At 39.6% G+C, this 114,802-nt stretch overlaps 4 protein-coding genes and 1 long non-coding RNA gene across 7 annotated transcripts in view; 2 read left to right on the forward strand and 3 right to left on the reverse strand.

Moving 5' to 3' along the window:
• ugt8 (UDP glycosyltransferase 8) overlaps positions 1-1,527 on the reverse strand; it is a 15,871-nt gene extending 14,344 nt beyond the window's left edge. Inside the window, exon 1 of the mRNA XM_026304426.2 lies at positions 1,247-1,527. The gene's annotated coding sequence lies outside the window, so the exon portion shown is untranslated. The remainder of the gene's footprint in view (positions 1-1,246) is intronic.
• Positions 1,528-6,055: 4,528 nt separating this feature from the next.
• On the reverse strand, positions 6,056-8,294 carry LOC113128675 (uncharacterized). The gene is made up of 3 exons (XR_003295526.1): positions 8,218-8,294; positions 6,640-6,710; positions 6,056-6,478 (listed from the first exon to the last, which is right to left on the reverse strand). It is a non-coding gene; the product is annotated as an uncharacterized LOC113128675 (long non-coding RNA).
• A 1,456-nt stretch (positions 8,295-9,750) lies between these two features.
• spock3 (SPARC (osteonectin), cwcv and kazal like domains proteoglycan 3) lies at positions 9,751-24,148 on the forward strand. The gene is made up of 11 exons (XM_026302938.1): positions 9,751-9,898; positions 10,058-10,180; positions 17,786-17,825; positions 19,063-19,171; positions 19,821-19,929; positions 20,085-20,193; positions 20,452-20,565; positions 20,697-20,918; positions 21,388-21,450; positions 21,552-21,689; positions 21,944-24,148. The coding sequence occupies exons 2-11, from the start codon at positions 10,058-10,060 to the stop codon at positions 22,099-22,101; spliced, it is 1,185 nt and encodes a 394-aa protein (XP_026158723.1). The 5' UTR covers positions 9,751-9,898; the 3' UTR covers positions 22,102-24,148.
• A 4,672-nt stretch (positions 24,149-28,820) lies between these two features.
• Positions 28,821-37,365, reverse strand: slc44a1a (solute carrier family 44 member 1a). Its single transcript, XM_026302388.1, has 16 exons — positions 37,109-37,365; positions 36,760-36,846; positions 35,308-35,450; positions 34,104-34,240; positions 33,828-33,921; positions 33,197-33,366; positions 32,536-32,625; positions 32,259-32,404; positions 31,801-31,987; positions 30,896-31,064; positions 30,612-30,768; positions 30,385-30,468; positions 30,154-30,291; positions 29,834-30,070; positions 29,491-29,565; positions 28,821-29,254 (listed from the first exon to the last, which is right to left on the reverse strand). Exons 1-16 carry the CDS (start codon positions 37,130-37,132, stop codon positions 29,234-29,236), a joined length of 1,959 nt encoding a protein of 652 aa, XP_026158173.1. The 5' UTR covers positions 37,133-37,365; the 3' UTR covers positions 28,821-29,233.
• Positions 37,366-44,036: 6,671 nt separating this feature from the next.
• On the forward strand, positions 44,037-112,969 carry dlc1 (DLC1 Rho GTPase activating protein). 3 transcript variants are annotated; one of them, XM_026302387.2, is made up of 19 exons: positions 44,113-44,841; positions 45,753-46,050; positions 46,138-47,721; positions 51,760-51,891; positions 52,172-52,288; positions 63,082-63,115; positions 95,837-95,908; positions 97,483-97,564; positions 98,757-98,820; positions 100,950-102,619; positions 103,307-103,486; positions 105,097-105,256; positions 106,263-106,470; positions 107,079-107,295; positions 107,752-107,866; positions 109,399-109,614; positions 110,485-110,702; positions 110,828-111,001; positions 111,099-112,969. In XM_026302387.2, exons 2-19 carry the CDS (start codon positions 45,820-45,822, stop codon positions 111,196-111,198), a joined length of 5,574 nt encoding a protein of 1,857 aa, XP_026158172.1. In that variant the 5' UTR covers positions 44,113-44,841; positions 45,753-45,819; the 3' UTR covers positions 111,199-112,969. The 3 variants fall into 3 exon arrangements, with proteins under 3 accessions (XP_026158170.1, XP_026158171.1, XP_026158172.1); XM_026302385.2 differs by having other exon boundaries at positions 44,037-44,841; positions 45,753-47,721; XM_026302386.2 differs by having other exon boundaries at positions 44,037-44,841; positions 45,756-47,721.
• Positions 112,970-114,802: the final 1,833 nt, after the last annotated feature.

Genomic DNA, 114,802 nt, shown 5'->3' on the forward strand with positions numbered 1-114,802 from the left:
AGTGTATTCCCTGCAAAATCACCTTCTAGGTTCAGCAGGCCGAACCAGCTCACCCACATGAGCTCAGTCAGTGCATTGCTGTTTTCAGTTCAACTACTGATAAGAAAATCAGTGTACTATTCAAGCCCATTCATTCAACCTTTGTTATCTGTCCTCGCGTTTGACTTTTGTCTTAAATGCCACCACTTACAATTTCCTCTTGTGCTATGTCGATGGACACACAAAACAGGACAGACAGGCTCTGCTCCTTCCCAGAGGTAATACTTGCTGCACCAGAGAAACAAATGAAACAGGGCAGCGACACAAAGCAGCAAGGCTTCCACTGACGATCAGCAGCATGTCATTAACTGGCCAGGGATGCAGATGTACAAGAAATGAAGTTATAACATAAATAGCCTATATCCATTAAAATGTCATTACATGACATATTCTGCAAAAAAATAAATAAATCAATCAATAAATATGAATATGATTCATTTTTATTATGAAATTAGGATTGATTTTAATACTTGAGGACACAATTGTTCAGGTATAGCAAGCCACCGCAGTCTAGACAGGTTCATCTTTTTATACCTTATAATAAGGTCTAGCTTTGGATAAAGCCACACCTCAGAAATTTTACGTCAGGTAATATATACCCGTTGGTGCAACGGGATTGAAGTGGGACACTATAGTCACTTTACTTCCCTAAATCAGTGTTGCCTGCAAAGTCCATATAAATGCCATATCACATAACAAGTCGAACACTGATAATAACGTACACAATCTCACTCCGCTTCTCCTGTAGCCTGAAGCAGAAAGACAATGTCCCAGGGCATGTGCACTGTGGGACACAGGTCTTCCGAGTGACACAATAACAAAACTAACATTCACGAAAAGCATTTAAGATCGTGCTATGAAGCTGGTCAGTCTAATGGCCTTTATTTTTAAAGCTGTCATAGTGGTGATGCAAAGCTAATACTCGAGTCTAACCACTGCTGTATTTACAAATAAATGACCACAGAGTTATTTTCGTAAGGGATAATTCGCACGGGACTTAAACGCAACACGGCAACCTGGCAACACCTGATTCTCAGGTTTCGACCGTCGCACCTAAGCGTTCTGCTAAAACAAACCAATAGCACTGAAGAATTCCCCATTATCACCCACAATTTCAACTTAGTGAAAGAAAACTCATTTTAAATTCGGAGTTTTTGCATTCACCTCCACCTGTTGGTAACACATAGGGCGCAGTTTTTGGACTTACCTTGTAATTGAAATGTTGCTCGGGTGGTGAAACTGCAGTAGTCCTATTTTCCTTGAACATAAAATGGACGTGTCGGGGAGTTAAAAACACAAAGAGAGGTGAGGTCTCCAAGGTAAAAATGGAAGAACGGGCAAAGGGAACATTAAACACTGTCCCTCTCACAGGCGGGAGGCGGGACGAGGGCTGTGGACAGATGATGAGGAGGGAGTGTCAGGGATACGGATAGGTTGACTGCATAAAGCACAATACGGGTGTGGAGTATCGGCCATGCAGGTAGTCTACTTGTGTTAACTATAGAGGTGACTCCATCCGGGGTTAATGGTGTCAATAGTTTGGAGCAGTTTATGAGTCGTTGGTGAGTTTGGGGTGACAAAAACGGTCACCCACATCCGCGTTTGATGAAACTCAAGAAGTGTTTGCTTATTTAAAAACTGCAGAATGAATGAATGAATGGAAACTGGCATCTGCCTGCGGGTGTGAATGAATGAAAGCTGAAAGTAGTCCATGTTATGATACTACCTTCTAATGCATAAGACAGTGATTCATTTTTTAGTTCCCAAAATGTCATAAAATTGGACAAAATGCCCTTGACAGTTTATCAGTTTATCTAACATCCTTAAAATGTATTTGATCAAAAAGATATTCACTTTACAATAGTGATGATTGCTCAGTTAACTGTTTCAGCTCCAGTTAACTAAGTTGTAAGTAATTGTTATGTTAATGGGTAAAACATTATTTTCTAATGAGAACAACTTTCTATCTATCTATCTATCTATCTATCTATCTATCTATCTATCTATCTATCTATCTATCTATCTATCTATCTATCTATCTATCTATCTATCTATCTATCTGTTTCAATCCTAACCTTTTGTGTGTGTGCACTTCCAAAAGACTGATGACTGAGGGAAAATAAAGAAGATCCTGATTGTGGGGGAATTCAGCATTCTGTTGCGCTAAAACGATTTGGCGTAAATACTTTGTAATATATCTTTATAATCAGCAAGATAATTAGCTGTCCACTGCAAGCTCTTGTGCTGAGCCATTATTATACCATCTGCACCAGTCCTTTGAGTGTGCAACTGTGTGTGTGTGTGTGTGTGTGTGTGTGTGTGTGTGTGTGTGTGTATACTGTGGTTTCTAGAGCAAAAGAAATGCCACTAAGCAATACTGACTGTGAATATTTACTAACAAGCAGCTTTGTCTTGATTTGTGTATAAACCTAGAAATAGTTTACAGAAATACACTGCAATAAACAGTATATACATCCACTGTAAACATAAAGCAGATCACATGCAGGGAAGATTGAAACAGTGGGTTGGATGAACTCACCACCTGCAGAAAGTCAAGAAAGGGCTCATCCTTATCAGTCAGAAAACAGTTGGAGATAAAGACTTTTAAGGGTGAGTTCATAAGTATCCTGACACTGTTACTCACACAAAGAACTAGATGTATTTACGTGGTAAACACACACATGCACACACTTAAACCGAAGAGAATGCAAAGTAATTTTGGGGCAAGTGGGGGTTGGACAGCAGAGCCATGATGTGTGTAGTTAAAGACAAATGGATGTTTCTTCTCCAACAGCAAGCCATTTGTTTATGCATCTGCCCTCCACACACACACAAACACACTGTTCTTTTTTTTTTTCAGTACATTCACTGCCCTCGCCATTTCCTCAGCTATGCCCTGAGTTATCACAGTATGCCACTCTGCTATTGGTTACTGGGCCCCTGCATCCACTCAGCCCTCCGATTCAACAACTGCATGTAGTTGTTGAATATATGCAACTGCCTTCATTCTCACTCATTATGCTTATATTTTCCAATTACCAACATTCACTAGTTCCCTCTGCCTTACTCTCTTTTCTCCCCCATTGTTCTTCCTATGCTTTTCTCATCTATTCTCTTTCTGCCTGCTCCCTCTCTCTCCCCCTCCCTTCCTTTCTCTCTGTCCTCCCAGATATCAGGTGTGTTACCTGAGCTCCATATCAATAGTTAATCACACTGGGACACCCAATCTACAAAGCATGGCAGAACTCTCCCATGGAGAGTTGAGGTGGACATCGCATTTGTCTGTGCTGTGAGTAAAGAAAGACAGAAGGGAGAGTGGGCGTGCGAAGACTTGCATATTTTGAGAGAAGTCAAAAGCTGCTGAGAGAGCTGGGTGGGAGAGTTTAAGCAAGGAGACTGCAAACAAAGAGAGAGATAGCAGAAAAATGGGCAATGATGAGGGAGCAGTGGGAGTTTGTATTTTGCAGTGCTGGCCACACAAGGCAAAGATATGATTTACGCCTTAGTTTGGGGACAGTTAATTCATCATAAACCAACTAAAATGAACAAATACAAATAGTTAGTGCTCTATAATGACTGAAACTGAATTAAACAGGGAATTAAAAGCACTTGAAGCAACATGACCCCACAAGAAAATAAATGGCCAGTACTTAGAGAGCTTCACTATCTTTGAATAATATTTAATTTAATGAATAGGATTAAACTTGGGGAGACCATGCTTCCATCAGTGTTGTGTTGTGTCCCCTAGTGGTAAAAAATAGTATTACATACAAAGTAATTACAGTCTTCTTTTAGCAGTATTTTATGTTTGTAAGACAAAAGATGTTGAATATATATGCTAAATATATTAATGCAATATATTTATACTTAGTCTCTGATCACCATTTACTGAAGTATAAAATTTGAAAAGGTGAATAGACCAAAGTTCTGTATATTGGTAATACCTGTTTAATTAGACCTTCATTATGAGGGTTCAAATTTTTAATGAGTTGTAGAGAATTTGTGCTACTTATGGTTTTAATATTGTTTACCCTACCCTCACTGATACCTGAGTTGGACAGACTATTAGAAACACCCTTTAGTATGATATAATACAATTAAAAGGCGTCGCAAACCCTATCTTCCAAAGTAACTGTGCAGCAGAATAAATAACTCCAAAACAAGTTAAATCTGAATATAACCTATATGAAGGTAGGAAAGAAAGGTAGAGGAGATATTTTTTTTTTTTTTTTTTTAGAAAAAAAATTCTGTAGAGAGCTGCAGAGAGGAGAAAACATTCAATAAGGTGAGCCTGTCATCAGATATGGAAGATGAGTTTTCTCTAGCAGAGTATATGAGGGATGAATTTTCTGCTTTGTCTGAGGTGAGAAGGTCATTTCTCAGTTGGGGAGCTAGGAGTGAGTAGTCATGATCATGTGAAATGATGACCTGGTTAGTGCAGGCAGCGGACAGCCAAATATGGGGCAGTGGCAGAATACAAATAAACTGACTTATTAGGAGCTTTTGAAGCAAAGCCTGGAGGTTTCTGGGACAAAGTCCTCTTGTGGCCAGGTACATAGTAGTATAGCATGCGTGGCTGACCATGCTTGCAAGGTTGAAAGGGTTGATGTGGGAAAACATCGGCAGGTTAAATGTGGAGTTTGCAGCCTTCTGGATGGAACAACTGGATGGCTTGTTTCATGAGGCCATTAAGGGTTGTAATAGTAGTTCAGAAAGAAATTGACTACAGACCAGACAGTAATTCACTGTAGGTATGTTTGTCCAGAATTGCTCCTAGATGTTTAAAGATGACTGAAACTTCTGTAAATACACAGCACAATAAAAATATCAAAAAACACCTCACCTACTGGGACTGTGGTGGTTATTATATAAAAATATGTTACACTATTAAACTCCAACAGACCCCACGTGACCTTTCAGATGTGTGCTTAATGGGCACCTTTTCTGTCTAGTGTAATGTTCAATAATAACCACATGGGGGTGAACAAACACCATAAAACAATGCATTCCTTTCAGTTGTCTCATAATATTCCTCTTCTTCGCTACACTTTCCATTAGTATTTTCTTATTAGTATGTTTATTTGAAAACTGTATACTCAGACATTTCTGTATATGCACCAGCTTTAATCAGTTTCATGTGACTCAGCTACAGATCAAACATGGGTCCTTTCAATTGAAACCTGTGATGGCAGATACTTTTCACAGAAATGGAAAAGTGGTTGGAATAATATATGAATTTAACTTAAAATAGAAAACTACAGCTGAAGGCTTTTAGACAACACAAAAGCAGAACTATTCATTCAGGTCATTCAGTCATTACCTAAATGACCAGTTTTTTAACTAGTCATTACATATTATATATAATAGTAATTATCTCATAATACATGTGACAGATGCATAATTGTGTGCTTGTTAGGTCATGGAAAAGACATGTTCACCTTCTCATTATTCATAGAAAATTTACATTTAATTTACAAGACTTCAGAGGTCAGACACCTATCTGTATTTTCTATGGCTTATCCTCTTTTTACCCAACACGTCTCTGCCTTTCTCTCTCTCTCTGGCTTATTTCCTCTCTTACACTGCTCACTGGCTCTGCAAACAGTCCTCTCAGTGATAGGCATTTTGTTACTGTCTGCCTTATCTCCTGATTGCAGCTTCCCTCCTGTCATTACTCTGCTATTAGCTTTTCATTCTGGGGCTAAAACACAGGACTCATACTGACCTTATAGTCACAGCTATGCTCTCAACGTCTGCTTTGCAAGATAACACACTCACCCACCCCCTCACTCCTTCCCTTGCTTTCCATCCTTCCCTCTCTCTCTGAAATCCACACACATAGACACACACAATCACACACATATACACACACGTTTGTTTTTATTTGTTTCCTGGAGACTTACCCTAACGTTAACAAGAACTACTACTTGGCCTAATGGTTATTCTGAACCAAGGGTGGCCAACCAGTGTCAGCGAAAGAGAGAGAGAGAGAGAGAGAGAGAGCGAGGTAGAGATGGGTCGGATAAAAACAACAAGATCAGACATACAAAATGCACACAAAGATGTTTGACATCTGAAGACTTGGAAATTAAATTTCCTGGTCCTCAAGATCCTATTCCCTGCTTGTTTTCCAACTATCTCTGCCCCACCCACTGCTGGTTACCTGGATCAGGTGAGTTCAGAAAAATCAGATCAGGGATAGTTGGAAAACAAGTAACACAGTGGCTCTCAAGGACCAGGGTTGGCTACCCCTGCTCTAACCTCTTTAGTATTCAGTGATTTACATGGTGGAAACCAGGATTTGTTTCCTGCACGGATGCTGAATCCCCACAATGTTAGTGTGTAAACAGATTTAGCCCTCAAAATGTTGGAAAAACACACAAACACACACACAAAACAGCTTTTTTACTGCTTCTTCTTGCTGTAGCATCTCTTCTTCCTGAAAACACAAATTCAAATAAAACTTAAAAAACATCTTCATTGTTTCCATTTAGCAAAAAAATATAAAACTCTTACTAGAGTTATTATGCAACCAAACGTGTAAATATTTGATTTTACTGAAGAATGGTGATTACGCAAAAAGCAAAGATTTAGACACACCTGAGTTTCTCTCTAATTCTGCTTTTTTATTGCCTTTCTTCTCCCACTCTTACGCAAAGAGATAGAGGGGGCTAGTGAGAAAAAGAGACAGTGCCTGTTATTACTATAATACACCATAATTTCCAAGAATGTAATTGAGTCATTCTCTATGCCTCACTGTAGTTAAGCTGCACTGAAGGAGAGAGAGTGTGTGTATGACAACCCTACTGTCCGTGTACTTTGGTCTGAGGTTGAGGTTTCACAGACTTGGCCTGATTAAGAGGAATCTTAAAGATACAGCACGAGGATGACACAGCACTGGTGTTAATAAAAAACATTGGCCCTGGACCCAAAACCAAATCACCTAAATCAAATTTGGCCAACATCAAAATGCTTCAATGTGACAGTGTCACCATGCACAGTGTGAGGCTCATAAAGAAATCCAAGCTTTTGACTTACCTGAATCTCACTAATGCCAGTGTAACTGAATGAAAGCAGTTTTGAAATGATTTGATGATGTTCAGCTCTCACATGAGGATGTCATATCTGTCCACATATTTTGACCATGTCATCTAATATGTATGGTCTAAAGAGGATCTGTGATGTGTTATTGCATTATTTTTCCACTGAATACATTTCTATTCTACAATCACTCTAATTCTTTCTGGAATTTGTACTTTCTTTTACCCCAAACACCCTCACCTCTTCTCTCTCTTTCCCTTTCATTTCCTCTACCCCACTGTCTCAGTGAGCAGGTGCACAGTGACAGAGTCATTGAGCTGTGAAATCTCCACTCCTTGAGACACATTTCATGCCTCTCCCATCCAAATACACACACACGCACAGGCGCACCCACCCATAACCACACATTGCATTGTTTTTGTCCTATTTTTCTTCAGCTCCCTTTTTGCTCCAGCTCCCCTTTCTCATCTTTCTCTCACAGCCTGTGTTGAAATTGAGTCAACAATGTGTGATGTTCATGAATTTACTTAGAGAAAGAAAAAAGGAAACTCAAACTAGAGTGGAATGAAAAATCTATGCAGTTTCATTAAGCAAAAACAAAAAAGTCTGTCTGTGTGGACATGCTCGTGTGTATTTATGTGTGCGTGTGTGTCTGTGTAAGCACTCTGTGTGTGTCTCTACTGCATATGTCTCTGACCACATCTACATCTTTAATGTTTGAGACTGAATAATTTATGAACCCCCTGGGCTGGAAGAAACACACACACACACACGCACACACACACCCTCACACACACACACACACACACACACACACACAACAGCTCTTTTACTGCTTCCATTTGCACACATGTCATAGAGCACAAGCTAACAGTACGCCATAAAAGAATGGCCATGTCATGCACAGTGCTGCACAGCACCACCTTCACGCCTTCTTGGCTTAACCAAGATTAGCTCAACCTCATGCTCGTCTGAGAGAACAAAGTGTGGTTACAATCAAGTGCACAAATTACACCAACACTTTCTGCTCCATCAGCCGTTGTAACGTCTCTACTACCAATTTCCTGTTTACATGCTACAGACTTCCTGTTGGAGCAAACACAAAAGTCACATCAAGCATTTTTCACTTGTCTGTACCTGTGTGGGCTTATGCGGTTGACCATTTGGCATCTTGGTTGCACATTCCACACGATACACGGTTGTGCGTATCTCTATAATGCGGTTATGCATGCTTCAGAGCTCCAAATTAGACTTTCAAATATGCGCACCCTGTCATCTTTACCACATGCCCCCCACCCCCAAACACGCACACACACATATAAACACACTCCTCTTTTCAACAGCCTCTTATAAAGCTGAGTTTGAGGTTGTTTTACAGCAACTGCGCACAATCATGCCTTGACCTGGCTGACCATCATGCTTCTCTGTGATAACCACAGTAATAGTAATAATATTAATACAGTAACTTAATTCATAACTTATTTGCTAGGTTTAAATTGTCCTTTGAACTTCTGACCTGAGACTCTTTAGCATGGTCTTTAAAACACAATGGAAGGGAAAAACCTGTAAAAGACTAGCGTTTCTTCAAGACTTGGAAAATCAGTGCTAATGGTCATGGAATCTGTTCTGGAGGATTACACATCACAAACTGTTTTTTGTTTCTTTTGTTATTTATCACCCAAAAAGATTTAACAACTCTCAAACATAACAAGAATAATTGCATTGACACCATGTAGTTGCCAAAGCTCTGGAAAAGTCCCTGTGGTGTCCTGTTAAAGCCAAGAGCAATAAGCACAAATGTTCCCTTTTGAAACAACTTTAAACACACACATATCTACTCTAAAGGGGACTGTTTTGAACATTACATGTCTAACTTAACAGGAAATGGCTACACCCACCTTCATAAATCATCCAGACTGGGGTATTTAAGTAAATTTCTTATAGAAACCCTGCTATCTTGTAGCAGAAATTTACAGTCCTGAGCTAAACTATGTCTGGAATATGAATGAAACACTTTCAGAAGTCACTACTGTACAAACAAGCCTGAGCAGCTCCCATGAGATGGTTGTAACAGAGCAGAAACATGGGATGAAAAAAGGTAACACACACACACACACACACACTCACTTTTGTTTCCATCACTTCAAAGGATATTACGTAGACTTATATTCATTTGTATTCATTAACCTTGAAAAGTTATCACTCTAAATTGTAATGTTTTGTTTTATTCTAAGGAAGGACGTTGAGTTCCCACAATGTGAGTGTGAAAACAGATTTATGTCCCCAGAACATGAGTAATTCCAGCCCACACACACACACACACACACACACACACACACACACATCTATGTATCTCTGTTGGGTAAAAATCACTCCAGTATTTGCTCAGCAATATCCTGACCTTATGCCAGCTGCTTTGATTGTTTGTGTTCTTTACATGCCATCAGTAAAACATTGCTACAGGCTTCTGTATTTTTTGCTGGATGAACCTGTTTTCCCTTAATCAAAGAGTTGCCCGATTTCTTTTTCATAAAGGGTAATCAGTGGGAAACACTTTGCTGTGGCCTGATAACAGCCCAGAGCGAACCATCATGACCGTTTCCTCCACACCAGAGGACAGCAGAGAAAAGAAAAAAAAAAGTAAAACAGAGCGCAGGCCCCGCGCACGGTGCCATGCGCGTTCCCGTATATTGCTGCGCACAGACAGCCGGTGCGGAGAGAGCGAAAGAGAGAGAGAGAGAGGGAGAGGGCTGCTATTACTAGTAACAGAAAACGGCAGCGAGAACATTACAGTCTGGAGAGCAACTGATGCGACAAGGTAGGTGGAAGACACCTCAGCATCGTTATGTTCAGTGTCGACGGGTGGCTTTCATCGCCGATGTGATGCATTTGGAAAAGCTCCGTTCTAAAACGCAATCGAGGCGTCCTCTAACCCGATCCGATGTCTTCTCTCCGTGCTGTTGTTGTGTGTCCGCAGATGCTGAGCGTCGCCTTGCTGTGCGTGTGCGCCGTCGCCTTTGGACACGTCTCCGCTCGCTCCGACAGCGGCAATTTTTTGGATGATAAGTGGCTCGCTGAGAGATGGGATAGATTCAGAGATGTAAGTAATATTTCTGATTTACATTATTAACTCCATTACCTTCCTCATTATCTCATTTACACCCCACCGCCCCCCTCCTTTTCCCTCCATATAGTCACCCTCACTGGTTTGTGATCATGCGCTCCTCGTTTTCTCTATGTGTCCAAGTGACGCGTCACGGGGCCCGTTGTGGTGTTTGTCACACGTTCATCACCCGCTCCACCGAGACAGTAAATACACTCACGATACTGGGACGATCCTTGTTTGTGACTAACCAACTGAGGCCTCTGAAAAGCATAAATACACGCCGCCTTGCTGTCCAAGGGACACTACTGTGCCCGCGAAAGGGGCCTAATTATGGGCAGGTAGAGCATAGGGAGAGACTTCTCAAGCAGGCGTGGATGGAATGAACACCTGCCACTAGGATGTAGACAGCAAACCAGTGGACACCCGAGTATTTAGTTGGGTAGTATTTAGCTATTGTACCTCATTATAGAGGTACAATAGCTACAAATACAACCATCTCTAGTTCCATTTGAGAATATAACAGGATATTAACACAATGACACAAAGACCACAAGGTGAAGTCTGCTGTACTCACACAGGGGCCCCTGTAGGCATATTACAAGGTGTCTCCTTGGCTATGTATACATCTGTGACTCCTAGAATTTGCCTTCTTCCCACCGGGAATGACTGTGTATGAACTGATTGGTTTCTTATGCAGCTGGTGAATGTCTTTACTAACAGACTTCAACAAGGTGTTGTCAGCCACTATTGCCCTGACATTATATAAAGCCATTTGGTGTAGTAATGCTGCTGCTGATTGTTCTGACACATACAAGCTACACGACCTTCTGATCATGTGTATGTACGCTTTTTTTTTTTTTTTTTTTACATTAGTGTTTCACACACATTCAGTATTTCGGCTTCCTACGGTTCATTAGAAGTTTTTAAGATTGTAAAGAATGATCGGCTTTAGATTACAAATGGAAAGCAGTGGAAAATTAGTTTCAGACATTACAGAATAGAGTAGAATACCCAGTAAAATATCTGTTTATGCAGTGTAGTAGGTTTTCATTTTGTAGTATTTGGTAGATGGATGTTTTGCCCATAACCACCGATTAAATAACTCTACACAACCGTCCATGCTTGTACTTGCACACACATGGATACACAAAAATAAGCATGCCATAGGCTAGATATGATATGTGCACGTACATAAACAGGGTTTTTGTTTGGGAGCTACACTTTGATGGTGCTACAGAAACAATAGGGTTACCATTAATACACCAGAGAAAATGCACTTTTCACTCACACCAGTTTTAATGAGTGGTTTTATCTGCATGCCATACACATGCAATAGCCCGATATGAGGTGTATGATATCAAAGAGAAAAACAAAGAGAGTAGTGGCATACTTTTAAAAATTCAAATATAATCTAAATAATAGATAAATGCTGTGTTTTTTTAAATGCTTTTTCTACTTCTGACTTTCCCTACACGCTATAAGTGTGTGAACCCATCAGCTCAATTGGACCCATGTGATACATCTGAGGCCCAGCAGGATTTGGATTATGCACATAGGGTGTCAGGACTGAATGTCAGAGAGGAAATGTGATTGGCCATGTGCTGTGCTATTTAAGATGAGCTAAATTCTTTGACATATATGCAGTGAGACAAAGATGGTGTGTGTATGTGTGAGAGAGAGAGAGTTGAAAAAGCACAGTGACTGTGTTAAGAGAGATTTTGTATTTGTAATAGATAGATAGATAGATAGATAGATAGATAGATAGATAGATAGATAGATAGATAGATAGATAGATGAAATGTACAATAAATGGCACTGAGTCGAAGGGTATGTGTGCTTTCATTTCTGTTCTCTAACCTTGAGAATAAAAGAGAAAGCGCTGGGCACAAATGCACTGTGTGCTCTCTATTTATGTTGGTGACTTTTTTTTCTTGTTTAAGTTCTCCGTCGTATATTGTGTCCAACTGTGTGTTTTTGCATTCTTTCACATAGAGTACACGCTTTTCAGTATCAGTATTTTAAGGTATATGCATGTTTGTTGCTAGTTACACTTGCATCACCACTGTATTTCCAGTGGTACAGAGGCTGTAACACCTCTACAAGTATAGCCCCATCAAACATTTTTTCATATTAAATCTTAGGTAATTCCACATTTTTTTAACTCCAGATTGTACATACTTGCATCTAATGGGTGTGTCTGTTTTAACAATTATCTTTGTACTACTAGGTGTGGTGCCAGTCCAGTTGATACCACCCAGCATAATGGAATACATGCATCTCAATACTGTTACAATATTTTCACATACTGTATATAATTTATAGAGGTTACAGATTCAGGACCTAGTTAGCACAGCAAAGCTGCAGCTGATCGTCAGGCTACATATCACACCACAAAATCCTTTATATAAATATGACATACATAGCCTTTATATAAATATGCTTGAGGAAGTGAAAATATTAGTCTGGTTGGTTGAGGATTCAATACTAAACTTTTTAACTAGAGCTAGTTGCACCTTGTCTTCAGGAATTTAAACTTTGCCTAATGTTATTATGAGAGTTTATCAAGTGATGGTTTATGCAGCAAAATATTAATTGCTGGCATCCTTACCAGGTTCAGCCTAACTTGCATATCAAACAGTCAAAGCTAACAATATGCTGTATATCCATCCATCCATCATCTATACCCACTTATTCCTAACCAGGGTAACAGGGATCTGCTGGAGCCTATCCCAGCTCTCTTTGGGTGAAAGGCAGGGGTACACCCTGGACAGGTCACCAGTCCATCACAGTATGCTGCATATATGTAGTGTATACTGCGTTACTCCATTAGAGTCAAGACACAGTGGTATGTGGTTGGCACAGCTGACCTGATACATGATTAAAATGCTTTTTAGTTCATAAACAGCACAAAATATCTCAAAGGAAGACATGAGAAGAATCTTAATTAAATGACCAAATAACATCAATTATGTTAACTTTACCACATCTTTACCTTTCACTGTATGACTAACTCTGACACACATTTAGCCATGAATACCCACATCTACAGTTTATTAACAGTTCAATTTAATATATATTTTGGCCTCCAAAATCCATTTTTTTGTTTTGTTTTTTTGTAATTGTGTTACAGCTTTTAATGCTATGCAGGATTATCCACTTTACATAATTATTTGTTTTTGACTGGACTTAGATGGTTATAGCAACCAAATTACACATTACTAAAGTCTTTGCAAAACATTTCTTACATTTTAATAGTGCAACACAATTTACTAAATCTCTTGTTTAAAGGCTTGTAGTTAGTCATGACTTAGTAAGGACTTAGTCTTATAGCTTATAGCTGATGCAGCCTTAACTTGCTGCTTTCATTACTCCTGATTTCCAAAGCAGTCAATGATCTTTTTTTTGTCATGCCACTATTTTATATGATCTAAGAATGTTAGTTTAAAATGAACATCTTTAGTGCTATCTTAATACTACACTCCAGTTGATGTATTTTTAAGTATAAAGAGCTACGATATATTTAACATATTTTTCTTATCTTATAGACGTGATTCTACACCAACCTCATCTTGGTTTTGATTTAAGCTTTACATTTTAGGCATGTACTATTAGTTTCATCTGTCAGCAAGAGCCATAAGTGGGTCTCCTGCTAAGTGTGCAGGCTCTTGGCCACTGATTTACTGTAAGTCCTGTTAGGATGGCTGGAGACGCCTCAGGCTATCTTTGCTGTGCTGGTGCCATCTCAGTTTTTTAGACATTCTGCTCCACTTGCTGGACCTTGGCTAGCTCACAGCACTGGCACGGTGTGAAGAAATAAGCTGAGGAGGAAGATGTGTTTAAAAGGAAAAACACAATAACCGATATGTGATGTGCATGATCCAAAAGTTTATGGTATATGAGTTAATTAAATGCTTGTTTAGACCTGCCTCATTAGAGGAGACTTCACCTTTTCATGCTGTCCTCTCCTCTCCTCCCTTCACCTCTCCTCTCTGTTCGTGCGTGTGTCCTGTGTTGTTTGTGTTGTGGAGGGTGAATGATGTAGGGAAGGTACAGAGCTTGAGGCCTTTTCCACTTCAAAGCACTGCAGTGTGGATTTGTGTGTGTTTGTGCGTGCATGAATGCAACAAGCTTGAGCAAGACAAGCAGAGCCAGTAACAGTGAAGGCAAGCACACATTTCTCCTGTTGGATGTTAGTGGGAAAGATAGCAAGATGCCAGGAAACAGAAGCCATTAAAACACAATTTAGAGAGATCAAATCTGGTCCGTGAAAAATTGAAGCAAAGGTGAGAAATGTGGTTGTCAGAAACACCATATTTATGAGGACTTACCTCTACAGATATACAGATAAAACACAAATCAATATTCACTGTTGCAAATTGCCATGTTTGTGTGTATTTGAGCACAGGAGGAAAGAAAACCTGCCATAACTGTGAAGTTGAGAAAGGAATGAGGCTGGAAAGAGAGGGAGAAATGAACTGAAAAGTAGCTATTTTTAGTGTACACTCAGGAGGCCATTAGACCTATTGTTGAGTTTTAGGTTTTCCATGGTCTTTGGAAAAGCAGAGGGCTGGTTGTGTGTGCAGTGAAGTGCATTCAACCAGTTATTTGATGTTTTGTAGTGCTGACAGATTTTCAGTGTTGTGGTGATAAGTTTGGTTGTTTATAGTATGGTGTAAGTGTGTGTAGAGGTGTGTGTTTTGATGCGCTGTGTTTGCATGTGCCTGCTGATTCCATTAAGGAATAGAACCGCAAGCACTTTCGTTGTCTTGTCTCTGGTCTAGAGGGCCTGCCCTTCATAATGCAATGCTCTCATTATTCACTCTCCACAGTCTGCAGTGCTAGAAGGGGAGCCTTCCTGAACAGAAACAAAAGTACTTCATTATATGGCTTTATCTTTGCTGAGCTTTTAAAAGATGGGTTCTTTTCATATTTAGATGTTGCAGTATTTAATATGTGCAACTCTGAATATGACAAGAACAAAAGACTGTTGATGGGGCTTCCTTTATCATAAAGGAATGCTAGTGGAAACCATGTTATGATTGGTGACAAGTCTTTAGTGAAGGTGAGGAAGGTCAGAAAGTTCAGCTGCGAAGCACAAAGAAAACCAAATTAGAGCTGAGAAAAACCAAAAGTTGACCCTGTTCATCTGATAGAAAGTGAGGAAGTGAGAGAGGAAGTTAAAGTCAGGTTTTCTGAAAAATATGTAGGATCTTTAGAAGGTTGGAATCATGTAACAATATGAGACCTGGTTGCAAATACAGACATAACTATATATTTGTTTTTGTAGTTTAATCAGGTCTATAATACACGTTATCGAGTCCTCAGTTAGTTGAGGTTAGTTGGGTCTTTGTGCTTTTAATGCCAAGCGTCTTGGTGTTAAATGTTACCACAATGTTCAGTCTTGAGTCAGCAAGTGCATTGGTGTGACGGTAACTATCCATTTTTTGCAAATTATGCAGACTCAATTGCACTGATAAGCTAAAAGAAAATAAAACACTACTTTGGATCCAGCAAAAGCAAAGATGAAATGTTTGAGTGAAGCTACAGTGTGTGAAATAAAGACAAAACAAACAGATCAGTAACTGTATGTATTTCCTCCGCAGAAAATATATATTAGTGAAACTGCAATTCACACAAGCATGGCCGATAACTCAAGGTGTAAATGTACTTCAGCTTCAAAAAAAAAAAAAAAATGACACCTTGCTTAAAAACAAAAGTACGCTTGCAGTTTCCTGCAAGCAATGCAGGAAACATTGAACCTTTCTAACACTGCAAACATGTCAAGGCTGAAAACTGGGGGACATTACTTTAGAAGCTAAAAGCAATGTGTTTGCATTGTAACATTTATGCCAAACACAATCTGAAGTAGTGCAGTATGGTACACTGTAGTACTGCATCTTTATCAAAATCACCCACCCACTCTTTAACCTTCCCAACTCTGTAAACAGGAGTTTGTCACTTGTTTCTTTACAGAGTATTTTATGTAATTTTTGAGTATTTTGATTTACATTTAGCTTTGTTTGTTCTTTAAGTGAAAGAAAGAAAGAAAGTATATTTTGTTTTCTGTTACACTAAGTGTCAAAGCACAGTTAAAGCCACAGTCTCAGGGAGTGGTTTTAATTATAATAATCCACCAGTCAACAATTTGATTCATTAGTAAAGGAAGGTAATTCTATATAATTATTCAGATTCATTACTAGCTGTGGACAAAAATGTGATACTCACAAGGCTTCAATAAATGTGTTGTGGTTATTATGTTCAAGGTGCCAGAGTTCAATACTACATGGCAAAAACAAGTATGTGTGTGTGTGTCTGTGTTTGTGTGTATGGGAGAGAGAGAATGAAAGTGGATGAATAACTGTTTACTGCTGTAACAGAAAGAGAGAGAAGACAGTGTGAAGACAAGAGTGTGCAGTAATCTAAAGGCAGCTGGCTTTGTTCTGTCTCTGGGCATAGTATATATATTCAGAGGGTAAACCAGACAGTCAGATCTCTAAGTAAAAAGATTTTTTTCTTTACCATTTGCACCATGTGTCGCTTCTGTGTCTGTGCAGGTAAATCAATCACCTGTCGTATATACTTTCCTTATTTAGACTGTGAAAACGCATTCACTTGCAATGGATGGAATACTCTGACTACATCTTGGAAGAGTTTAACAGTTCACTCTCAAACCATGTAGGGGATGAGAAGCTTTACACAAGATAATAATTAGTTTTTGATGAAATGCATCTCTTTTTGAAATCTGTACATATGGTGCAACATGTAAAAGCAATATTGTGCAGCTTATGTTATTTGTGAATCACTGAATCGAAGCCTTTATTGTCTTCTTTGGGCTTTGGATAGTTGGAGTTTTACTGTTAATGAAGAACAGAATCAATCAGATAAAATATATTAGACTCCAAAATGCATTCTTAAGTATTACACATCTGCAATGCAGATATTGCTCTCTGATCATAATTTAAATCTAAAAGTTTTCTTTTAACATTAACCCATCAACAGACTTTATTTCGACTGAAAGCTTTACCCCTTCACTTATCATTAAATAGCTAAACACATTATTTTCTTCTTTGAAAGCCTGTCACAGTCAGTAATTGAAATCTACTCCAAATTGTATTTTATAACCTGAGGGTAAACCTGAAAAGCATATTAAAATTTCAGTCCAGCTGATATGACAGGCTCCCTCTGTTGTGTGTGCAAAATTATATTTTGTTATTGTTATACGGGAGATAAGCAGTATATGTACACACAAACACACACACACACACACACACACTTGCACACAGACACATGGTCAAATAACTGCTGTCACAAAATCAATATTATGTTTACTAAATATATGCATGCTCAATGTGTTTGTAATAGACATTGTTATCTTCCAGATTTTCATCTGTTACTTTGCTATGCAAAAGTTTCCACTTCAGAACAAACCTAATCAAAATGAATTTCTTATTCTCTGTCTCTGTAATGCATTCTCCTAAAGGAAGTGGAGGTTTGTATGACTGCTTAATTATCTGGTATCTGTCATGTATTATTTACAGTGGTTGTTGTTATTTAAATCATATTTTCATGATTTTTGTGTGCTGGTTAACTCTCTTGCAGGAGCCTGGAACATGGACTCCATCCAAGCCCTTCGATCAAGGTGGGTGTGAGTTAGAGAGCCTGGAGTGGTTGTGGTATTGGCTTTTGATGAAGAAAAAAAACACTAGAACAGACAATGACAACTCCTACTACAACATAGCAAAAATTATTATAAAAGTATCTTCCATATATGTTTTGTACTAAATTTGGCAAAAATCGGATGATACACGAGCAGTCGCATGCCAAAAATCTGTTGTTTCCGTCTAACTCTTTATCTAAGTTTCATCTGACATTTGTTTAAAAGGTTTTATATTATTATATTAGATAATTCATTTCACCACACAAACCAGGCTAACATTCATAGTAATAGAACGGGATGGTGTTCTATTCTTCCATCATCTTCAATTCCCATTGTATTACTGACAGTGATAAGCCCATACACACATCCAGGCACACCAGAACATGAACACATTCACTCTCACTTATCACTTTATCCTCAAAAACACTCACACGCATGCATCTTCACACACACAGACATGTCGGGGGAAACAATTGCATTAGATAGTGCGTTGGTGGATGGAGGCAGGATAATCTGCCAAAGCTGCTGAGGGATTACAGTAAGGTTCTTTAGAGCAGAGGTCATTCACACACTGTTCTGAGATCAGCTCAGTGTCTTAGATCCTGCACATAGGTGCCTCGCTGAATACTGACGAGTGGTCAGAAACTGCTAGCTTGTCTTTACCAACAAAGATCACACCCTCCGCTTAAGAGCCAGATCTAAAATCAGCTCTTATCTTAAAAGACCAATATAGGTCTCAGCTGCAGATTCTGATACCAGATCTGTTTGAGGATCTCAGCCGGACTGCACATTGTCAGTGCAGGCTGATGTAAGGTCAGGAGAAGCCGTAACCAGTTGCATCTGTTTTTAGCTGTAAGGATACTTTATGGTATTAAGTCTTTGAGCTGAGTGTCAGAGAGACATTGTCAGTGTACTGTAAGTGAAGAGACTGTGGCTAAAAGTAAAACACACCCAGATCTCTAATGCTTATCCACTTAGCTTGGATCTGTAAAAATCAAAGGGAGTGCATGGTTTAACTAGGTATAATGATCTAGAATTTCAAAGAACAGAATGAATATGTAACCTGGGGACATTTTCTCTATGTTTATACTCAAGGTCTTAGTCTTTCTTAGAAGGTCTTTTAATAATAGCTGTGTATAGGTTGTACATTCACATACAGTACACATACACACTTAAAAGAGTTCTGACTCCACAGTATGTCTGTGTTTTGTGTTTTTAGGTCTTGATCCAGCCAAAGACCCCTGTCTGAAGATCAAATGCAGTCGCCACAAGGTGTGTGTGGCTGAGGATTATAAGACTGTCACGTGTGTCAGCCAGAGGAGAGTTAGGTAAGTGCAGACACTCCTGGAAACACATACACTTGTGCTTTAAAAAAGGACTGTGTTTCCAATTTGACTGTTACATTTGCATTCAGATGTTTCAGTGAGAAAGCCACGAATGAAATACAAGTGACAGCGGATAGGAAATAAATCACTTCCTATCTCTTTTTCTCCTTTCGTTTTTACTGTTCACTTATTCATGCAGCGTGATAAGTAACACCAGAGGGGTGGCTGTTTTCTGTTTTCCCAGCTGGTCTACTGGTTGCCCGGTTCTCTTGTGACTGCTGTGTGACATTACTGTTTAGTCCAATTACCCCAGCACTGGCACTGCCTTACAACAGACCCAAAGTCCTGCCAAATGATATGAATGGGCTTTATATGTATGTGTGTGTTTGTCTGGGGCACTGCAGACTGGACGGAGGACAGTAACGCCATACTGACCTCATTTCCCATTCTTAGCAACAACACAATTACGGCTGCACTGTGCAAGCAAATCAGAAAATAATCACATATAAATCCTAAATCCTTCTCTCATTTCTGAAATTGATGTAAGAACAAGACAATGCATCACAGATACAAAAAAGCATAGAAACCATTACTATAACTTTGAATAGAGTGCGTGTGTGTGTGAATGAAGTCTTCTAAATCTTCTCTCTAGTTTTAAAGATGCCAATTTGTACCAGAGACCAGGGTCAAAGTGCAAACCCTGCCCTGTGGTTCACCCCTCTCCTGTTTGTGGAACTGACGGCCACACCTACTCCACTAAGGTACACACACACATGCACATGCAAGCAATTCATCTCTCACCCATAACAACAACATCGGAGCATGAGTCCCCCTTTTCTTTTTTCATTTCCTCTAGAGGAAACACACAACCTGATTTTACTTCCTCTTCTGTCTCACCTCTGTCTCTCTTCTTCAGTGTAAGTTAGACTACCAGGCATGCATCACAGGAAAGAAAATCGCTGTGAAGTGCCCCGGCATGTGTCCTTGCCCCTCTCAGGCTGAGCAGAGCTCTGCAGAAAGGAAAGGTACTGCACACATGAGTACAAGCTTGGATACAGTACAGAAGAAACAGTAAATTTTCCTTAATTAAAAAAGTCTTCCATTGTGTCCATGGCCCCTCTTGACTAAAGTGTTTCTGCCCTTTTAGCACAAAACAGAATCCCTGCTAGTTTCAGGGCAGCTTTGCTGCAGCTGACTCTGACTTCTCATTTCCATAAAGAAGCAGAATGTCAATTAAACATCGCTTTATCATCATTAATCATCAGTGTTATTTTTTTCCTCAGTGTGCAGTGAGTCGGACCTGAAGGAGGTCGTGAGTCGTCTGAGAGATTGGTTCAGAGTGCTGCATGAGAACGGCAGCCACAAGAGAGTCAAGATCCAGAAACCGGAGAAGAACAGTGAGTCACACAGCATTAGCAAAGTCGAGAAAGGAGAGAATACGTAACACTTCTTCCTGTATTATCAGTCCTGTCATTGTTACATTAAGCTACCTTGCTGCTTTTTTCTCTTCTTTGACCTTCTCCTACAGAGTTTGAAGTCGGGGCATCTCCTATTTGTAAGGACCCTCTGGGCTGGATGTTCTCTCGCTTGGACACAAATTTTGACCTGCAGCTGGACCAGTCAGAGATCAAGGGCCTCTACCTGGACCGGAACGAGCCATGCTCCGAAGCATTCTTCAAATCCTGTGATACACATGCCAACAAAGTCATAACCAGCTCTGAGTGGTGCACATGCTTTCAGAGGTACACAGGTATGGTATCTTTTTAATTACTCACTATTTAACTGTAACTATTTAAATACTTATTTATGCTTGTGTTTTTTTGCCCTTCCACATTATTGCAATACACAATATTGCCATTTTCCCAAATGTCAGCAAGTACTTTGGGCCCAGTGGCAGTAATACCAACAGAAATGATGGTCAAAACTGCAAAAAAAAGAAAGACACAATAAACTATAAAAGACCATCAAATGTCAATGAATACAACACTATACATATGGTTAAAAGACCAAATTAGAGGCTAAGAATGGAGAACTTGTTTTTTGGTCATAGAGAAACAGTATTCCCAGATGAATCACTGGAGATGCACAAAGACAGCAGGATAACAAACATTGTGACAAAAGCAAAAAGTAGAGAAAGGGGCCAAGCTCAAAGAGACAGATGCAGTCCCGGAAAGGCTGACTCCTACATTTTACCACAATCTCTTGTCTCTCCCTTTCAGATTCCCCTTGTAAAGCAGAGCTGTCCAGTATCAACAAAAAGCAAGCGGGGAAGAAATTGCTTGGTGAGACAAGCACACCCAATCATACAGGAAGTACAAATACACCCAACAAACAACGTGCGACAATTCATTCATGAAGTGTGTCGTTTGGCTTGTACGTGCAGGTCAGTATCTGCCATCCTGTGATGAGGATGGTTACTACAGGTCTCACCAGTGTCACAGCAGCAGCGGACAGTGCTGGTGTGTGGATCGCTATGGCAACGAGGTGGCTGGCTCGCGCACCCATGGCCCCGCAGACTGCGGTAAACAAAACTCTGTGTTTGTGCAAGAGAACAAAGAGATTGCAGTTAATCATGGGGGAGGTAATTGATAGATATTACTGTTAACGCAAAGTAGCATGTCAGTAAAATAAACAGGGTCTTGTGGGATCACCATAACAACAAGCACAGCTGAGCTAAATCTCATTTTACTTTTGGCAAGAAAGCAAATAACGTTATTTCTCAAAATGACACATGTTTCCTTAAATTGCAAGTCTTGACTTCATCTCTGTTTCCAGGTGTGATTTTGGAGTCTTCTGGAGACCTCGGGAGTGGAGACTCTCTCTTCACTGATGATGATGAAGACTCATTTGTCCTCAACGACCAGGCCGGGATGGACGACGAGGACGATGAGGATGAGGATGATGATGATGGCAATGAAGAGTACCTGTCATAATTTTAAAAAAAGAAAACAAAAAAAAGAGAAAAAAGAGAAAACCTTTTGTTTGGTCAAACTGCACGTTTCTAGGTGACTCCCCAGGCAGACACTTAATCATACTAACAGCGTATGGACTACTCTGTGTATTGTTTGTTCAGAAGTTTAAAAAAGAAAAAAAAAACTATATTCCTGACAAATATGACATCCTTTTCCTGTCTACGTATAAAAATATGATCGGTTAATGGCACTTGATCACTTGTGTGTCAGCTAACCAGAAAATATGAGAAGGACACATCAACAAACAGTCCTGTGCTTTGGTCACATGTGCAAAGACCTCCCTCATCATTGGACGTCTTTGGATGTCTTTTAGTGTGTCCTGTCCTTGTGTTACCACTCTGATGCCTGAGTGTGTTGATGCCTGAGGTTTAACGTAGAAGAGATTTCCCCTTCTTCATTCTTTCATCCTTTACCTCCTCAACCCCTCACCATTTTCTCATCAAATATTCCTGTGTATAGGTGAGATGCTGATTATGTAGATAAGAGCATATTGCACTCTTTAGGTTTCTTTTGATCTCGATTTGTAACTGTGACTGTAACTGTGTGGATAAACAAGATAAGAGTTAGACATGCTTCATTAGGAAAATTAAGGCAAAAAAAAAAAATATTAGCGTGAGTTGGATAACAATCAGAAGCGACATGCTAGATGTTTTTACTGAGACACAAATCAAGTCAAATCATCTCAAAGGCTCAGCAACAAGGAAAGACAAATTACTGCTTGGCCTGCGGTGTTAGGAGGGAAATATTATTATTATCTATTTTTCTAATCCATTGTCAGTTGAATACAGAAGATGAAACAGAAGATTTGTCGTAGCATGTCTAATACTGTATGATGTTTGAGTCTGTAGAACCGAAGGCTAAACCTTTGTGGAACTCCAAACATAATGGAGCTTGAGGTTAAAACCCCCTCAAGCATGTACAGATGAAACCAGACTTATAGAGTCATAAACTGCTTAAACCACAAATCCAAGTGATAAGAATGTTTACTGACCTTTAATACATTAGTGGGTTCAAAGAAAAGCTCAGAAGAAGATGTGGTGTCGATGGTTTTAAAATTTTAGATATGAGTCTTGGACTTAACGCGATTTGAGCACACAGTCTAACAGAACAAATCTCTTGCACAGGAATAAAAATCACAGAGCCATGCAGAACAACTGAAAATGTCTGGCAGGGGATAAAGGGTAAGGTGTGCCTTTTACTGGTAAGGAAAGATGGTGGTAATAGCGGGAGAAGCATACTTACTGGACTAACATAAGCTCTAATACTAGTGTGGTTTTGGTGTGGTAGGCCATACTTCCGATCTTTTGAGTTGTTACATAGATAGAATAGCTGGAATGTAGAGAAGCACAGAGATACTTAGACGTTAAGGCATACAAACACTTAGAATCTGCTGGATTTGAAAATATTTTATATATTAGTACACTGGCTAGAGGAAGCTTTGGTTTAGACAGCTTTATATGAAAAAGATGATTATCCTACAGTATTTTGCATTTACTTTGTTTCAAAAGCTTGATTTGTACCTGATCTGCTTCTAGTGTATATCTGTCAGGGTTGAAAGCTGAAACTGATCCCAGATTTGTGTATTCTTGATAAATCCTTAGCCCATTTATGCAAACCTGGGAATAACTGTACTATGTTCATTTTCAATTATCAATAACCTGTGATCTGGCTTCATTTTGAATTAAACATCTGTTGAAATTCCATGTTAAAACCTGAAAAGTGCCATCTAACTGTCCACTAGTCAATTTTTTTTTCTTTTTGCTGATTCCTTTTAACTTGGAATTTCAATTCACTTTACGAACTGGAAAAAAAAACGTTTCAGTCTTGAAGTGTCTTTCATGAGTGTGATGACATGGAAATCATTTTGATGACCTCAGACACTGTAGCCACTCTCAACCAATCACACACTGTCATCACAGCTCTGATAGTGTTTCAAGGTTATAATACAGATGCATTTTTTACAGTGTATGTATGATTTGCTGAAATAAAAGCTATATTGACCAATGTTTGCTTGACTGCAGCACCACGTCTTATTCGGGACACAGAATCTAAGCAGAAAGTTTGTGGTCATACGTTCTCATGATTCCGTTCCATACCTAAAGTTTCAGTTCTCTATTTATGTGCTTAAATCTGGAAAAAGCCTGAGAAGCTGCAAGGTTTTGTGCTATAAAAGTTCAGCCATTTTAAGATGTGCAGCTGTTATTGAGGTAACAGCATCTGCCGTTAGTGTGAATTTATGCATGCCTTAAATTTAAAAAGAAGAAAAGCTGACAGTAGTCAGGGGCGACAAAAGTCTGCTTGTTTGTAGGCACTGAGTTCTGAATGCAAGAGCATTACTGCATTATATAGGAGAAGAACAGGTAAATATTTTATGACTCACTAAACAAGCACATGCAAACACATATAGAGTAAAACACTTGAAATCAGATTTTATGAGTAATAAAAGAATAAAAGTTGTTATCCCTTTTTACACTGAGAGTGTTTTACAGTTAGAGTTTTTTTTTTTTTTTTTTTTTTTTTTCTCTCTGATATTTCCTAGTGTGTGCAGGCTGCAGGAACTCACATAGTGCATAAATGTGTGTGTATGTTAGCAGCAGCACCTGTCAGCGACTTCAGACAGGGAAGTCACTGAGTAAATATTAAATGTTCATTTTCACACACTTTTCCTCAGCATGTAGGTGCTGACTATAGAAATCTGGAGAGATAGCATTTCCTTGGCTAATATCCCTGCAGCAAAGCCTACTGTTGGAAAGAGTCCAGCAAAAAAAAAAAAAAAAAAAAAAGAGACCTGCCTGTGTATGGGGGAGACAGAATGACTGAGTGCTAATGGGAAATGCCTCAAATTGCAGGAAGCACTTTTGATGTTTGGAAATCAGTTTTCTTGAATAAGCAATCTGCTGTGACGCAGGTTTTTTTTCTCACTTCCGCAGTCTGGTGCTGCATCACAATTACTGGTATTGAAACAGAAATTAAACCTCTAGGTTTGTCTTGTTAGACATGCAATGTATTCATGTAGCCATAAATTCATCATATAGAGAGGAGCAGTATGCAAACAGATCTCAGACGATTTATACAAAGTGAAACGTTGAAGGATCACAAATGAGGTGGAACATTACTACTACAGTTCCCTTAATGCTGATGATATTTTGAGGGATATTTTGTCAAACTTTGCAAAAGTTCATCCAGAGCAACATCAATACTCATTATAACAAGTAAGCTGAACTTTGTTGTAAAATTGTAGCAGATTTAAGCAGTCTATCAAAAGCACCTGTCCTTGTTTTACATTTGTAAAGACCTCTGTGCCAGTTAATTGCTCTAAACATTTTAACTCAGAAAACAAGCCAATGACAAAGTCTGTGCAGTATCTAGTTTTCAGTGTTTGGTCATGCCAGGAATTTCATTAGACTGAACCAGACAAGTTGCCACTGAAATGTAGATATTCAAATGTACTTTAAAGACTTTTTGCCCATGTTGGTTTAACAGCTGAAAAATGGTCCTTGTATTGATAATGTAGTCTACATTTCAAAGTCAATAATGATCTATAGACCTCAGCTACAATGTAAATATGTTTTTTGTATGCTGTGTAGTATTTGTTTATATCCCACATCATGATATAGTAGTATAGAACAATAATACAGTAGCTAGGTGAGATGAGTGCTCTGTTAAAGCTAAGGATTAAACTGAAAACATGACTTGTCTGTACAGGTGAGTTCTCTTCCTCTGATAATGACATTTTGGATCTGCATTATGGGCAGCACGGTGGCTTAGTGGTTAGCACTGATACCTCACAGCAAGAAGGGCTTGGGTTCACAACTGATCAGGGACCTTTCTGTGTGAAGTTTGCATGTTCTCCCTGTGCTTGTGTGGGTTTACTCCAGATACTCTGGTTTTCTCCCACAGTCCAAAGACATGTATGTCAGGTTGATAATAAGCGGGTATAGATAATGGATGGATGGAACTGCATCATTGCTTTCTAGTGTTTTATAGAAAGCTTTACCTTTCACTTGCATGTGTATACCCAGTATACTGGGCGATCCTCATTGTCTTGTCTTGTTTGTGTACTAAATGTAAGCACTATTGAAAAGACCTGAGCTGAAGAGGCAGCATGGCTCATCATAATGGTCTCACACACACACACACACACACACACACACACACACACACTTAGCAAGCTCATGTTACTGCACCTGAGTCAGCGCAAACAATAGACATCCATATAGTGGTGTCACAGTATGGTTTTAGTGGTTGCAAACTATCAGTTGAATCACAGCTTCTGCCATGAAGTGAGTGACTATTCCATACAATGGCATTGTAGAGACTACTATAGAAAAACATTCAACACCTATCAAGCAAGTAGGTATATTGAACTAGAGCTTTTAAAATAGGGCTAGAAAGTATAAGGGCTAAAAAGTATAATAAAAAACAGCATATAATATCTTAAATCCATCCATCATCTATACCTGCTTATTCCTTAACCAGGGTCACTGGGATCTGCTGGAGCCTATCCCAGCTCTCTTTCAGGTGGAAGGCAGGGGTACACCCTGGACAGGTCACCAGTCCATCACAGGGCCACATAGAGACAAACAACCTCACACACTCACACTCACTCCTATGGGCAATTTAGAGTCACCAATCAACCTGACATACATGTTTTTGGACTGTGGGGGGAAACAGGAGTACCTGGAGAAAACCCACACAAGCATGGGGAGAACATGCAAACTCCACACAGAAAGGCCGGGTTGCGAAACCAGGACCTTCTTGCTGTGAGGCAACAGTGCTATCCACTCATCCACCATGCTGCCATCTTAAATCTGTCTTATTTAAAAATAATTAATATCCTAAAAAATGTGGTTTCAATAAGAACTGTAAAGTGATTGATTTGTCTCAATAAAGTCCAGCTATTAACTCACAAATATCCAAGTCTGTCAGCTTTGGTCACTATAATAGTTGACATTATTACAATCATAATTATTCAAATCAAACAATTTTTTTAAAAAGTCATTCAGGCTGACAGATTTTGCGAATGAGACAAAAAAAAAGAGAAATAACTGTTTTCCGGTGTTTTATTCTATGACAAAGGGTTTCCAGGAATGGTTAGTGATTTGTAAGCACTACAGAAATCACTTAGGTGTGACTCACTACCAGCCAACAAGCTGTTCTCCTCTGGATTTCTGTGTTTTATGGAAGTGGGCAGCAGTGCGCAGAAAGAGCTTTCCCATCAATAACCTCTAACTGCTTAGTGGCTTGATTCTTGCCTGGTCAATGGCGGATTGGAAAGAAACAGGAGGGGATGAGGCAGTAATCTATACATTAGTAGATTGTAGACACACTCCTGGGGAAACAGATTTATGGCAGACCAGCCTACCTTTAGGAAGATTACTAACATTTCTAATCAGCAAGATAACTTGGATAATTTCCATGGATATTTTAAATCTTGAAGGAAAAAAATAAATCATACTGTATATACTGTATTACCTTGAGAATGTTTTAACATGTTTCAAAAATGCTTAACTTTGTGCATGGAGATATTTTAAAAATGTGGTGAAAATGTGTGTTAGAAATACCTTCAAATATGGTTATTGCCAACTCTGCAGAAAATACAGTATTCATATAGATATTAATAGGTTAAGTTGTACCAATACAAACACATTTCCCCAAATATATAGGTTTCTCATTGTTTTACTCTGTTACGTCATTTTCAGTTTTATCACTTTATCAGATCAAAATTAAGTCAGGAAATATAGAATTATGTCCAATATGTTGATGAGAAATAAAAATGTGGATATGATTTAGTTTTTATTAGTAGATTCAGAAAACTCTTAAAAAAAAAAAAAAAGGTACTAATTTAATTTTGTTTTTTTTAAATCCTCTCTGGTGCATAAAAAATAGAAATATCATTCATTTTACAGGATTTGCTGCCCTCAGGTGGTTGAAGTTTAGCTGTATATTTGGAGCAAAGTCTCCCTCTTTTTGTCAATTATGCTCATGCGTCATTGTCGGACAACTGGTCTCAGTCACCCATTGTTGTTTGTGCTCTAGCTGAGAAAGGTTGTAGGCAGAAGAAAATCTCTGAGATGCATATTTTTACATTTTGTTTCGACTAATAGCCTTTAATCGAAGACATGGAATTTAACATTCATTTTGATGCACACAAGTTAGAAAGGACATTCATTTGGAAGACAAATTTATTGATACATTCAAAAGGTTTAAGTGGGAAATAAATTTTAGTATCAACTACATGTCATATTTGGCGACATTAAAATGCCCTTACTGTGACGACTGTACTATCAATGGGACATTAAGTACTACTGTATCCTAAAAATGTCACACAGTATCAGCAGCTCCTTGAATGTAAAATAACAGCATTTACAACCTGACTGATCAAAGGCAAAATAGATAAAGGGTCCAATGGATCTTACTTCTGCATGATAAATTTAAAATGTTATAATTGTTTAAAATAATTTGCTCTCCCAGTGACAAGAATGTACAACATCAGGAAGAAGGACTTTATACTCTTCAAAAAGTTTCACTTCAAACAGTGGAATCTATGTAGCCTGAAAGGAGGAGGGGAGGAGGTCCCTGAAACTCAAAAACATGATCTGCAATAAACTGGTTGGAGAGGAGATACTTTATGTGGCTCTCTGCAGGGTTTTAGAGTAGTAGAAGAAAAAAAACACACATTTCACATTAAGTGTTTTATTTCACTATAAAAGTATGAAAACAAGCTAAACAGTCTTTGACAAAACATGATTAGTTATTCATTTCAAAAATCACACTGAGTCATTGAAACTGCAGCTAACACATTTTAAACCATGCATGTTAAACTCACCTATATAAGAAAAACAGGACTAAAAGCCATTTTATTAATAAGAAAAAACAAATCCAAATGATATCTTGCTATACAACTATTAATTTTAAATGTTAAATTTGCAATACTTATGTTTTAGAAAAACAATGAAGCTTGATACATCTTTCACTGAAACAGTTTTAAATATTTATATAAAAGGTAATATCTTACTGATGTCCCTGGAGTGAAACTCTGGCAAAAGTTAGAATTATTATTAGTGTTTTTTGTAGTCTTTCTAACACTGTGTTAAGCTGAAGTCCCTCGTGCCTGCAAGACATAAAAAAAGAAATTTACTCCTTCATTATCTGATTATCTGTCAACCAAAAAATGCATTGTACTAAAATTGTGCAGCACCTAATAGTTAGCTTATTTATTAGCTCTGAATGGGGGAACAGATATAAACATATATACACACAATTGATGATTTTTCCAATATTTAACAGGTTTGTTCTGTATTTACAACAGTTCACATGTCCAGGACAACAAAAATGTGTTTAACTCACCATAGATTTCATCTCCCGTCGATCTCCATCACTTGGCTTGTACTGACCCATTTTCTTACTGTTTTCAACAAATTCCTGAAAGAAGGAAAGAGTTTTTTTTTTTTTTTTTTTTTTTTTAAATCAGTTGCCAAAATCTCATATGATTTCAAACAAAATTGCCCTCAAAGTATGTGTACTGCTTCACTAGAAGTCTATGACAATTTAAAAAAACATATAGGCTGTAGCAACTGAAAAAGCTAGAAATATATGACAAAGTAAAAATATTGATATTACACAAACCACTAGTGTAAAATAAACAAATAAATAAATTATCCAATATTGTCAAGTGTTGCTTTCATCTCACCATTAAGGCCTTGTCCATGTAGTACTCTCGTCCAGAGCTGCCATCATTATACTTTGTGTCGACTGCAAAGCACAGGAAAAGGACGTCGACGACATTCTCAAACACAGAAAGGAAGCAGTGGGCCACCAGAAAGGCAAACACACAAACGATGAGGAGAGGCAGCACCCATACGGTGTAGTCCCTCTGGTAGTTTAGAGCCAGGACGCCCGCAAAAGCTGTACAGGAGACTATAAGTACCTGAGTGTAGATGCAAGGCTGGTTAGAAAACACTGGGGTCTGTTTGTTTGAACACATCTCACATGAATATGTTTGTGTGGTACCTTTCCCAAGAAGAGGACAAAGTCGCCCACAGTGTTAATGGCAGCCACTCTGAGAGCATTTTCCACCAGGATAAGGAAAGCATCACGGGCCGAGGTGCAGAAATTGGTGCTGTTGATGGCTGTTGCCGTGTAAGCATTCTGAAATGATTGGACACATTCACACTAAATACTTGGGCTCTTGAATCCACTGTATACTAGATGTTCTTCCTTCACTAATATGAGATTACTTACTTGATTTAAGTATGCAAGACACTTCTCAAGACACCACAAACAGCAGACACAAGCTTTTAGCATGCAACGAGCACAGGCATTTTCCTATGAAAAATTAAGGAATTTACAGGTTAGCAATTTTAAAGACAACGTACGTACATGTATATAAAAAATGCCAATAATGGCAGCTTTACTGGCTTCATGTGAGTCCATAAATTTAAACTTTCAATAATAATGTCATGCCTCACCTTTCCTTTGAGCTGACTGTGAATGTATGTTAGGATGAGACGAGGGATCTTGACAAGAGTGATGATAAAGGAGCCTTTGGCCAGAGTTCCCAGATGGTAACGGATGGTACGTACCATGGAAGAAAGAATGGGAGTTGCTGGCAACTGGGACTTATTCCTTAAACCACATGAAAGGAGCAGACATAATTGAAAACATAAAATCTAAAAACTTAATTATCAAATAAATATGACAACAAAGACATTAAGCCATCTATGTAATAAAATGCAGATTATTTTCTTCATACCTTGTGAAGTAGAATGTGACCACAGCCCCAGCGATGGTCATCTGCTGGAAGGCAAGAATGAACTCACTGATCCAGATGAGACCCACAGCATGATACCACACCAAGTACTGAAAAGGCCCCTGCATTTGATATTCAACCAGATTTGTAGAGTTGTTCTTTACTGGTGTTCCTGTCAGGGAAATACAAGTGTGAGTTTGTGCCTGAATGTTTCATGCATCTTATGATGTGCCTCTATATATCTTTGATATTTAAAACATTATACCAGGAAACAAATTAAACAACTTTGAATAATTAATTAATAAAAATCAAACCATGTCACCGCTGTTTTGTCATTATTTATACTATGACACTATATATCAACAGAAAAATAGAAAAACTTTAAGGGTTTATTATATTGCATACAACAATTCACCCCTATATTACAAATTCACTGCAAATCCAGTTGTAATCATCAGTGGTTACCTACATGCCTATACTTACCATAATATAACCCAAAACACAGTTTTCATGAAGCAAGAAAATGTGATCTTGTGACATCTTATTTATGCTGGCCTGCTGTTTTATTTACTACAGTGGAATTAAAAATCAGCTGTAGAAGGACAAGTGGGTGGTAAAGAGAGAAGTGATTCTTTGAGTCAGTCATCCCACATCACGAGACTAGCACAGGATTCTAAATGTGGGAGTTTAGTCATGCCACAAAACCAAGACCAAATGCTGAAATTTAAAAAAAAAAAAAAAAAAAAAAAGCATAATATTCTGCTGCTTAGTCAAATGGTATCACCGACACACCTAATGCTAGAAACTGGTTTGTGCATTGACATTGAAAACAAGTTTGAAACGTATACACCAACAAAAGCATTCTGAACTGGGAATGCAGTTATGAATCTGGCGGTTTTTGTCCCAACCTGAAGTGCCGAGGAAGAGAAGCACAGCGATCCAATACACCCAGAAGAGCATGAGGGACAGGAAGGTCCAGAAAGGCTGCAAGGCCAGCAGGGGAAGATGGATAAACACTTTACCAGCCACATGGAACAGGGAGATGGTGAGGGCCACACGCTTCCGCATGAAGAACATCACGAGCAAGAGAACTACCTGTATGGTTACACAAAGACTAGTGATCTTATGAAATAACTGAAATGAGGTATAAAGTTTAAAAATTCCTTTAAAAACACACTTTCATGTTACATCAGGAAACAGATGTATGAAAAGACACAAATCAAAGCTTCCACCCACACACTTTTTATTTAGTATCAAATTAATGTATTTTATGTATGCTGTAAAACTTCGAAAAGCATGCATTACTCTCTATTGCATTATCATTAAATACACACACCCATACAGTAGCTGTGCACTTAAGACATACCGTGAAAATTGTAGCACCAATTGCATAGACAAGCAGGGCTTTAACATTGTCTGAGGCCACTTCTCTCCCAAGAAGTGTTGATGTGGTGTTTTTATTAAGGGCATTCCTGTGGTCAGCGTACAACCACCAGAGGATGGCTGTGCCTCCTGTAAAAGATAAGAGTAAACATCCTGTACTGTTGAACCAGCATAATGCATCTGAGAGTGCTATTGAATTAATTAAGGGTGTAGGTGTAAGAGTGCCTGAAAATTTACAGTATGTTGATTCTGAAGGTTACCTAAAGAGCCGATGACTACCAGAATTGTTAGAATCCACACCAGGACTTTGGAGATGTAACGAATGACGACCATCATGATCAGGGACAGAACTAAAATCAAGAAAAGAAAAAAAACTAAACCAAACACTGTTTATATGGAAGAAGTTACATCAAACTACAGAAAAGAGTTGCTTTTATACTATATCAATATATACAAATTTAATACCTTTCTAAAGATAAAGTGCGTAGTGCATAAAAATAAAGTGCATGGTTGTGCTTCATTTACACAGAAAAAAGTGAATGACAAAAGGGAAAAAGAAAAAATTATAAGTCATGTAGTTTTTATAACGCCCAAACCAGACACATCAAACACTTTCATCAAAGATGCGACAGAAGCAGACATAGCACCAGTTTTCTCTCATTCTATACCAATGAGAGGAGTCAGAGCAGATCTTAAATTAGTGCCAGAGGGATAAACGTCACTGGATACAATGACTGTAGCCACTCAGTCATTTCCTGTTATTATTCTGACAAAAATAACTACCCTTCTTACAACAGCCTTCCTACTGAATCCTCCTGAGCAATTAAAGTTGTGTGGTGGGAGCAGCAGAAAAAAGGAATAACCACACATAAAAAGAAACCCAAATGCTAAGGGAAAACCACATGTGATCAAGCGTTGTACCTAAAGCGAGAACACAAAGGCCCATGATGATCTCCTTGCTGGCCATCACCCCAGAGATGACTCGGTGCAGCACAGTGTTGTCACTGACAAATGTGATGAATGCCTGGGCAAATTCAGCATAGCATCCGACATCCACAGGGATACAGCGGTGGAACACCGGGACAGCCTTGCTGCAAACACGAGTTTATTTCTTTTTAATGAACAGTCTTTGAAGCAAAGGACTATGGACTATGGCAGAGTATTTGTATTTATGTTTTCTATTTGGTCCTGGGATGTGTATAAGTAAGTGCTCTACAGTGCAAATCTCTTTCAAAGCTAGCCACCTAGAGTAAATTAAAAAAAATGAGTGAATGAATAAGCTGTAGACCTAATAGCAAAAGAATGCCAAAAGTAACAAAGTGTAACACACAGAAATGCAAACAAAATAGCCTTTAGCCCCTATAAACAGCAGAGATGTAAACATACTGTATTATACCCACATCAGGTGCACTAAACCCTTAAAAAGCCTTTGCCGGATGTGCCTTTTCCAGGAAATAATGATGGCATGAAAAACGGAAGAATAACGAGGCAAAGTAACTTTCTTAGTTAAGACTTAACAGTTTACTGAAGGCTAAATGACATGCTTGATTACCTTGGTGGTACAGGGATTTTGGGGCATTTAGTGAATCTCTCATAATGGCTTGTATATCGTGTGGCAGAAATATCATAGGAGCAGAGATGAGAACCTAAAAACATAAAAGCCAGAAATTAGATTCCATTTTCAGTTTCATTAAAATATTTTTTTATCCAATGTATAGCCCATTTAAGTCCAACATTTATTAAAGACTGTAATATCCGCTCATTGAAACAGCACAGTTACACTGGGCCACCTTTTCTCAAAAATATGTGTCTCTTGTAGCTTTCTCACCATTATTCAAAGCAAACTTCTTTATATCGTCGTATGTTTTCAGTTCAGTAGCAGGGCATTTGGAGACACACAGAGCAATCGATTTGATCTTCCTGTTAATGAGGTCGAGGTGGCAAGGATCTAAAAAGAAAACATACCTGGTAGGAGAAAAAAAAATGTAAATTTAGATTTATTAGCTGCTGTGTGTAAAGTGCTGCCATTTTCTCCCACTAAAATAAGTAACAATTTTGCTTTGATGAAATTATCAGTATGTTTGGTTATTACTATGCCAGTTGGGACTATTCTGTCTGGGCAGAAAATAAAAGATGGTGACATTTGCTACCCTGTGACACAGATCCTTCTTTGTAGCCGAAACGCCTTTTATTCAAAGCCTCCATGGGCAATCGGCCCATCAATAAAGCATGACCCATTGTTTCAGTAAAACTTGGCTTACAGGCTGCATGCTGATGGAAAAAGAATGAATATAATCAGAGACATCTCACATAAATAAAGAGAAAAATTTGTGACAGTCCTTTCTGGATGTTAAAAATTTCACATAAACCTGGACTTTCTTATTGGGAAATTAGTCACAGGGAGACGTGTTCTTAAACTATTCATAGTTACAGGAAGGACATGAGCAGCATAATACAGTGAAACCAGGGCAGTGACTGCTGACATATTACTTTCACCAGCTAAATATGAATTCAGCTGCTCAAACATATCTAATCTCAGACAAACCCAGACGGCGAAAATGCATTTTTCTCAACATGCTATGACATTTGTAACCTGTAATTATCAGGTAAAATTTAGGTAGGTCATGCTCTGGCCAGTGCAGACTTATTTACCATGCGAGCCAGAACAGGCAGTAAACTGAAGTGATTAGAAATGCATCAACCAGTTGTTTATGACAAATTAGATTAGGATTACATGATGCAATCCTTGCATGCACACATGTAATGCAGAACGGTCTCTGCTGTGCCACCACTCAACTACATAGGGCAAAGCAGGGCTCAGCATGTCTACTTGGATGTATTGAAAGTATTAATACATGGTCTGATTCTGTTTGTGATGTATTCAACGAAACAGAGCAAACAGAAGTAGTTAAGAGACAACAGAGATTTCATGCATCACATACAGTGTTTTTTATTCAATAATGCATTTCATAAAAAAGATATTAATCTGATGTAAATAAATCCCTATGCCATTTGTAACAAATCAGACTAACTTGTTTTCTGTCATGTCCCGGCCACTTAGGGGTACTCCCTCTATCTTCGTGTTATTCCGACCGCAGGTATTGCCATAACTGTCATATCCTGAGATTAGCCTGGTGGCAGCTCCAGTGGTGATGGAATAGCCACAAATACATACCTGCAGATAACACAGATTAAATAATGTTTTACTTGCATGATATATAAAGTTTCAGCACAATAATATGAAGACAGCACCATATATTCATCTTTAATAGTTTTTCCCACAAATCTGCACTTAGTTTCCAGCTTTTGGTGCATCTGCAATGCAATTAATGGAATCCAGTCTAATAGCTCTGCATTAAATCTTAACTCTATGAAGTTTATAACGTTTTTACAAAAACTGATTCACGAAAGCGATGAAAGAACTTTATAGTTGTTCTGAAGATTGTACATAGCAGTGTTGCTGAGATGTACGGTATTGTATAAGTCTGTGGAGATTCTCAGTCGTCCAGGTGAAGTTATCTAGAGGTTGAGTCATAGCAACTGGACTCACAGACTCTCATCTGAGTAGTTTCATCAGTCCAAGAGAAAACTGGTATGGAACCTTCAGTTTATCTTTCAGGTTGGTTTCACTCCACCCCTAGCCCAATAGGGTGATTAGGTGAGCTATGTAAATCGGGTGAGAGTTGCTAGACCCACATTCCTGAGTTGGTTTCACTTCACACCTGGAGTGAATAGGCTTGTTAGTGAAGTGAGCGTAAATGAGGGTCATTAGGATCTAATGGTAGACTCATGTGACCCCTCAGATTCACCAACTGGCTTCAGAGTGTGTCCTCACTGGAAGACATTTGATGTGTATAAGCTACACCAACAACACAGCCTCCAAAATGACCATAAAGTATGCTCAAAACATCTCTGGACCCAGTTCAACCAATCCTAAATTTACTGCAGGCCATTTAGATGATTACGTTAAAAACCCACTCCACTGATCTCTCTCTCTTACTTTATTTCTAGGCACTCACAAATTTTTAGCCTGTAAGCATGTAAGACACACACATAGATAACTACACACACATAGTCTATTAGGTACATCTGGCTAAAACTAATGAGGTCTAACACTATAGTCCTGCAGTAAATTCTTCATGGAGATGATAATGTTCAATTTCTGGCTTCATGGTGTGTTAGAGATGTGTTGATTCAACTGTGTTTTCAAAATGAATAAAACGTAGACCCTAGAGTTATATTGCAAAATGAATAAAACAAAACTGCTCTGTTTTATTCATTTTGCAATATGACTCTAGGGTGGACAAAATATTACACCTTTCTGTATAAGGCAAAACAGTTCACCTACTCCACAGCATGCTGCAGAATGCCCATAAAACTGAATCAACCACCCTCTACCACAACTTTAATGCATGTAATTTCTAATGCGCTGACTGATGGGTTAGGCTGCATTTGTCTTGCAACTAATTCAACCAAAGACTTACCATTCCAATACAAAACAGCGAGAATATAATGAGCCATGGGATATCCGTACAGCTGCGCTCCTCCAGCGGTTTCCAGTCACGTTTACTCTGCCAAGGCATAAATAATAAATAGGAGTTATCCTTAACTCTCTTGTTGTTATTGTTGTTGTTACTGTTGTCAGTGCGGTGCAGTAGCTACTCTGCTGCTCCCAAACCAGCTAACAAACTAGCTATTGTATTGTTGCTGCTATAAAAAAAAAAAAAAAAAAGAGGCTGCTACTGCTGAAGAAGTGACGATAGCGCCGCGCACTATGTGTGAAGCAGGGTTTCAAGTTTTACAGCAGCTTCCATTATATTTGAGCCAACTTACCTCCGTGCTGCTACAACATCCCATTGTAAACAAGACGCTTCAGCCGAATGAAAACAAAACTTTGTTTTTGTCAGCAAAAAGGGGAGGAAATAGTTTATTTCCCTTTCCCCTTCTCTTTTCTTTCTACCTGTAACTGACGTAAAGGACGCAAATGTAAAGCTTTAATGCTGCGGGTTTTTCCTCACTGGCAAACGCCCATGTTGCAAAAATCACCTCACTTAGGGACGCAGGTAAACGCGGAAGAAGTCAAACTTCTTATGGTGCGTTCAGGGGCAACAAGAAATGTACGATTCATAGTGCAACAAGCTATAAACGTTTTTTATTTAGGTCTTAAAAATCTTGGTCGATCTTTGGCGAAGTGTCAGAGATGAGGTCAAGAGCAGTCTCTCACTTTATTAAGTGACGTGATAATTTACGTTTTTTTAAAACCTCGACTTAATTGGCTTTTGATAAAATCTATCACTGACATTTAACTGACATTTTCTAACTAATTCGTGGTATTTGTATTCATGCTGGTGTGTTAACCTTTGTTTGTGTAAAATAAAAAGTAGCAAATAAGCATGAATTTATGGTCAAAGTCTATTATAATGCCTTAGGCTATATGTCAAATTATGATGCCTTAGGCTATTTGTCATTACACAACATGAACGCAAATATAGCAGCATAACTGTGTGTGTCTTTAGGCATTGGTAATAGGATAATTAATGTTTACTAATACATGAAGACTATTATTCCTACGTTTTAAAATTATTTTCCAGTGTTTTCACTTTACATCATATGCCTGAAACCTTTGCATAGTGTAGCCTACCTATCTACTGTAGACAGCAATGAGGTCTAAAAAATGTGTACATGTTAAGAATAACATAAAAATTCCCTGAAATTTACCAAAAACAAAACTATTGTTGTATTGTTGTAGGTTTTAAAATTTTACAAGTCGCGCTGAATGCAGCATGGCAGTCTGCAGACAAAACCCAATTTGGCGCCGTTTGCTGGAGTAACAAAGTAACTGTGAAGTATGTTAGATGACCACAGTTCATAGTTGTAACCAGACTCTTAATAACAGAAGTATTAAAGGTTAAAAAGACTATTAAAACTTAATTGGCTAAAATACAAGCTCTCCGGAGCAACTACCAATTTGACCTAGAAAGGTGAGTAACGAGGTAGTTTGTATTGCCTTTCTTGAAAATTTCATGCAGTTTAGTATAACATCTTTATTTTCAATGTATCAAAATGGCTGACAATGTACTTTGAGTGATGAAAATACAAATTTAATCTTGGTTGGCTAAATAAACTCAAAAGTATCAGAGTTTGTCGCCCCCAGTAGTTTGTGTCATGTTATTGCAACCATCTTAATGCTAATTTATTGCTTAATTACAGACAGCCCCAGGTGGCCCTGCTGCTGGGGGACTACAGGACTTCATCTTGCTCACAGACATTTGAGTGGGGATATCTACTGCCTGAGACTGTGCAATCTAATGCATGTGGTAAGGTTCCCCTAAGAGGCACACATATTTACAAGTCGAAGCAAAAGGTAGTCATGTAGGGAAATTCTGTTTCTGTGCTGGATCTTTATGTCTGGGAAACTGTGCCCATGTGCATCATGACTTCTGCATTAGGAACAACCATTTTTTGTCCCGGTACTCATTATCCATGTACTTTGCCCTGTGCTTATAGCTGGTCAGGCATGCTATTTAGAAAAACACAGTTCCTAACCGTGTTCAGATGTTTGGAGCAGCATCTTTGCCATGGAGCGTCACTTCAGCCCTGCTGTGGTTCGAGAGGTTTCTTCCCCTCATAGTGAAGGATTTCTGAGCTGTACACTTTCTGAGTGGGCTGGAATGTCAAACAGTTTCTTGAAGAAGAGGTGACGCTGTTTTATTTTCCTCCTACTCTTAATGCACTACGAATGTTTCTATTGCACTGCAGAGAAGACCAGAAGAGAAAGTAAATATTTAATTGTGACATTCTTATCCACTTTCCATTCTATGAAGGAACAGTTGTGCGTTTGGAGATATGTCCAGGCAGCCTTTTAAAATGCTAATATCTCCTATTGTGTCAATGCGTATTAAAAACAAAACAAAAAGTAAGGAAACAGATTTTTTCCAGAGCAGAACAATATAAACATAACTGAATGATGAAACAGCTCCTGGCCCCTTGTCTTCTCACTCTTGGTCTCAAGTCTGTCCTGCTGATGCTGCTGTGGCAACAGTGTCCTAGGACAACACATTTTCCTGGATCACTACTGGAAGAGTCTATGCCAGCGCAGCATATGGTCTGCAGTATCCTGGGTGTGGGGGGGTGTAGTACGTCACTATTCTGGCCCTCACGGGGTCTGGTCCAAGCTCAAGAATCATTCCTCATAAACAAGACAAGGAATATTTTGGAGTCTCTACATTGCAACTTTTTTTTTGTTGTTTTGCAAAAATGGATGGAAGGGGTGGTGAAATCAGCACAAACCAGAATTTGAGTTTAATACTTTAAAAAGGTTAGAAAAGTTATTTTTCAGTATCAGCATGTGAAAGATTTGCTCCAGTTATGTCTAATGTACATATGGCTATTATGTGTAGTTTGTAGGTATGGCTGTGTGCATTCCTGTACACATTTTAAGTGTGTACAAGAATGTGCTCAGGTGTGGGTGGTTACAGGATTATGGGGCATGTATTTAAGCTAAAGTACACAAATGGAATCCAGCTGTTGTTGCCAAGCCTTGGTCCACATGTAGCTGTCTGCTCAGATGCAGGTAAGCATAGCTCTAACACACAACCAATTTTAAGAGATTGGATTTTTTCCTTACTGGATATCATTCTTGCTGTTGAAAATATAAACTACAAACTGCTAGGATGTCTTTTAATGAGAGAAAGGCTGTTTGATTTGGAAAGAGAATCAATTGAGGCCAATTATATTTAAATAGTTCAATATTATTTATCACAAAATAGCCTGAAATTGTTTTAAAATTTGTATTTAAAATACTTGAGTTAGATAAAGGAAACCTCACTCCAAAAATCCTTGAGTGCAGAGTATCTGAGGAGAGGGATCCAGCTGCCATGATGAACAGACAGTAGATTTGAGCACACAATTGACAATCAAAAATTACAATTTAGAGAAACATAATGACAACATAAGTAGACCATAAAAATATATAAATAATACTAATCCAAGAAACCACACCAATGGACCACTCAACTTTCTCTTGACTACAAAGGCCTGGAGAGAACACAAACTACAATCTACATGCTGCACATTAGACACAAAACTCAAATATATCATTCATATTGACCAACCAAGATGTCTGGAATATGACCAAAGGGAGAGCTAAAGAGGCAAGGGACATTTGGGGATAGTTTTCCTGGTTGGAGTTTTTGTTTATTCCTTTTTGTGCAGGATTGGGTCACCATTAAAGATTCAATACATGAGGGCACTTTTCTGGGAAGTGGAAGTGTCCATTTCAGGGCATCATTAAGGTCTTGTTTAGAATAGGCTGTTTATGTCTACATTAGTATCCTATTTTCTAAAAAACCTGTATATGGTGGGTACAATGATTCAGGATAAGGGTTTATCCAAACACGAATGGTACAGCATGTTTACATGAAACACAAAAATTAGATATTGAATCTTTAGAGGATATTGGTGTTTGCACAGATTAGACACAAAATAATCATAATGTAAAAGCAAAACAGTTGAAGCCTGGTGAACAATGAAATTCATTCCCAGTGAATGGCCCTAATAGGTTGATATTTACATAATTCTATTTGCTAATGTGAAGTATACAATCATTCCTGATGTGTTTGATCAAATGCCATCCAGTACAAATGCAGTGACTGTCATTACTCTCTGTGGCTTCTAAAATTAGAGTGTGAATAAAAAAAACAAAGGGCAGATGGCACACAAAGTCAACAGAGATAGGACTTTCCTCAGCATGTGACAGCATTTTTCAGTATTTCATAAAAATATAAGGCCCAGCTGACATCTTCCACTTGAACATTCAACCAACACACATATGGTATATAGACACACACAGAAAGTGAGCTATGCACAAACACAATCACATACATGTTCCATTTTGTATCATGCACACACAGGCTGTTTTTTAAGAAGATTAGATAGTTCTTTTTAGCCTCTTGTTGTTTGTATCTTCAATAACTTGTACTTCCTTTTTCCCACGGTAACTCATACTCAGTGGCCAAGGCCCCCATGGTGTCTCACACGGCAGTGTCTTGTGTTTAGACTCACACAAGCAAAGCATGTCAAAATCAACAAATGATTAAAGATGTTTTTTCAATTTAGGACAGGAGCGCAACCCTGAGCTAACTTCCTACATGCTCTCAAGTTGCATCACCTACATTGGGATGTTTCATTCAAGAATATTGTTCCCACTCAGGCCTCAAACACTGTTATTTGAATTGCGATGACTCTAGACTTTTGAAAAGGAGTTTGTTAACCACGGGGCATAGCAGCAGGAAAGAACAGCACAGATCTTGGTGTGGTTTTTTGAACGTATTTTTAGCTCTTCAGCTGAGATTCTGGCATTTTGTTTAGTTTTTCTTTTGAGTGTGAATGTGACCGAGATCTGTTTTAGTAACGTCACATAACTACCAGGCAAGTACAGTAGAAAACAGTTATTTAAAGAAGTCTTTAAAAAGGGTGAAACAAAATCTTCTCAAAGCAATCTTTGTATATACTAGGACTCAAAATGACTCAGTTATGGGATTTTTTTCCTTTATAAGAGTTACCTACATTTTCCTACATGGGCACTCTGTGTTCTTCGATGCCCATGAATTATACTGGTTTATTTTTCCAATAATAAACTATATCAGTGAGGAATGTGAGGCTGTTTCCTTTGGGCCCTCACTGCTCCACTTAAGAAGCCAAAGGGTTGAACAGTGGGGGATTCTAGGGTGAATCATGAATAGGTCTTTCTTAACCATGTATGTGACTGCTCTAGGCATGTGACCAGTGATGCTGTATGCCTGTGTGAATGTGAATGCTTGTCCTCTATAATGTTTGACTAGACTGAGTCTGGCGTGTAAAGACAAACTGTACAGCACACAAATTATGACAAAAAAGCAGAGAATGATTGATCTGTAAGGTCATAGTCAAAAAAGACATTGCAGAGTAGATGAAACTTTTTTCTGACAGTGAATTGTTTACCATGTTAGTAGCATTACTCTAGGAAGGGAAATCGATCAGATCCTTTTCTTGATGTTGACATTTTTGAGTTCAAATGATTGCAATTTAATTTTGTCCATTATGTATTATGACAAATATCTGGACAGTTATACACATATAATCAAATATGAAATCATCCACAGTTGTTTGTTTACCACTAATTAGCAAATTCTAGCATGTAGCCTAGATCAAAAACATGGTGAACATTTCACCTGCTAAACATTAGCATGTTAGCATCATTACTGTGTGCATAGTAACATACTTGCAGTTTGATTATAGTATCACTGGGCCAGAGCTGCCAGCATGGCTGTAAACTCTCAATCTCGTTCAAGATTTTGTTTTAATACTCCAACTTCAATGTGTCAGTACTCTTGCAGCATATACAGTACAAAAACTGTACATATACAGTACAAAAACACGACTGATGAGCATCGAGTGTGACACATGTTGTTGATTGAACATGTGCTTGCACAACACCACTGATGGATCAGATCATGATGTAGACCAGTTGCCCTCTGGTCGTGCGGGATGATCAGATTGGCAGAGGGGGCAGGCCCAGTCTTTAAAATTATAGGCTTGTGTTGGACATCCACGGGAGGTAATGAGTGGATAGCTTGAGTCATGATGTGTGTTGGTCTCTGCACTTCAATCATCAACTATATCCATATGGAAGCTGTGACCAAAAAGATCTGCATTTTGTTACACTACACTCAGCATAACCACCGAACGCATCATGTGACATTCTACATAGTCTTTCTGAACTTAGATCCTTGACTATGACCATCTGTGTCCCTGGAGAGCCAGCAGTGAGAGCAGTGCACAGTTTCCCAGCAAGGCCCTTAAGAAAAGACTCATCCCGAGCCTCCCCTCACATCTGGATGACCGAGAGGTTAGAGGCCAGCGTTGTAAGGACAGTTGGTGGGGGCTTAATTCCACTTCTCTCTTGTGCTTAGATTGTCCATGTTGCTTTGATGTATTGCTCTTTTTATGCAACTGACTTTGTTGACAAAAAAATTTGCTTGATATTTTTAGTCACATTTTGTATGTGACATGACTTTGGGTCATACAAAAGAGACTATAGAGGTGCTATTGAGTGTTACAGATTTAAAGTTGAAGTAAATCTTCTCTGGATTTTGGGCAACTAAACATTTCTGTTATATAATTTCATTGATATCAAGTGTAAATATCTTTGGCTTTGCCTTCCTTCTCTTTCTACTAAATGCTGCTGACAAATGACTATATTAGGAAATGAATTGCTGGTATTTTGGTCCTTAAATGAATCTCTTCTATTTGGTCTCCTTTAAAACAAAGATATCAGGCTGCCAGGACATTTAAAGTTGTCCCTAATGCCATAAAACTTTTTTTTTCATTAGTAATATTTTTATTTTGTAAATATTCTTAAAGAATATTTGTAAAAATACACTCTTAAACCATATCAGTAAAGTTATCGCGCATTAGTGCCAGTGTGTTTGCTTAAGAATGCTTGTAGTGTTACAAGATGACAAATTTTTAAAAAAGCATGCCTCAGATATAACTGCCAAAACATTAGAGCAATCTCTATTGGCTCACCACCAGAGGTCTTACGAGGCAGCCTGTCTGTTACTAATCAAAACCAACTGGTCGGAGCCTTGCCCAGCTTAGTGAAATAGCAAGCTAAGGAAGAACGACGTCCACAGAAGAGAAGAAAGACACAAGTTTTGAGAGAAGTCAAGAGGAAGTTTCTGAAATAGTGAGGAGAAAAAGTACATTAGAGGAGGGTGGAGTGGATAAATGCTTGCAGTGTGCTGGGTAAGTTGTTAGACGGGGGATGGGGCTCCTAGGATGTGACTCAGACTCCCTGTCAAAACCAGCGGGGAGGGGACCTGATGAGAAAAAGGATAGAACGGAGGAGAGCAGGGGTGGGGTGGGGGAAAGAAAACCCAGCCCATCTTACACCACCCTGACTCTTTGGCATTCAGCGTCAGCAAAAACCCTAATGTGATCAAGATGGAAGTTGTGGACTTTTCACTGCTCCCCGGCTTTCTGCCTATTTTCGGGGGCTTCACTGCCTTTCCGACAGCGGAGATACTGACTGGAGTCCAGAAAATGGCTTGCAGAAACCTAGACTAAGGACTGTTTATACTATAAACCATAAATGTCAGGTCCCTTGGGGAGAGATGGATTCATATTTCACAAACAAGGACGTTCTGCTTATGGTGGATGAATGAAAAGGCAACTTGCGAAATATCTCTGGATAACTGTTCTTGAAGAAAATACTGGATCTACTGCCTATTTGATGGATTATTATGTGGTGTTTAATTGCCAAACATATAGCTGCTGGATTATATAGTAAGACACTGTATCATACCGGAGAATATACAAGAAGTAACAACCATTGTTACTCCAGCAGGAAATATCTAAATTGTACTTAGGTGTTAGTTTTGCTATTGGTTCTTGGTCAGGTTAAAAGAGAAACTGCTTTAGGACATTGTTTCCTAACCAGCTTTACTTAACTAATTACCAGGTGCAGGTTGGAGGTTGCAAATGGCACTTGGTAACATCCAGCTCTACATCTGAGGAAACAAAAGGTGAAAAACTGAATAAACACCCATCTCAAAATGTAGTATTAATGTTACTCTTTAGAAATAATGTGAACAAATGTGTTTCTTTGCTACTGATTCTAGTTTCATATGAACAGAATTATTGAAACTGAATTGAAACTATATGAAATAAAACAAGTTTTAGTTTCCAGTGTGATACTGTATAATACAGTGATCATATCCATAATGTCCTTTCAACTGGATCTTTATGCTTCATGATGTTTTTTTTTTTAATATAGCAGTTGTTAAGCTTGAATTGAATACATCCTGCTGTTGAATCGGTATGTTCCTTTGCTTCTGAAAAAAAAAAAACAGCACAGTGTTGTGCTTGGTATCAACGGTATGTTTTATAATAAAAAAAAAAACAGGATACTGACTAACAGTACAATTTATATTGTTTAATTACAGCTTCCTCATTTCATTTTTCCAGCATGGGTAGGCGCAGAATGAGTTAATCAACACACTGACGTTTTCAGATCAGTTTGGCACAGTTAAATGTACTGTAAAAGTTAAAATGTAAATGTGACAAACTCCTGATGGTTTAAGAATTCAGCTTTGTTGGCTTTATTCCTATGGCAAAAACATTTGATAGGAAAAAAAATATCAAGGTCATTAATGTGACATGTGGTTGGCATACTGTAATGTCAAAATTCTGAATAGCCCTACTCGAGAAGATTAGCATAACAGAGGTTCCTGTCATGTTATACAGACCCAGCTAGGTTTATCCCTTCCAGGGAATTGTGAATGCAGTATAATCCCTTCCCTCTTGAACTTCAGTGCACCAGTCCTTACACCAGTAAAATATTATTTACCAAATTGTCATCTGCACATCCACTTACTGTAAACAAATGAGTTGAGAATACTGGCTGTCTTATCCTCATTTCTTCTCTCGATTGCAGCAGACCTGGTTGTCCATTTTCTCCTGACGTCAAAAGCAGCTCTATGGGATAGCACTGGCTGTCCACCATGCCAGTAGCCATACGGAAAAGAAGCTGGGAGGAGCATGTGACTCAACCATCATCATCAGGATTACAGTACAGCTATGATGATCTAGATCTGGTCTGTTGCCATGGAGTTGACAGCAAAGGGCCCTGGATGGGAGCTGGAGCCTCCAAACAAGGTCAACGGACAAGGTGTGCCTCTATGCCAGAGGGCTGCCATCAACTGCCCATAGAGAACTTGTCTCAGACATTTAAGGTGACAGCTTCTTTTGAGAAAGATTATATTGGATCAGAACATTTAAAGCTAATGGATAACAATGAAAAATTTCCACTGGATTTACAGGAGTCAATTCATAGCTCCCATGAGTTGGTGGATGTTGATGTTTTCCCAGGAGCCTTTGACACAGATCATCTCCAAACCGCAAACATGGGGAATTCTGCTGAGTTTCACTGTAACTCAGACAGTGGGATGTCTAGTGCAGATATTTCTTGTACAACTGATAGCAGTAGTCACAGTAAGAGAACTGTCTATGATGAAGGTGAAGTTGGTACAAAGACTAGACAGAGTCAGGACATCTGCAATAATGGTAATGTCTTTAAAGTTCCACATATCTCTCATGAAGAGCAACAATGCATCTCTATCTCTTCAAACAATGGGCTTACACTGTCTGAATGTGCTGGTGAACAGCCTGGCGAACTTCCAAATCATCAGGAAACAAAGGAGAGTCATACAGAGGGTTACTGCAGACCTCCTGAAATCTCTGAGGCCACACTAAACACGTCCTCTTCTGCTGAACTGGAACCTCAAACTGATTTCCCAGATATTGAGGAAGAGAAGATTTCCACCTCTGACTATGCTGCTGCAAGTATAACCTTACCTGTTGGTGTGCTGCCTAGTAAAGTGATGGATGGCAATGATGTGATGGCACTGGTTGAGAAAACTGCGGAACCAGCTCTGATGTCGGTGGCTGATGGAGTATGTGACAAAGGAGTAACTGAAAACACACATTCTGCTGGAAAGCTGGACCTCAAAACTCTAAATGAAAATACAAGACCTAAACATCACTCAGGAGAGCAAGATCATGATGAGGCTAATGGCTGTGAAACAACCTACCAGATTTCATTGGAACAGCTTAATGTCGAAATGACAGGGATGAATGGGCATCAGGGAGAGGGAATTGCACAAGTAGAAAGTAGCATGAAAGCAGCAGAAGTCAGGTATGGGCCAGTCATATCATCTGATATTTGTTCCAAAGGTCAGTGTTGCTCTAAAGCAGTTAACAGCAGTGTGTCATCTGAAGTCGATACTGTATATACTGAAGACCGCACTCATTCAAACATTACTCATTGTGCAGACCAGTATGTGGAAATGGCGGCTTCTGTAGGTCAACCAATGGATGACATGGACCAAAGGTCAATGTCCAAAGAGTTGGTTTGTTCTGAAGCTCAAATCATCGTTCGCCAGTTGGAAAATAGCTGTTCAAAACTGGACACTATCCCAGAGGTCAGCCATGTTGAGCCAAATGACACCCCAGTACAGGATCCTCAAATGTACATGGCTTCATATTTAATCCAAGATCCAGCTGTTCAGCACCCTGATATCAATGATAAACATACAGCTACTAAACAACACACCCAAAGCCTGCTGCCATGCTCTGCAGAGGTCAGTGATGAGCTCTCACCAGAAGAACTCCATGGCAACCAAGCCTCTGGTCATTATTTCAATGAGTCACCTGTCTCTGAGGTGGCAGATGGTCGGAGGGAACACTACACTCCACGAGCCACAGTTTCTGCAATGGATGAAACAGATGATGCTGCACATGCAGTAATTTATGGTGACACACACCTTGGCAGTCCAGTTTTAGGAGGAACAAATGAGCCTGGAGATCTCAGAGAAGGCAACGTGGTCAAAGTGCGCATGAGAAAGGTAAGGCTTTATATAATAATGATTAAGGAAGGGATGTAGTGTTTAAAGCTACTTGATATTAGTTTTGTCTTTTCATGTAGTAAATTGTGGTTCTTACACAGTGCCTCAATTTACTGTTTTTAATGGACAGACACTCACTGGGTATAAACAGCCCACAAATCATTTTTGTCCCACATTCTGGCAAGCATCTTGGAAAACAATGACTTCACTCTCACATGCTTATAGATCTGTGAGTGGGGGGGGTGGATCTGTGAAATGTTTTTCTCTTTCTCAACCACTCATTGCAAAACAAGGTCCTACTGTATAAGGGCATGGAGACTGTGAATGTAGAGGGGGATGGAAACTTAACTAATCTGTGGGGAGAAAGGCTTAAACTGCTTTCTTCAGCAAATACTCTATGTTGTACTATTTACACTACTAGCCAGCTAGCTGAGGTAGGGTGAAGTGCTAAAAACCTGAGGAGTTCATGGATTCAGCCTCACTGGAACAAAGCATAGTCCACAGAACTGGCGTAGTATTTTTTTACAATTCGGAGTTGCAGCATTAATCCCTTTGGAATGACAACAAGAAATCTATTATTTACAACAAAATGTGTTTTGAGCAGGCATGCTATTTGTATAATTTCCATATTGTGGTTACTTAAATTCCTGTGATATATTCAATCTGAAGATGATCGCCTGCTTGTAAACAGTGACATGTAGAGAGGTTAATATGAAGTCCTATGCTTGAGCTATTTTAAAAGTTTAAACACACCATAGTCATAGTCAGTAGTTTATGACACACCAAAATACAGTTGCATGATATAATACATTTTAAGTATTTATTGTACAATATTTGTCAACAATTCTATGAAGATGTATTTTATATTAGCATAATATTTCTTTAATATATTGTCATTCATTATGCATCATTATCAGAAAGCACAATTTAATTTGTGTTCCCACATGGAAAAAAAATAATTACCTCAAAAATGCCTGGTTGTAAACATCTGGCTAAATCATTAATCACTGATTTTTTTTTTTTCAGCTGTCTGTCAGAATAAAATAAACAAGATTATCAGTTACTTTCTGAGGTTTTGCATTCCTGTGATATCAAGAACGGTATGCAACACTGGACTGTGCAACGTGAAAGTAGTGGACTGCTCTTTACTGTGCGGGATGTCTTGATGCCTGTGGATTTTATATTGTAACAATATACTGCATGAAGACGACTTATGGTTAGTTTCTGGTCATGTTGAGTTGTAGATGGTGTCTTGCTTTAATGTATTTTCAGTGGTGTGGCTCTATATATATTTACACTGATAATGTCATGTTGTTGCTAATACAGGCTATCACAACCCCCTAAAACACAATAAAGCAAATGGCTTTTAGCCTTGAATAAAGTCCTACAATCAGCTATGATGCTGGGTAACATATTCAATGACATACTGTCATTACATTTTTTAACACAAATTATGTGTTAGCATAGAGACCTTGGAGGTCCTCTTAGTTGTGACCAGTGCTGATGTTGCTCCATCAGCTGGAAAAAATCAGATTTCACAGTCCAGTGTCAGAGCATCGAAAACCAGTGCTGCATTTATTACCTCTGGCTCCAATTTCCGTCTTAAGATGACTTTAAACCTTTGGATTAAATGCCCCGAAAAAATGGCTCCTGGAACTTGAAAAGAGTTCAGTCGTAAAAGTGCAAGGCGCCAAGGCAATTCATCTACCATATGGTAATGGCTTGCATGGCTTTCATACTCCAATGGGTTTTCAGAATATGATGTATTAAGACACTAGGTAAGGCCTGTTTGCTTGTTTAATGGGCTTTAGGCAAGGTCATGAGGATGGAAAATATATTCGACATAAAATTAACATTATAATATAATTCTAGGGAGGTAACATACAATGTTTAGTGTACAGGAAAGGAAGGAAGCATTGTTGAATATAGACACAAACTGATATTGTTATCTCTTAACAGACAGTGGCAACAACAGTGTAAATACAAGATATAATAGTCATTAATGACAATGTCCTCAGTGAACCATGTTGTTGTTGGAGATTCAGTTTGTAAAATGAACCCATCTGGTTTGCTTAATGGCTTGAGATTAACCTGATATTGAGCTTTGTTACTTTGTTTGTTTGTTTTAGCAACAAAGCCTTATCCTGACCTTGGGGCCAGATTGACTGAAGGGTTGTTTATCTGACAGTAGACTTCACTGTTTCAGTCCTCTCTCTCTTGCTTTTTGAATTGAGTTACTTATTTATGAATTAAATTTACTCACTTTTTGGTCATTGTTTCTAAATAAAATAAACAATATATACATGGGATTTTGATGTTAAATTTGGCAGAAAAAGAGACCCTAAGTTTCATGGACAGGTCTGGGAAATGGGATTCTGGCCACTGAGTGGGGGTTTGAAAAAGAGAGCAAGGGAAAAGGAAGGAGGAGTCTTAAGAGTTCAAACAGTGTGGGAACTGTCTCCCATCTCAAAAAAACAGGAAGTTGAAAGGAATGTAACAGAGCCCTCAAAAGATGGGAAAGAGAGAAAAGAAACCTTCTGAGAACACCCAAACCACCAGAATGCCCCCTAAAAAACTTTGTCTCTATGAGGCGCCTGCCACTGCACTGCACTTGTTTTTTGCTCTGCTGTTTTGTGGTTGTTATTGCCATCTCGAGCCAGATGCTTTTGTTCATTCAGTGAGGCCTCGTAAAGATGTCATTGTTTTACCACAACACAATGTTTCATTGTGATACTTTTGTCAAGGAGGCAGAATGTTGTGATGTGCGCTGCCACTAGCTAGGAATGCCAATGAATGCATCGATGTGAGACACATTTCGATGATACACAAGGCCACACAAGATACACAAGATGTATATTTGCTCTCTCAGCAAACCTAATAGGGACTGTTTTTGACAAGCTAATTAGGAACCAATTCGAAAGTAAACGTACGTGCCAAGTCATAAGACTTCGTTAGGGATGTAGCTGGGACCCAAACGCCGGGCTGAAACTGTGGCCAGTTTTTCAAGGTGCAGATTCTAGCTAGGATCCATTAGCTTGTCCGCCTCTCACACATCAGCACTAGTCACAACTCAACTCATAGGAGCACACCAAGCTTTTGCTTTAATGTGTCACACTTAGGAAGAGACACTAAACATACCAAAAATGTGCCTCTGTATTTATGCACATCCATGCAGTCACAGTCGGGAGTGTGTCCCATGAAGTCACCCTCATAAAGTGTTTAACAGGGTTTCTTATGGGATATTGTAACAAGGTTTGTTTGGTACTAATGTGCCAACCGCATGATGTAATTTCTTGGGGTTCCTCTCAGGATTGAAACTCAGACAGGGAGCCACACCCGGAGCCAGGATAAAAGACAGGAAGGAGGAAATTAAAACATATACAAAGGGATTTTACAAGGTTTTGAACTTCTAACCAGAGCTTACATTACTTCAAATGAAACATGATGGAGTGAATGGTAGTAGACGACATGGTAAGTGGTGTGAGAAACTGGGATGGATCATGTCATTTAGCTTGTCTTACTTGAGAGGGACCACCTGAGGTCAGTGTGAGACTTGTTATCACATTGTAACAGTGTAGATTAGAGAACTAAGGGGCAGAAAAATGAACCAGCGGTGATTCAAAGGTAAGAAAATATGCAGGACTATGTGAAGAACCGAATGGAGAAGGATATAGCAATAGCAGAGAATGATTGTGCCAGCAGTTATTAGGCAGAGTAAAGCCAGAGCAAGGACAGAGGCATGAACATAGTTTACAGAAAAGAGCAAAGCCAATGTTTAGTTGGAAGAACAGTCAGTTTGACATTTATCGTTTTGAGTCATCACGTTAATATATTCAGGTACACATCCATTTGTTCCAACCTACAGTATTTTACCACTACCTTTGGTCATATTCATTGGTCCAGTGGAACAGTTCTGTCACCTTAATCGTCCTCTGGAGAGTACTAGAACTGTAATGCTACGATAGTTTGTTCAAGCACATTTATAAGCTCAGCGCAATAGTTGTGTTTTTTTTTTTATTGATTCGTCTTTTTATTCAGAGTGAGCATGCTCGACTGGATTCAATGGTGTTGCTGCTGATGAAGCTGGACCAGTTGGACCAGGAAATTGAGAATGCCCTCAGTGCCACATCCTCTATGGACAGCACCCCCACCCTCCACCGAAGACAACTGGTACATACCTGCATTTTATCTTCCAGGATTTGTCTGCAGTTTCTTATTCAAACAAAAACTTCACCTTCATTATAGCTGCATGTTTTTTATGAATTGCCCCTACAGGCTTCTAAAAGTTGTAGTAGTGTGACTGTGAGGGAGCTTCATTCTACCTTATGCTTTGCACCAAAAGTATGAACTGCGTTGGGTGTTTTGCATCTATAAAGCTAGAATGATATAAATACCGTTTGAACATTAGAAAGACTAATGGATTTTACCTGTTTGTCTTTAATGTATGCAGGAGTTTGATTTTGGATCTGTGCCAGCAGAATCTCAAAATCCTCCACATACCCAACATGTTCCTGCTGCCTCCTCTTCAGGACCTGCGCCAGCACTTGGAGCAAAACCAAAAAGTGGGGTAAGTCACAAGCACTATATCATAACAGTATACATCAGCACAATAATCAGGAACACATGAGCTAGAACATGAACATATGGAAAGATTACACTGGTAGAATGTAAGTCCTTGTCCTTTGGGTCAGAGGATACCGAGCTTGAAACAATCAGTACTGAACAGTATGACTTGTTAAGAGATCAATTAAGATCTCCCCCACACACTATCTGCCACTGTCTTATACATTTCGATTTTTAATCTTTAGTAAAGTGAAATGGCCAGGATTGTGTCTACGTCTTTGTTTATACAGTATTTAAAGTTTTTTTTCAAACTATTCCAGAAAGCTTCAGAGGAATGTCAGGAATTATAACCTGTGTTAACACAGACATCCTTGATGTACATCATATGAACATAGTCGTGGCTGTACACTGTACAGTGCTTTCTGTTTTTCTTTGTGCCCATGATTGAACATTTAATTGTTGTTCATGATTTTCAGGTGTGCAAAGAGCACTATGCACAACAGCTTTTATGCTTTTTAAACTTTTTGCGTCCAGGGCAAACCAAAATCTGGTCACAAAAGGAAAAGATGGCAAAATTTAACATAAATTGCATGAGGTTGTCACAAAATCCCACAGCACACCTGGACTTGCTTCATGGCACACCATTTAGGAACGACTGCTCTCTAAAAACTGGGCACACACACACACACCCACGAAAACACTCATATTCATAGTGAATCTCTCAACTGCAGGAATGTCCCTCAGCACTAAGGGCTTAGCCAAGCAGACGTTAAAACTCTATAATTAGCTGGTTCTGAAGACCTAGACCCTTTCGCCCCAACAAAGGGGTCAGGAGGGGGTCTGGGAGGTGAAAAGCCAGGGCAAGGGGGAACAAGGGGGGGACACACTTCAAGTGAGACGAGTGTCTTCAAACTCCTTGCTTGCTCACTTAATGACTTTGTCAGCCTTGCTTTGCCACTGTCTTCAGAACGATGGCAAAGAGAACAAGTCGGATGGTCAGTGTACTGAACGCTTGAGCAAGCATTTGCAAGTATTTGCTTGAATGGATATGTACAAAAACAACCTGATGTGTACTTTGAGGCACTTTATCTCCTGATGTACTGATGCATCATGGGATAATCCTAAATGTTGTACAGGATGTTCCTGTTGCAAAATAGCCCTCTTATCTTGCCGCAGCAAAACACTGCAACCTGTGGAAATCTCTGAATTCCTTGACATTCCTGAATTATCTCTCGCAATTCCTGTTTGACATTTCTTTGTCTTGTTGCACGTCAAAACTTATCTATAAAGAGGAATATCTCCTTGCTAATTTAAGAAACACAGCTAAACACGCTCTAAAATTTGTGACTTACTATGCCTTGAATCAACAGTTTCTAGAGCCTCCATTTTTGCAGTAACCTAAGGTAACTCAGTAAGCTTAGGTAAACTTTGCTTTCACTAGGCCTAATCTGAGGCTTTTTACAGTGGAGGCCCCATGGGGTGATTGATTCAGGTCAAAGAGATGATGTCTTCATGAAGGGGATTCTCAGTGGTTAATAGTTGTTTGGGACTGTTGAGCCCTTTCAAACTTAAAGTGTCGTGATGCCCACTTAATCTTTTTAGCAAGACAATACAAATCCTTTAAATGATGTAAATACAAGGCAGATGTGAAGATGAAGAGCCAAGGTTGAGGATAAAGCCACACATCACAGTTATGTTTTTCTAGATCATAGGTTGATATTAAAATATGTACTGTGGTATATACTGTGTAATATAATAGATTACTGAACCACAGAATAATTACTGTTATTTGTTTTTAATATACAAACCTTAGTCAGTTCAAATAACAGGGAAGGTAGTATGTAGTATCAGCATTTTACTGTAAAACATACCCAAAGGGAAAACCATTAATCTGGATGTAATGTCACATTATAATAGGAAATAACCTAATCTTTTCTCCTAGCATTACCCATTATCCTGTACTTCTTACCACTTTAACAAATGATACATTGGGGCATGATGGGTTGAATAACCAGAACTGCTTACAGTACAACCAATACTATCTACAGCCTCAAAAACTCAGTCAAAGTGTCAGGTCAGCATTGTATGTAATGTAATGAAAAGCCAATTGATTGTGCTACATTGCACCAAATTTTCCATTTGTTGCCTTGAGCATGTCCTCGCGTCAGACATTACAAGAGGTTGTTTGCAGGTTTACACAGGAGAGTACACAAGATCTGTCTTTTTGGCAAGCCAGTGGTGAATGCAGCTAATTTAAAGGTAACGTCAACACAGAAATTGTTACAGTACACACTCCTGTATCTGTATAAAACGAGCAGTGTGTGGACATGTGTGTGAAGTACAAAGGTACACAACACCATTCAGAAGGTTTGTGAGAGGTTCATATTACAAATCAGAGGATTTTAATTATTATTACAGTATTAGCTGATTCTGGCCCAATGCTATAGTGTACATTTAGTCTTCATTCTTCCAGTGAAACTACAATAATTCTGTCCCCTAGACAGCCCAGAAATCTGTGAAGAAATGCAGTCAGGCCTGTTTTTAAGCTAAGGTGGCAGTTCAAATTGTTTTTGAGAGTGAACATCAATGCAGAGCACATGCTGTTGAGTGTATGCATGTATTTGTGTATTTTAATATTAATGGTGTTTGCAGAGGCAGTTTTGGGTTTTGCATTCCTTCCATCTTATGCTAGATTATGCAAGAGGTAACTGTTTTACTGTCCCCCCGACATGCCATGGCACTCAGTGTAACACTTTGGTGTGATTGTACCAAGCACACACTCATGCTGTTCTGTCTTTTATGTAACTATGATAAATGTGAAGTGGTGGTATGTGGCTTAGTACGTAGGTGATGAGATAACATTCACTTGGCATGTCATTCACTCAATGTTGCTGATACACTATGGCAGTGGGTTCAACGGAAAAGATTTTTAACTTCTTACTAGCTTAGCTGCTCGCTATTGTAAGCTGAAGGTGGCTGTTCTATTCTTACATCAAATTTGGGGCTAACATTTAGCGGATATTGTGCCACAGCAGGTGCTTTTTTCCTCACGGTGGAACTGCTATTCTTTGCCCAGAGTGTTTTTGTTGACAGGCTTCTATTAATTGCTTAGTGTAGCAGGTGTCTTACAATGTTGTTTGGCTTGCATTGTTGTCTTACAACAGGTGGATTTTATTTGCTTAAGAGATGATCTAGTACAAACGTATTTGATTTTGTTTGGTTTTGTTTTATGGTATAGGTTTTAAGAAAGAAATGTACTGTGGCATGTCACTGCAGTATTAGCCTTAAACTGGCTTTCTATTTGCAGTGACGGGTTATAGTTATTCATGGTGTGATAGCCATTTGTTATGTGACTCTAATTTTAGAGCTCTGTTGCTGCAGAGGATGTGCCAAGCCACAACGTCGGGTGGAGGCTCTTGACCCTTGACCACCTTCCTCTGAATCTTACAGTCGGAAACAACATATCAGTCACCTTCAGCACTTAGTGTTCCCAACAGCAAGAATCAAACTCAGAACCCCTAAAGAACTATACTGAACAACACATAGAACATGGTTTCTTGTTAAATTTAGCACTGGGGTGCTTTACATGTCATGCATATGGTGACATGGGAAGGTGCTGCTCTATACCAGCCTCATCCTCTCTGTCTTTGGTAAACATTCCATAACAGGGCAACCTTTAACCCTGTGTTTGCCTGTGTATTTTGTCTCCATGACAGCAATGCTCAAACACAGCTTCTGTCTTTGGTGGTTTTCACTCTGACAGAAAATTATGAAAACAATCTATGACGTATCTATGTCTAGATTCAGTGGATTCTTTTGGAAGATTATTTAGAGATATTTTTAGTGACAGAAAGATTTTATTCCTTGTCACCTGGTTCTTTATCTGTCTGTGGTTTGGTGGACAATAGCAGTGCTCTGGTTTGCGTGCTAAGGTCACTAGCAGATTTCTGCTCTGTCCTTCCTTTGTGTTCCGGTTTGGCAGCCTCACAGTCCCCAAACATCCTTTATCCAAACCACACCTTCTCAACATCCCCCTCAGATAAAAGTCTCAATATTCTGCAACTTTCACTGGTTTTGTTTATCTCTGTATTCGCTTTTTCTCATTCCCATGTTTGGTCAACAGTCAACACCATGTGCAGCAGGCATAATTATGTTTGCCTACTTTAAACCCACATATTTGGCTTGAAGAGCATAGTAGGCCATAATGAGTCAGCCAACTAGAAAACCAACCACCATTCAGTTTGAAAAGAGTTGCTAGTGGTGACTCTGGTAATGGCCACTCTGTGTGGTGTCATTGTCACCAAGGTCACTCCTCTGCTGAGCACAGCTGTAACAAGGAGACAAACACAGACCTGCTGTGGTTTGAAAAAGAGGGTAAGAAAAAAGGAACAGTCTTGTGTGTGGAACAGGATGTGGAAAATTAACTTCTCCTCAACCCCCACAAGGGAATCTTGTTTTTCCTGTCAAGGCTATAACTATTACACAAAGCACTCCAAGAACAGGAGATAGAAGGACATACTGAAGAAATAAAAATATTTCTATTTTTGTTGTATTATCATGAGGAAACAAAATCCCAAACATATCAAAACACATAGCCAAAAATTACCATCATGAAATGTGTTGAAAATTACACATATCAGCTTGAGTTCAAGCACTGAATATTTTGTCAAAATCGATTTAGGCTAAATTCTGTTTCACAGAATGAGATTTCTATCTTAGCATCTTTGTGGAAGTTATATATAACATAAATCTCAATCTTTACAGCCTGTGCTCAATGGCAAATATTTGTTCTGGTTTTTATGACACCATACCGTGGCACGAGGCCGAAATTACATCAGACAACCACCAGTGTTGTTTATTGACTCCATATGGTTTTTGGTCTTTTCTTTTTGTGCTTACACGAATCACACTTTTTTTCCCCCAAAACATCACTTCGTGTTTGTTTTTAACAAATATTAGTAGGTAGTGTTAAAGGAGCGCACTGAGTCAGTCAATTGAAATGCACATCTATTACATTAAGGAGACAGTAAAAAGTAAAGGTAATATTTTCTTGATGATGGTACTTGTTGACAGTAAATTTTTAAGATGGCATCTGGAAACACCCCTGCAGCCCACTGATAATGATGCCTCATAAATCACAGAATAAACAAACTAAATGCACACACACACACACACACATACACAAACAAATTTATAGATGCTGAAACATGTATACAGGAATGCATGTAAAACCCGATGCAATTTTGGCAACACTTATTCAGGACTGTGGTTCCAGATTTTAATTGGGACAAAAGCTAGAGCATGTGTTTACTTTTTTGTTTTGAATATTGGTGCTTTCAGTCATTTGTTTATAAGTTAGATTACCTCAGCTAAGATACACGAGTGTCTCATTTAATCATCTTGTGAGTTTTAATGTCTAAGGAAATAATCTGGCCTAATCGCTAAGTTTTTTATATAGCACCAAGTATAATTTAACTCTGTACCTGTGCATTGTGTTCACAAAAAGAGCCAGTGCCCTGATGATCTTGTTTAGATAAGTAGCAATATCATCCAAAGTAGACAGTTAAAGCAAATATTACAAAAGTATAATGCAGCAAGTTGTCATCCAGTGGTTCTTCTGGTAAGTCAATAAGCTGTGTGTTTGCCAACAGCACGACACCACAGTCTTCTAGGGAGGACAACCTGATCCCTTTGTAATATGAACAAAACACTTCTCTGTGTTTTTGTTAAACCTTTTAACCCACACTTTGTAAACGTCTTGTGGGACTACTTGGGTCATGTCACTTTAACATATAAAGGTTCTGTTAGTGAATATGTGTATGTTTTATCTTGGTATTTTTGTGTGTGATAGTGTTCTCTACCAGGATTAAACTCAAAAGAGGAGGGATGAGGAACTAGAGAATATTCTCTTATAATCTTTTCTTAGCCTGAAGTTGGATAGTTTGCTTCTAAAGAAAGACGGTTTTCATGATGGCACATAGTAACATTGTCTGCCAGTGAGAATGACTTATAGTGTAATTTGGTGATGACCAGTTAATTTGCCTGTTGGAACAAAGAATCTTATGGTCAGACAAGTTAAAAGATATTCTCTTGTGGATTCAACATTTTACAGTTTATTCCCCAGGACTCCAGTACAGGACTCCCACCAGATGCTGCCTGAAGCCAGAAGCCTGTTACTTTGGCTTACTCATGTAAACAAAGGCAAATGCATGCTTGTCTGTTTGTGTGCGTGGATATCCACTTTTCTCACGGTCTTATAATCAACTTCACCCCTTGAAGAACATATCTCACAAATCAAGGTTAAGTGAGAGAATTAGGCCTCTTTTGGCAGTTAAATGTGTGTGTCGCAGCACAGCGTATATATAAAATTGTTATGTCCTAACATGACTAACAGCTGAAAGTGTGTCCATCATGCTATAGAATTCACCTGGGCTTTTATGGATATAAAATATGTTAATATAGGTTACTGTTATGTTTTTTATGTGCCACCAAATTATATATGGAATTGTTTTCTTAAGAAATCACTGTAAGTCCAACATCTGGACACGAATACATACATCTTCTGAAGGAAATCTTCCAATGCATCATTACACCAAGTCATCACATCACTTCCTGTTGACACAGTCCAAGTGTGACATATGGAAACTATTAAAATGTGGAAGGGCGATGTGGGTGACAAAGTATGAGGGGTGGAGTGGGGTGCAAGACTTTTCCTTAAGGAGAAGGCTAAAATGAAATTGTTTCCCACGTTCCCCTGCACACGTGCACTTGGGGGTCAACAGAGCATGGAGAATAAATTCCTTTATAAGAGTAGGGCAGAAAGAGCACATTCATGCCAGTCAAAAAACAGAATGAGATCCAGATAACATCGTCAGAGATCCTGGACATGCGTGTGCGTGCACTCACACATGCACAATGTCTTCCTGACGTTTATCACACATACACATCCACCTTATGCATCTAGTTCTGGAGCTGCTGGCTTACCTGACCATAAGCCATCTGCACCAATTTAGCCATTTGCGTTAAGTGGTGGAGAAAAAGGTTTGGGTTAGCCTGAGCCACCTAATCCTTTGCTAGCACAGACCATGGGTGGTCTCACACACACACACACACACATATGCACACACGCACGCACACACAGTCAAACACACATAATGAAGCTGCAGTGCAAGAGGGGGTCTGGGGTTGAGTGGGTGGCAGTCAGGCTGAGAGAGGTATGGTGGACTGCTTGTGCATAGATCCACACGCACTACAAGGCCAATTACTAAAAAACTATGTTTTTTGTTTAGTAATGCTGGACATTCACCATTAATGCTAAAATCTAAAAACCTTACTAAAACTGAAATGATCTGTAGGACTTTACTTCACTAAGTGTTTGAGTATACTAATGACAATAATGACCTTACAGTGGTTTATAATGAAGGCACAGCCAGTACACACACATACATACACTTAGCTAACACTCACCATAGCCCTTGTGCTCCCACACACCCACTTCCTGTACATTCCTGTAAATTAGTGGCAGTAAATGAGGCAGCTGACGCTTGTAGCTCTGTAGCCTGCAGCTCCCCAGTGGACACCTGACATGGTCCAAACAACCCCACACTGGGATAACCAGCACAGAGACATGCCAGGGGGAGCACAGGCAAACAGAAAATATGTGACTGTTGGTGCTATGAAAACACTGGTACCATACTGGCACTTATTCATTCACATTCTTGTAAGGTTCAGTGTTTTCTCACACATTTACTAAACTGTAATGGCTATTTTGAGGGAAACATGGGATTATGTGAGGGTGAGATTTACACTGTGTGTAAGTGACTTCATGGGTCATTGACAGGAACCCGTGGTGTGGTGTTTACACAATAGGAAAGGTGCATACTGGTGGACTGAAAAGTCTTGTTAGTGCTAAACAGAGAAGTCATAAAGACCTCCCATACTGATTCCATTAGTCAAGGACATTCTTTCTGCGAGTAAATAGTGAAAGGTATCAACATTTTATAACACCAAAAACGATGAGGCTGTTTTTATTCCAACAGAAAGTCCCTATACTTTTTGAATTCTCAACTGTATTTGAGTTTCTCAGCCCTAGCCCACTGTTTTTTTTTTTCATTTCTATTTTAATCTGTGGATTAAGACACAATTGGTTAATTATTAAATATGTTAGGGCTGTTTGGCTTAGATTCACTTCATTCAGGTTTTTTTTCACACAGAGGCACTGAAGTGATGACACTGTTATGATTGAAAAAGCATAGCTAATCTTTTTTGAGTCCAGCAGCTGAAACAGCACTGAATATAAATCTATCTCTGATTTCACCTCAGTGATGTTGTTCTGTTTGTGCTGGTGATTAATGACAGTAGAGCAAGTAGGAGTCTTTGGCCGTTGCTTCTCCCTGGTGTGTTTTTTTTAGGTTATTAATCAGCAATAAATTTTAACGTTATTTGTCCAAAGGGAATTTTAACCATCATGTGTCTGAAATGTGACCCATGAAGTGATTCAGTGCTGGTTTTGCTCATTTAACAGGCCAAGAACATGGATAAGCACAAATACAGGTTTGCACACTGTGCACTGTATAGATATATACAGTAAGAACATGCCTCAGCAGATATATGGCTTGTGATGTAGATAAAAGTATTTAGGCACAGACAGCTCAACCACTGGCTCCTAAAAAAATTTGAGTGGGATAGACTGGGACGAAGATAACATTTTATCTAGTGTTAATGAGCCAAGACGTTAGCAAAAATAAAACCGTATGTGAGCAGTGTATCTGCTTTCACTATTGTGTTATGCTTGTGGTTTTTCATCATAAAATCATTCAAGTCATCATCATTAGCAGTTTTTTTTTTTTGGCGTAACATGCTCTACAGTCTGATTAAATACATGATGACCTCTTATCTTTCCTGCTTACCAGTGAAACAAAGCAGAGATTCCAAAGAACATCATGTTAATCAAAACTGTAATTTGGGGAAATAAAGGAATTCAAGAGCCAAAGGTTTATGCCATCTGTGAGCATTATTTTCTCAGTCAACAGCACCAGCAAGAGGAAGCTCAACTGAAGAAATATCACCCTTTCATTCTGACTTCTCTCCCAAGCCACTCCTCCAGAACAGATCAGCATACACAAGCTGACTATAATTAATTTGTTGCAGCTTTCTCAAATGCAGTCTTCCGTTTGTGAACGAAAGCTGCTGTGGGTACCTTCTCTGCCGTTGCTTTCTAGCTGTAGCTATAAACACAGTGCAGTAACAAATCTGCCTGCAAAACCTTGTGGGAGACTCTTGGCTTCTGTATTGAATGCAAGGGCAGAGCAGAGGTAAGGAGGAAGTCGGTTGACAGTCAGGTCAGATGGTTTTGTTTGGGTTGAATAAAAGGATTACTTAGGCTCTTTTCAGCCCTGCTGCTGCCACAGATGATGATTTTTTTCTTCTTTATGTTGTCAGTGCATTTAATTTATTCACTGCCAACAGGATAAAAAGAGAAATTCAAGAAATGTAACACATAAAGCTTTTGAAAGGAATTGCCAACCTGGATTTTAATGGAATGCATAGACTTTATTGTTCACTTGAATGGCACAGTGGAAAACATGTATTTTCAAGTTTAAGCATGTGTTCTCCTACTCAAAGAAAGGTATAGTTTGTGTTTTAAACACAATCTGTGAGGCAGAATTATTATTGACATACTGTGTATGAATCAGCTTTGTAAATAAGTGCTAAACAGCCTTTAAAGGAGATAATTTATCACAACAGAAATATCAGGAGAAGTAGACATTTACTCTGTTGACAAAATGGATAAATTGTATTGAGAATGCACCTTGTCCTCCTCGCTCTGTCTGATCTGTTCCAGGGTAGAGTGGATTAACACAGGTCAGGGTGTGGAGTTCAGGCGAGGAACCTGGGGTCAAAAGTCAGAAGCAAGAAAGACCTTTGCATTCCAACTCACTGCTGCCCTCACACACACACACAAATGTTTTGCCACTGAAATGACACAAGGCTGCTCTATTTTTACCAGAAACCATGTGTTGATGCAGTAACATCCACAACAAAGCCAAAGAAGGAAATATTACAGAATGTACAGAATGATGAGAATCTACCATGGCACAAAATGTGTTATAATTTGTGTTGTGAATGTCTCTCCGGACTACATAAGGCTTGTATCAACATGAATCAGAGGGTCATGCCGTGTGCTTGGACTGACACATTCGATATGTGTTCACTGCTCTCTGGTGGATTCGTTTCTTGTTGTGACCGTTTATTCAGATATGTACAAATTGGGAAACTATGCATATGATGTTTTAGCCACCACATTCCCGATGTGTGTGTCTGTTTCTGTGATTTTCTTTTTGGTTTGTGTGCCATGCACTGCTTTAGCTATATGCTTATTTTCCTTTAATTAAAAACAATATTCAGTAACAATAACAACCTATAATAGTAATGATAATAAGCTGAACTGGACACCATTGCACTCAAAACCCACACAGACAAGCCCCTAATTCTTCCTTTGTTCCTGTGTGGATTCATAAATCGTGTGTCTGTCAAATGTCTGGGAGAACAGCAACAGGATTAAGTATGTAGCTATTACAACATCATAGCAATGACAAACGGTTATTTGATATTGTCCTCTTAGTGGTTTCTCTCTTACATTTCCTACTACTTTGTTAAATGTTTAGGAATGGTAAAAAGGTGCAAGACAATCCACAGGCTTTTATAAATTTAAATAGTTGCATGGCATCAAATATCATGAAAATGCATCATTACAAAGCTTTCGCAACTATAATCTTTTTTTCTTTTCTTTCCCAGAGTTTTTCTACTGTTCCTGAGAAAGAAAAAGCTGGTGAGTCTTTGCTCTTTTTATATTTTTATGTGGTCGACCCACTTACAGACTATCTTTGGCTAGATGAAAATCTTCTTGCTCAAAGCGATGGCATAAGCAATTACATTTTTTTCTGTCTTTTGTTATTCATATATCATTTGGCCTGCTCTGGGTCTGGTGGTCTGGTGTCATGTGAAATAGTTTTGCAGTACAATTTCTGATTTGTAGCCTTGTCTAGTGTTCACAACATGGGGCAAGACAGGAAGGAGGGAGGAGGATGGTTGAATGGAGGAGGGCAGGTTCTGGTGCCAGGAGACACTGGATGCAAGTCTAGATAAGGACATAGACTCATCTACTGAACCATCAGGCTTGTCGCCTTTCCGAGATAAGGGCCAGACTGAATGTCGACTCTGATGGCAGCATCTCTTGCCCCATATTTATTTACTTTTCCCCTCAGGTCTCCTTTATGTATTTTCTCAATGTCCAGAAAGCTATTCAAATATTTATTGTAACTTAGAGTACCTAGTCTCTGAGATATGTAAATCTACTGATATATTCACACACAAGCATTTTGTGACTGGACCTTTTGTTTAGCTACAGGATTACAGTAATCAATTCCTATGACTTCTCCATGATGAGTGGCCTTCTCTGTATGGACATGCCATTACTTGCTTCAGTGCTTGCTGTCATCGACTTTGCACGCTTTATTATGAATTAATCTTAAGAAACTCACTCAATCTGTAGCGACTGCTACTTCCAGTCTGGCTCCGACCTCTCTGCCTGTAATACACAGGGTCATCAGGAAACTATGGATGGATAGACCTACTTTCAGACAGCCGGCAGGGGAGCAGTGTTCATTAAGTACCCCCCTGTGTCATCAGTCCGCTGGTAAACAATACCAGAGAGGTGGTTCGAGGTGGAAATGAGGCTTTCATATTGCCCCCTGCTGCCTCAAAGCCTGCTGGGAGTCCTCACTCATTTTCGCTGGGTCTCTCCCTCTAATTACTGCCACTTGCTGAAAACCTCTCATGGAAAGTCTGCAGAAGCTGCCAGTATGTTTGCGTTATGTGCGTGTATGCACATATGTGAGTGGTACCTTTTGGTGAAAGCCCACACCAAAAATGTCACTGTAAACCTAGAGCGTGCAAAAATGTACATTGTCCACCTTCAACGGGATGAAATATTCTTGGTCATTTTGGTTAATTTAGATCAGTGTGACTTCACGTAAGCGAGTTATGTAACTGACATCTCTGGGTCTGTGTGATGGAACCCAGGAAGGGGGTAGGGGTATGATGGGAGTTTTGGGGAACTTGATTGAGCACAAAGCCCAGTGTTCATTGTAACACTTCAAAGACCCCTCTGTGTCCCTACCATTTAAGGCCCTGGGAATGACACATTTGTGACAGTATTACATCACAGACTGCGCCCTAAAGGCTCCTGCTGCACTGCTATCAAAGACAACTCATTCATGGTTAATTTTACTATCTCTGTGACAATTGAAGCCTACAAAAAAAAAAAAAACAAGAATTTTCTACAGCCAGTGTTCTGTAATGGCACAGCTGCTGTGTGGCATTGGGTGTACCTACGAGTGGTCAGTGCCTTCCCATGCACAAAGATGACATGTCTACATGTTGCAAAGGTATAACTGACAAACGCTGACTAGAACTACTCTGTGTGGGGCTCCTGTGATGCTGGTTACAGCCTGAGCTTCATGGCCTGGAGTGACTAAACTCATATCATACTACATACCATCTACATACCATGCTTCAAGCTTGCATGAAAATCCTTATCAGTTTGGTATGGTCTAGGACATGATGCACCTGATGAAATGATAAATGTTTTGTTATCAAAATCAAAAATCTATTTTTCTTACTGTCCACCCGCAGATTACCGCTAGTTTCATGGATTAAACATTGCTGTTAATACACCTAGTGAGTGAGTGTCTCACACCAGAGAATTGATTTGAGTGTCACTTCAAAATTAGACACAAAGAATAAGTTTAAAGAAGAAATGCAGTTTAACATTGAATTCAGTTTAGTGCCCCTTTAGAGTGCAGAGCTTGTGCAATATGTAACCAGATACAGTATATATGGAGACTGTGTTTTACAAAACACACAAATCTAAATCTTTCAGTTTGCAACTTCAGAGGCCGTTTGTCTTTACATCCTCATGTCCAAAAAGTTAACAGGTTTACCTAGTGTGAGTGAAAAACAGAGTAGGAAAGATTAGGAGGCAAAAGAGCAAATGAGAACAGAGATTCATATCATATCCCTGTCTTCTGCCCTGTGGTAACATGCTTTTGAATTTGTATATGGTGTTCAGCCATTTTAAATTTAAAATTTAAAGTTTTTTTTCACATCTTCATGCCCTGCTATGTTTCTCCCCAATGCAAAGTGAATCAGTGAGGTCATGATCAATGTGATCATGAGAGCAAATTACATTACACAGCAATTTTTGTAAATCTATTTACGCAACATAGGAATGCAGAAAACTGAATGTATGATGGTCTCTCACCCAGTGTTTGAGAGCGCTTATTAACACCACTTTAAGGGATATCTAGTCCTTTGATTGATCTATCGGTTCTTTATTGATGTAGCTCAGGTTAAAGGCACCATATTAACAAACTAGTGGGAATACCACAATGTTGGGCATTCAGCCAGCAATAAGGTTAAAACCAGATCTTTCACCTTGACTCAGGCTTCAAAGTCTAAAGCATTTGCCTCACTTACACTGGAAGACAGGAAGTGATTTGGCACCCTCAGTGGGGTTGTGTATGGGAGGGACAGACATTAGTGGGCCAGAGGTTCCTATGAATACAGTACGTTGCCTCATCATTGCTGTCTGGGTAGAGCTTTCTTTCTTTTTTTATATCTACTGCTTCCTTACTAGTCAGTTTCTTCCCTTCTCAGAATTCCAGTGACAAATTCATATTACTGGCATTTAAAGCGGATGTTTGATGAGGCTGTGTTTTTTCTATTCTCATTCAGAAAATTACGCCAGACCTGAGCACTGACCTCTGGGATTTCCAGTATTTTTTATGACATTTCGAAAACTTTCCTCTGTTAGGGCATTTCCCTGATCATTGTTTGTTTTATATGTAGAAGTCTGTGCTTAATCCATTTAAAGTAGTCAGCTTATTTGTTTTCTTGCTAACACCAATGTGGCATCAGCATTTTCATAGTTGAAAAGCAAATGTGTATTGCCAATACTGAATGATTCCTTTAATAAAACTCACATGCTGTGAAGATACAATTTGTTTTCAGTTATATTTGCCAGGCTTGATAACCAGGGTTAGAGTCATTTCAGTACAGATGGTGTATGAGAGTCATCTACAGATCAAGTGACTGGGCTTTTGGCTCCAACATACCATGTCTCCAGTCTTCAAATTTCCATACCAATTTTCACTTAATTTGGAGAATGCCACAGTAAAATTGCCCTGAACAACTTGCTTTCCTCATCTGTGACCTGTGCTGCTTTCCTCCTATTTATACCCTGCAGCTAATAGCCTTTTGAGGACATTGCGCTCATCTGAGGAGGTGCTTTGACAGATGTAATGAAGCTCCCTCAACCTAGAGCCAGGTCAATAATAGCTCATGACTGATGTTTGTTTTTCTGTTACTTGTTCCTGCTCTTTGATTGAGTCTGCTTTATCCCACTTTCTTGCCGTGCCTTCCCGCACAGTACAGGAGCTGCTGTGTTTGTGCAAGGTCACATTCCTGGCCTCCCCCTTCAGTCTATGGCAGCCTCCTCGCCAAACAGCACCTCCTCTCCCTTTCTGTTTGATGCGCTCTCTCCTGTGCTTCCTGTGTGGAGTCTGGTACTGCACAGTAACATACAGGATTTTTCCAGATATAGTCATAACAGTTACTTCTGAAAAGAAATAATTTTACATTCATATATTTTAATTAGGACATACTTGACAAATTTGCATATTTGTATATTTACACCATTCAATTTGAATGACCTTGAAATAAAAACAATTTATTTTGTAATTTCCAGGAAAAAATGAATTTCTCAACTGTTTTGTAATTCTGATTTTCTGGTTTTAATGCTTACTAACTTTGAACAGGAAAACCAGTTCATGTAGGGGAATTTACAACAGGAAGTCAGCTTGCTGAACTCCCAGTGTTACAATAACAAAGCCCTCACCTATACAAAAGAAAAAAGCCTTAACAGGGGTTATTCTTACTTGCATTTTATTTTTGTCACAGATTGGTTTGTGTTTCATCTCCAACTGTGCATGAAAATCAGGTATTATTTATTACAGAAAGCAAATCATTATGGAACCTGATCAGTTAATCACAGCAGTGGCACTCAACTATGGTACTGAGTGTTGATTATTTTGGTTATTGGAATTGTTTTATGACACAATTTGTGGGGATATTGAGGTCTTTGTAGTCCTGAATAGGTACATGTAGGCTTTCTTTGAAGATCCTGTCCTGTTGCAGGTATTGCTCTATTTTACCATAAATACCTTGTGTCTGAGTAGATCACATTCTGTAAATAATAAAGAAGAACATTTTAGGAGGTAAAGAGATTAACAAAAGTGTTTTTCTGCACAGGCTTCTCCTTAGCCCCCTGTAATAATCATACAATTATCACTGCCCCCAAGATTATGCTTCATCTGAAACAACCCAACAAGAATGACTATTCACAACAAAGGGCTGTATGTTCCATTTTTGCTTGTATGAGATGCCTACAGTGTCCCTGGGTAATAAATCAGTCTGGGCTCAGCAGGCTCCATCACTCCCTGTCTGGTTTATTTTCCTCATCTAGATGTCTGGAAGGAAAATTGTCTATAGCATGGAGAAGAATGCGATGCAGACTATTTACATATACTATATATAGGATATCTTGTGTTTTGATATATTAAGGTGTCTGGCTGTCTGATATATTGCTCTAAGCATAATTGTTAGCCCTTGGATTAAGTGGTGGAGAAACACACACAAGATACAAAGGTATCAGATAATCAAAGGGGAGTTATATGAAAGTGGGGCACACAATAAAGGCAAGTATATATCAGGGTGAGGTAGTATATGTTTGATAGCAGAGTAGGACCTCAAGTAGACTGTCAGATCAAACGGACTAACACAATTACAGGCGCACTCGGGCACGCCCACGCATATAAAAGGCCATACATGCTTCAACATACCGACATATTTTTGGCTGAGCTGTAAAGAATAGAGTGTAGTGCATTGTTTTTCGCAGACATTTTGATGATAGACTCTCACATATTGTTTATATCCACTGTTTGGAGGCTTCCAAGAAACACCCTTACCCTTTTTCACCTCCCCGATTCTCGATTTCTGGGTCAGTATGTTGGCAGGTCACCCTCTGCTGTGTGTGTTCTGTGAAGTTTATTGTAGGTACACATTACTGGCACGCTATACTCTTGTTTAACACAGGGGGCATTTGGCAAGGATTTCTTTCCTGAGGTATGAAAACTCCATTGTTTTGTCCGGTCCACCTCCTTCCCTCCCCCTTCAGGACATTTTGCCTCATATCCAGGTTACGGTCTGTGTATTGCCCCCTTATCACAGGTAGAGAGAGTAGGTACACTGATATGTTGTTGTGATATGAATACTGGCCCAGATGGTTTGCATCTGTGTGCCGTGGAATATACATACTCACACACGCCTGCATGAAAATGATAATTTGATTCAGATGTCATGTGAGTCAAACAGGTGTGTGAGGGAGGATAGTAAAAATGTGTTACTTTTATAGGATGTTTGTTTTTCTGTATTCCATCCAAATCCTTATTTACAAAGTTGTTAAAAAGGTCATTCCACAGTCCCAGAAGCACAGTCTAAAAGGTTGTGAAAAAGGAAAGACGCGGGAATTTATCCTTATCAGTCTCAGCAAACCTCAGGAGACCATAAAGTCAATTGGCCATGATGAGCACAACGCTATCAGCAGACTGCAATAAGCCAGTGGTGGGTACTTTACCTTCACTTGCTGGAGCAATCAGCACAACTAGCTTATTTTCTCCAGTGTGAGCTTAGGGTGAAATTTAATGGCGGGCAACCAAAAAACATAGTCACATATTCAGGTAATGAGTAACTTAACCTATATGCTGGCATAGTGAGTCTAAAATACACAATCCCATATATTACATTTAAGTGCAGTATATTATGAGAACCATTTTTTTAATGAACTGTAATTGCAGTATTTATTTTTTGGAGTTACTTGGGAGCTGAAGCTCAAGTTGCATACACAATTTAAAAAATGTTAGCAAACAGTTTTGTGTATTTACTCATCAAGTACTCATGTGGTAATATGAGCATTTATATGGATGCAGGTTCCCTCAGTGAAGTCCAATTTTTCCTCATTTAGCCCTGGTCTGGATTCTACCAGTTCCCAGGGGAAATATCTGACCCTATCTATTGTGGCCACGTGTTGGGCCAGTATTTGTGCAGGAAATAGTGTTTGTAAAAGTGAACTAGTGCTATCAATTGATTAAATCGCAAATTTAAAATACTAGAATTTACCTGTAAATGTTCCTGTGAATTTACCTGCATGACGAAACTTGCCGTTCAGCAGACCAGGCATTGTGTATTCTGCCATCATATTAAGTAGCTTAGCGTTCGCTGCAACTTACCTTTATCACACAATGATAGATATTCGTCCGTGCTGTGATGACGGCAAGAACTTGGGGCCAAACCTTATCAAATGATTTATTTGCATTAAAAAAATATTAACACTTTAAAATTTTTAGATTAATCGCATGCGTTATTGTGTTAACGTTGACAGCCCTAAAGTGAACCAAAATAATAAAGTTGCAGGTCATAAAATCAAAACAGTGAAAGAGTTGACATTAATAATGCTAATAATTTGATACACACTAGTGTTACAGTGAAACTACATCTTAGAAATAGCTTTTTCAAATTTTTTTCCCAGTGAGTTGCCACAGACCCCAGAGAGTTGTGCAGTTGATAAATCGGTATTATCCAATAAGCTCAGCAGCAGTCTAAGTAATGGATTCCATTGTGTTGTTTTTGTCCATCTCAGTAGCTTAACTTCTGTTATGTAAGGTTTATGCACCTATTTCTCAGTGACTGATGGTATTTTTACTTGGCTTTGTGGTTATGTCTGTGTGTACTGCATATTCTGTTACTACCATAGTGTGTTTGAAGTAAAATAAGGCAATGAGTAGATCTGTTTTTCATGCTGAATATGTGAGGTAAGTGATTGTTGGCCATAGGGAATAACAGAGGCTTATGTGGTGCTTGTGGAGTGAGACCATGGTTTTCAATCCCATTTGTCTAAAATTTCAACCATTTATTGAATCGATTGTCCAGCAGCTGAGTAATTCAAATGTTATCCTAAAGTCCTTCATCATCCCACATTCACATCATATTCAGATTTTAGCTGCTAGTGAACAAGGTCAGGTGAAACGTCCTAACAAGCAGGCTGCCTGCAGGTTGTATAACTGGCACTGAGGCTCTCCATGTCTAGACAGTGTGAATGAAGGTGACCGAGAAGTGAAGGAAAAAAATAAAGATAAAAAGGTCAGCGAGGGAGAGATATTTGTCATGACCGCTCATATATACAGTGAGAGTGCTAGGGCTAGTGTCGGAAAGCACTTACACATACACACATATACACACACACATGCTGGCTGAATAGAATATGAGAGCATTGCAGCACTGGCTGGATGTATCCCAGCAGTTACCGCACTGATGCTTGCTGCAGCAGATGGGAGTGTACAGTGGAGCAGCACAGAGGGAGAAGGAGAGGGAGACAGGAACCAGACCAGTACAGAGGATATAACAACGGAAAATAGATGCAGAAACTAGTCAGATTAAGATTGAGTGCCTAAACATACATATTATCTAAGATTAAAAATAAATAGGACCAAATAGGCACAAACGCACCAAACTGACCTGATCAAGAACAGGAACAGGTGTCAGGGGCAAGATAGGCATCTGACATAGAGACGTTTTGGTGGATGCTCATCGGCATGTCTCGTTCTATGAGGCTGCTGCTACTGCAGAGGTCCTTCAGTGACCACATCAGGTCCTCTACATCCAAAGCCATAGATATGCTCAGCAAGACCGCTCGAGAGAGTCGACTGGCAGGTGAGTGACGAAGGCAGTGGCTGACACAGCAGGTGCCTGTCACTGCAGATCTGTACATTGTGTACAAGTTATTTTTTGCCTGTGCTTTGTGATTGTGACTGCATACATCTATGTTTTGTTCCATAATATAATGTTGTAATTTGCTCCAAGCATGTTAGGTTTTCACATTCCTTAAAAGCAGCATGCAGCACAATGGTAAAAACTGCATTGTCATTGTCTCTAGATACGCTGCGAGGCTTCTGTAAGGGAACTGTTTATGACAAACAGATCAATAGGCAACATTTAATGGGTGTGTGAGGATGCTGCAGCTCAGTGAACCAGACACTGAATATAGAGATAACTCTTCTTTAGATTTTTCTTGTGCTGTTTTGTACAGGTTGATGTGCAGTTGATGTGCATGAACAGTGCAGGACTTGGAGATAGCAGTGTTCACATTTTCCTTCTTGCCTGCTGCCACCACAGATGCCTGAGTGCTGGTTTGGCCCATGTATAACTAATGAGTTTTTCAAGCAGTTTTTCTCTAAATAATACAAATGGTCCTGTATGGGTATAAGAGCAGAACTAAAAAAGTTGTATTAAGGGAGGTGCTCTGCTGATGTCATCTACAGGTTCAGGCCACTTCAGGGTATTCTTAAGACATGTGGGGTTATGGTTGACATGACATTTGGCTGGATCCTGTTTGAAATCTTGTAACTTTCCAAAACAGTGCAGGTGCTGTGGGTCTTTTCAAAGGGAGGAATACAATTTTCCCGCTGAATTCAAAGGTCAGTGCCCTGTGGCCTAACCTTTCTATTGAAGTAGACTGCACTGGTGATATATATCCACCAACAACGCTGCCCAGGATGTTTTAGGCTCGTTGTCCCACATGAAAGAAGGAATAGTTAAAAAATAGGTCAAAGAACTATGACAGGATCTAATTTCAGCTTGCTGCAAAAAGAGTATGGAAAATGATGAGTCTTTGTTATAGGATATAGATGTGTAATTAAAACATTATGACTTGTTTTGACTGCATGCATGTGTGCTCCTGGCCATAAAGCGGAAGAGCACAATGTGCTGTAAAAAGAAAGTTGAAGGTGTTTTTAGTCAACGTTTATGTAACCACTGAGGCTTGACTTGCCATTAACCTCTAATGAAACTCAATCATGAAACACTCTCAGTGTGTAAATTGCCTTAAATTAAGAATCTAAATTAGGTGCACTGATAAAGTTGTAACCTTTTAACCTATATTTTATATAAGATTATACCTTATAAATAACATGCCGTATGAAACTACACAATTTACATATGGCACACCACACATAATTAAATTCTTTGATAGCAAAATTATCTTAAAAAGCCATGAAAAAATCTGTCACGTTGCTGTAACTTGATATTTCTTTATTATAACATGTAAAGATGACATAATTTGGGTATGTGATCCACATGTGTACTCGCTAGCAGCACTCACAGCATGCTCTCAAGGACTGCGTGTCATTTCGGTGCAGCATCACACATCATGAAATCCAATCGCCTTGTTGGCATTTCCCACCCTTGTCATCGCTGTGACCGCATCACATATTTAGTCATGTTTACAGCTCAAGGGTAAAACGTGGAAAAGAACACTGAGAATATCCACTGACAAAAAACAGCTGTCACTGTCACTTGATGACGAAAGGATCACTGCTCCGTCTGCCTTTTGTCTCCAGAAGTTCCCTCAAAACAGAACTACTTAGGTAATGTAAGTGTATAAATGGGCACTAAGAGGCCAAAGCTTTAAGGAGATACCTTTATCTGATCCCTTCCTTTAGGCTAAAGGTATGAAATTCCAACAAGACAGTAATAGATACTATACCACTGAAACTGCACACAAGTGCATCATTCAACTTTTTTATCATCCCAATAATTCTTCTGGGAATTCAAATTTACCATAAGAAAGGTTTATTTCTTGCTGCAAGCAGCAAAGCCTTTAGATTTAACTTGTGCAGCTGGATTGAATGCATCACTAGCTTTGAAAAAAAATAACATGACCTAATGATTTCTAGGAGCTGAATGTTTAATATTGATTTTGACTGAAGAAATATCAGTGCATTGAATAAATGGCATGTACTGCTCTATTTTAAATTTAAATTACTTTAGTCCATCTATAGATACATATGTACTCATATGTACACACTATGCTGTCCTTAAATGTTTTATCTAACCTGGATATCTTGTAAGATACTTATTTATTTCTGTATTTTTGGTCTGTTTTATAATGAAGGGCCACTCCTGTAGTACTGCAAAAGTGATTGTAGATTGCATTAAGCTGAAAGTAATTTCTGTTTTCCTTTAGGACCTCTTTTGGTTTCATGCTGTGGGGATAATAGTATTGTATAACCACCAGAGCTTTGTCAATCAGTCCATTTGCCAGTCATGTGAACAGAGGTAATATGCCTATTAGGTTGTTTAATATCGTCTTGGCTTACAACTTTTCAGCAAATGCAAAGCTATTGCATAATACTGTACCTTTCATACTGTGGGTTTTGTTTTGTTTTGTTTTGTTTTGTACCGTCTCATTCAATGACAAGATGCCATTGTACAAAAGCATTTCAAATTAAAATGTCAGTAAACATCTCTCAGGATAAATGCAATGTTGAGAAAAGAATAAAACTAGTTGTTTAGTTAGTACAAGTTACTCCGACCTGGTGTTTTGTTCTGGCTCAAGATTGAGAAATGGCAGATATTTACATGGATTAGGTTACTGAGTTTACACATTTTGCCACTAGCAATAACACATCAACCACAACAATGGCAAGTGGACAAAACACATTTGGCTCTGTTACTGTGAGCCTGGGCACACGTCTAAATCCCAAAGCTCCTTTCAAACCTAGTTCACTTCGTGCTCTGCAGTGCCATCTTAGCAGTTCAGTAGATGGCCATAAGTACAATTGGCAGAAGAAGAACTGATATTATTGTATGGACGAGTTTGAAAATATAATGCTAAATGCATGCTGACTACTAGTTCAGAATTATTGAAATGCATGGCTTAATATATAAACTGGCACTGAGTATATATTTTGGGAAAGAAATTGCTGATGCATATCAAAAAATTTATCTTAATATGTATTTACAGGCAAAATGCATTTACAGAAAACTGCAATATGTATGTAAGTTAATGAAGTTTATATCAACCTTCATCAAAGGGGTTTATGTTACTGGTTTCATCAGCTAAACCATAAAAAGAGCACAGGGTACCCGTGTTAGTGCTTAGTGGATCCACAATCCAATGCCAAAATGAATGCACTGCACTACCGAATTTGCATCACCACATCCTCAACTACACAACTCGGCCAACCTTGGCTGGCACAGGTGGGTTCTTTTGAAACCACATAATGAATACACAAGCTCAGGTAGACAACAACCTACTATTACCAGATGAATTTGGCAACACATTACCATGTAACCACCTGGACCAAAGAGGCTTGGACAAAATGGCTTCATCCATGAAGCCTTGTGTCCTCCCAGTAAGGCATTTGAAAACAGAAGTTAATAGACTTGTTTGGTCAAGGTGTTTCAACAGATCACTATCAGAAGTGCACTGTAGCTGGGGGAGAAACAAAGGTCTTTTTGCCTGAAAACAAGTACAATAACTAAAATGTTAGGTCTGTGTGTAGATATACAGCAATATATCAGTGATACCTGGGTGCTAGTGTGAGTGTGAGCATGTATTTGTGTCTTTGCATCCCTGTTATTGTTAAGTGGCAACCAGGCTTTTGTTTGAGGTCCAAGAGTGGGCCAGTGGGAGGTCCATACACATGTTCCGGTCTACTCAGGCCCTGCCTACTTTTAAACCACACAGATGTCCTGAGCCTATTGTGGCCCTACAGGACTCTACAGGGACTCAGCAGGGCCATTTCACGCCTCAAGGATGCCCAAAGAGGAAGTCAGAAAGGGTGCACCAGTGTGACATCAGCAGACATCTCTTTGAATGAAACAGCCGCAGGCAGCCATGTAACAAATTAGCCTCAACAAGATACTTTCACCCATAGAATAGACCGTTTTAAAGTTGAATGCATCCAGAAGTTTCATATTTAATTGCACATAAACACAAATACGAAATGTGTACAGCTGTGGTTGATTTTGTTAGAAGTATATTCAAGACCAAGCACATAACTGCAGGGTAAAACTATGTAATACAGAACTTTGCTCATTTTGTGTCACCCACACTGGAAACACCCATGGCTGCTGTGCTCTGCTGCTGATCTTTCGCTCATTATTCGTATTTGTTTGTTGGGTTGTGGCACATGCTTTGGTGTTCTTAGCAACAGTTGAAGTGTTTGTGTTTTTTCTCCCAGCATGTGTTTCATGCCTGGTTAGATCTTGTTCTCATAGCACATTTCTGTATCTTAGGAACAGACATTTTCCATCAGTGGCTTGAGACCACAACACTGGTAATCGTTGAATTTTTGTTTTTTTTTGTTTTTTTTTTTGGTTTCTTTTATTTTCCATTACAGATCTACTTAAGTTTTATTTTGTGGTTATTCCACTGGCTTAATTTAAATTTTAGTTCTTTCTGTAGAAAAGCTTGTGGCGTTTCTTTGAGGTACCACTTCCCTTGCTGGCATGTCACATTTCAGAATGCCTTCACATTTAGGTCGAGCTACTCAATTTGTGTGCCTATAAATAGCACCTGCTTATTATTTTATCAAGGCATCTGAACTGCCTCCCCCTCTACATTTGTGGCTGCATCGCATCCTAGTCACGAGGACATGAAAAAGTAGGCCAAGAACAGTGTTTCCTGTCATCTGTTTCTTCCTGACTGAAGTCCATGTGTATTTCATGAGTGAAGCCACACTTGAACTACTGAAAGAGTCATAAAAACACAGTGTTGTATATGTGAGTGTATTAGTGTATGAGTAATTCAGTGCATACCTAAAAGCATGTAGAGACTTTTACTATGTTAGCATTTGTATGTGTACACTATAAGATTACAGTCGAGCTTGACTAGACGTGACTTTTATGGGACACAAGCCAAGGACATACTGTATGTTCTCGCTCATCATCCGTTGCTTCTTATGTCTGTATGTTTCTCTGTTTGTTTAGCACGTTTTAACCCAGCACTGTCCATCAAGGTTGTCTTGTCATACAAATTCAGTATGGAGGTTCATTCTTGACCTTGGACAAAGTACTTCAGAAAAGTAGTCCGAACTCAAGGCCAATTGCCACCTTCTTTAAGTAAATTCAGTAAATTCAGCTGATGCTATTGGCATGCAACCTCAGGAGCTGTTCTTAGCATTCATTTTTCCTTAAAATTCTAGTTTTAATTCTTAAATGTTGGAATCGTAGCCAAGACCTACTTATAAGCTTTTGTTCCTAATCATGTTTTCATTGTAAATAATGATTGAAATGTGTCACAATTGAAATTTGAATAAGTCTTTTTTGTGACATGTGAGGTTCAAATATTTATCTATTTTTTCAGCCGGTCTGTAAAAGAGGATGATGTATTGATGGCTTTAGTCTGTTACACCTTCACCTTAATTAGATGAGATTTCTTAACCACAACCTATATCAATGTAATAAAAAATGCTATATGATACCTATTGATAAATGATAAACATATACTTCTTCCTTTGTGTATCTATATATTTTTCAGTGCAATAAAATGTCACATTAGTTTTTTGCATATATTTTTTATATACATTTTCCTCTCTCAGTTGAATGGGTTCATGCAGGTTACCCTGACTGACTGTCCTGCTGTTATATAGGCCACTAGTAGTCATTTAACTTGACATGTTAGTGTGTGTGGGTGAACACTCTTGAGATATTTATGATTGAATTAGAGTCCTTCAACGCTGTTCCTGTTCAGTGATTTAAAGCTTTCTTGTTTCTGCCCCCGTGCACTCACAGCACCGCTTGTTTCGAAGACCCTGGAATGTTTTGCTAAACCCAGTGACTCCGACAGGCTCACGCCGAAATTGTTTACCTTGTCCTTCAGTCTTTTTTTTTTTTCCACATTCTCTTTTTAACATGCAGGCTCATTTAATGCATCTCTTTCATTGAAATAGCACTCTCTGCTTTTATTGATCCCACCAATTCTCATCTGTTGTGTTGTTAGTCTGAACTATGAAGAGATGCTTGATCCCAAGAGCATATTTGGAACTTGCCCTGTAAAAGCCGTGTTGGCTGTCTCTTTTCTTAAAATGTGTTTTTTTGTGGCTGGTCAGACCAGTGAAGGAGACAAAAACTGTGAGTAATACCCAGCTGGATCTAAGCCCTCATCATTATAAACATATAGTGTGCTGAATCATGAAAAGAATCATAATCAGCCTATTCTTTTATTTCTGTTTCTCATTGCCCTAATCATCCCTAAAGAGGGATGCCAAGCACTTCTTAGCAGGACCACAAGTAACCCACTTGTACACGCTCTTGACTTCTCATTGTCCCATTCACTGCACATGCTTTACTCCTGCAGCTAGAAGGTGATGTGATTGTTCAGCACTGAACTTGGGTAAACACTTTTCTTCACAGACTCAAACATCCAGGTTTAACTGAGCTGGAATAACAAGCTTGCTGTTTCAAGTGTCCATTGAAGTTATATGGCGACAAGGAGCAGATACTTGTGGAGCAGACACTTACAGAACTCCTGATTTGGCAAAGCTTGGTATTCCCAAAGTGGTGCGCACAAATATTTGCACACACGGTGGAATTTACTTCTGCCTCGGCCCTTGAGAATGTCTGATTTCATACTGCAGACTTTCAGGCCGGTCCACTCCTACACCCTTTCTCCCTCCATCAGCAGAAAGGGTATAAGTGCTGTTGTGAGCAATGCTGTTTTGTTGGCAGAGACAGAGCTTTCGCTATTAATTTCTGCCACTGTATGAAGTACACCTAGACAGCTTTAGCTGATACTGATTTGATCTGTAATGGTGGGTTTAAAGGTGATCGCGTACTGTGAGTAAGAGAGCTGGGGACAGAGCAGATGAAGGAGTTGAATGGAATCAGGACTGGAGAGAAAATGTGTCAAAACTGACCATATATGAATCAGACTGTATGTTAACAAAAAGATATAAATGCACAATTGTATCTTTAGTCTATGAAGGTCCGGAATTTTATAATCAACATATTGTGATACCAGTATACACAAATAATGATTTGATGGTTTGTGACTGTGGTTTGAAGATTGATTGAGATTGAATTACTGTAATTAAAGTTTCTCATTATGACATGTAAGAAGAACGGTTTAAGATTATGTGACCATGTATTTTATGTGACCATGTATGTCCATGTAGGGGGTCTGGGCACCTCTTTGCACGTCCATCCATCGTCTCCTGTGAGATGTGAGGGAAGACAGAAGGCTGTGATGTGGTGTCTAACAAGACTTGTGATGTGAACAGGACAGGAAGATGATGGCGTGACAACTCGTCATTGGTCATTAGTTGTAAAACAGCCACATACCAGAAGAATCTTTTCCAGATGGGTTCTTAGAACAAATTTTAGTGCCCCATTAAGATGGTCTCATCTCTGAGACTTAACTGCCTCTCAGGGTGCCTGGTCTCATGGTATGTTGTTTGTTTACTCTCCAGTGCGCCTTCATTTCCTGAGTGTCTACTGCTTTTTGTGGCTCTTATTGGTCTCAGTGGGTTAGCCATCTTCAATTTACTCTGTCAGTCCACAGGAGATTTGGGGCTAATCCTGTTAGTTTTGTTGGTATTTTTTGACCCATCAAATGCCAATGACTTGGGGAAATCTTTTACAATTTTGGAGTATCTAATGGGAATAACTGAGGTCTCAAAATGGAATTTAGCTTTTACCCAATAAGACAATAGATAAAAAGCTTACATGCTTCCAGATAAGTCCCAACACAGATTCCATAATAACAGCGAGCACTGCATATATAATCTCAGTACCTTTTAATTCGAAATAGCGCCATATACAAGTGCTAATTCAGTGCTTTGTAGAACTAGTGAAGTACTGAGAATACTTTCTGAAGCCACTGTACTGTGGGTTAAGTCAGTAGTTAGTAATAGTAGTATTCTTAAACTCTTAAATGTTAATGAGAAATTTTGCCACCAATCAGTGCCATTGGAACTTCTGACACTACGTCTTCAACTACTCAGCAATGTACTGCAAAGACACAAGTTACATCAGTGAAATGCTTCAATGTATTTGTACAGCAAAAAGTACTTTGAGGTGAAGAGACATTTAATATTTGGAGTAATCTCAAAGAGGAACTGTGATAATGACCACCAGGAAAATAAAAGGGAAAATAAGAAAATAAGGACTCTGGGTAGGTGAGATATGAAGAGAAGATAAATATACCAAAGAAATTGGAAAGGGAGTTGATTACAGATTGACTTCAATAATCCAGAGTGACATTCCAGGAAGCTCAGCTGACGCAGCACCTCAATCTCATGTGTGACCTGGTTCTTGACTACTTCTTTTCTCCGTGCCAGAATCTAATTGTTGTATTTATATTAATGAGGTTGTGTCCTCAGGGTGAGATGGTTTCCATTTTCCATTTCTGTATCTGTCCTCGTATTACAGAGAACCATACCATAGACAAAGATATCATAATGAAAAGCTTCTTTCAAAGTGAGCCTGTTACCTCACACCATTCTTCAGGTGGTTTTCAGATAGAGAATGTTCTTAATGGCTCAGACATGGCAATACCACTGCTGGCAGTTAGATAAGATAGTCAACTTGTCTGACAATGGTGTGACTATGAGCCATTAAGAACTTGTCTGGCGCTCAAATGCTCAGAAAAATGCCTTAACTGTTCTGGTGAGCATCTGTTGGAGAAATCACTGAATGCCTTCAGGCCTGAGCAGAGCTTTTAAAAAATATTTCTAAGAATCTTTGTGTGAGAGCAACATTGTGATCCATCACAAATTGCTCTCTGGACGACAACCAAAGTTCATCCAGAACTGTAGAAACTCTAAATGATCCATGACTTTTGGTACACTGGTGTTTTACTATTTCAAAAAGTCCTAAGATTATCAGCTGGTATGCTGCTGACATGGGCTAGCTTCACTTTGTGACCTTTTTTCTACTCATCCCACCAGAGACCTTCATGGTGTGTCAATAAAATCTCTCTTTAGACTGAGCAGCCACTTAATGTCCCTTTCTCCTTCTGATCAAGAGGTGTTGCCACTGACCTTTCACCATGTCATCACTCAGGGATCGTAACCCCTTTGCCACTCTGAATGGGTGAACACAAGGCCACTGACTGAGTGCTGTCACCTCCTGTGTCCAGGCCAAGCTCCACTTTAACTCCTTACTGCTGATAATAATACAATCACTGGAGCGCTTAGAATTAGCATGTTGGCTAATTGACATGTTGACAACTTAATTTTCTTTTGTGTGTGTGTGTGTGTGTGTGTGTGTGTGTGTGTGTGTGTGTGTGGTTAAGGTCAGGGTCAATGAGCATAATGTCTGCTCAGCATTTCTTGGCAGGTCACAAAGATTTTCTCTGCTTTAACAAATAAAAGATATATTTTCATTCATTGATTGAAAAACAAAGCTGTAGGTTCAAGAACATTCTGACCAAGACATTTCAGGAATGTTATGAAAATTCATGCTTATTTAATTTTGCCTGAATTGATGCTGGACCTCCAACGATTGCTGTGTGTGTCCAAATAGCTCATTTCAGACATAATGAATGTAAGGCATGTTGTGTGGTTTATCCTCTTTGCCTGTCTTTCTGAAGGATCACTATATAGGTCATGTGAACCCCTTGAATGGTTCTTGCCAATATGCATACACTGACATATGATCTAGAAAAGCCTGGCTGTCAAAAGCCTCATGAGCATGACAGTTTTGTGGATCAAGTTTAAAACTTTCTGGTGAAAAAAGCCACAACACAGTAACACAGCACCCTCTTGTCTTAATTTTCTTGTCCCTTGTTTGCCTCGTTGCCTTAAAGCCATTAGCACTAAAAGCAAGGAAGCAAAAGGGGGGTTTTGTCTTGTTTTTATGGCTCTTAAGGTTTGAAACATTTTTTTTTCTTCACACAATGATGTTGTTTGATCTCTCTGAGACCATGCCGTCTCGACACAAGTATTATAAGGACACTGTTGTCTACTGAGAGAACAGGGACCATTGTTTCTAAAACGTATAGTTATTCGTGACTTGCACTAGCATCATGTGATTTTCCTTTGAATTTGCAATGTAAATTGTGGCCTCAAAGTTTGTCCCTTTATTATTGCTTACAGAACTCTTACTTCAGGTTCAGAGGTATTTGAAAAATAAAGAAAGCTAAACTTAAGTAGTAATTTCAGTGAAGCTTGAGTCTCCCCCTGCATTCACTGGACATACTAAAAAGAACCATGATTGCCAGTGCAAAGTTTTTATAATTTAACCCTATTTTTAACCTACTGACATCTAAGATGGCAACATAAGTGGGTGGGTTGGTCCCCTACTTGGTTCAGACTGAAATACCTCAACAGCCACTAGATGAATTGATGACATTTTGTATATTCAGGATAAACAAAATAGTGCGGTGCTTGCATATGGTGCTGACATCAAGCTTTAGCCAGTTCCCAATAACGTCGACTGCCTCTATCCCAGCTGTTATCATCATACTTGCCTTCTTTTCATCATATCTACTTCTAACATTTTATTTTATCCTCATGCATCTGCCAGGTCGATTTGGTTCATTACACCTTTGATGACATTCAGAGTATTCCTGCATTTCTTTTCCCTTCTCCCTGTTTTGAGTTTCCCCTTCATTCAAGATGGGGGGCATGCATAAACACAGAGAAAGGTCAATGATAAGAGCCAAAGCTCAATCTGTTGTTTGCATATGGAGGTTCTGTCACTGCAACCAACCTCCAGCTGGATGGTATTAGCCCCCCATCCATACCCAGAAGCTGAGCTATCATTCCCAAGGGAAGGGTGAAAAGCAGGGGGATGAAGTGGGGAGTCACACATCTGACTTTGGCTCATGTTCATCATCTAGAGTCCCTCCCCTCAGACATATGAGTACTGTCCATTCGCTTCTAAAACAAATAAACCAAGGATCTCTAAGTGTCAAATATATAGCTAATTGACTATATCAGTGTAATGGAGATGGGCACATTATAATTAATGCTTAAGAAGGAAATATGAAGGAAAACTCAAAACATCAAAAACCAGAGGTGATTCGAGAAGTCTGATGGGTATTTAAATACACATATTTTTGGTCAATAAAGTGCCTCACCCTGAGTCCTACTTGCCATGATCTCTCTTTAGAAGAAAACCAGGGTGTAAGTTCATTCACAATGACTTTCTGTCTGCCGCATACATCCACAGATGCAGCCTTTTCCTTGTACAACTAAACACACTAACTTCTTTTTTGTTTATTTGTATTTGGCTTAATAGACCAGATTCTTTAGATGCCTGAGCACTAGACTTGGCTCAGCTGCGTATAAAGACAAACATTTAGATTTTCCAATAGAATTAAGGCCCTTCATAATCATATCAAGCCCCCCCCCCCCCAACCCCCCCCCCCCCCCCCCGTAAGTCAGTGCTTATGGAAAGCTACCTTAAAAATATGCCAAGCATGGAAATAAATCTTTGCACATATGCAGGTTTGCGCAGGCACACCGGCATAAAATATTTTTGGCCCAAATCTCCTTAATTCCTTCACAAGCGAGGCATCTACAGTTTAATAGGTCAAGGATGTCACATGAGGAATGAGTTAATATCCACTGACTGATGTCCCACTTCCTGCTGTGATTTGTCAGGCTGGAGCTGACGGGCAGAGAATTATCTGTGCATAAAGCAAAGCTAGAGACGAAAAAAGGCACTTTAGCCTTAAGTGTTTTACCTGTAGGAACAGAAGTATACAAAGTATTTTGCCTCTTATTTTGTGAAATATATAGGTCACTCATTCTAACACATGCAGTAAAATCTAACTGTATGTTTAGACACAATCATAATATCTCTGTCAAATGTATGCAATAGTCTATAAAGTTGTGGCTGTGTCAACATAAGCTGGGATAATCATTTCAAAACCTACTGAGGTACCATTTAATACATCAGACGATCAAATGGAAATGTGTATAATAAAATGGCTTAATACATCACCCATACAATTGAAGTGACAAATATTACTAATATTAAAGCAAGTACACTATATAATATGCAATTGTATGTCTTAGTCACTATAAATGACTATAGTGACAATATGTTTTAGTCACTACGTTACTTTTTCTATATGAAAACAAAATGCAAACTTAATTTCAGATGCTTTCAGCCCTATTTTTGGTTGTGGCATAAGATTTGTTATGGTGTGTCCGTTTTTTTTTTTTTATCCCATCTCTCTTTGATCTGCAGTAGCACCCTCTCTCATCTTATCTTCTGAAAAATGATACAAGTCCCAGGAGCTGTTAGAAGTTGGGTGCTTTTAGATATTCCTCTGAAATTCAAACCTGCTCTACGCACATTTGCAAAGGAGTCTATGGATAAGGGATAATCTTCATGCTGAACCTGGTTTGTGTTTTTCATGACAGCCTAGATGTCTGCATGGTTTGTCACGTGGCTCGCAGGAGGTCAGGGTTCAGAGGGGGTCATGGGTCAGGGCAGCAAAAACTAAAGCATCAACTTCCTGCGTTACCCACTGGGTGATTCTGCATAGAGAGAGTGAATGGTCTTTGCTCCACATGTCTGGGACTCCACAATGAAAGGACAAAAACAGGAAAGAAAATGGCAAAGGGATGAACTGTATGCTTTCCCTTGTCAACAGTTTTACTGGACACCTCAGTATGGACATGCACATGCAGGGCAAATATTTTTAAGAGATAATAACATACCACTCACACAAACTGAAAAAATAGACAGGTATCCACAAACACACATATTTTTGCACTCTGATGTCATCATCTATCTTCTGTCTCCCTGCCACATCAAACATTCATCTTTTCCCACCTTGTTTTTCAGTCAGACACACTTAACCCTCCACAGCATCGCTGCAGGGCTCGTCGTTTCATTGCAACTTAAACCTTGCACCTAAGGCCCTTTGATTCATTGCTGATGAAAGGTAGTTGGCATACATTTGACACCCATGCCAACTCCTATGGCATTATGCCATCTCTGCCCATATCCAATTCATCATGATGTTACAGACATTCTTACAGACCCTTCTCACTGATGTTTTGTCCAAGCATAATTAGTTTAACCCTGCTGTCATTTAATAATGGCATATTACACACATGGTAGCCATCAAAGCAGGAAAGATGTCCACTCAATCTAACCTGAAGGTAGCTGTTGTTGATCATATCACATAATCCTCATCTGCAGATGGAGACATTCATTTTTTAATTTTTTTTCTGTGTAGTTTTTTTCTCCATGTTAACTTAAAACAGGGGACATGGCTTTCAGATATTATACATGGGATGAAGAAAATTTAACTTGAAGTTCCTGTTTAAGTGATTGTGAAATGCTTGATTTTGAATGTCCAAGGCAAGAGAGGGAACACGAATATGGAAAACAAGGACTGCACTGTAAAGGTTTTGTGGGCAGGACAATTATAGCCAATAAACAGTAGTAGCACTAGTTTTGTGAACATTAAAGTTATATAGGATGAACATGATCTTGTGTGAATTATTTTTGATGTATTTACTGTGTAGTACTGTGAAGCGCAAAAATATTCAAAACAAATAATTATTCCTACTCACTTGGAGTTGGACAAGGAATTCTGGAAATTTCCAGACATTTCAACACAGCTTAAAATGTTGCTGTGTGCTCATTTCACAGCCATATGGTTGGTATCATTAACCACTCCCCAAGTATTCATGTTGGCTTTCCCAAGCAGACCTCCACCTCTTGTAATGTTTAGAAAATGTGGTCTATCTCTCTCACACACACACACACACACACACACGCATGCACAATGACTCTTTATGTGTTGAAGTACTATGTATCCAGTGTTAGACCTTGTAGAAAATAGCCAGGCCAGACTGGTTCATTAATTTAATGCCAGTAAAAACAGCACTTTACCATAAAATATTGTCTTTCAGTCTTACCAGTGAGATTGATGACAATAATCAGCCAACCTTCGTAGAAAACCCACAGGAGTATTTACGACATTTTAGTCAAGGTTTTCCCTTACTTGACACATTAACTGTAATGCTATAAGAGAGTAATGCAGAATGATAAATAATAGCTTCTATTTTTGTTGTGTGTCGGTTTCATCTTTTTGGCAAAATCAACTTTACAACTTTACAGATGATACTTACTCCCAACTTTTATTATCAGCCTTTATTTTGCTCCTCTTCTTCCATCCCTCTCTCATTCCTAAAGCAAACCACCACTAATCTGATATCCCCATGCATGACTAATAAGAAAAACATGAGCACTAATCGGGAGCTGTGAGTGTGTCTGTGTTGTCTTCTGGCTTCTTTATCTAGAGAGATGTGCTGATGAGTTGAGATTCCTGGAGATCGAGAGCTTTTCTTTGCAAAGAAAACACAATGTGACTATTACCAAGGGATATTAATGTAGGTTAATGGGTCAAATTCTTTACCTTCACAAGGTAAAGAATTGCCTGAACAAGTAAGAAACTGGATTGTGAGACATAAAGATGGGACACAGTGCATGCAAGTGGATCAGTGGGCTACAGACAACCAAACAGGCAGCAGCAGCAAATATAAAACCGTGCGAATAATACTCCAATGAATGGACTATAAGCCTTTGACCATTAAACCACAAAAAGTCCCTACACTTGCATATATGTTTAACTTTGTCTGTGTTGCTATGTGTACAAGTGTACATATGCCTGTGTACATGTTATCTGTTCAGTATTTGCACATTGGTGTAGGTCGGTAATTCCCTCGTCCACTGCCTGAAAGCTAAAGTTGGACAGAAGCCACGTATGGTAATGCTTGCTTAAGAAATCTATGATGCTCAAAACACACAGTTTATAGTCAAATGTTGTTGTGTCTGGTGTGTTATTAGTCTTAACTGGATATACCTGGTTATTATTTAAAAATAATGTTAGGTGTTGTTTTGTTTGAAATTTTCCACATATACCTAAATTGAAATTACCTGAATTTAAAAATTTTATCTCATTTTATTCCACATTTAAGGACGATGTTTCATGTAGTGTTGTCCATATTTGTCCACCTGTGTTTTATATCTTACCACATACACAGTATCTTCTCGTTCATATAAGATGTTAACATCATTACCAATCTTTTTTAAAAAAGGGTAAATAGAGATTCCGACCAGTCATTCATCAAATTTGTACTAGAGCTGATCGTCAGACACACTATATGTGGTTTTGTGCTTTACACATGCAGGAACCAAACCTCCTCCAATTGATCTAACGGAAAGCATCCACAGTATCTGCATGATAAATATATGGTGGTATAACATCGATCCATTGTTTGCCTAAGTGTGTGTGTCAGCCTCCTGCCTCTATTGTGATCACGGTCAGTCCATCAAAGCCCGGAGAGGGTGTCGGCGAAGCATTTGGTCTGCTGTCTGCTTCACACTTCCTTTGTTTGTATGTGTGTTTTTGTGTGTATGCAGGTCCAAGCCTCTGTCTCCCTGCACTTCCTCTGCACTATTGTGTGAGTTCTTTCTCTCGCTCTCTCTCTCTCTCTCCCTCTCTCCCGCTCTCTCTCTCTCTGTAATCTGTGTCTTATTGGGCCATTCCCAAAGAGCATGGATGATCTATTTCTGGAGATTCCTGTTATGAAAACATTACCCCCCCTCACGCTTCCCACCCCACTATGTCAGTCACCCTAAGACACACATACACACAGTCAAGCACACACAGAGCAGTCAAGCTAATTATCTGAAACCGTGTCATTAAAAAGCATTTCGATTCAATTTTCAAGCACCGTGACAGTTTCAAAGATCCAAAGTGACAGCCCCTGTGTTTCTACCTTGCCTCTGAATAAAACACACATACCCACTAATTTGACAGGGCAGCATCATAATGAATGGAAAATGCTCCTCTTGTCCTTGCTATTGATTTCTGGTCAGGACATTTTTACCAGAAACTCTCAACTACAAAAGAATAAGTCAGAGCACAGGCATTTATAGACATTTACACACGCACCTAATATGTTCTTTATGCCAGCTATGACCTTTGAACACCCATAATTTGGTTATCTCGTTTGTGAGTCTTTGTTGACATGGCCTTGGGTGTTTGCATGTGCGCTGGACTGGTGCGTCCGTCCACTGACCCTCACCTGGCCCCGCTGTTTGGGGTTAGGAATGGTGGAGTGTAAACCCTAAGGCAAGCCCAACAGAGGGGTTTCCATGATGGGTGTTGGAATCTTTCATCCTTTTTCTGTATAATTCTTTCTTTTCTGTTTCTATTTTACAGTGTTTTCACTTTTTTCCCTTTATTTCTTTCTCTGTAAAGTTTTTTCAAGTCTTGATTAGTTTCCATTTTCACTTTTGTTATTTACATATTCCAGCCCCTCCCTCTTTGCCCCAGGGTCAGAGGTGACACTGTAAAGTTTATAACCTGCCAACAGTAGCTTCACCCAACAACCCAGGTCAATTTTCCTAAAATCAAATGTCTGTGGTTTGTTTTGTTTTTACACCTGTGCATTTTTTTTTTTGGTTTCAAAATAGAAGTGATAATTTAGAACAGCTAGAGACTTGAGTAAAATTTACTATGAATCACAAGGTAATCTACTAAAACTTCCCTACCTTAAGGTGAAAAGGTTTTGTTTTGTATTCCTTCTCTAAGGAAAAGTTACATTTAATACCAGCACTAATCTCTTGTTTTTTGTCTGTTGTAATACTGATGCATCTCCTCATTTCCTGTCTTTTGTCCAGAGCCCTTATTGTACTCCTGTGCATTTGATCTGTATCTGAATCATAAGCCAAACAAGCATCTAACTCTAATGAGCTTTGATGAATGAAAATTGTAGACAATCTAAAGAGACACACTCATTTGCCCCAGAGCAACTGGCAGCAACGGCAGTCTGCTTGTCTGAGCTCTTACACTTTACCACACACATTCACTGACAGTCGCTGGTATTGTTGCGTATTTATCACCACAAAACAACTTGAGCTCATGAAACCCCTCATCTCTGTGCAGGGTTGTTGACCCATCTCAGCCACAGGTAGATTTTTGGTTGAGGTTTTGGGTGCAGCCTCTGGGTGGTCGGGTTTTGTGGCTCAGGGATTTGGACTTGTTTGGTAATCTCTCTTCATCTTTCTTTCCTCTCTTTGCTTTCTCTCTCTATCCTCCCTGTCTCTCGCTCTCTCTGTCTCACACACACTAACGGTGCCTAATTATCTTTCTCCCTCCCTCCAGGTTACAGATTTAGGTTAGAATCACAAGAGGTTTTCCTCAGTTTTTCAGCTCACATGTTTTTCGATGACAAATTGTTTGATATTTATGCACTAGTATTAGTGCTGATCTCTTGCTATAATGCTTAAGTACTGTATTGTTATAAACAATTCTCACACAGTTCTGATTAGTTGTGAAGTAGCCACGTAATAAACGTGCAAAAAGTACATGGAGAGTTTGCAAATGATTCCTATCCTGTTTTATAATTGCCTATTCTATACAGGCCTGTGATTTTACTGGCAGAAGTTCATTTGAGTGAATCACTAGTGACTCCTCCATCAGTTGGGACTGGTATTGGAACAACAGACTGCACAGTTAGCCAGGATTTTCTGCATCATCCTTTCCACCCTCCAAGCTTTGGATTACATGTGACTCCCTGCCACATGGTGACTTGTCTGGCTTTCCCTTTTTCCGTTTCCATGGCAATAACACAGATGCTGAAACTGATGGCCGATGCCAAATGCTGACGTTAAGGAGTAAAACTGTGGGTGGATGAAAAGGAGAGAGGGGACTGGAAAACTTAAAGGGCTGTCTGAAATAGACAAATTATAAATGATGTGTGATCTTTCCTTCTTCTATTTGCACAAATCCATTTAAAATCTGAATAACAGCAACATAGCATGACTGTTTTTCTTATCCAGATGAGACATGAATTATAAACTTTTATTCTGTATAAAAAGAAATGTAGTGATAGAATTTACATTTTTACATACACTGACCTTCAAGATATCAAAGTTAGATTTTCCTATCGTTGCAGTGATTACTAGTTAAAGTACATATAACCCTTAATTGCAGATGCTCACATAGCGTGATCAAAGTGTAGTGCTACCACATTGATTAAATCATCAAGATTTCCTAACATGTGCCCTAAGCCTAGGTGTTGTTTTTGCAGAGTCAACCTGAGCGTGGTGTACGTGCGCCAGTGGCGCCATGGACTACATGGACAGGAACAATTACCATACCTGCAACAGCTCTCCTTTCGCTGCCTCACTTGCGCTTTTCAGACTAAAACCTCGCGTCACAAAAGAGCGTCTCTCGGTTGTCTCCATTATTTTCTGATGATATGCAAACTGGGTACCAACCTCCGAGGCAAATTCAGGGGAGGGTGGTAAAAGTTCAGGCGAGGTAGAAACTGAAATGAATGGAGGGGAATCCTGTGGAGCCAGTTAATCACTTTAAGGTAACATTTGTAAAACATATGTATAGGATAAGTAAGATCTGTGCATTAAATAGGTATATTATATATAATAGCCTATACATATACAGATATAAAGAGCACGAATTGAAACTGCAGCTCCGGTTATTGCACTGATTGTATGCTCGATACAAACTTGGTCACTGTGCTTTTATGAGCTGCTGAGGTTGTCCACTGTGGATCTGTCTCGGGCTCCTTATCAGGTGGGGTGGCTGCGTGCTGCGTGGGGGTGGAGCCACGGAAGAGTCGCCCATTCCTAAAGCTTGAATCACTCTACTCTCCATTCACATTCCTGCTCGGGAACCGCTTCATTCAAGGACTCGGTGTTGAAAGGACTGGCAGATCGTGGAGTTCTGTTTATCTCAAATCAAATTACAACCATGGATTTACTGTCTTGCGCAATGACCAGAGGACGTTTGGAAGTGACTGTATAGTTCCAGTATTCCTGACTCTGGATTTATCATGCGGGCTTCGTCCTAACAGGAGTAGACCTGACTGGACGGTCATACCCAACCGGAGCGCAGCCGGGAGTTGGTTTTATGCCGAGGCTGAGACATTAAATGATGATATTAACGCGTAAGTCCTTTTCATAATCATTAACATAAGTGGTTAGAAACTTCTGTATTTTTGATACATTTTTATTCAAATAAAAAGTTGTGTTTATATGTTTAGCGGTTTCCTGTTTATCCTGGTAGAAATAATTAGTGGGTGCTTATAATAAATTGCTTTTAGTCTATATGATACAGATGGATTGTTTAAATTTTACCTTCAACTAAATGCCCTGTGAGTCGTCTTTTAGGCGCACTGCTGCAGGCTGTCAGATAAGAAATCTCTGGTCTTTACGCATATCTCCGCGCCTTCAAATGTCCTCGCTCCTGCTCAGACCTTAGTGAATATCCAAAGGTTTCCTTTAGCGGTCATTTCTCCAAAATAAGCCAGGACCCTATGATGGATGAATCTTTGGATGAATTACTCTAATCTCTCCTCTTTTACGCAACCAGCCTAGGGAACCTTCTAGCAGAGGAGCGCACATTCGGAGGTGTGTTTTGGATTAAATGAAACTTTAATCCACATGTGGAAGCAGGGTCTTGAAGTTGAATGTTTCAACTATTTATTGTCTTTTTTTTTAGATAACCAGAAGGGATCGGTACCAATCTGCAAAATTTACGCAATTTCGGTGCCTCCAGTTTGTTTAACTGCCTGTGCCTTTTGCCTGGCTGCCGACCTTTTGCTAACGGGGGAATTTGAGAGGATGTTTTGTGGGCTGTATAAAATCCTGTTTTCAGTCCTTCACTGGCAGGCTTAACTTGATTTGTGGGCTTTGGCCCTTTGTCTCAAACTGTTTTAACTGTTCCAACACATGGCTTCTTATCAACTACCTCAGGTCTGGAACAGATATGAGCACAGTGACATTCATTTGAGCCATATAACCATTAGGGACGTGTTCAAAGTCAGCCAGTCATCCAGCCATCATGTCACAAGATGAATGAACATTATTTACAATAACTACTAACACGAATACAGCTTGACACTCTCGCTATGCTTCCTCATGCACTTTCTGATTAGTTAGTCACTTTTTTTCAAAAACAAGTATAAGTTAGTGTAGTTCTAATAGCACATGAAGGAAACATGCTTCATATGCACTCTTTGTAAAGCAGGAAGTGAGCTGGGGCCTTGTCTGAAAGATTTACATCCAGCAGGCACGCTGTTTCTTCATGTCCTGAGAGGAGACACATATGTTCATTTTGGCTCTTACCTTCCCTGTTTTTAAAGATACTGGGCTGTCTACTGCAGTTCCCAGCAGGTAGGCTGTCATCTGGCTGTGGAAGGCATATCAGAGGCCTTGAATATGCCTGGTCATCTGATCTGCAGCTAGGGTCCTGCATGTGAGCATAAATCTGTCAACATGGTGCACAGGGGCCTTTGGGGTTAGCTCTGCGATGATCCATCTGGGCCAGCTGTGTGTGTCTACATGCAGATGTGCCTGTGCATGCATGCTTGTGCCGGCTGGCGGTAGATAACTAGAATGGACCATGGTAGTAATCTCGTTATTCTGTCGTTCATGTGTGTATCAATGGGGCACAGCCTGAGACCAGCCAGATGGTGATATTCCTGGCATCGCCTCACTTAAATAACAGCCAGGCCTTCTCAGTTAACACCAGCTGTCTCGGCCGTGGATTTCACAAAACATGAAACCCACTAGCAAAAAAAAAATATATATGTTATCAGTCATCTTTGCATTCCAGTAGAGTCCCGGAGGGATGCTAGATATATCATATTAAAAAAGCTGTTATCTCCAATTGTTACATACAGTTTATACAGACACAAGCTGTTCAGAGAATTGCAATCAGCCATGAAATAATGTCACAAAGTATTAAATCACAAATTGGCTACGAGGTTATCAAGTTCATGAACACACAAACACTGGCAACATCCAGGCTCCGGGCTTTGCTTGTTGTAGATTAGGTATGACCCACAGTCTGGCCTGCTTTATAGTCCCACTTTGCAGCTCCTTTCAAAGAGAGTTGATAAGAACTCTCTCTCCCTGCCTTTTGGTTGTTTTACAGTCGGCACATCAAGGCCCAGCAAGAGTAATTCTATATAAGCCACTTTAATCACAACAGCTGTTAGTCAAGTATTCTTGTCTATCTCCAAATATCTAGTCACAGTGATAACTATATTCAGTCTCATGACCTCCATCTTGCCATGTAGGTAGAGGTGGGGAGCAGCATCCTTTGTTTGCTGGCTACTGACAAACCCCCACTGGAGCTGAGCATTCAGACTTGGCCAAGCCAGACCTCGCTTGCCTCCTGGGATAGAGGGAAACCTTGGCCAGCAATTGTGAGAATTTCCTGCCACAGGAAAGGAGAGAAGAGACGGGCCTAGCATAGTTGAAAGAAGCAGAGGGAGCAGAGGAGGTGAGGGTGAGAGCAGGGAAAAGGAAAGCAAAGAAAAGACTGTGATGGATAATTTTAGAAGTCAGTACTCTGTCAGACAGTTGGTGAAGCTGGCCACTGACCAGTTCAGCTTGGGCCAAATCACAGGAGAAAAGCCACTCATGAGCCGTATGAAATCTCCATTAGCGTTGGCTTGGCTCTTTTGTGCCATGTTATCAGCTAATAATTGCTCTCATCTTTCTTTCCTAACAGACTGTGTCTCGTTGTGTTGTTTTTGCTCATGCGTAACGGCCAGAACTAATGGGTAGTTAACTTTTTCATTCCAGCTGAGAGGATTTCTCTGCATTTCTGTCCACAAAGATTCTGATTAAATTAAATGCATCAGAAAAGTTCTTGTAGACCAGTTTCTATTTTAGACTCACTTCATTTATCCACACTTATCTTAATTCCTTTAAAGCGACTGTGTAAAACAAATATGGAGAGGAATGTGTCTTTAACGTGGTGCTCCATAAATTGCACTACATATAAGGAAACGTGGTCGACTGCAGTATAATTAGTTTGCCAGGACACGTAGTGTTTTTAGTGCGATCACTGGCCTTGGGATTTTGGTGGCCTGACTGTTCATATTTGTTCTTGAGCCAATTTGGTGCAGTAGACCACCATCATAATCAAGATGGTGAACTTCACTTTTCCCACTAACTGACCTTTCCCGCTGCCATATTTAAGTGCTGTAAGTCTTTTGTGGGTTTGGAGCGGTCTTTAAGCATGAAGACGTTTGGTAAGTACACACAATCACCGGGGCCTGTGTTTGTCTTGGCTGCCTTGCTGCCTATTATTTGGCCAGGAACAAACGAAGGCAGTGCCTTACAGCCGGGTGGTCAGCAGCCATTGCACCACTGCTTGGCTCTCTTCCTGTAAAGGAAGCGGGAAGAGGAAGTGAGGTAGCTCCCGGGCTATGGCTGAGGAATTAGGGTGGACAGTGGGGAAGAAAACAAATAAAATACACTCATGAATTTCAAGTTACCAAAGCAAAAAAAAAACAAAAAAAATTGAGAAACAGAACTTCCTGTTATAGGATGACATTTTTATGACTGGAGTGCCTGGGATATTCTTGAAAACCCCTTACATGGCTTTGTTGATCCACGTTTTTAATTCCAGATGCTTATGAGTGTATGTGTGTGCGGCTCTATTGTTAGATTGTTTGTGCTGGATGCCCCATGCCCCTGTCTACTTCCTGCAGCCAAACAAAAGATAGAAAAATATTCTTGCTTTTGAATGAAAGGAGTGTATTGCAGTGACAAATATTATTCAGATGGATCCAGCTGCATGGTGAATAGTGTTGTCATTATTTTGTTTCCAAGGCACAGTAAATCCATATTATGTCACTGTAAAATAGATTTGACACACATTCTAGACCAGTGGGGTGTGTCACTGCATAGCTTCCCTCCAAGGGCACTTATTGGATATCCTAGTTCTTTTTTGAGGGGGGCAGTGGAAAGCTAACCATGTCTCATTAGCATTACAATAGCTTTACTGTCTTTTAGGAGGTTTGTCTTTAAACATGAGGTTGATCACAAACACACACACTCATACATATACGCACACACACACATGGTTTCGGAGAGAGATACCAGTTCATACCCACAAAGGAAAATAGAGCTTATTTGTCAAATAAAATAGTGTTAAAACATAGTTGTTAACTTGTTATCTGACACATGGGTGCACACTGATGTCACAGTGACTGCTTCAGGACTTGCTGGCTGGCCCCTGTGGTGGCAGAGGGGGGACCCTGTCTTGGCTGTGTCACACCTTGTTGTTAGTGGTTCTGTCTGCCGTCTAGGCTTGTTGATGGTATGTAAATACCTGTATATAGTTGAGCCCAGACCCTTTGCAGCAGTACTTTTCTTCTGACCTGTCTATCTGTCAGAATAGAGTTGCCATTCCTATGTCCATTTCAAGTTATAGTTTCATTTTTCTGACATTATATATTTCACATTCATCTTTATACCTCCATATCGCTCAGCCAAAATACTACAACATCTTTAGTATCTTCAGAGGCACATTCTGTTCTGCTCATAACCTCCTGTTCTTAAGTCTGAGTTAAATATATGTAACAATCCCTTGGTGTAATTTAGCCATGAAATGAGGTGGAACCTCTAGACCTGTGTTTTGAAGTTAAAATGAACTACTCTGTATCTCTTTACTCATTGTTACTATTTACTTAGTGACATTCAGCCATAGTACCATTACTATATGTGTCAGGGACATAATATGTTTGAAAGGGCTCAATAATGCAAATTTATATTTTTAACTATCCTGTAATGGGATTAGCAAATACTTTGCTTTCATGTTTTGCAGTCATTCTATATGTTGTCACTTTCATCCATAGTGTACTGCTCCTTTCCTGTCTTTGTTCCATGGGTTTTGTTTATAGGTTTTTCTCAAGGTTGTGCTACATTTATACCTCTGTCATTTCACTAAAGACAACATTGTAAAGCCCACTCCTTAAGATCCTGGAGCCATGTTTCTCTCAGTTTTTCTTTTTCAGACTGTAGACCAGGGGAATGATGGAGCAATTGAGGAGGCTGGGATGTAGGCAGCTATTTGGCATATGTCATCTAAAGGGCTTTCGCACGTAATTAGGAGACATCCCTGTGGGTCCTTCGACGCACAGTAGCCCTCGAGATTTAGCCATAGTACTTAGCATAATAAGCCCAAATGTTACACCTTGTGTTTAAAGGGAATTATGGAAGAATAAAATATACATATTTTCCTGCATGCATCTTGACCAGCAGGAGTTTATTACATCTTGGCAGCTTGAAGGAACAGAAGCTGCTCATATATATTATTATAAATTACATATAATTGGAAATCTCTGTGTGAACAACAAAAACCTTGTTAAGTGGCACACACTTGGCGTGTGAGGGGTTTAACATAATTTGCACGAATGGTGCCTTGAGTTCTAGCTTTTGAAGCATGTGAGAGAAGAGTGACTGTGTGAAATATGTTAACAAGGTCAAGGGGTTCTCATTTGATAAGCTGTTGATCACGTTGAAGTGATCAACTCGGATCTTGTCTTATTTACATGTTGAATTTCAAATGATGTTCCATCTACACTTTAGTGATAAAAAAAATCTTTTTGTCAAAGTACATCATTATTTGCTTTTCTCAAAGGATGTGTGTGTTTTTAACAAACGAATCATGTTTATTAACAGCTTTATGTGTAGATTTGTGTGTGAAGTAAACATTTAAGAATTCTTCTGTTCAAGTGTGTACCACAACACCTAACAAGACTTTGTGACTCTTTGTCCATTGTAGAGATTGAAGCCAAAGAGGCCTGTACCTGGCTTCGGGCGGCAGGGTTCCCACAGTACGCCCAGCTTTATGAAGGTAAGGAAACCTACAAAACACTTCCCCTAGCTTTCCCAGATTGAGTGGTGATCCAAAAGACCGAAAAATATATTAAGTTTTACATATTGAGATATTTCACCATTTTATGTCATTTACAAGAAATGAAACCCACCAATTTGTCTGTTCTTGTGAAAAAACTCATATTGAAATCAGTTCAGCAATAGCATGATAATAAACAGTTTCTTGTTCATGTAACTAAAATAACAGTAGTCATTCATCTGTACTGTACACACCTCTTTGACATTTAGCTTCTATTGAAGACAACTATGTCCTTTATCGAACACACAAAACACCATCATGTACATTTGTGCCTGTGTGTGAATACACAACACACACAGAAAACCATCCTGAGGAGTGCTAGGGATGTTTTTTCTTTGCCCCGCTGCAACAAGTAAAACCACACCAAGCAGACACTACAGCATCCTAGACAACCAAAGGCTTCACTGCCTTGTTAAAACAAACACAAAACTTGTTTTCAATACTTTCCAAAGTTACTGTTACAATGAAAAATGGTTGAGAAAGAAGGGTTTGCCCGAACTTTGAGTTTTACCACACTCGCCAAAATGCATCAAACATTCTTTACACTCCATATAACTACTCCAACTATACTAAGGCATAGCATGGGCATGCCAGTTCACCTAAGTAACTGCAGGATGATGACAGTAGGACTGTTGTCAACAGGTCATTGCTTGTTGCCACTTAAGTGTGAAAGGTTTCCTTTCTGAATTCAAAGCTCATTGTATTTCTTCGCGGGTGATGATTCTGCTTTTATACACACATAAACACACAAAAGTGCAAACCACAGTCGATTACTACTTTTGGAGCCTGGTCACTTTGGGAATTTTTTATGACACATTTTTTCCTTCCCGTTTTCCATTGGACAATCTTTATTGTCTGTGCTGTCAAGACTATTGCCCCACTAAAGATAAGCAGACTGATAGGCCAGTTTCAGTACAGTAGGCAAAAGGTGCTGGCCTTCCCTGAATAGCATTTTCTTATCATCATCACCCCTCAGGGTTTTAGATTGAAGATTACCATTTTGGGTTGGGTCAGCACATTCCAGAAAATGTTTTAGTATCCGTCCATCTATCTCTATATCGAATATGGTGCCTAAATATCTTAAACACACTTTAACTGTGAGCCTTAAACAATGCATTTGCTCAGCAAATAAGTGATCCTGTATTAACATGAGGTAGACAAGAGAGAAAGGACAAGAAGCAGAAAAGGAAGTGGGACCTCTGAGCAGCGGTGGAGTACCTATTGTCATTCTTCAATCAAACCCCTGTTCTTTCCCCCTGTGCTCCACATCCCCCCTGCCTGCTGGCTCTGAAAGCTGCAGCTGTGTTTGTTTGGTCGGCTAAGACACTACTTCCTCTTTTAGCTTTTCATCAAGGCTGTATGGGGGTAGAAGGTGGGACAGAAGGTCCTGGTGGGTTTTGGAGTGGGTGGGTGTTTTTTGGGGGGCTAGGGGTTGTATGTTTAGTTTTATCTGAACACGCTGATCCAATCAGCGGCAAAGATATACCCACACTAATCTGACTCTTTCTCTTCAGATGCCCAGTTCCCCATTGATATCTCTTCAGTCACCACAGACCATGACTTTCTTGATCGGGACGCTATTGAGGCTCTCTGCAGGTGAGATTGCAAGTCATACTGAACCTTTTGATGTTATTTTCTCTTCCTTTTGATGTTATTCTCTTCTTATTTCTCCTCTTTTTCTTTACTATCTCTTGTTTTCCCCCAAATGAACTCATGTGGGCATGACATCAAATAGAAGCATGCTTTGGAAAGTTGAAGATGAGATGAAAGAATGACATGATAGTCATCCTGGAGCCATGTGCTGTACCTTTTCTTTTTCCCATTTAGTTTTCTATATCCACACATTCTTCTCTGTTTAGATAGCTTTTCTATGCTGGATAGTGTTTACCTCAGTCAATAGAGTCTTTTCATCATCCAGCACGTATCTCACTTCTGCTTTTCACTTTTAGATGCTGCAGTCATGCAATGGTCCTTGCTTTTACATCATTCATTTGTGTTGTAGGAGACACAGGACATTCCGCATCATTTGCTGCCCACAACTGGGGAATAAGTTTCAAAACTTTGTTCGTATGACGTTTCAGACATTTCTCACATTGGTTTGTGTGTGGGAAAAGGGGCTAAATGGCAGAAAGTAGCACCGGAGAAGGCTGGGTTTGCATTGTAGTTGGTGGCCCTGCCATATTAATTAGCATATCAGGAGGAGGTTAATGGCTCTTTAATGGAGTCGACTACCTCATCAAATTCTAGCATTCAGTAATAAACCACAGCAGGTGTCCCCTCCATACATCTGGAAGCTCTCATCTCAGTGTCTTCTTTCTTGGCAGCCTTTCACCCTTCTCCCCACAACCCCAACTGTCTCTCAGTTCCCATCCCTTTCTCTCTCCATTGTTACATGATCTGCTCTAAGAGCTCTACAGAGGGTGGACCCCACCACCACCCTCACTCCCCTTGTCCAGGTGGCTGTGGGGATAAGCTTTCTGCCCCTGCCCCAAGTTTTCCTTGCCACTCCAGCAGACTTCATTCTCCTCACTCTCTGCTTTTCTGTCTCCTTTGCATTCACTTCCCACTCATGTGGGAATTGGCCTTCAGCAGCTCATTAGTCAATTTTGGTGTGCCCAAATGCTCCCTCTGTTTATCTCTTCCTCTCCTCAGTTTTTCATATTGTTTCATCTCGTCTTCCATCACGGATTCTCTTAGTGACAGAGGGATACAAATCAATGAGCTAAAATATGTTAAAACACATTTTATATGTAGCTCATTTTGTATGTGTTTGTGTATGTGCTTGCAGGAGATTGAACACCCTCAACAAGTGTGCTCTAATGAGACTGGAGATATCACCACAAAGAAAACGAGTAAGTGTATATGCACACACATGAACTCCACTCCTTCCTGAAAAGCCCTTGGCAGTCTCCTCAACCACAACTGAATTTCCTCAACTCAATCGTCAGTTCACTCTTGGCCATAGGGCAAAGTTGTTTTTTCTCACATCTAGTTTAATGAGAAGGCACCTTTTGGGTTTATTTCTATATCAAGTGAGCTGCGAGCACCCTAGGGGGAAGGAGGATAGCTTTAATGTCTAAATGAAGGGGTTGCATTCACCAGGACCTCCCCGTACTCAAGGCACGAGTCCCGTGTTTTTCCAATATCTCTTCGATATTTTCGTGAATTAGTATGCTATTTTTGTTGCACTCTTGAACTATATATGTCTTTGATCATGCTTGCAGGGGTCTTTGAGTGTATGGCATTTTAAAGAAAAAATTACCTGCCAGCATCACCCTTCTCTTACAAGGAAATGGGCCTCTTGAACAAAAGTATTTTCATTAAAGAAAGAAGGAAAATTCTGAAAGTTTTAGATTATGCATATATCGAATAAACTACAAAGTCTAGGCCAACATGCACTGCCACAATGTGACAAGAATTCCTTCCTCTGAGCTCCCTAATGGTCTTAAGTGCTACATAGTACCAACCTTGTTCCATATGTGGTGGTATTCATTAGGATGACCCTTTCTGTGTCACCTTTCATTTCAGAAGTCAACAGAGAAGAGTAGAGGAGTTAAAGAGGTTATTTGCCATTTTTGTGGGACAACCACAATCCCCACCCCCACCCCCACCCCCACCCCACCACCTTCTCTTATCCCCCACATATAGATGGCTTAGGAATGCACTGATCTCCTCATGTGTTAAAATTCCCTCTCTCTTTCCCTATCAGCCTTTCTTTCTCCTTCTGGTTTATTCTTTTTGCAATAATTAAATTGTTTTGCATTTTGTGACATTCACCACTGCAGTGAATGTGTTTGCTTGTTTGATAGTTTGAGAATAAGGTATATCCAGAGTGATGACAAATAGCTCAAAGGCTAGTCACTGTTTACTATGTACAACACATAGCATGATTATCTCACGTTCCTACCAGCATAACTTGAGAATGAAGCCACACTGGAATCTGAAAATGTCACAAATATCTCCACTGCGCTCCAGTGGCTCTTGAATCATTTACTTTTTTAAAAGCCATGCAGGCAACAGAGGTAGACTGCACACATTTATACTTGAAATTACATCATGTTTCCACTGCAAAGCATATAACCAGTGATTTCTTAGTGTGGATCCCGTGTGAGCGGCAAAAATGGAACACTGGCACTCAAATAGTGGAACATGTATTTATTTCCTGGCATTTTTACACAGGGGCTCTGGTCATTGCTTAACAAACTCCAAAGTTAATTGTTTTCTAAAGCTTTCATTTAGACAGATACAAGAAGGTTTTTGTGTTTTGGTGAGTTCAGATTATTGGTAGGGCTTCAGAAATGTGAGGAGAAACGGGTTGCCTGTGGTTTGGTTTCATGGGCTTTGGTCCTCCACTGTGATTATGACCTGCAAAGAAGTCTCCTGTAGAATCTTCCAGCACAGCATCTGTGTATGTGTTGGTGAGTGTTTGCCAGTGGTCAGATATCTCAGTCACTGATACAGAATATGGAGAGTATATAAGTGTATCAGTGACAAAGTGTCACACACGGGGGTATAAAGACTGTAGGGGGGATGACCCCAGTCTGGCTGGCTGCATTGTACACTATGGGGTCATAATGGGATTTCCTAAACTCCCTTCAGGGCCTGTGATAGATTAACCAAACTGGGGGAGGTGTATACATTTTTGGAATGTGCATGTGCGTTATATGTCACTTGGTGGCCACTTTTTTCTTTTTTTTTTTTTTTTTTTTTTACTGTTTTTGCTTAACTGCAAACTCTTGTTCTGAAGGCATCTGAAAGCCATTGTCAATTGCAATTAACTGTTTGAAATTTAATTGCAATTACAAATAGATTCCATTACTCCAGAGATGTTTCTGGATCAAGATAAAGAATTTGGAAAAGAAATGGAAAATATTGCAGTGCATAATGTATTCCTGTCCCTCCCTCTATTTTTTCTTCTCTGTTCTACTTCTACTATTTCTTTCTCTTCATTTCCACTATCCCCTAATTCTCCCCTATCCAGAGTGAGGACTCTGATGAGGACGAGCCTTGCGCCATCAGTGGCCGCTGGACTTTCCAGAGGGACAGCAAGCGTTGGTCCCGTATGGAGGAGCTGGAGGTTTTCTCTACACTGCCCACAGATGCTGCCCAGCCTCCGTTCCCCAAAGACCAAGTATCCCAGAAAAGCAAGCTCGCCCTACGCGAAGGCAATAGTTCAGAGAGCGTTCTGACTGACCTCAGTGAACAACCTGAAGTTGGCTCCATCCATAGCAGTGGGAGTGGAGGAAGAGGAGAAGATAAGAGCCATGGTGCCTCCCTGGTAAATGAGACTGTACCTGCTGGTGCCACTCGTGCCAGCTCTATAGCTAGCATGTGCTCATCCTCGGGCACAGGTGGGTCAGGATGCGCCAATGAAGACTCTTTGTCTGACGGTCTGCCTCCATCGCCCCTGGAGACACTCAGACAATTCACATTTGATGTGAAAACAGGAATGGGTGGACTAAGAGGTAGTCTGGACAAAGGGGATGGTAGTGGCAAAAGCACACGCTCACGAGCTAAAAGCTTCCTGAAAAGAATGGAGAGTCTACGGCTGCGCAGCAGCTCTTCCTCTAAGAGGAAGAAGAAGGGCAGCACCAGTGGAGGGAAGATAGAAATCAGTGGCCCGGTCATCAAAGAGGGTCTAGATGATGATAAGTTGAGGAGGCTCAACTGTGTTGACATCTCCAGTATCAATCTCAACCAGAACCTCAATCACCACCGCAATCCCACTCAGACTATGACACTTAATCGGAATCGCTCTGTATCCTACTCCACGCAGACCAGCAATGGCAGCACAGGAAGTACTGGGAGCAGCCAGTCAGAAGCCAGCAGTGGAAGTACAGTGAGCACCCCAAGCCCAGTGACTCGTGCGCGCAGCCACAGCACTGCAGCAGGCTCTAGTAAGCGAGGAGGAATGTATTTGGAGGGTTTTGATCCTTTCAGCATTCTCCAACAAGCTTCAAACTGTCAGTCAACACCCCCACCTAAATCTGCCCCACCCATCCCCTGCCAAGCTAGTAATGGGATGACAGTTGATGAGCAGAACCGCAGGAACAACTGCACTGTTCGAGGAAACAGCAGACAAGTAGAGGAAGAAGAGGAGGAAGAGGAAGGCATGATCTTTTTCTACTTACCTGAAGGTCACAAGCCTGGGACCTTCCCCAAAGCCCTGAAAGATGGAAGTTCACGCAATAACAATGGGAATGACAACGGAAATTCAGTTATCCTTAGGGGACGGCAAAGCAGACGCCACCGTCGGAGCTCTTCTGGCTCTGTAGACAGCCGGCTGAGTTTTTATGACAATGTCCCGTATACTGAGAGAGAAGAGGAGGGAGAAGACGAAGAGGTGGATGAACGCAAGCTTGAGGAAGTGCTACAACATGTCAGTGGCCTGCAGCGTTTTGTTAATGCCTGGTCAGACGCTGTGGCCGCTGAAGAGGAGGAGGAAGAGGAAGATGAAGAGGAAGAAGGAGACTCAGATTCAGCACTGGACTCAGCCTCCCCATGCCCGTCCTCTCCTCTGCAGAACCGACTGGAGGAGACTGAAAATGGAAGTGACCAAGACAGCACAGGAAACCCACTGGGTGAAGGAGATGAAGGAATGAGAGAGAGAAGAGATTCTGGTGTTGGAGCATCTTTAACCCGAACCAGCAGGTCAGTGAAGAAATTCTTTCTGAACTGTCTTCTTACTAATGCACTATAGCCATTAAAGGGTCAGTTTAACCAGAATAATGTGTCTTCTCATTCTACGGGACGATCTAGCCAGCACGAGTAACAGTTTTGGTTTAGTTAGTATTGGGTTTATCTGATTCCATTAATTCATGCATCTGGTTGAATTGATTTTTTAAGTCATGAACATTTGCTCAAAAACAGGCTTATGCTCACAGTCTTCTTTTGAAAGAGGACAGCAAACAATAGAAAGACAAACATTGCTGTACCAACAAAAGAGAGTTTTCCATAAAGAGTGACAGCAAACGATAAACAGGGGGACACGCTGAGACTTCTCTCCTTACGTAATGGTGCTGCATACTCTGGAATGCTGCTTGGTCTCCATGGGGACTGTTTCTGTTCCTTTAGGAATCCACAGGCAGAGTTACATGTGGGGGGCGCAGGTTTTTAGTCTTAAGACAATCTCTTGATTGATGTGTACATAAATCCCTCTAATCCCTAAACTGATCACTTGGCACGTACAACTGCAAATGCTGTGTGTGGCTGTGTGTTATTTGCTAAGTTTATGTGTACACAGAGAACGGATCTCAAGACATAAACAATTCTTTTCAGCTAAATTCTTCTCCTCACATCTCAATTTGTGGTCTTTCCTTCTTATTCTTTGTACTCCAGACCACAAAAACTCCGCTGGCCAAGCTTCCAGAACTCCCATCGGCCCAGCTTGGCGTCGGCCCAGCTCCAGATTAGCTGCCAGTCTGTGCTACAGATGAATCTGCTCCAGAAGCTCTCGCTTCTGCAGCTCACTGCTCTGCTGGAGAAGCACACCCCAACAAACAAACATGGCTTCAGCTGGTGAGTGAAGTTTTTATGTAAGGGAACTGCAGATTGTATGTATTGAGGATATGATGATTTTGTACAGAAATGTTTTGATACACTGATATTTTTAAAGCATGTTTCTCATGTGAAATGATTTCTGTGTCTGGCCATTCAGACCGCCAACTACTACCCCTCCATTCTGCCCGTTTCCCAGTCCCTTCCATCTGCAGGTTGTTGTATAGTGTGGTGACGGCTGTCCACAGAGGTTGGGTTTCACATTCTTTTCCCAGGCCTGTAATTGCTGGGAAGGGGCGTACATTGTCTTTTCCTTTAGCAGTTCACACGCATGGTGTTACAAGAGCTAGAGGCTGAAAAAATCTGTCCTCAGCAATTATCTCTCCACTACCACCTTCTCTACCTCTTCTACACAGTCACGTCAGGTGCTGCTCATAATTAACCTAATAGCAATATCATTCTTACAATATCAGTCCATTAGATAATTTCATATAGAAGCCCTGAACTACAACCAGCACAAAATACGCAAGCAAATACATTATTGGATAATCATCACTGTCAAACTGTTAGCATGGCACAGTAAAAACAGAACTGTGCAAAACTGTTGTGAACTGAGCAGTTTTTTAACATTTTAATTTTTATACTACTTTACAAGGCCACTTATCTAAAAGTAAAAAAAATATGTATTTTCTTGTATTTTCCCATTTTTTCAGTTTCTTCTACCCGAGGCCTTCATGGGACAGGAATAGAAGGCATTATGACAGTCTTAGAACAGGCTGGAAAGCCAGAGGCCACTTGTTGGCCCACATATACTCAGAACACAGTGCCAGGATCATAACATGCTGCTTTTCCATTTTTTCCCCCAGCTGTGGTTCGAGTGCTCCGAGTCTTGTGAACAACTCTTACAAAGACAAGCTTGTCCTGAGTCACGCATAGCGTCCTTGCTAAACACACTCACACCCATGCAGATAGAAACACAGCTATAAATCTGTGGGCACATTCTTGTGAAACAGCCAGGGTTGCATGTTTCAGCTCTCGGTTTGTGGTTATAGGCATGCTGTTCACTTGCACTCGAGTGTATATACATACACACTCACATACAAAGTGACAATAAATGAGACAGACACTTTGTGCGGATGTATAAAGCAGTGGGATCCTCCCCTTTCCCCCCCATCATTCTACCCTCACCCTGTTTATCCACCCCTCTCATAAACCTGGAGACAGACTTCTGCACACTTCCTTCTTACACATACATTTAACACACACACTCAAGCTAACCTGTACTAATTTAGTTTGTGTCACAGAAGTTTATGTTAAGTCTGAACTAAGGAGACCATCATTTGAAACATGATTTGATGAAAAAACTTGAAATCAGTCTGTTTTTTTTAACTATACAAACATTTTTAATCCTGATAAATCAATTTAATCCATTTCAAACTAACTGTACCATAAAAGACGGTTATGTTGAAGGTATTACTGCAGCCATTGTAATTCTTGATTGACAAATAAATCCCTCAAGACTTGAATTTATAAATATATAATATATTCACTCCTGTCTATATAAATGTCCATACCACTAGCCTATGTTGCAGATATTGATGCTATATTTTTCTTGTGTGTGTATGTTGCAGGGCAGTGCCAAAATTTATGAAGCGGATCAAGGTGCGCGACTACAAGGACAGGAATGTGTTTGGTGTGCCACTACAAGTCATCGTGCAGAGGACAGGCCAGCCCCTCCCTCAGGGAATCCAGCAGGCCATGCGCTACTTACGCAACCAATGCCTCGACCAGGTACTATATAATACACAATTAGAAACATATATGTAGACAGATGTATACATAAGCCTGTGCTTACAATGTCATTTCATTTTTACATGTAAACATTTCCGCCAGCATTTCATTAAGCTTAATGTCTAACTTTCAGTTGGTGCAAAAAAGAGAAAATCCATTTTCTTTAAGGTCCTACAGTTACATAATATTAGAGTTTTAGGGCAGCTGTAATCAGTCAAATATTCATCCTTCATGTTTTCACTGGTTGTTACATAAGATGGTGCAGTGAATCGGAAAAAACCTGATAACAACGTTGTCAGTGTGTGTATATGGTTCGTGTTTTTCCCCCTTTCCTCTCCTCGCTGTCATACGTGTGCTAAAGTGGGAGGCCTGAACACAGTCAAAGTGTCAAATGTGCTGTTAAATCACCTGTCTGTATCTTTAATTCACAGACAGTATGAAATATTGGTCCTAGAGTGTGTGTGTGTGTATATTCAGAAAGAAAAAAGGAAGAAATAAGGAGAAAACAGAAGTTACTTGAGGACAAAATAGGAAAGAAAGTCATGGTGTTCTTTTCCTAGCAGGACAAGGCGCCTCTGTTTGGAGTGCTGAAAGCTCATGGAAAATATTCAGGCTGGACAAGCCAATGGCCTTTTCTCTTTTCATTGCCATTTTGTACACCCTTAAAAGGCCACTGATTAGGTCCTAACATTCATTACAAGAATGCCTTCTGGGTGTCATGGGAGCTTCTTGTAAATACAGTCAACAGAATCTGTTGTGTAATCATATTAACTTTAAGCTGTGGATTTGGGGATTCATCAGGAATATTATTTTTCTGCAATAACAGCCTGCAGCTTTAGACACTAAGCACATGAATCATTTTTGGTAGTCCTTAATGATATGATTAGACGTTAGACTCGTGGTAATACTGAGTCTAATAAGGGTATTATAGTTCAAAGATGACGATGGTTTCTGTCAACTAATGCATGATGTATCGCTCTTTCTTTGGTCTTGTCTTTCTGTCCAGGTGGGTCTTTTCAGGAAATCGGGAGTTAAATCCCGAATCCAAGCTCTTCGCCAGATGAACGAGACAAGTGGTGCAGATGGGGGAGGAGTCAACTACGAGGGCCAGTCGGCTTATGACGTTGCAGATATGCTAAAGCAGTACTTCAGAGATTTGCCAGAACCCCTGCTCACTAGCAAACTGTCTGAAACCTTCCTCCAGATCTACCAATGTAAGAACACACGCACAAATATATAAATAAAAGCATGAACAAAATCTTGTACAGACATCATACGCAGCCACACTTGCCTTTACTTCACATACAGCCACAGATCTGCAAGAAGAGTGTGCGCAAGAGTACACATAATCATGTTGTTGTAGAGCTGTAGATGCTTGCCTGTCATGGTGCAAGAAGTTGTGAAACCATACATAGAAAACAAATGAGAAAATGCCCAGGAAATACCTGTGGCATGAGGTAATACATGTACATACAATACATGTTTAAAGCCACTCTGGTATAGTGTTGGCTCATCCATCTCTGACCCACTGCACAAACATCCTCTCAAGTCCAGTTCATTTTTGATAGTAACAGCTGAATTAGAAACTGTTTATATAAGGTTTAACAGAAACCAGTCCTGTGTATGAAGTATGACGCATGAAACACATTTAGCACAAAAAGATCCTGTCGCAGCTCATTCCAGGACTCCATCCACAAACCCCTTCCTGAGTTGACCTACGAACACAAAACTAAGTGACGTGATTTAGCATGACGCTGGTCATTAGTCTTACTCTATACGCATTATTAAAAAAAGAAGTGACATACTTCCTCTTTTTCTCCAGACATGCCTAAAGAGCTACGGCTGCAGGCAGCTCGTGCTGCTGTGTTGCTGCTACCCGATGAGAACCGAGAGGCACTACGGACGCTGCTGTGTCTGTTGAGCGATGTGACTGCCAGTGTTGCTGAGAACCAGATGACCCCTACCAACCTGGCTGTTTGTCTGGCTCCTTCCCTTTTCCACCTCAACACCCTGCGCCGCAAGGAGAGCTCCTCGCCAAGGTGTGTCTGAGTGTGGGCTACTGCAGTCAGATTGATTTTATAATAATAATAATAATAATAAAAATAATAATAATAATAATAATAGTCCCAGTTTACATAACACGTACATTCTGAAAACAGGAAAAGGTCACTAAAGAAACAAAAGAGCAGGATACTGTATATGGAGGACAGAGAAGAAAAAGGAAGAGAGCAAAACTTTAGAGAATAGGAAGGGAGAGGGAGAGGAAATAGAACAGTTATGTAAACATCTTTAACTAATTAAGAAACATACAGTATTATGAACCACATTTGGTTGTGTATATCAGGGAGTATCAATTATACACAGCAAAACTCTTACTTTCCACCCTCTAACCCCTGGCAATTCCTCTGCATTTTCTTTGCACTGTTCTATTCTGCTTGATAGACACTGTTTCTAATCTTGCTCTGTCCGTTTCTTCCCCTCTTCCTTTGCCACAGGGTGATGAACAGGAAGCAGACTCTGGGAAAGCCGGACCAGAGGGATCTGAATGAGAACCTGGCTGCCACTCACGGCCTGGCACACATGATCCAGGAGTGCAGGAAACTCTTCCGGGTCAGTAGTTAATTTAATTTTCAAATCCCTCATTTTAAAAGTCCAAATTAACTTGAAAAAGCAAAAGAGCATACAGAGATAAGTTCACAATGGTTGATTAATGGAGATTTTTATGGGAAACTGCCATTTAGGTCAACTGAGGTGTGTTCACAAAATGAATGTCACCTCTGGCACACTGGACCATGTTTTTGTCAAACACCCTGTCTCCCAGTGTTTGTCCTGTAAACACACATAGGCACAGTTACATAACGCGTTGATCCAATTCACGTTGTCATTTACTCAATGCAATGTTATGATTACATAAAGTAAATCTGCCAACAGTCCTTCTCTTTTGAACGCCCTGTTTCACGGGACTGGAATTTACTTTATGTTTCTGTCCAACTCAGAAATGTATAATATAACACAGTCCAGCAAAAGTCACAAACCCATGAATCCATCTCACCCAGAGGGGTTCTGTGGGTCCAGATAGGAAATCAGCAAACTGCCCTGATACTAATCCAGTTTTAATGCCGTTCAGCCTAAACCCGGCTCTCCCAGCACCGTTTTCCTGTACATGCTAATTACTAAAATGCTACACACCGTATGTGATTACTGTACAAAGTTTATTAGAGGAGCTTCCCGTCATGGTGACATCACACATCAAGTAAACTCAATTACCTCCCATATTATTTTCGTTTAATTCAGTTACTGTTAGCTCTTGGACATTAAGAAATGGAAGATGACCTGTTAAATTGACTGTAATTGACTTCCATTTAAACCAGCCTATTCTTATCTAAAGAGAATCCTTTTCTTAGCGGGTAATATTATTGGGATTCAATTAAACATGAAAGACAGAGAAAGATAATGAGAATGGGAGAGGCAAATTAAGGGGCTGAAAATAGGATGGGCTTTGTTTTCACTTTAAATTGTTTTCATCTACTTTATAGAGTTTCACATTAATTAAGGGGATTCATGCAATCAGGATGGAGCTAACCGACCAAAATAAGACAAATATAGAAACTCAGTGCTGTTTATAGGGCATTTATAAATTAAAGATTCCCTTCAGATATTTTATGACCTGGATATAATCTTCTTTGAATAATAATTTGTCTAATAGTTTCCCACAAACAAGCTCAATTAAGAAGTTTTTTAAATTATACCTACTTCTATTCCCTCATTAGAAAATCTTTCAGCATATGAATGTGAACACTCCTTTTATTGCCAAACTGTAAATACATCATTCTACACAGAGAAGCTGAAACATCTATATGTAAAGCAATAATCAAGATATCATTTTGCTGAATTTTCTGCTCTTGTATATGTCTGAACAGTCTGTGGAACAGCATTATTGTTGACATGTATTGATACTCCACATAAACTGAGAAGGCAGAACCAAATCAAAAATATTTAGCAATCATACACCTTAGCTGCTCATTTCCTTCTAACACAATAAAAGTGTAAGGATGTATTCTCTCATTTACAGAGGGAGCATGTGCACGTGTGTGAACAACTGTGCTGATCCTCATCGTCCTCCTTCTCTTCCTTTCCCACAGATCCCTGAGGATATGAATCGCTGCAGGAACTCTTATGTGGAGCAGGCGCTGCTGCCGCGACGCCTGGAGGAGCTTGCAGGTGAGGAAGCTGGACATGGAGGCTACAGAGCATACCTACGGGACAGCCTAGATGCCCTCCTCAAAGAGGCCAAGGACAAGTTTAAAGGTTATGACAGCTGCTCCACACCCGAGCATGTCGAGCTGGCCTATAGAAAGGTAAGCCTTTTTATTCCACAGCTCTGTCAAATACTCTTTTGTTCATGTGTTATGTGTTTACTCCATATGACTGATTTCTATTTGTTTGCGGCAGAAGCTGAAGACAGTGATATATTTGGCACAAAGCGAAAGTAATGGGATACATAAAAGATTAATCAACAAATTAAAAAGCATCAGTCTGTTATTAATGCATAAACAAGCCACTATGCATGAAGCACACAGTGTCTATTCAACTATCTCTATTTCCTGCCTTCTCTGTCCTTCTTTGTGTTTGCCTCTCCCTTTGCTCTTGCCTCTGTAAATATCAAGTGGAAAACCCACAGTTATGGTTTTCAGTGTAGAAACACAGCCATGTGAAACTGGCCTGGTCCTTGGCTTCTCATTCCTGTCCTAGTACTGGACTGCATCCCAGAATGACATCAGCTTGACAGAGACACATACACAAACATATGCAACCTCACCATTATCTCAGACATACTTTTCCTGTGTCTAGAGTGCAAGGGCCCTGTATGAGGTTATCTTTTCTCTGCTTTGAGAGTCACAAGGCAAAGTGTGTGTGTGTTCTCTATCATCTGATGTCACATTGAAGCAGCTGACTTGGCTAAAGGGCATTGGGAGATTTTGAAACATAACCAAACTGTTGTGTATAAAATTCTGGCTCAATAACCACATTTAATTTTGGTGACTATAACTGATAAGATTAGATCATTAAGCATTATTCATTTATAGCTATGTTTCAATAGTTTTTAAATTGTAATAGTTAAACTTGTGTTGAGCCTGTTGACTGAAATGACTTTTTGGAAGTTCTCTTGCTGTTGATGCAGACCCACTCTATTTAAATTAACCCACCTTTTCCATCTGTTCCTCCAGGTGCATGATGGGTTTCCACTTCGGCTGTGGAAAGTGACCGTGGAGGTGCCTGCAGGTCCTGAGGAGGTTCTGACACGGATCTTGCGGGAGCAGGGCCACTGGGACGAGGACCTGCTTGAGAGCCGAGTGGTGGAGACCTTGGACGAGAGGACAGAGGTCTACCAGTACGTCAAGAACACAATGGCCCCACATCCCACCAGAGACCACGTGGTGCTCAGGTAATTTGTTTTTTGCTCATCCTCCGTTTGTCAGATTTCTTGCTTTATTGTCATCTTTTCCCACTCTTTAGGTTTGATTTAATGCTTTGTTTTTTAATCCAAACTCTGTCTGCTCTTTATAATAGAACCTGGGCAACAGACCTGCCAAAGGGAGCATGTGCACTTGTGTGTACATCTGTTGACCACGAAGGAGCAGCTATTGTTGGCATTCGGGCCAATGTCTTCACTTCACGTTACTTCATTGAGCCCTGTGGAACCAACAAATCTCGACTCACGCATATTTCCAGGACCGACTGCAGGTGAGTGGATGATTGACAGAAGCATAAATAAATTTGGGATTATATTAAGCATGATGACACCATGAGCTAATATTTTTGCCTGTTTCTGTTTTTTCAGGGGTCGTTTTCCAGAGTGGTACAATAAACTGTATGGACACTTGTGCGCTGCTGAGGTGGCACGGATACATGACTCATTCACTGTGCCCATGGACAAATGAGAAACCAGTTTGGAATTTGGGCAACAACATTCTCAAAAGCTTTTTTGAACCCCAGACTGACGGACCACAATTTAGATCTCACTGGAGACTTGAAGTGAGTCATTCCACCCACTCCAGCACACAGGCGGATGGAGTCAAAACCTCTTTATGCACACAAAACCTGGATTGAAGGACATTTTTCTTTTTTTTTCTTTTCTTTCTTTTTTTTTTTTTTTTGCTCTGATTACGTCACTGACCGATGTTAATATTTTGAAATGTTTTGTTGGACCTCTGAGTGTGCTGCCAAGAGGACTCATGTCACACCAACATTTATCTGGGCCAAAGGACATGATGACTCTGTTACAGGATGTGAGGTTTAACTTTATTCAAAGGGTGCTATTGCTTCTGAGAAGCAAGGGGGATTCAGTGTGTGTGTGTGTGTGTGTGTGCGTGCGTGTGCGTGTGCATGCACAAAGCAAACGGTTAAAAAATATATACATATACTTCGCACTGGTTTCCAGTCATAGCATAATATGTACATACAGTATTCTGTTCACAGTGATACACAGTAATAATGTTCCTTTTTTCTGTTACAGCAAAGCACAGGAGGAATAGCAGACACTATTATTGTTAGTTGATTGATGAATCCATGGGTGAAAAAAGATGTGAAAGTGCTTTTAATATGCAGACTGAGTGGAGACAATAGAGAGGATATTATGAGATAACAGGTGATCGATATTAATGAGGGTTCTGGTATTGCAGGAGATGAAGACAGATGAGTATGGTGGCTGGTTCACCAAAAAGAAAGAACGGTGCTCATTTACTAGCATGTGACTAGATGTCTGCTCATTCCCTCAAGAAGTAGTTCAGCCAGCTAGGCTTGATGTATCATAAGGTTGATATGGATGTTGTTTTTGTTCTTGGCGCTACCTGGGCAAAATTAATCATTAGGCTATTAGATGCAGCATAATGGAAACTGCAATTATTTAGTGACTTTAAAGCAAGTGACTTTAAATAGTATGAGTCCAGATGAAACTGTGTGGGACTGAGATTAGAGAAAGGAAATGTTGCTAATTTTGCAAGATCGTACTGAGAAACTACAACAGATTTAATGGACCAAATTGAGAACATTTCCTGAGTGTTTAAAGTGTTATAGCACAGCACAGTTCAGTTTTGTTGCCCGGATGCCACTTGTATACATTAATAAATAAGATACATATTGATTTCACAATTGTTTGGATGTACATGACAAAACAACACAATGCTCTATAAGAGGTCCTAAAAGAAAATATGAGAAGTAAACAGAAAAAAGGTCCTTTTATAAAGGTGGAGATTTTACAGGTTTTACTGTAAAGAAGAGAGCAGATTGAATGTTGTTAACATGTGATTTCAAAGGAAGGAAAAATATCTTTGTGTAAGCTTACTTTTTTCACAGTGTTTAACAAGGTCCTCATAACAAAGTTGACCATTCTTCGTAACACTCACGCTTCAGTCTGAGGGCTTGCATTTTTTGTGTTGAGTTGTATGATTAATTCACTAAAGCCATTGTTCATATCATAAATGTTTGTACCTTTAACTGTGTCTCTGCCAAATAGTAACGCATGACAATGACAGTTAATTTAAAACAAATATATTTATACCTCAGATATATGTTTGTTTTGTATCATACCATTTTATTTTATTTTATTGTAAATGTTAAGCTTTGTGTTACATGAACAAATGTTTTATCTTTTTTATTAATATTATTTCTGTACAGGTTAATCAAAGTGCACTATTAAATGTATTAAAATAATAATTGTGTGTTGAGAGTTATATAATAATGGGCATACACAGTGACCTCACTACAGGCAACTTTACAGACCAAAAGGTCAAATCCCTCATGATTTGTCCAGGTATGTTTACATACCACACCTTATTCTGAGTGCTTATTAGAGCCAGACTCTCACTTCCCCTACACCCCATCCACCTCACATTTGTCTTCATTTCACATCAATAAATCCGCGATTAGGCAAGAGAGACGTGTGCTGCGTGCGGGTGGGTATCAACTGGCTTGGTAAAGGATGATCTCACTCCTTGTGTTGTTACTTACATAACAGTTTCATACAGCAGCAGACAATGGGATCCGTTGTATCACAGCTGGCCCAGCCTAGACCCAACAGATTCAGTGACAAGGGGGCAGTCACCCAGCAAATATGGTGGGTGGGTGGGGGGGCATGTTGAAGGCCACAGTGGGGACTAATGTACCCCTTTTTAATCACTTGGCAAAGCAAGAAGGGTAGAATTTAGTTCACATGTTCACGTGCTGTATGTTCCATAAACTTAGTCTGTGACTTTATAGAACTCAAACATGTACAAGGTGAGAAACAAGTGTTGACTTGACTGTGAAAGCTCACAGCCAAGACAGTGTATTAGCATATCTCAGGAGGACCATAAACCCTTCATGTTCTCCTGTCAGATGGAAATTAGGAACCAAAGATTATCCAGATTCTCCTAAAGGCACGCACTCACACATGTAACCTCATAGGCACACATTTATTTACCATTAAACTTGTCACGCACTTTAAACTGAAACATTTTTTAATTTAAATAACACAAACCTTTACAGGCATATTACATCTTCCTCTCTTACTTTCCACTTCTCTGCCCCTGAGTGTGCTGACTACCAATGCGGGTTTGTTTTTGTATGTACATGTATACGCATTTTTCCTGGGAACCCCAACACTTCTAGGAGATTATGCGACGCTAGATAAGGCTGACCAGGAGTCAGGACCAGCACTGCATTCCTGTACCATTGTTTGAGAATCAAGCGCAAAGGCTTTCCCACCATGATAAATGAACATGTGAGTGCATGTTTGCCTATGTGCATATCTTCTACTTTATCGAGCATTGCTATGTGCAGTTTGCAACAAAACAGCGTGCAGATTACTGCTTGGTCCACACCAGTCTGCTTTCATATTTTATTCTGACACCTAGAGCCTATTTTCCTCCTGAACTAGAGACTATTACCAACACTAAATCTGTTTTTTAACAGAAATCATAAAGGACCACTAACAATAAAACATGGCAGGAAACCTAAATAAACTGCAAGGCTAAAGAATGATATACTCATAACACTGTAAACAACCAGGATTTCTGCATCTACAGCACTTGAAGATAATCACTGGTTTTTACTGACAAACCCACCATGTCCACAAAACAAAAAACACCATACAAACTAAACTGATTATTACAGATAATTTACTTATTCTGCAGTTCAGACAGAGCCTCACCCCCAAGCTTGTGCTCCAGCATGATCAATGAGTAGTTATGTTGGATCACAGAAAATCCCACAGGTCTAATCTTTTGGCACCAAAATTGGTATGCCATCATAATAGCACTCTGTGAAGAATTTAGTCACAGTGTTTCTGCAGCTGACCTCATATAATTCCTCCACTTATCTTGATATTTCAAAGACTGAAAATAAAGGTTTTAACTGGGAAAAACAGATCTGTCTTCCAAAAAATAGATTGGTGCATACTTAGATATGAAGAGAATGTGTCTGCAGAAATACACCTACGCACTAAATCTCACACACATTCCTGTTGTTTTAATGACATAATCATTTGTAACAGTGGCAAAGTGCCAT

Source organism: Mastacembelus armatus, chromosome 1, assembly GCF_900324485.2.
Source record: "Mastacembelus armatus chromosome 1, fMasArm1.2, whole genome shotgun sequence".
NCBI classification, from domain to species: Eukaryota; Metazoa; Chordata; class Actinopteri; order Synbranchiformes; family Mastacembelidae; genus Mastacembelus; species Mastacembelus armatus.

Coding starts and splice junctions, on each gene's coding strand:
- dlc1 (XM_026302385.2), top strand. CDS start 45,820: ATGCCAGTAGCCATACGGAAAAGAAGCTGGGAGGAGCATGTGACTCAA. Junction 98,821..100,949: donor TATCACCACAAAGAAAACGA/GTAAGTGTATAT, acceptor TCCCCTATCCAG/AGTGAGGACTCTGATGAGGA. Junction 107,296..107,751: donor AAGGAGAGCTCCTCGCCAAG/GTGTGTCTGAGT, acceptor CCTTTGCCACAG/GGTGATGAACAGGAAGCAGA.
- spock3 (XM_026302938.1), top strand. CDS start 10,058: ATGCTGAGCGTCGCCTTGCTGTGCGTGTGCGCCGTCGCCTTTGGACAC. Junction 20,194..20,451: donor GAGCTCTGCAGAAAGGAAAG/GTACTGCACACA, acceptor TTTTTTCCTCAG/TGTGCAGTGAGTCGGACCTG. Junction 21,690..21,943: donor CCATGGCCCCGCAGACTGCG/GTAAACAAAACT, acceptor CTCTGTTTCCAG/GTGTGATTTTGGAGTCTTCT.
- slc44a1a (XM_026302388.1), bottom strand. CDS start 37,132: ATGGGATGTTGTAGCAGCACGGAG. Junction 32,405..32,535: donor GGTAGTCATCGGCTCTTTAG/GTAACCTTCAGA, acceptor TATCTTTTACAG/GAGGCACAGCCATCCTCTGG. Junction 29,255..29,490: donor GACGGGAGATGAAATCTATG/GTGAGTTAAACA, acceptor TATGTCTTGCAG/GCACGAGGGACTTCAGCTTA.